Source organism: Cyprinodon tularosa, unplaced genomic scaffold (genome assembly GCF_016077235.1).
Source record: "Cyprinodon tularosa strain WSP-4 unplaced genomic scaffold, ASM1607723v1 ctg283, whole genome shotgun sequence".
Lineage (NCBI taxonomy): Eukaryota > Metazoa > Chordata > Actinopteri > Cyprinodontiformes > Cyprinodontidae > Cyprinodon > Cyprinodon tularosa.
This window is the reverse complement of record NW_024038989.1, coordinates 14,045-158,223: the sequence shown is the minus strand read 5'-3', so window position 1 is coordinate 158,223 and position 144,179 is coordinate 14,045. Positions and strand designations below refer to the sequence as shown.

The 144,179-nt window shown below is 38.2% G+C and overlaps 2 protein-coding genes across 2 annotated transcripts; both read right to left on the bottom strand.

Annotated features, from left to right (window-relative positions):
• Window positions 1-217: 217 nt before the first annotated feature.
• Window positions 218-22,413, bottom strand: LOC119786932 (multidrug and toxin extrusion protein 1-like). Its single transcript, XM_038290519.1, has 16 exons — window positions 22,157-22,413; window positions 13,622-13,723; window positions 13,442-13,510; window positions 13,084-13,232; window positions 11,881-11,923; window positions 11,451-11,495; window positions 11,259-11,356; window positions 9,645-9,742; window positions 8,260-8,441; window positions 8,031-8,139; window positions 6,526-6,601; window positions 6,115-6,184; window positions 5,895-6,027; window positions 5,717-5,811; window positions 2,457-2,520; window positions 218-2,080 (listed from the first exon to the last, which is right to left on the bottom strand). The coding sequence occupies exons 1-16, from the start codon at window positions 22,331-22,333 to the stop codon at window positions 1,851-1,853; spliced, it is 1,740 nt and encodes a 579-aa protein (XP_038146447.1). The 5' UTR covers window positions 22,334-22,413; the 3' UTR covers window positions 218-1,850.
• Window positions 22,414-35,806: 13,393 nt separating this feature from the next.
• Window positions 35,807-100,631, bottom strand: LOC119786959 (FERM and PDZ domain-containing protein 1). Its single transcript, XM_038290579.1, is given in 17 exon segments — window positions 35,807-40,360; window positions 41,694-42,956; window positions 43,674-43,815; window positions 45,874-46,056; window positions 46,204-46,226; window positions 46,229-46,422; window positions 48,565-48,701; window positions 50,672-50,791; window positions 50,871-50,996; window positions 51,138-51,233; window positions 54,073-54,177; window positions 56,288-56,333; window positions 56,450-56,552; window positions 68,188-68,351; window positions 69,928-70,055; window positions 77,859-77,972; window positions 100,318-100,631. Coding segments are annotated over 15 exon segments (6,204 nt in total). The 5' UTR covers window positions 70,047-70,055; window positions 77,859-77,972; window positions 100,318-100,631; the 3' UTR covers window positions 35,807-36,977.
• Between the last annotated feature and the right edge of the window lie 43,548 nt (window positions 100,632-144,179).

The following is a 144,179-nucleotide window of genomic DNA, read 5'->3' as shown; positions in this document are numbered from 1 at the left end:
CAAATCTAATTTTAACAGTGATGACATTGTGATTTGAGATAACATGAAACAACAGGGATGTTACAACACATATTTTCTTCAAAATAAATTAACACACTATATATATATATATATATATATATATATATATATATATATATATATATATATATATATATATATATATATATATATATATATATATATATATATATATATATATATATATATATATATATATAAAAACCATGCAGCTAACAGGAAAGAAAAAGAGCTATAGATAACTCTGGTAAATACCAGCTGTGTTCTCCATGTGAGGAAAGTATGCATTCTTCATACAGGATCTCTGGACTAAACAGTAGAGCTGATAGATTGAAGCCTTTTTTTCCAAAGACAAAACTCAGGCCTGACTAATGTGTTCCAGAATTTTGTGGAAGACTTCATTATGATCTGATACAATAAAGCTGAATTTGTGAGCCATAAATCCAAAAGCTATCATGACAAAAACCTTATATGCATAACAGGAGCCAGAGTGAATTTAGGGATTATTTTCCCTTAGATTGATGGAAAATTGTCAAACAGCAGATAAAATTAAGAACCAAGTTCCAGATTGTTTTGCTCAAAAGGGTTCAAGTTGGCAAGAAGACTGACATTTAAGCAATATTAAGATTTTTTTTTCATAACACAAACAACTGACTGGCTTTACCAAAGGAAAATGTCAGCTTATGTGTGACCTAGCCAGCGCCTTGGATGAAATATGAAAGAAATCTTTTTAAAGAGAGCTTTGAACAACATGGAAATGTTCGAGACAGAGTGGGCAAATATTGGCAGTTTAAAATATTGGACACTAGATTCCTACTGCAGAAGACTACTTAAGTCAAAAGCTACTTCAAAAAAGTATAATTTATAAGTTGTGCAACCTTATGCAAATAGTTTACACCTGCTTTTATATGTTCTATTCATTTTCAGTATTGCTGAACAGGGTTGATGTAAAATTAAAATATTAAATTTGACCTTAATTGAGCATGTTTAAAACCTAAACAAGGAGGTTCCAGCATTTAAATCAATTGTATTCCTCAGTTCAAATATACATCGGCATTTTAAATCCTAAAATGATTCCTGATTGAGTTTTTGATTTTTAAGTTGTACAATGTGGTCTCTGAGTAAAACATGAGGCCAACATGGACGAAGATCCTTGTAAACATTTTATCTCTTTGCACAATGTCATGGAATGCATCACCCATTTAATATGTAAGTGTGCCAAGTTATTCACATACTTTGAATGCGCAGTTCCCTTGCTACTTGTACACCATCCAAAGCATCATAAATCTTTTGCATTTTTGATTTTCATATGACAACAACACTAATATTCACCAGGATTTTTGGCATGTTTCAGACTAAGTTAACTACAGTGAAGGCCTTCCATTTCATGAACTTCAGCAGCATTAACCTTTCACATATTTCATACAGATTGATTTGGAATACAATTTTAGAGCAAATGGAAAAGAAAAATACAAAAAAAAATCTAATGCACATCAGCACAGAAAACATATCAATCAATACAAATAAAGACCAGCTTTCATTTAAGTATTTTAAGGCAATTATAACAAAACCCCAGTCACCTGATGTTTTTAAGAATGCCCATCCTTATAAATTTTGTTAGTTTGGCCACACATTTGATATTTGTTCAGCAAATGTTATGCATACTGTTCAAACATTGCATAAAGCTGCCACCTGGTGTTTGAGAGTGGCGCTGGTCACTTTTTCACAAGAGAATGTAAGCCCATTCTAACAACAGTAACAATCAACCAAACTTGATGCCATCAGGCTCAACAGTCTTGAATCTACCAGCTTCACATTATTTAGAGAGTTCACTTAAACATGTTGGTGAAGAAGCGTGAGACCAAAATTCCTACAGCGAGGATAATGAACATGATCAGCACCACCAGGCCTCTCCGTAAAACCAGCTGCTTGACCGACAGGAGGTCCCCCACTGTGGTGGTGGTGGCTTTACTCTGCTCAGGAGGATGGACCTCCTGGTAGGCATTTTCCTCCTCATCCCGATGAGATAATGATACACCAACCTGGCTCTGGTTACAGGCTGAATATTAGACAGAATCATTTTTAATATTATAGGATATCATTTGAAGGACATTCACCTTTTACAATCATATAAAGAAGGAAGCGTAGCCATATTAAAACCTCTTTATAAAATTACTTGTTAAATAGTTTTAGACTCCAGGTCAGTCGTCCTCTTTGCATGTTAAAATGTGATTACTGTCAATAAAAATGTATGTATAAGTGTTTAAACATGTAAAAGTAACTGAATGCATTTGACAAAAATCAAAAAATAGATTTGTAATTGTCCCTCATTTAAACTTATACATACATGTGAGATTTTTATTTTATTTATGAAAATGAAATTTTTGAAGATAGGAATCTAAGTTACAAACTTTCTGTTAGTATTCTCAACTTACCTGAATTATCCACCTTAGTCATTTCTCTCTCGTCTTTAATCTGTACTCCTGCCCTCACAAGAGCCTGGGTAGAGGCATGAAGCTTTTGTTAAAATGGATTTAATAAAACAAACTTTCTCTATATGCTTGTTATTTTCAACTGGAATTCCCTGATTGTAGCACTCATCTAAAATGCAGGCAATAGTCTCTCCAGAGAAAGAATTTATTTTTATGAGGGATTCTACTTCAAGAAAGGTGTTCCATAAGTCTAGAAATCAAATTCTACAAAATTTAAGAGGTTGAGAGTAAAGCTGTCTTCAGACAGCTCCTCACCCCCTTTTGCTCTAACATAGTATCAAAAGTATTTTACAGAGCTGCTAAGACAAACATTCCACATTTTTCATGCCAGGGCTGTTACAAATATGAGCTGGGGATGCTGTGATAGGATAAAACTCCTGCAATTTGTGCATATATTCTGGTTAATGTGAGACTAATAGAAGCTGTACGCCAATCTCAATTTGCCTTCAGTGTTGAGTAGTGCAGAGGAATTGATGCACAGGGCACAAGCATGCTTTTTAGTGCAGAATGCATTGTAGACAGTTCCTAGACCCTATTCCCTATGGAAATACGTATGGCATTTCCACCTCAACAGTAAAGTTGAAACTAATGGTGTAAGGAGAAATCTTTCAACTAACCTATGTTTATTGTTCTGTGGAGAACATTTTCCACAAAATTAAAAATATTGAAGAAAAAGATTAAGGTATGCTATTTAGATAACAGAAATCCAATCTGGAATGGGCCCTTCTTTGAGCAGCTGTTTAACTCCACTACGCAATTTACTACTTCATTATTTATAAAACACTTTAAAACAACCATGCCTGTGACAAACGGTAGCACTAGGGATGCACGATATAATCGGCCCCCTATCGGTATCGGCCTGTATCGGCCTTAAAACTGAATATCGGACATCGGCCACCCCACCGATATTTAACCCGATATTTGATCAGCTTCCGAGTTTCTAAAGTCTAAAAAACAAAAAATAAATACTTCTTCTTCTTCCTCAAAAACTTCTTTTTTACAGACTTAAAAACTTCTAAAGACCAGGGAAAAAATATTGATACATTAAAATATCACAATATCTTCATATGCTGATATATTGCTTACTAATGAAAAATTGCTATATGTCATCGTTATGCTACGAAATCCCCTGAAAATTCACGAAATTTTGCCATATTTTTATATGTTGATATATTGACGCGGTATCGATCTATTTTACTAACAAAATCTCAGAAGAATTTGCAAAATATCACAAGAGTTTGTAACAGAACGATTAAATTTCACAAGATTTTGAAAGTAAAATAGATCAATACCGCGTTTTTAAAAATCAATTTGATATCAGCATATGAAAACATATTTGAGTATATTATTTTTCAAATTGTCAGAAATGGATAACAAAACCGCTATTTTCAATGAATACTTATTTTTGTCCAGCTTTAACATCGGTATCGATATCGGTTATCGGCTACATGAGTTTTGAAATATCGGCATATCGGATATCGGCTAAAATCCCAATATCGTGCATCCCTAGGTAGCACGTTTATTACTCAAGTAAAAGTATAGGCCCTACTGTTTTTTACTCGAATATAAGTGTAAAAACACAAGTTTAAAACTACTTAAAGTATGAAAGTAAAAGTAGAGTAGGAAAAAAATGTTAAGGACAGAAACTTTACTGCACTACCCTATTAAAGGATATTTTTTTTTACAATTCTGACTGATAACTTCCATCCATCTTTTTTCTGTCATGGTTGTCCCAAGCGGGGGGGTTTTGGTGCTTAACTCTAGCTATCTACGGGCAAGTGGCAGGGTACACCCTGAACAGGTCGCCAGTCTATCGCAGGGCAGCACAGAGACAAACGTGACAAACAACCATTCAGGCACTCACACCTAAGGAGAATTTAGAGAAGCCAATTAACCTAATGGCTCATGTTTTTGGACTGTGGGAGGAAGGCAGAGTACCCAGAGGGAACCCGCATGCTTAGGGAAGACATGCAAACTCCATGCAGAGAGACCCCGAGCTGGAATTTGAACCCAGAACCTTCTTGTTTTAAGGCAGCTGTGCTATCTACTGCTCCGTTGACAACTTCCTAAAGGGCAGATTAGACCTCTGCAACAACACACATCAAATTTCGCTTGGGTCTGGTCGCGAACCAGTTTTCCGGGTATACTTCTGCACTGTCAGTCCAAAGCGCAAGGGAGAGCCTATTCAAGAACTCATGAGAACTTCGGCGGATTGTCACGAGGACTTCGGTGGTGCCGGCGGGAGTGTATATCTTCCAAAACGACAATGGCGCATCTGCAAGATATCACGGTCATGGAGATGGATCTAGAATTGCTAGACATAGAAGAGGAACAGGTTTTGTTAATTGAGTTGGCAAAAAGACCGATTAAGCTTTTGTTGTAGTTGTCCTTTGTAGTTTTTCCTCGGTTTTTAAAAATCGCGTGCCCTGGCCCCGAATCGAGAAGGACAACCACAAAGACAGCCGCAAGGGCATACCAAGGACCAATCACAGCTGCTTTTTGTCTGCGCATTGCTGCTTGAGTTCTGCACGGGTTTGCGACCGTCTGATGCATAGTCAGGATTTTTTTGAGGTGTGCGTGGTCGCGCACAGAGACAGATTTGACGGTTGCAGGGCTATGCGTCAGAAGCATAAATTGGCCTTACTTAATATTCTTAGCTTTGTAACTAATGGCAATAGTGACAATGTTAACATTGCATCATCTTGAAAAACTATACTTTTGTTATCTGGTCCAAGTCCAAGTTCAATTACAAAGAAATTAATTGTCTGGGGGAAACAAATTATTTTAATGGTTTTTATTTTTTCTAAATAACAAAAGGACATAACAAAAATGTGCTTAAATGAAACAAAACTAATGAGTCTATTTTCAAAATGTAAGAAGTAGAAAGTAGAGATAATTGCAAAACAATGTAAGGAGTAGAAGTAAAAACATGTCTAAAAAAATGATTACTTCAGTACAGTTTAGATAGCCAAAATTTCAAATTAAGTAAGGTAATGAAGTATGTGTACATTGTTACTTGACACCTCCGCATATAAAAGATAAAACATTGAACTCCATTCCTGCACTGTTCCCCAAACTAAGAAGCTGGCTGCTGTGGTTAATATAGTGATAGTCAGCCCATCCATCCAATTTTTGTTTATTGCTTTAATGAATAAATAAACAAACCATCTAAATAGTTGTGCACTAGGTAAGTAAATACGCACCTCTTGTGCAGCCTTCTCCCAATCAAGTTTGGATAGAAATATAAGGAAGAAAGTTGACTGCATCAACACACAAACTGTTAGTCCTGTCCAAAACCCTGTGGAAAAGGGACGATAACTGGGTTTTGTGTGAGCAGAAGTTAATTTTTACTTTTGATTATAACAAGCAGCCATTTCTTACCTAAAATCCCCATCTTGGCTGCAAACATCAAGGAAACACCAATGGGAAAGCCCATAAAGTAGTAGCCCACCAGGTTACACAGAGCACCAACCAACTGTTTACCTGCTCCTCTGACAACACCCCCAGTAACACCCTTTCAGGAGGAAATGTCTATTTGGTCAAGTCACATTTTTCACATGCAAATATTATTTTGAAATGTTGCAGAGAAGCTGTGACTTACTGCAACAGCATCACACAGATGTGTAAAACAGAAAACGACCATGATTTCGGCAACCCTCCGTAAAATGTCTCTATGGAAAAAAAAGAAGCATATTGAGACTCTGAACGTCTAATTTCTTTGAGCATCTAATTTCTTTTATTCAAAGATTTTTAGACAGATGATAAATCCAATAAATAAGCTATTTGTAACATTGGAAGATAGTGATGCTTTATTTAGTTACTAAAACCTTTAAGACTTAAAAAAAAACATAATCTAGATAAATAGAATCTTTATAGATGAGATGAATAATCAGATCAATAAAAAACAGTAGAGAAAGAGCATGAAGCATGCTGACTCACTCAGTGTTTGATAGGTGAGAAAATGAAATAATAAAAATGATGTCTGACGGCATTGTTTCAGTTCTTTACTTACTCATCTGAGGTGAAAATATAACCAATGACATCTTTGCAGGTTGCAAGCACTGCAGAAACGATGCATGCGATTATACCTGGGAAAAAAAAGAGAAGAAAGGACAACTCTATTCAAAGTTTTGTTTTGAAATTAAAATATCTGGAAAAAAATGCCCATTAAAACTACTTAGTCAGATGCTATGAAATTTCATTTCAATTCAAAGGTACTTTATTAATCTTAAAGGGAAATTAATACTAGGGGTTGAATAAATGAACAAATAATTCATTGTGTCACAATTACACATATTTTCTCCATGAGGATTTTTAACCACAGTTAAAGCTAAAGCTGCATTTTAGGAATTTCTAAGAAAAAAAATAATAAAAGCAAAAGCGTTTTAAAAACTGAACTTCCTCCTAAAAAGTTTCCAGATTTTAATGCTGCTCAGACTAGCCGCCTCAAAGGGTAGAGACACGGAGTATGATCCACTCAAACTCAATGTCCCCGGCCTCCCTTGGACCGGCTTCAAAGCTTTCCCGGTGGTGGGAGTTAAAGCTCTGTCTCACGGGGGACGTTCCCAGCAAACCCTCACAATACGTTTGGGCCTACCAAGTCTGACCAGCGTCCTCCTCCACCATCAGAGCCAGTTCACTACCTGTTAGTGGTCGTGGGAGAGCTCCACCCCTCTTTTCAGTACATCTGAGTTTCCAAAACATGCAACCACAGGTCAGACTAAAAAACAACTGAACTATGATCACTGAACTATGCCCTGGTGCCAATAGGAAATATGCAGACCCTTATGCTTGAACATGGTATTTGCTATGGACAGTCCATGACGAGCACAGAAGTCCAACAACAGAACACCACTCAAGTTCAGGCCAGGTATGCCATTCCTCCCAACCATGCCCCCACAGGTCTCACTGTCATTGCCCATGTGAGCGTAAAACTCTCACAGACTTCTGACATAGACAGAAAAATGAAGTCCTCAGAAGTGGCACTCTCCAGTACCCCCTCTAAAGCCGGGCGTACACTGTGCGATTTTCTGGGAGATTTTCCAGTCGTTCGAGAATTTTTTCAATTGGCCGACTTTCAGCCTGATCGTGCGTCATGCATTGTGTAGTGTACAGGGGGTAATGAGGTTGGATCAGCCTCTCATGACCACCTCCCGATCAGGAATCGTGAGGTAGGGAGAAAATACCTGCTAAGTGGAGCAGAAATATCATTGACAGTTACAGGAATCGTTTGATCGTGGCGACGCCTCAAAAGGTTTTGCAACAAGATATAAATTAAAGGTAATGCCATTTTTTCCCAGGCCTGTTTCATGAGTTTATTTTTTAAATAATTCTGTTAAAGCAGTGTCCGACATTATTTTTTTTCATTTTCATAGATACCATATTTCTTTTATCAGATTATTTTATCAGTTATTTCTGTGGCTACTGTGGACTTTACTTTCATTAAATAAGGGTACCAACAGTTTTGTTGATGTGTGTATATGAGAGATGAAAATAAAATAGGTGTGTTGCTCTTACTTGCACAGACAATGGGGACTTTGCAGGACAGTTTGGCCTGCTGGATGTTCCCTGCACCCAGAGCGTTCCCAACGCGAACACTGGCAGCAGCAGAAAATCCTAAAGGAAACTGTGGGAAGAACATTGAAAGCCCCGTAGGTACCAGAAAAAAAAAGATCTAAGCTCAGTTTTATGAAACCATAATAAGAAAAGCTTAAAGAGAACTGAAGAAGAATCTTGGAAGAGTTACCATGTAAGCAATAACAGCTAGTTCGTAGATGATGGAATTTGCTCCTAGCTCCACCTCACTGATCACTCCAGCCAGGAATGCTCCAACTTCGAACAACCACCACTCTAGACAGAGCATGAGCATGCTGGGGATTGCAAGTTGGATGAAAGATCCCCACTCCTGGAGGCAGTCCAGAGACCAACCTGGATGTCAAAACCTTTCATTGAAATTGTACAAAAACTTACTAATCCCTTAATTAACATTGACTAGTAAAGACTTTTCATACTTTTCTCACATGGCTTACAAATCTGTTTAGGTAATAATCTGCAAAACATGGCATTGCTAATCAACCCCTCTACAGTTAAACCCATCAAAATAATCCAGATAAGCACTGGCCTTCAAACATCACATATTTGTTTAAATTAGTCCAAATATAATTTAATGACATTATAAAAATACAGCAACTGTATTAATTGTGCATACCACACACAGTATGTATCGGGTTTGGAAAGTTTAATAGAGGTTTACTTTGGCATAGCATAAAAAATTACTAGCTGTAACCTGTACATCATCATGAGTACACCACATCCATTGTGAAGCATGGTGGTGGCAGCATAATGCTGTAAGGATGATTTGAAAGGGAAAGGCAGGAATAAAATTGTTGGGAGTAAAAACCTGCAGCAAGGGACTTGTGATAATGCTGTTCACTGATGTTCCTGTGTTAAAAAGTAGTTTAAACTCTAGAAGAAACCTCAAAGTTAGTACAGCGAACCCTAAATAAACTGGCAGCTGAGATAGCAGCGAAATATACTTCTAGTAAAACATAATTTAGATTTTAAGAATTTTAATATAGCGTTCCTTCTATTGCAGAATCATTAACTGCTCTGTGTTTGTTAGATAAGATCATAATACAAATAGAGTAAATACTGTAATGAAATGCAAAGGTGTGGATGATGTAAGTTACTTTAATTGGGACTGTTTTGATAAATATCTAACTAAATGACTTCAGTTAGATATTTATTTTCTGAACACTTTCCATAAGCTTATCATTTCAGACAGTAAAATACAACAAGTAAATCCAAGTAATACAAAAAAAAAAATGACATAATGAAAACCCTATTGGTGTGCAGGTCGTAGTAACCAGTTTAAATATTACAACATTAACATTAAAGAAATATAAATACCTCTGCCAAGATAAAAAAAACTGCTAAGGAACTAATTTTGCCATCACATAAGTTTTTTCTATGTTACACTACCCTCTACTTTTTATCTACATTGCATTATGACTATAGCTGACCACCAACAACAAGGTGATGAAGGAGAACTACTGCTTTTATAGACCATAAGACTGAAAAATGGAACCTGCTGTGATTATGGTCCTCAGGAAGAAAATATAACAAACTGACCTCCCCATGTAGCCTTATGGAGACCCTTCAGGCAGATGTAGGTGTATAAGACCACAGCCAGCACATATTGGGAGATAGCATTGGCAGCTGCAGACCCACTGGGAGACAGAGGATGTAAAATAGTAGGGTGATTAAAAAACAACAATTTGATCCAAACCAACGGAAGCTTTCCAGACAATATATATCTATATATATATATATATATATATATATATATATATATATATATATATATATATATATATATACACTCACCGGCCACTTTATTAGGTACACCTGTCCAACTGCTCGGTAACACTTACTTTCTAAGCAGCCAATCACATGGCGGCAACTCAGTGCATTTAGGCATGTAGACATGGTCAAGACAATCTCCTGCAGTTCAAACCGAGCATCAGTATGGGGAAGAAAGGTGATTTGAGTGACTTTGAACGTGGCATGATTGTTGGTGCCAGAAGGGCTGGTCTGAGTATTTCAGAAACTGCTGATCTACTGGGATTTTCACGCACAACCATCTCTAGGGTTTACGGAGTATGGTCCGAAAAAGAAAAAACATCCAGTGAGCGGCAGTTCTGTGGGCAGAAATGCCTTGTTGATGCCAGAGGTCAGAGGAGAATGGCCAGACTGGTTCGAGCTGATAGAAGGGCAACAGTGACTCAAATAACCACCCGTTACAACCAAGGTGGGCAGAAGAGCATCTCTGAACGCACAGTACGTCGAACTTTAAGGCAGATGGGCTACAGCAGCAGAAGACCACACCGGGTGCCACTCCTTTCAGCTAAGAACAGGAAACTGAGGCTACAATTTGCACAAGCTCATGGAAATTGGACAATAGAAGATTGGAAAAACGTTGCCTGGTCTGATGAGTCTCGATTTCTGCTGCGACATTCGGATGGTAGGGTCAGAATTTGGCGTCTACAACATGAAAGCATGGATCCATCCTGCCTTGTATCAATGGTTCAGGCTGGTGGTGGTGGTGTCATGGTGTGGGGAATATTTTCTTGGCACTCTTTGGGCCCCTTGGTACCAATTGAGCATCGTTGCAACGCCACAGCCTACCTGAGTATTGTTGCTGACCATGTCCATCCCTTTATGACCACAATGTACCCAACTTCTGATGGCTACTTTCAGCAGGATAATGCGCCATGTCATAAAGCTGGAATCATCTCAGAATGGTTTCTTGAACATGACAATGAGTTCACTGTACTCAAATGGCCTCCACAGTCACCAGATCTCAATACAATAGAGCATCTTTGGGATGTGGTGGAACGGGAGATTCACATCATGGATGTGCAGCCGACAAATCTGCGGCAACTGTGTGATGCCATCATGTCAGTATGGACCAAACTCCCTGAGGAATGCTTCCAGCACCTTGTTGAATCTATGCCACGAAGAATTGAGGCAGTTCTGAAGGCAAAAGGGGGTCCAACCCGTTACTAGCATGGGGTACCTAATAAAGTGACCGGTGAGTGTATATATATATATATATATATATATATATATACTTTTTTTTTTTTTTTGCTGCTGTTATATGATATATGAAATGCAATCAATTGTTATTTCCGTATGTTTTCTATTCTGTAAAACTAGCATTTTTGGCATTCATGGAGAACTTACGCAACACCCAGATCCAGAGGGAACAGGAACACATAGTTGATTATAGCGTTCAGGACATTTCCGATTGCTCCAGTTACAACCTGAGGCCATATAATGCCCTGTAAAAATACTAACCTGTGGTTAGATATATTTGTATGAAACAGAAACTGATTTTCTTAACTTTAAGGGTTTCTGGGCTTCCGATAACTGTACCTGGTTTTGGAGATACCTCCCCTGCAGCTGGTACATAAAGGCAGCCTGAAGAAAGTAAAACACTGCAGCATTAAAGTCACTATAAAAGAGAAACACTTTAAGCATTAAAATGACTGATTATATTATGTCCTGCAACATGGAAAGGTGTGGCATTTATACTAATTAAAAATCATCTTTACTTTTTTCTTCTTGTGAATTTCAAACTCAATAACATTTTTAAAGAACCTGGGCAACCGCTAATAAATAATGAAGCTTTGAAATGTAAATTATAGAGCTGAAAGCAATGCCTTTGATCACCTTTGACCAATGACTTTGTTTCAGAAAGCAAAAAAAAAAGCAAAACAAAAGAATAACAGAAAAGCAAAGTGTTTTAAATTTCATAAACAAACATCTATTTGTGGAAATGAAAGAGCTGAATGCTAGAACTCACTGGTAAAGCAGGCATGAAAACGTTCACATACAGCTGGGAGAGTCTTCATGTGGAGAAAAGAGCAGAACAGAGGAGTTTGATAAATGTATGAAATGTTTTCACATTGAAAAATTTTCTAGGAGAAAGAGATATAACATTTCTTTAAAAAAGTGGAACTAAACCACAGATAAATCTCAGAACATTAGAGAATGTTGATAATAACTTAACCATAATAATTCATTTAAATTAGTTAATCTCAAATCTTCAATAATAGTAAACTGGTTTACTTAATTTCATTATTTCAGCTGTTTGTTGATGATCATGGACTAGAGACCAATTAAAAATCAAAATGTAGTTTCTTGGAAATACATAACATCAAAACAAAACACACACAGTCAGTGAGTGATCCTTCCATAATGAGGATAGGTCATAAAAATTAATTGCTACACATTGGCTGTATACAGAGTTCTGCATGTAAGCAAATTAATAGAAAGTTGGGTGGAAGAAAGTTAATGGCAATTTCTCAAGCAGTGAAATAATACAGATGTTAGCTATGAAATGTTTACCCTTTATATCTTTAATTTTCAACCTGTTAATAGACTGTTGACCCATCAATTAAGGATTCTCTGAGTGTACTTTTTGCGCAGGTAACATCCATATTCTAGACCATTGTTACGCAATTCCAGTTCCTGAGGGATCGTATCATGTAACTTTTAGACGTGAGTTTGATTCAACAAACATGAATTATCAGATCAGATTTACCCAATTACTGTACAAGACTTGCATTTTCATCCTCAATCAAAGCCTTAAAACAACAAATAATTGCACTGTCTGCAGGGTAAATTTATTTGAAACATTGTAGATTTTTGTGTTTACATTACATGTTAATTTGTACTTTTTCAGAGGTAAAACAAAATTAATAGATAGAAAATGTCTTAATAACCAAAATAGTAAATTATTTCAGTGACTGTGACGGTTCAGGTCCAGACCCTGATGGGAATTGTGAGCCAAGTCATGACTCGTTCTTATTTTTGTCGACTGGAATCAAAACCAATCTTGGAGCTACTTTTTTTTTTTTTTTACATTACAGAAGATATTATGCAAACTATATAGAATGGTAATGAATAACAGAAATGAGCAACAGAAAAGGTCAAACAGAACAACTACAGAAGTTGATTAAAGGATTTCATTGTGACACAGTATGCTTTGCTGCTGAGAGCTGACCTGGCAACCTCTGGACTCTGTTTGACGGCCAGCAGGAGGGGCTCAGTGTTGATGAGGACAGCCCAGCAGGGAAAACAGGCCAGCAGAAGAATCAGAACCCCCCTTTGAAGAATCACACCGACACGCTTCAGGTTACCGCTCCCATAGGTCTGTGTGAAACAGGCAGACTTTCAGCTAAAACATCAAGACTGCAGCTACAAGGAAAGGTGTGAGAGGTTCAGGAAAGCTAAATCCAAAAGCTCACTGCTGAGCTGTTTTAAATGGCAACCCTGGATAACCTGGGAACCAAGCTGCAACTGCTGGGATTGACTGGGTTACATAAATAAAGTGAAAGAACAACCTCTGCACAGGACAGTACCTGGGATATGAGCGTATCGCAGGTTAATGACAAACCGGTGCCAATGGAAATACCAGTGACGTTAACCACCTGCAGTAAAACAAAAGGATACATAAAACAAGGTAGCGGACACTCATTATTAGCTTCAACGGTTTGATGAAACCAAACAGAAAAAAACAGGATTACAAGAGGTTTCCTCACCGCAATGGACAATGAAACCCCGGCTAGTTCAGTTTTTCCCAGGTGGCCACAGAATACCATGCTGACAAAACTGATCATAAAGATCATCAGCTGGGAAATAACCTAAAATGTGTAAGCATAGAAATGGACATAAACAAAAGCTGTTTGCCAAATAAATAAATGAATGAAAAAATGAGAAAAAATCTTATGAGTCATAAATATCATGTGAAAGATTTGGTTTGAATTTAAACTACGGGTTGATTTGTGCCTATCATTGTTGTCAGTTCTTTTAAGCTAGAGACCTATTTTCAGTGCACATTATACACAGTACTTTTGCATTGAAATTTTGCTTCAATATGTTTCACTTTAGGCTGCACAGTAGTGCTGTGGGTAGCACTGCTGCCTTACAGAAAGAAGGTTCCGGGTTAGTTTCCCAGCCTGGTCTTTCGTGGGTTCTCTCTGGGTACTCCGGCTTCCTCCAAGTCCAAAAACATGACTGTTAGTTTAATAGGCTTCTCTAAATTCTCCTTAGGCATGTGTCAAGTTAAAACAGCAAATGGTGTATTGGTGTGAGTGCAATACCATCTCCACCCAACTGGTACGCGCCTCACAGAAATCAAGCGCACCCATCTCTCTCACTCAGGCCTTCAGGAGCCTATAAGGTAACTCAACACACCTGTGTTCTGAGCAATCTCTACAGACAAAGACCTCATCTTCAAGCTCCTGCAGAGACACCACTGGTAGGAAATGAACTTTAAAACATTAAACCTGCATTCAGAGGACCTAGCAGGCTTTACAAAGATGGATTTATGCATTTGGAATTAACTTTGTTTTGCTTATTTATTGATAACTCAAAAGTAAAAAACATTGACTGGAAACTTATTAATTCATTGTGTTTTGTTTATTTGTAGGTTTTCAACCTGCTTGGTTGTCTTGTCTTTGAAATTGAAGTGATTTAAAGAAGAAAAAGAAAAGAGAAATAAAAAGATGACACTGAGATGAGTTGGTCCTGAGTCTCTTTGATGGGAGCAAGCCCTTTTCAAGTTTGGGCAGAAGGCAAGGTGGTTTGTAGAGGCCAAAAACTTGACAGTTGAAAACCAGTGGAAAACCACTTGGAAGCCAATTGGAAACCAGTTGGAAACCAACTGAAGACCTGATGAAGGTGAAGTCCTGACAAAAGGGCTTTGACAAATCAACTCAAGGAGGACATCAGGTCATCTCATCTGTACAATCCACAATGGCTGAAGAAATGTTTGGAAAGTCACTGAAACAATTGAAGCTGGATCGCACCATGGCAAAATCTTCCTTCACCAAGCAAGCAAACTTCCTGAGCAGAAAAGCTTCCAACATGACAGAGATGGAACTGCGAGAGGAGTTCAAAAAGCTAACCTCTGATGCCAGACATGTAAGTGATTCAAATGATGATTACAAAGCTGGACTATTAGCAGAGATGGAAGTTGAAGCTGGTGAACTTGATAAACGGCAAGAAGCTGATTTGGAAAAGACTATTGATGACTGTGAATCAAAATTAGAAGAAGTCAAACAAATAGTTCAGTCTAATTTGTGGAAAAAATATGGTCAAGATGAGCTCTATACTGCAATCCAAGAGGCAGAAAAGGCATGTAATGATGCTTCTGACATAAAAGTTTTAACTGTGAACAAAAGTGCATATGAAGTCCAACTGTCCTTTGTGGAGAATGTGATCCAGGAATCTATTAAAAGTTTTGTGACCTGGGAAATATGGATTCCTGTAGAAGAGAGGGACAATATTGAAGACAGAATAAAACAGATTAAATTGATGAAAAATAAACTTCAAGCAAGAAAATCACAGTTTGCCATAGCACAAACGATCGCAGAGGAGAAGAGTAAATCAGATGCTGCTCAATCAGACCTTACATCTTTACCTATACTAGCTCCACCCGCACCCATTGTAAAGATCAGGCCCATTTGTCTACCAAAATTTCATGGCTGTAAAAGAAACTTTCACAGATGGAGAAAAGACTGGGAAAGTCTGCAGAAGCAGGGAGAACCAAGTGGCTCAGTGGAAGTGAAAAAGTTTCAGTTGTTGGATAGTGTAGATGAAAGGATCTGTAGTGAATTACACTTGTCTGCTTATGATACTGCTGCAGATATGTTCCGAGTGATGGAAAATAGGTATGGCGACAAGTCAAGTATTGCTTTAGAAATTATTGAAGAGCTTGAGAAGACTCCACCCCTGAAAGCAAACCAGCCAAGGAAGGTGATAGATCTTATACAAACAATTGAAAAGGCTCTAGCTGACTTAACAGAGCTAGGTAACATTGGAGCCATGAAAAACCCTCTGGTTATTAAATCTCTAGAGAGCAAACTACCTGATGTTATCAAAAGAGACTGGCTAGTTTTTATGGTTAATCCTGCCAATGCAGTTACACCAGATAACCATTTTGATAGTCTTCTCAAATTTTTAAAAACACAGGTGGAAGTTCTAGAGAGATTAGAGCAACTTGGAGTGAGTGAAAAGACTGAGAAGAAGGTTGAGAAACGACATGCTTTTACTCGATCCACAAGAAAGAATCATGTCTGTATTGTGTGTGGAGACGCAAGACATGGAGATAAAATATTCTTCTGCAAACAGTTCAAAGAAATGAATGTACCTGAAAAGCTCAACATTGTAAAGACATTGGAAACATGCAAAAGGTGTTTGAGAAAGCATGAAGAGGATGCTGGATGCATCAACACTTACCTTTGTAGAAACAAAGACTGTAAGAAAGGGAGCTTTTCAGATCACCATTTCCTCCTTTGCCCAAAGGGTGAGCTTACAAGGGTTGGGATTGATAAACCAAGAAGGAAAAATAGACTAACAGAAGAGCAGGAGAAATTCATAGCTGGACTTTCACCAGAACTAGCAGAAGAATGCAGAAAAGCCTTTTCAAATGTAACTGCTTCAACAAGAAACACAAAGTGTGAAGTCCCTGGGCTTATGGAGTCATATGGACTAAAGGAGCAACCTGTCATTCTAATGATGTTGGAAGTCACTGCAAATGCAGGCCAGAAAATTGGCACTTTAATTGACTTGGCTTCTGATACCAATTACATTACTCATCAAGCAGCTAAAAGGTTGAACCTAGAAGGTGAGAACATAACATTAGTTGTTCATGGTGTTGGGGGAATGTCAGTCAAAGTTAGAACAAAACGATACCTGTTAAAAGTTAGAGTCAAAACCCCCAAAGGCACAGTGAAAGCCCACCAGCTCATTTGTTATGGACTCAGTGAAATTGCTAAAGTGCATAAAGTCATTCAACCACTGCAGCTGCAAAAGTTTTTCCCAGATGTTGACCTGGAAGACCTCAAAAGACCAGATACCATTGAGCTGCTAATAAGTCACAGAGAAGGCAGACTGGCCCCTCAAAGAGTCAAGGTTGTTGGAGACCTGGTCCTGTGGAACAGTCCACTAGGCATGGCCGTGGGAGGAGCTCATCCGGACCTTTGTGAAGATGTCGACGTGGCAGCACACAGGTCAGAGACACACTTTGCTCGTTCTATGCGCACTGCTGCTGTAAAGTATGAAGAAGTCTGCAGTTTCAAAGAAGTTAAAGCAGAAAGCAAAAGTACAACTACCAATAAAGAGTTCATTGATTGGTGGAAGTGGGAGAGCATAGGAACAGCTTGTGAACCAAAGTGTGGTGGATGTCGCTGTGGGACATGTCAACCAGGTGGAAAAGATATGACATTAATGGAGGAGAAAGAACTTGAAATAATTAAACAAGGTCTTACCTATGTGCAAGCAGATGACCACAGTGATGCTCCCCACTGGGGTGCAAAGTATCCTTGGATTGTAGAACCCACTTGTCTTCCCAATAACAGGAAAAGTGTTGAATCAACTTTCTTAAGAACAGAAAGACGATTAAATAAAGAGCCTGAATGGCAAACTGTCTATGCAAACCAGGTGCATGAAATGGTGGAGAGGAAAGCAGCAATAAAGCTAACAGAAGCCACCCTAAACAACTGGAAAGGACCAGTATGGTATGTAAACCACCAGGTGGCACCAAATCCTCATTCTGTGACCACTCCTGTGCGTTTAGTATGGAACAGCAGTCAAAGATTTGAAGGTCTAAGTATGAATGATATTCTGCTGAAAGGTCCTGATGTTTTAAATCCTATTCGTGCTGTTCTACTCAGGTTCAGAAGGGGACTGCATGCTGCCTTGGGAGACATTAAAAAGATGTATAACTCTGTGTGGCTTGAGGACCTGGAGAGACATCTACACAGGTTCCTCTGGAGAGACAGCTCAGAAGAGGAGATCGGTGAGTTTGCCATTACCAGAGTTAACATTGGGGATCGACTTGCTGGATGTATTGCCCAAGTAGCAATGCGAGAGACAGCAAAACTGCCCATATTTAACAGCTGTAAAGAGGAGCGGAGGATCCTGGAAGAAGACTGTTATGTTGATGACATCTTAACATCTGACAACGACCCAGAACTTTTGCAAAAGCACACTAAGAAGGTGGAAGAGATCTTACAAGCTGGGGGATTCTTTTTGAAACCATGGGTCCTATCAGGTCAAAGTGGGAGGCAAAAAATGTCCTTACCTAGCAGGGAAAAAATCTTTACACTCCCTAATCAGTTGAAAGAAGATGATAATAAGGCTTTGGGAGTGGGATATCTGGTGGAGGAGGATAAATTATATGTGATGACATCAATCAACTTCTCAAAAAGAATGAAAAAAATGAAAGTGGGACAAAACCTAGAAGAAGGAGAAGTGAGGGCAAATACTCCAAATCCTCTCACTAGAAGAGAACTCCTTAGCCAAGTAGCTAGTCTTTTTGATCCCATTGGGCTAGTCACACCCACCAAACAGAAAGGAGCCATCCTAGTGAGGAAGGCTTTCCAAGAAACCAGAACTGCAGGTAAAGCAGGTGACACTTGGGATCAGCCACTTTCTGATGGGCTAAGAAATGAAGCCATTGAGTTGTTCCAGGAGTATGTGCGCCTTGGCCAAATTAAATTTCACAGGAGTTTAACACCAATCAGTTGGATTGGAAAGCCCATAGGAATAACTTTTTCTGATGGAAGTGACAAAAGTTATGGTGCAGTTCTATACTTCAGATGGGAGACAGAGCAAGGGATCCAAGTGAGACTTGTAGAATCCAAAGCAAAACTCACTCCACTTGACCAGAAAGGAGAACCTGTAAAAGCAGAAATTTGTGGTGCAGTGTTTGCAGCTCGACTGAGGAAGTATGTTGAAAAGCACAGCAGGATGGAAATTGGAGGCTGGTACCATTTTCTGGACAGCCAAACTGTGCTAGGAGCCATTCAGCGTGACAGCTATGGATACCAAACTTTCTTTGCTAACAGAGTTGGTGAAATACAGAAAGCTGGGGCGGTTGCAGATTGGTGGTGGATTCCAGGTGAGCTCAATGTCGCAGACATTACATCAAGAGGAGCATGTCCTGAGTACCTCCAAGAGGACTCACAGTGGCAAAATGGACCAAAATTCTTGTCGCAACCTATTGATCAATGGCCGATAAGATCAGCCAAAGACATTGCTATAGGTGCAAAAGAAGGTGTTGAAAAGCTCCAGAGAAAAGCTTTCTCAGCAGTAACAACCAGAGCACAGTCTAAGCAAACTAAACAAAAAATGTGTGATGAGGATGTGACAAAGAATGCTTTAAAAGCTACAGAGTGTAAAGAAAAAGACAGCCAACTCAAAATCTCTCCTCTTACATTCATTGCCAAACAATTAATTCAAGAGAGAAGATATAGTAGTCTTTCTAAACTAGTCAGAGTCATTGCATGGGTGAGAAGAGCTGTTGAAAACTGGAAACTCACTTTGGAAAGCAAGCAAAGTGGCAGAAAAGTGAAAGGAAAAATTTCAACAGATGTCAAACAACCAACCATCCATCCTGGGCTTAGTGTTAAAGAGTGTGAGAATGCACTGAAAGATGTTTTCCTGGCTGCACAAGTGAGTACCTCATTCAATGACACAACTTTAAACAGACTAGTTGTGTTTAAAGAACAAGATTCTGGACTTCAGGTATGTGGGGGTCGTATTCAATCCTTTAATGAAGACAAAAGAGTTGTCCCCATTTTACCATATGACTCATGGGTATCCACATTGGTTGCTCTTGAAGCTCATGAAGTAAATCATGAAGACATTGCTGGAACATTACTGCAGATGAGGAAGAAAGCATGGGTGGTGAGAGGCAGAAGATTGGCTAAAAAAGTTGTGGATAATTGTGTGACGTGCCGGAAAATCAGGGCAAAGAGATGTGAACAGATAATGGGCGATCTTCCACCAGAACGAACACTGCCTGCCAGACCATTTGAGTTTACTACTATTGATCTATTTGGACCCTATGAAGTGAGGGATGAGGCCCGGAAAAGAGTTAAACTGGAAGTGTGGGGCATTATCTTCTGTTGCATGTCATCTAGAGCTATTCACACAGATCTTGTAAGCGATCAGTCAAGTGAAGGATTTTTGTTAGCATACCAAAGATTTACAGCCTTGAGAGGACATCCAAGGAAGTTATGGTCAGATGGCGGAAAAAACTTTATTGGAGCCAAACCTGTCCTGGCTGATCTTTACTTGTTTTTGGACCATCTAAACAAAGAGCAAATTCAACAGGAAGCTTTGAAACATGGAACTGAATGGAGCTGGAAAATACATCCTGCAGACTCCCCCCATAGGAATGGGGCAGCAGAAGCAGCTGTAAAGATAGTCAAGCAAGCATTGCACAATCTAGGATCAGATGGAGTTTTTACATGGAGTGAATTTCAAACATTCCTGTATATGGCAGCTAATCTGGCTAATGAAAGACCAATAGATGCAAGAACTCAAAGTCGAGAAGATTGCATAAGCTACATCACCCCAAACTCTCTGCTGCTTGGAAGAACTGATCCAAAGAGTGATAACTGTGGATTTGACTTTAAAAGTTATCCACTCAAGAGATTAAGGTTCATTCAAACAGAAGTGGACAGATTCTGGAGAAAATGGAGTCAACTAGCTGGACCAAATTTGTTTGTCAGAAGTAAATGGCATTCAAAGAAGCGAAATGTTGCTGTCGGAGACATTATTTGGCTTGCAGACCAAAATGCTTTGAGAGGTCAGTACAAACTTGGCAGAGTGATTAGTGTAAAAAGTGACGGAAAGGGGACGGTAAGAGATGTGCATGTTCGTACTTATCCAAGTTACCCCGTACCACTTGTGAGAGCTGGAGGACAAACGAGGAAAATGAGGAAGGAACTTCAAATGAAGATACCCTCAACAATACTTCACAGGGACGTAAGGCACATTGTTGTGTTATTGCCAATAGAAGAACAAGAAAACCCTGCTGGGACAAGATCTAGTGAAGAGAAAGAGGTGTGACCTCCTTAGGTTCAAAGACCAGGAGCTCAAGTGGGAGGTGTCAAGTTAAAACAGCAAATGGTGTATTGGTGTGAGTGCAATACCATCTCCACCCAACTGGTACGCGCCTCACAGAAATCAAGCGCACCCATCTCTCTCACTCAGGCCTTCAGGAGCCTATAAGGTAACTCAACACACCTGTGTTCTGAGCAATCTGACAAAGACCTCATCTTCAAGCTCCTGCAGAGACACCACTGGTAGGAAATGAACTTTAAAACATTAAACCTGCATTCAGAGGACCTAGCAGGCTTTACAAAGATGGATTTATGCATTTGGAATTAACTTTGTTTTGCTTATTTATTGATAACTCAAAAGTAAAAAACATTGACTGTGAGTATACTGTAGTTTCAGGTGTATCAGCAAAAAAATGGACAGGTAGTAGAATCATGCAGAAACAGTTACATAAGCATAATAAAAAAGATAAGAAAATGTAAAAATAGAAAAGATACTATGCAGATTTGAGGGAACATGAAACTTGCTAAAATAGCTTTATTATTTATTTGTGAAACACAAGATTTTGAGAACAGTGTTGGAAAAAATAAAACAGCTGCAAAAGACAAAGACTGGACTGGAGTTGGGTTTCACCTTTAAGAGAGAAAAATAACTAAACATCCAAAACCTTAAAGGAAAGGTTCAGATCACAGCATGGTATTTATATGCAACAGCCTAGTTAAGGTCCACCTCTATATCCAACTGAAAATCTTCGGCAACCATTGAAATTTGCTGTTCAAATTGGCTCTTAATTTAATCTGACCAAACCGAATCCCGTTAGCAAAATGGAATGGGGAGATTTTTCAATGCAGATGTCTGAGAAGCTGGAAGAAATAGCCCCCCTCCGGATTTGTTCGATTTTTGTAGGTTAAAGTTTCTCAAATTTGAGTTACCGGTAAGAGTGTTACTTAGAGCTGAAAACAGATGCAATGAAATATATAGGTTACAAATATACAACTATTATTTATATATAATACATGAACCAAAGTGTTACACATGAGATAAAGAACCCAAAATATGTCCAGCATCCTGTTGTGAAATGCATCTGATTGGTACAATCAAAGAAAAAACATGTTCAACACTAATAAAGACAATTATAGTGTAATCCCTGGTTACTGGCAAATATTCAATGTACACATGTACACAAAAAACCATGCAAACACAAAATAAATTAGTCTTACCACTGGTCCCGCCAGTTTAAACAGCTGTACCAACTCATCTCGGTACTTTTGCGGTAGGGAGCACCTTGTCGTCCTGGGACAGGAGCCCAAGCCTTCAGATGTGTCTGCTTTAGCTGCTTTCAGGTCAACCTTTACCCCCTCAGTCTGTGTGACCGCTGCCTTGTTCAGATCATCCATAGCTGACCTGCTCTCAGCCAAAGCTCTGACTCAGGGCTGACTCCTGTCCTGTGGAGGTTGGTGGTAAGAAAGAAACCACTGAAACGTGAACGGGATGTTATGACAGAGGAGGGTTTTCTGAAAGGGCTGGACCTGCACTGTGAGTGGAGGACCGTCTGTGGAACCAGCCACCCCCTGACATGTTGAATATATGTGCACAGTACAGGAAAATATTAACTAAGTAATTCTGCTTATGGTAAAGAAAGAAATAGGAGAATAACTTTGATAACATAACTTAATTTAAAGAACAAATTTTATTGGCAGGAAATGTTAATTCCAAAGATATCCAGTTTATTCCTCCTAAATAATGCCCTGCTATGATTCCTAATGTCATCACCTTTTACAACTAATTTTTCAGTGGTGCCAAGGACCAAATGGAAGGCCTTTTTACAGAAATAAACTTCTTTCACTAACATAGTTTCTCTTTTAATCTAATCTTCCCTTTTGTTTTGATCCAACTCATTATGAGACGATTGATTTCACACCGTGCCACAAAGCGGTCCCTGTACTCAGCTTGTCTATCTCTTATGTGATGAAAACAAATTCACATTGGATGGATATTTATATACAGGTGCTGGTCATAAAATTAGAATATCATGAAAAAGTAGATTGATTTCAGTAATTCCATTTAAAAAGTGAAACTTGTATATTATATTCATACATTACATACAAACTCATATATTTCAGATGTTTATTTTGTTTAATTTTGATGATTACAAATGACAACAAATGAAAATCTCAAATTCATCATATCAGAAAATTAGAATATTACTGAAGACCAATAAAAACAAAGGATTTATAGAAATGTTGGCCAACTGAAAAGTATGAACATGAAAAGTATGAGCATGTACAGCACTCAGTATTTAGTTGGGCCTCCTTTGGCCTGTATTACTGCAGCAATGCGGCGTGGCATGGAGTCGATCAGTCTGTGGCACTGCTCAGGTGTTATGATAGCCCAGGTTGCTCTAATAGTGGCTTTTAGCTCTTCTGAATTGTTGGGTCTGGTGTATTGCATCTTCTTCTTCACAATACCCCATAGATTTTCTATGGGGTTAAGGTCAGGAGAGTTTGCTGGCCAATTAAGAACAGGGATACCATGGTCCTTCAACCAGGTACTGGTAGCTTTGGCACTGTGTGCAGGTGCCAAGTCCTGTTGGAAAATGAAATCTGCATCTCCAAAAAGTTGGTCAGCTGCAGGAAGCATGAAGTGCTCTAAAACTTCCTGGTATGTGGCTGCGTTGACCCTGGACCTCAGAAAACACAATGGACCAACACCAGCAGATGACATGGCACCCCAAACCATCACTGACTGTGGAAACTTTACACTGGACTTCAAGCAACGTGGATGAAGTGCCTCTCTTCTTTTCCTCCAGACTCTGGGACCTTGATTTCCAAAGGAAATGCAAAATTTACTTTCATCAGAGAACATGACTTTGGACCACTCACCAGCAGTCCAGTCCTGTTTCTCTTTAGCCCAGGCAAGACGCTTCTGACGCTGTCTGTGGTTCAAGAGTGGCTTGACACAAGGAATGCGACAGCAGAAACCCATGTCTTTCATACGTCTGTGTGTGGTGGTTCTTGAATCACTCACTCCAGCTGCAGTCCACTCTTTGTGAATCTCCCCCACATTTTTGAATGGGTTTTGTTTCACAATCCTCTCCAGGGTGCGGTTATCTCTCTTGCTTGTACACTTTTTTCGACCACATCTTTTCCTTCCCTTCGCCTCTCTATTAATGTGCTTGGACACTGAGCTCTGTGAACAGCCAGCCTCTTTAGCGATGACCTTTTGTGTCTTGCCCTCCTTGTGCAAGGTGTCGATGGTCGTCTTTTGGACAACTGTCAAGTCAGCAGTCTTCCCCATGATTGTGTAGCCTATAGAACTAGACTGAAAGACCATTTAAAGGCTTTTGCAGGTGGTTTGAGTTAATTAGCTGATTAGAGTGTGGTACCAGGGGCCATCAATTTTGAACCTTTTCACAATATTCTAATTTTCTGATATGATGAATTTGAGATTTTCATTTGTTGTCATTTGTAATCATCAAAATTAAACAAAATAAACATCTGAAATATATGAGTTTGTATGTAATGTATGAATATAATATACAAGTTTCACTTTTTAAATGGAATTACTGAAATCAATCTACTTTTTCATGATATTCTAATTTTATGACCAGCACCTGTAAGTATGTCTTACTCCTAGCCCACTGAGTTCATGATTGATATACTTGGACCATCTAATCAGGAAAACGGCTTCTAACCCTTTACTTTCAAAACTCATTAAAGTACATTTTGTATAATCAACCTCTAAAAAGGAAAACATCTTTAAATCAATCATTATAAGTTTAGTTATACTACATAAGTTGATATAATATAGGTATTAAAAAAACATGTGAAGTGTCAAAAGGAAACAATTCTCTATTTTTGCCATGAAAAATAAAATGTAGAAATGAAACAGAAAAACTGCCATCAGCCAAGCCATTAATGTGCACAGATTTTTTTAAAGGGCAGAGGCAGAAAGGAAAAAGGTACACATATAGTATACCAACGTAGATGGTACTTTACCATGCTTTCTGGCTCCCACTTTAACACTTTAGAATGCATTTTTCAACAACTGAGCCACAAGGGGGGCGTCCACTCTTAACCCCAGCCCCATGCATGCCACTGTGTGAAATACATCTGTTGCAAAAAAATTAATAATTCTCTACATTCTGTCTACTGCACTGATTAAAGTTTTACTGCAAAGTGAACCAGTGAGAAAAACAAACTATGTGCCAATTATGCAGTTCAATTACCATAAATATGCTACATGTACCTGTGGTAGCGGGGTTTAAAACTATCATAGCAAACAGATTTTATTTCATAATGTAATGAACAGGCAATCATTCTTGTAACGAAAAAAGAAAAAAACACTCAGAAATACATACAAGTAAAACTCTTTTAAGTGCACAAAAACAAATGAGCTGAAATTTGTATTCAACTTGATCTGAGCATCAACATTCACAATGTCATCTTGAAAAAGTCCTTCCTGTCTTAATGAATACACCTTGAAGTGTTTACAAAGCCCTCCCTTTAGGTAGACTGCATTGCCAAAGGTGGTAGGTCAGCCCCTTAAAAGTACACTATGCAACCGGTGTTGATTTTCCAGCGAGGCTCCCCCCAGAGGGCGAAAGTAAAAGTGCAGTGTCGTAAATATGCACAGCTGTTCTCCTGGTTTCTCCGTCAAGCCAGGCGCGGTTGTTTTGAGCTTAGCAGACAGGCGAACGCAACGAATGACTAAGCATCTGACGCGCGTGACGCGCCGCAAACGCGCTGCTGCTCGAGATGGAAAAATTGAATTTTTGCTGCTCAACGCGCCGCGTCAACCAATCAGAGAAGCTGATCTGGAAGCTGGCAGGGAGAGAGACACAGCGCTGATGATCAGAGCGCTATGATCACTCCTCTTAAACAGTTTATTGACGCCTAAATTAACTTAAAATGCAGAAATCTGCCGGCAGAATATGTTCGCTTTTATTATCCTGCTGCCTGCAGTTTGGATTATTTAGATGAAAAACACCTACCAGCCGCCGCCGTGAACCGCGAGGAGGCGACCCGGCCAGAGGCTGCTGATGAAGGGATTCCTACTGTCGGCGCACCGCTGGTATGTGGGGGTCTGAGCGGCTGCGACAGAAAAAATATTGTAAGGCAGGATGATAATCTGAATGAACTGACTGCACTGATTATGTTTTCAGGTGTATTTTCTAACTTAAAAACATATTAAAACTACTTTCTTCCCACTGATCACAGCAAATATAGCTGCAAGGCAGAGAAAGGATAGTGAAGCTCCGCCCAACGCGCGTCAGACACACTTTTGCACCGCGCAGCCAGAGCAGCAAAGCTGCTTCAGCCGCGCGTCAGAACTAACTGGTACAAGCAGTAAAAATGAAGCAGCAGACGCGATTTTGCTGTTTTTGCTGCTTTTGCTGCGTCCGGTGTGAAAGCAGCACAGATCAAAAGATCAGCAAAGATCGCCACTGTGCTAGCAACGAGCATGCTTTTAACTGGGGGTTGTAGCAGTTCTCGCCGTAAAGCAAGACCGACTCTCGCGAGACTTCTGAGCCTGTGGGTGCGGGTCGGTGCTCCTGCAATTGCAAGTGCGGTATTTCCTCCACAGACCACCAGGGCGGCCGAGAATACCTTTGTTCAACCTGAAATGACTCATTTAATCATCCAAAACGTTATGGAACACATTAATTAACTGAAAAATGTTGCATAGTGTGCCTTTAAATATATCAAAATCAGGTGTTCTGATTACTATCATGTCCACAGCTGCAGGTTTATACAATCTAGCACCAGGCATGCATATTGTTTTAAATGGAGACACTTTTAAGTGTTTCCCTGTTGGCTTAGAGTGCAGCACAGACCTCCAAACTTCATGTTGTCTTCTGATTAGCTCAGGAATAGTGAATAGGAAGCTTCAAGGAATGAGTTTCCATGGCTGAATAGCTACATTCAGGCCATTTGCATTTTCCCCCTTTTGCCAGTATTTTGATTCTCACTAATATGCGAAAGGCTGCGGGTCAAGATGGCATCAGCTCCAGGCTTCTGAGATGTTGTGCAGATTACCTGTGTGGCAGCTTGAGCTACATGTTTAATTTAAGCCTGAGGCTAGGAGAAGTACCACAGCTGTGGATGAACTCTTGTGTGGTACTGGTGCCAAAGACAAAACATCCAAAGGACCTCAGCAGCTACAGGCCGGTAGCGCCAACTTCCCACCTGATGAAGACCCTTGAAAGGTACCATCATCTAACTTAGCTCTGACTTACCTAGAGAAACCTGGAAGCACTGTGAGGATAATGTTCCTTGATTTCTCCAGTGCTTTCAACACCATCCAGCCAGGACTCTTAAGGGACAAGCTGGAGCTGTCAGGAGTGGACCAGCACATGTCCAAGTGGTTCTGGACTACCTCACTGGCTGCCCCCAGTACGTGAGGGCACAGGGCTGTGTCTCAGATGGAAAACCAAGGAGCTAATGGTGGAGCGGTGAACATGCAGGGACCGGACATTAAAATAGTGGACTCCTATAAATACCTAGGTGTTCATCTGAATAACAAACTGGACTACTGTAGACTCCTAGCACATAGGCTCTGTATAAAAAAGGACAGAGCAGACTCTTCCTGCTGAGGAGACTAAAGTCTTTTGGAGAGCAGGGGGCGCTCCTTAAGACCTTCTATGACTCTTTTTCATCAGCCATCTTCTATGGAGCTGTCTGTTGGAGCAGTGGCTTATCTGTAGCTGAGAGAAAGCAACTGGATAAGCTGATCAGGAAGGCCAGCTGTGTGATTGGATGCCCTCTGAACTCAGTGAAATACCAAGGGCTGAAAGAGGAGCTAGAAAAGATGTGGAAAGTAAGAGCAGCAGTGGTGCCAGTGGTAATTGGAGCACTGGGGGATGTGACCCCGAAACTGGGAGAGTGGCTACAGCAGATTCCAGGTAAAACATCAGAGGTCTCTGTCCAGAAGAGTGCTAGGAAAAGCTACGATACTGCGCAGAACCCTCAAACTCCCAGGCCTCTGGTAGAGGACCCTGAGCTTGAGGATGACACATACCACCCCATGAGGGGTGAGAAAATAGTTTATTTTTTGTACATGTATATGGAGTGATGAACGTAGATGAAGTTGAGATACTTAATAGGGCAGATGTACACTGTGCCCTATTTTGTTTGTTGTATTGTACAATGGTTTAATACAACAGCTACTGCTGTCCCAGAACAGCAGTAGCTGACTGCAAGCTGCGCCACAAACCTGATTCATACCATTGTCATGTCAGAAAATCATCATAGCTGAGAGAGCTTTACATTCCTCTAAAGCACAGCCAAGCCACAATGCGATCCCCTGCTATGCTGCACTGGTGCTGTAGTTCATGGAAAAGAAGTTCTGACCAACTATTAAGTGCAATTACTCTACACTACATCCATGTATCTTTTAACCAGCTTACCTTTTAAATATTACAATCCGCTTGTTTTATTGGTTTCATGTAATTTTGAATCTCACTTTAAATAGCAATAATGAAAGTGAAAAGAAAACAAATATCGATCTTATTTTAATCAATCTATATAAGAGTAGTTTTCTTTTTCAGTTAAATTACTAAAATATAAAAGTGGTATTCTGTTAGTTGCAGCAAATGTCCCTCTCTACTAAGAATTTCAGCATCTATAACCAAACTCTAAAAAATGAAGATCTTATTAAAATATGTAGAGAGACCTTCTGTCACACGCTTTAATGCCTTTCTTGACACAGCATTATCATTGGAAAAAACTTATCAAAAACCTATCAGAATCATTAAAAAAAGACCCAGAGACAAACCCTTTTAGAGAGTAAGAACTATATCAAATCATTCATCAATCAAACATTAAATTCTGCAGTATTATTCAAGATTTTGTGACACAGCAACCTGGTAAATAATTTTAAAACATCTTACATAAGCTGAAACTGAAATCAGTGTACACTAGCTCTGTCACAAACTCAAAAAGGTTTTTAAATAATAACTGAAGCTCACTAATTGGTTACAGTTTAGTGTTTGTGAATCAGCATCTTTGTTAATGAATGATCATCTGGCATCTGAATGCCAATGTTATGACGCACGCAGAAAATTGCAACCAAAAGGTGCATAAATACATAGGACTTTAAAGTTACCAATGTGTTGTGATAATAGTGATGTCTCTGGAGATTGTTATGCAAAATGCACTTGATGAGAATTGCAGGAAGTTAGTTGCACTTACTGGTTGGTCTGAGGGGAGAAAGCAGATATATAAGAAGGAGTTTGTTGATGACAATCGATGAGTGATTGATTTTCTTACTTGAGAGTTGAAGGGGAGGTAGAATGGATCTGCAGGTGCTCCATTCACTGGGCTTTATAGACTGTATCCCAAAGGTCCAGGAGAATGTGAGTGAGATCCGAGAGCATTGGTACTTGCAAGAGACCCCGGACTAGACACGACAGGCTTGATCAGTGAGATGTGAAAAATAGGGTGAATCTTTAAATAACCCAGCAGCTTGAGGTGAACCACAGTGATTGAGCAGTGCCTTGATTTCAAATGGACCAATGAATCTGGGAAAGAGTTTGTAATTAGAAGCCCTTAGGTTAATGTCACAAGTTGATAGACAAACCTTTTGTCCAGGTGAATAGTGGGGAGCAGGAATCCTTTTCCGATTAGCAATACATTAATTTGTTTTCACTGACAGGTTCGACGCAGGAGGTTACTGCAATGTTCTCTTGTGAGATGGAAACAGAGGAGGTTGGGAACAAACAAAGGACTCAACTGGAGACAGACCAGTGGCAGAGGAAGGGTGACAATTATGTGCATATTTGACCCAAAGCAACTGAGTACTCCAAGACGATGGATGTGACGAACAGAGGTAGCGGAGGGGCGCCTCTAGCCACTGGTTCATACATTCGGATTGTCCATTTGTTTGGGGATGAAAATCTTACCTGAGAGCAGTCTTGGCCCCCAAAACGTATAAAACTCCTGCCAGACCCACGAGATAAATTGTAGTTCACTCTCCAACAGAATTTCACAAGAAATTCTGTGAAGGTGAAAAACATGCTTGGTCAGGAGCTGATCTGTCTCAAGGGAAAATGGGAGTCAACAAAGAGAGATGAAAAGCAGCTTTGGAAAAAGCGGTTGATTATTATGAGGATGGTGGTAAAACCATTAGATGGTGACAGTCCATTAACAAAATCCAAGGCAATATGAGACCACAGACATTTAGGAATAGGCAATGGTCGAAGAAGACCACTAGGAGGCTGCTGACTAGTTCTGTTGCAGGCACACACCTGACAGGTTAGAACATAAATTTTAATATCCTTATATATTGTATTTTGCTTAGACTGCTGCCTCCGCGAACCTGCCCCGGATAAGTGGAAGAAAATGGATGGATGGATTATATACTGTAGGCCACCACAAACTTTGTTTAAGGAGTGCAAGAATTTGGTTCATTCCAGGGTTAGGAGGGCTTTTTGCCGTGTGGGGGCAGTGAATGAGGCGGAATCTAATGGAAGCAGGATCATAAACCTGGTTAAGAGGTCCAATGCCAGGTTCTGGTTGGGACTACTGAGCCTCCAGGACCTGATCCTTTATTTCCCTTGATAAGTCCCCACAATGCAGGAAGGTTGAATGACGGTTGAGATATTGGGTTCTTGGTCACTGGAGTATTGCCTAAACAGGACAGAGATGACTAAGTCAAAAAGAACAGTGACCAACATGAGTGTCTAGATTTCAGATGTTTTGCTTCTTAGAGACAGGCCAGATTCTTGTGGTCAGTCGAAGCAATAACTGGATTTTCAGCTGCCTCCAACAAGTGGCGCCAGTCTTCAAAAGCCTTTTTTATGGCTAACAGCTCTCTATCGCCCACATCGTAGTTTTGTTCTGCTTGAGACAAATGGCAGGAAAAGAAGGCACATGGATAAAGTTTATTAATTTGAGAAAGTACTGTCCCCTCCCCTAAATCAGCGGGATTGACTTCAAGGACAAACTGTTTCTATAGATCTGGCTGAATCAGAATCAGGACATTGACAAACCTTTTCTTGAGCTCAAAAAGGACTTTTGGCTTCAGGTGACCAAATGAAAGATCTTTTGGAGGAGATGAAGGTTTGAACAGTTTGATTGTGATTTTCAATGAATCTGTTATAAGTTGGTGAATCCTAAAAAACGTTGTAGCTGCTTGCGAGTGAGCAGGCCAACCGAGAAGGGATTGAACCTCCTCGGGATCTGTCTTCACCTGTCCACTCTCGAGAATGTGGCCCAAAAAGGTGATTAATGTGGCATTAAACTAACAGTTCTCGACCGTGACAAAGAGTAGGTTCTATAGAAGACATGAGACTGAAAGGCATTACCAGATATTCAAAATGACCTAGGGGGTCTTGATTGCAGTCTTCCATTTTCTTATTAGTTTAAGGTTGTGGTCCAACCATTTAGTTTTACTACCTGCATTTATCATGTTTTATCTTAACTTGTTTTTACTCTGCTTTTATTTTTCTTCAATGGTCATGTGAGGCACATTCAGTTTCCCATCCAACAATCCATCTTCTAACACGCTTAATCCCAAGTGGGGTCACTAGGGGTGCTGGTGCCTATCTCCAGCTGCAAGGCAGCAGTGCTACCCACTGAGCAGCCCACTCTGAGTTTTCCTTTAACTGAATTGTGCTATACAAATGTATAGCTTAATTTCATATACAAAACTTGTCTCCCCTTATCTTTAGCAGGTAGTTCCATTTAGGTTTTGATATTGCCCATCCTGACCTCCCTTAAACATCTGACTTTATTCTCTGTTGTCTGTAATGCTATGTTTTTGACTACCGAGCTGACAGGTGCAGTCATCTTTCCTTCATTGCCTCCTGCTTAAATCCAGAAGAGATCTGTTCATTATGGTTCCAACAGAGCACTTTTCTCTAAATCTGCAGGTTTACTAGGGGTTCCAATAATTTCTAAATATATAAAAATAGCAGTATATATTTATACGGCTATGGTTTTAGGCTCCTTGATGAAATAGAAACCACTTTTCATCACTCTGCTTCATTCTAATTCTATTCTTCAATTTTGCATTATTGTCAGTTCAACCCCTTGAATAACAATTTGAATAAAATTACTTCTAAGATTAGGTTTACTGTGCTGTACCTCTTACTCTTACTTGAGTATTATATTTGTAAGGTATCGCTACTCAAACCTGAGTAAAATCTCTGACTACTCTATTCTCTGTGAGTGACTTAAACTATTCCAAAATCAGGTAAACATACAGCAAGGATTGGATATTAATAGTGGAAGTTTGTTACCCTATCCTAACAGATATACAGTTCTCATTGTAAGGATTGGTTTTATAAGTTTTATGTTGGGGAAAAAAAGGTAAAAGAATTTTCTTGGAATGAATTTGTTCTTTTACATAAATGACATTTATTTGTATTCTTTAGCCATTTGATTCTTTAAAATGCCAGAAGTTGCACATAGTCTGTTTTACAGCATCTTTAGTAAATATTAACTCTGATGTAATATTCCAACAGTTACTCAGTGCTCAAGAAACCTTTTTACCAAATACTTTTTTGCTTTTACTTGAGTAATTTCTTGGATGACTACTTTTCACTTTTACTTGAGTAAAAAAAAGAAAGAAAATAGAGTAGCACTACTCTGGAGAACAATTTTTGGGTACTCTACCCACCTCTAGCCCTAACTTTGTTATATATCAGCTGGGCTGCTGCCCTCCAGTTGTAGTTCATAGAACTGGGCCTTTTCAGGACTTCTGCTTCCCTTCAAGACACTGTTTTTTGCTTAGCTTTTAGTATAGCTGCTTGTACTCTCTCTCATCCCTTATGACACCAAAACTGGCTTAGAGCTTATCTGCTAAACCGTTTCTTCCCTAGACAGAGCCATCTATGGAGCTAGTTTACCATAACGATCATACAGGAAGAGAAAATCCTGCTAAGTTAATGACGCGATGCAATCGGCTAGGTTTCCTTATATAGAAAATGTTTAACCATTCTGACTGGATGATCTGATTGGATTGTCTCTAAAGTGCCATGAGATGACATGTGCTGTGAAAAATCTAAATCTCAATGGATCCATTCAGCATATTCAGCCATGTAGTGATATTCAGAATACAACTATGTTGAAACAAATGATTGCTTTGTGAAAATAAATTCTCTCTTAATATTATATGTAAAAAGTTGTGTGCTGACTTTAACATGAAAGAAATAATTGAAAAATAGACTTTCATAAAATAGTTTTTAATGGTGAAAGTTAAGCATTACAAAGCAAGAAGCAGAGATCACCATTCAGTTGTTCAAAGATTAAATCCCTGATGAAACAACAATGTATTCTATGGCTTATAAGAGCATGCTTTGTGAGGAGAAATAAGGATTTTTAAGCTTCACATCATCGCTGCAGTAAAAACAGGATTGTTTTTTTCCTTCTGATGCTAAATAGTGACGTTCAGGAAAATATATATTACCTTCTGCAATCAATTGAACAAAACAGTACATGTCAGTAAGTAAAGCCTTTAAATTGTTTTTATTATAAATAGAAACGGTGATTGCATAAAAAAGGTGTTCCCAGCACTGAAGTGGTAGAAGAACTCCTAATAAATATTTTTCCAGTCAACATGCAATTCCGGTGTGCTTCAAGGCAATTTATTTTATGAATCATTCCAAGTGAAAATGCTTATCATGGTTATAATGCCTCAGGTAATTGGACATTTATAAGAATTTAGTACCATATGTTATCAGGTTTTCATGAATTCTGACAACAGGATCTCAAATTTGGCAGGCCTTAAGTGAGGTTTTCAGTGAACTGCACACATAAGCCAAAAAAAAAACTCATGATCAAGACAATCAGGATTCATCTCTGCATTCTGGGGTTATGCTCAGCTTGGAATATTCGTGATCAGATTCTGCTGTGTCCGAATTCTTGCACTTAGCTGTCATCCATTGAAAGCACTTGGTGTGAGTGAAGACTGGGTGTCCCTGACTGCACGTAGAGTTCAAACACAGTTGTGTAGGTTTACACTTCCTTAAAAGGGAGATATGCAATTTATGATTCTTAAAATCTTCAAAAGTAAAGAAAATCATGAAACGAAATTATACAATAAACAGCAATTGGAGAAATATATTCTTAAGATACAGTGTTCTTACTAAAAGAAATAAATGTCCATCCATATGCATAGGGAAGTTCAATCTTTTTAACTGCAGGTGCAGAAACAGGAAGTTGACACACAAACACAAAAGCTAATAAAAAGCTAATAATACAAATCTAAGTATTTAAATTTTCATAAACATCAGCACATATTTACACAAAGTTGCATCTAACTGAATGCAGGTCATGCAAACTTAACATGTAATGCACAAACCCCAGCATTCCACTGTTATGTAGTGGAGACTAGGGACAGTTGCAATAAGGGATGGCTGCAACCGTCCCCAAGCTGAAAAGCTAATCGAGTTCCAGGGAGGCATGGCTGAGGTGCTTGATATGCCAGACCTGGGTGTGAAAAGATTGCACAGCTGGAGGTGATTTTTACATGTCACAACTGTGAATCTGACTCATGGGAAACTGTTTTTTTTAGATTATCATTTGGAATCCCAAAAATATATTTATTTTAAGAAAGGTTTAGTAACTATTTAGTATGTTTGTGCTCCTAAAATACTGTTTTTAAAAACTTTTTTTCTTCTAATTTTCTCACTGTGTTTTTGGGATGATGATCTTAATAAATTGTTTTTTTTTTTGTGTTGGACGTTTAATAAAAGTTAGTTTAAAAATATAAACTAACTTTTAGAGCTCAATGTTGCTGTTTATTTATTTAGGATTTATGAAATATATATATATATATATATATATATATATATATATATATATATATATATATATATATATATATATATATATATATATATATATATGTATATATATATAGCCTATATATATATATATATATATATATATATATAGCCTATATATATATTTATTTATTTTTTCAGTATATTCTTATTGAGACCAAGCATTTAATTTGTGAAATAACCTATTTTTGACACGATACAAGAGTCCAATAGAGGTTTTGCAATCACCCTGGGATAAAGACAGTTACAGTGTCATGATCTGGCCTGTTTGCTCTCCCTTAATTAGTAATTCCTCTCACCTGTTTCCTCTGGTTTATATTCAGTTCAGCCTGAGCATTCAGTGCCAGATCATTGCTTGTCTTTCTGTCAGTCTTTCTGTTCAGTTTTTATTTGGTTCATGTCCTGGATCCTAGCTGCCAGTGGAATGAGGGTTTTAGTGTTTGTCTCACTGTTCCTCCCCTGTGGAGTCCTCTGGGTTTTTGGCTCATTATGGGGGGAGGTTCAGTTTTTATCTAAGTAAGCCTGGCTCCAGGGTGGAGACCAGTTTAAAGTCTGCTTCAAGTTCCGGTTCCTACGTCCTGTCTCGGCTACCCTCTTCCACTGTGCCTGCCAGTCTGCACCTGATCCTGTCTGCTCCTGTGCGTGACCAACTGGTCATGCTTCTGGTCCCAGTCAGACTCTGAACCCTCCTGGAAGCCTGTGGATGCCTGGAAGTCTGGATCCTGCCACCTGTCTCTGTTCCTGCCTGATCTGGATCCTGCCTGTTTCTGTCTGTTCTGGATCCCTCACCAGGATCAGCTTCCTCCATCACCTCTGGGACTGCAGCACTGGGGACACTCGTGGTCTGGACTGTTAAACCAGGTAAGTGACCAACACAGTTAAACTTCTATCGGTTGATCGTGGTCACTTACCTGTGTTTCTCCCCCAGAGTGTCTGAGATTGGGCGGTGCCCCGCCCCCCGCCTGCAGTGTCCGCGAGCCACAGCTCCGCTTTGTTTTAATTTAATAAATCTTTTGAACTTTCCTACTGACTGTCTCTCCTGAATACTGGGTCCCTCTGTCCTCGGTTCATGACATACAGCAGTTGAACTTTTTTTCTTATTGACTATTGTGAAAAATCTGTCTAAGTTTAATAAAAATGGTTTATGCAGGCACAATCTTCTATGTGTAGTTGAAAGGTAAGAAAATAGTGTTGCAACTGTCCCCAGTCTCCCTAAATAAAATAGCAAACAACTTAAGATTTGACTCTTTCGAATGACATCTGAGGCTACATTTTGGTTTTGTAAACAGTAACAGTCAAAAAAGTTCCTCCCAGACGAACAGGACTATAGAAAGATACAGTATATTACAGCGCATTGCAAGTGTTCACACCCCTTTAAACGTTTGTTACATTTCCCATTATAACCAGAGACTTCAATGCAATTTATTAAGATATAAAGTGATAGACATCACAAAGTAATACTGCAGGGCATTGTGAAAACACATTACTTTAAAGAAAAGAAAAAAAAAATGTCTAATCTCCTTTAGACCAATACACTACAATAACATTCAAAGCAGGAAATAATTAGTTGAATATTTGGAGCTAAAAGCAAAATACTCTGGGGGGAAAACTAAAGCTGCTCATCACACTCATGGCTGTCATTTAATAAAATATGCATCTAAAATCATTTACCCAGGAGGGTTAAATATGTGTCAATCTCAAGTTGAAAATATATTTTCTTCCCCTGACACATATATGCTCCTTTGTTTTGGTCCATCACAAATCTCACTGAAAACCCGTTTGTGCTTGGAACATGGCAAAATGCGAAAAAATACTTTTGCAAGGCACTGTATGCAAGCAGAAGTAAACGGTAGATTTATCCTGGCCTGTGTATTAGTAAGGAAAAGACATTTACTCTGTGTTTTGAGTATGTGATCTAAGAATCATATTCTCCTGCTTATAAAGTGGCCTGTAAACACTTCTTTCACCGGTATTCTAAGCTGCTTCATACACCCAGTAGCAATCCGTACAATAAATAAGTAAATAAATATGCTTGTTAGATAAAGAATACATTCAAGTATATTAGTTCCTATATACCAAAAATCCAGTTTGTGTTAAGCGTAAATTGTGCAGCATAAAGAAAGTCATCACATGCACTTCTACACATGATCACTGTTAACTGCATCAAACTTGGCTCCGTAATGTTTTTGACTCAGCTGATAAAACAACAGCTCTGGGTCGGACATGACACCATCTCTGAGGTTGTGGTGCTCTCATAGTGCAGTGAGGGTGCGGAACAGCTGCGTGAGACAGAAGACTGAGGCGGTAAGTGCTGTGCACTGTTTTGCCAACAGCTTGGTGCTCAGGTCCTGGCAACTACGTTTGCTGCTGGCTCGCTCTGCCGCCAAGCAGAAGTCCCTGAATGAGCGGGCAACATCAGCCAGCCCTGCCCATGCCTCTGCATTCCTTCGATCGCACCTATCGCAACCAGAGAACCAGAGGCACACGCTGGCAAGCTCTACCAATGTCTGGAAACTGTCAGCCAGGAACTTGAGCATTTCGTCTGGGCTCTGGCCAGTGCCTGCCACTTTCTGGCAACCAGACATCAGCCGTCTGGCCTCCAACTGCAGTACCCTCTTGTTCTCTGTGAAATGTGCAGGGCATGTGTCCCTTGGGTGGCGACCCCCCAGCCCTTCCACAGATCGGTCAGAGCTGTTGCTACCTTCCAAAATTGTCAGGAGTTTATCTACATCTCTGCGAAGAACTTGGAAACCTTCAGGGGGTTCTGGATAGTGCTGCTGACCCAGATGACGGAGAGTGTCCTTGTGCGCTTGAGACAAATATGAGTTGGAGGATTCTGAGGGGGGTGAGAGAAGAGGGCTGAGTTCAGAGTTAGAAGTGGATAAAAGGATGGGGTTAGGATATGATGGGGACAGGGTGGAGGAGGTGGAGATGAAGGAGGGAGCAGTTGGAGATGTAATGAGATGAAGACCTCCCCTGGAGGTCTGAGAAATGCTGCTGTTTTGAGAGCGACAGGAGAACTCATAGACTGTAAGCTCATCATCAAAGCTCTCTTCCCCACTGAAGCAGTTTGTATATGATGCTGGACAGCCACAGGCGTCCAGGGGAATCTGAACACTCTCTGCTACAGACTCACACCCTGATGCAAACAAAGAGCTGCAACCAAATTCAGCCTTTAGGGGTGTAGCAGAAACCAGGTCAGATGAAGGACTTTTCTGAGACAGATCCTCACAGATGGTGAACACTTCACAACTAGTAGAAGGAACTTTTGATGGGTCTGAAATTTGCTCTAAAGGTCTGCAAAGACCCATCAAAGGTCTGTCATTACTTGTCCTTCTGACTTTTTGGGACTGACCATAAAAAGCAAGTTGTGGACCATTCAGATTCTGGGTTGTGACCACAATCGGAGACTGGCTGCTGTCTTTATACCCTGGAATGTCTTCAGATAGATTCTTGACCCTTATATTTAACTCTGGGGCATCTTTAATGGGTCCTGGCATATGTGCATTCAACCCAGAGCTATCTCTTTGAAAAAAATGTATGATGGATGTAGGAGGCTCTGTCACCGGTCCTGGTGTATTGTCATTAGGTCCGGCATATAGGGTTTGATGATGCTGCTTGGGCTCCGTCTGCACAGGCAGCTCAAAACTGACTTCTTTTTTCTCAGGTGTCAATGGAGATCTCTGTGCTGAGGCTGTTTCCAAAAAAAACTCCCCATCCAATTCAGATCCAGTCAAAGTTGCATCTGAATCATCTGATTCGGCTGAATCAGGTGCCAAGCCCGTCTCCAAGTCAAATGTTTGTGGGATATCATGGAAGCCGTCGAGGGGATATGCCTCATTCCTGCAAGCTTCCTTTGCTGGACTCTGTGCAGAACTCTCAACTCCTGCTTGAGTCAGACTTTCTTGGGAACGTGACAAATAAAGAGGCAAGTTTTGAATCTTCCCCCTTAGTGTTGAGGCCGATAAACGGCCCATGATACTTGGTGAATAAGTCTGGAAGAGAAAACGAGCTGGAGGTGTTAAGTCTTTGGATAGATCGCTCAGAGTGGCAGCTTTTGGGATCACAATGCTGGGACTTCCTGAACTGTCTGCAGTGGCGCCACCCACCAAGGAGGAATCACTTTTTGGTTTTGATATGCCCATGTTTTTCAGCTCTGTTCCTGAGTTAAGAGAAGATATGATGTTGGTTGTAGCTTCAAGTTTAGCTCTAATAGACTTTATAGCTAGAATGTGATCTGCATTAAGTCCCCTAATTTGCTCTTCACAATTTAAATGAAGCTGTGCCTCAATGTGTAATTTGTCTGTAGTTCCCTGCGTTAAGCAACTATTTGCACTTACAGTCCTGTCGTATTGATGCTCGTCTGAAGTGCAATTTGGTGAAAAACTAGTGTGTGCATCATCTTCATCCTCAAAAACATTGTCTGAATTAGAGCTTTCTGTAGATTCCTGAATACCAATGAGTTCCTCATCATTTATGCTCACCAAGGTCTGTTTTATGGACTGTGCAGTGTCACTGTGGCAACTGATTTCTTCTTTTAAATTTAAAGCAGATAGTTTGATTGAGGTTTCAATGGTTTTGTGGAGTTCTGCTTCTTTGACCAGAGTCTCACAATCCAGTTTGAGTCCAGTGGGAGTTTGAGGGAGAAGCCGTGATGGTGGGGGAGGTGGTGGCGATGTAATCAACGGAGGGAAATGCTTATCCACATGTGTGTTTATCTGGGTAGTGACCACGTTTTTATTTACTTCTGTTAAACTATTAGGAATTAAGGTAGCGTCCTGTGATATTTCAGCGCCCACAAGGGGTCTCTTTAAACTGGATGATAACTGAAACATTTTCTCTTTCTTCACGTCATCTTTTTCTTCCTCCTCAATTATATCAGGTAAAAACATATGAGTAGTGAATGGTCCATTTCCTGTTAAACAAGCTGGCTTCTCCTCCTTCGATTCCCCCTTCCTTCCACTCATCTCCTCCTGATCTTCCCCTTCCTCCTTCCCATCTCCTCTCCGATCTGCACTCTCCTTTCCGTCTGGATCGACCCGACAGCGGACAACAGTGATGGTAGGAGGCACCACCTTCACAAGATCAGTGACTGATTTGGATTCCATCGCATCTGGTTCCATCTCCATTTCCTGTTTCCTTGTTCTGGAAGGAGGCTTTAAATTTCTGGTCTGTTCAGAAGCAGAAAGAAAGCCCGGTCCATGTGAGTGGAGCTTTGAAAGGATGGGTTTGGACTCGAGCTGAGCTGGCTCTCCTTCAGCATGCGTGAGAGAGGAGACGGTAAGGCTTGGATTTTGGGTTTGCTCTGAGGGTTCTGGATCTGAAGTCAGTATTGTATTATCACTTGAATCAGTCAATATGTTTTTCTGAAGCCTACAAGAGTTTAAATTGGATTCTGAATCCAGATCAGACTCTGGATATGTCACTTGAGAGGTATAATCAGTCTCCATGAAAGAGCGTCGCTTTCTGGACCTTTTCCGGAGGAGGAACATTGTTTCTTTGCTTCCTCTTTCCTCTTCTTCTTTCTGCTTGTCCATTTCTGCCCCTTTATCTTTATTTATGTCCATCACAGAGACTCTGATATCACTCAGACTGACAAAGCTGTTGGAGTCAAGCTTCTTATTCATCTGAATTCCTGAAAGAAAGAAAAGAACAAAATTGGCCAGGGTGACAAAAGGCATTTTGTATCAGTGTGAATATTTATGAATAACACTGAAAATTTCAGGATTTTCTACTTTCATCTATGGTCTGTTAAGCCCATGTTTTTTGTTAAAATTATAATAATAATAATTATTATAGTTATTGTACTTCTCCAAGGAACCTTAAATGTAGGTGGGTGAGTGACTTTTGCCAATTGATACTGAGATAGAGAAATGAAACAGATATATTAATAAACTCGAACTCGAGTCGAACTCTCGCTATTGTAAGAAATACATTTTTTATTTGTAGTTTTTTTTACTAATTTCGGTTTCTCCTGAAAATGATCAAATGTGAATTTAAAGACAAATTATGAAGGACTGTATTTGTAATATATGAGGTCATAAGTCCTTTAGAGTAATCTGGACTCCATTAACACCTCAGAACAGCTCAAGACTGATCCAAGCCATTCAACAGCTTTTCTATGAAGTGCAAAATCTACGATAAGCCATAACCAAACATTGACTGCAAACAGAGCTTACAGTACAGAACACAGATATGTTTTATTAATCAGGCTGACAGTTTTGTGAAAAAATTTCACTTTTTTAATGGTTTTATACATTACTCTGATCTTCTAAAAAAATAAATTCTGGGTTTCAGGCTCTACCATATGAAAAATCTTTGCAATGGCAGTGTTATGGATACATTTTGCAATTAGAATATCTGTCACGATCACCACACTTTCTCTTCACTTCAATTCTACTTCAAACTTCAACGAAGTGAAAATCGCTGCTGCAAATTCTGAGCCAGCGGGCACTCATCATGGACTCATGATTCTTTAATTATATTAGCCAATCAATCACACACCGATTTTGAAATTAGGATTATAATAACACTAAATTATTCAGCCCTACTCCAAACTGGATTAATCAAAATATAGAAAAAAAAAATCTTTAAATGTATAACTGGATCTATGCTAATCATAATTCTGATGGTGCTATAATTAAGAAAGATGCACTGATGGGTGATGTAAAATCATTTTATTAATAATTTAATTGAAGTATTCTATCAGGGGTTTCAATGATAGTTTGTAGTGGAACAATCTACCCATATAACTGTTTTTTGGCATTCTTTAATCATACTTCTTTGTAGCTATGTTTTTTTAAAGTTTGCATTTATTTACAACACATATGCTTATTTAATAAAAAAAAAAATTGCTTTGGAATTCATTACTTGATTCCTTTGGTGTATTAAAAGTCACAGCCACTAGATGGCAGCAAAGACATAACTTTGTTTTTATCAGCATGGATGTGTGCCTGAAGTTAAGTCACCTCTTGGGACGGCCCCTGACGTTGGATCTTCAGGTGAGGTGAAGCGATCTCTTGCATCAAAGAACTCATCATCAGAGCTGCTGTCCCCAAATCCAGGTGGCGGCTGGAGGATGGGAACTGGCTCAGGGTCTGCAGTCTTCACCTCAGTCTTATGCGACCCTCCACTGTTAGGATGCTGAGGGCCTGGAAGGTTGTGAGCGCTGTCAGGAGTGATGTTGGAGCAGAGGTTGTAGTAGCAGCGAGCATCGCTTTGGTCAAAGTTAAAAAAAAAGTCTTTGTGGGAAGATGGGGATGACGGAGAAGTAGAAAGAGGATGCCCCTGAACACCTCTTCTGTCATCCGTTCTTAGAGTCCCACTTATACCGCACTGTAACTTTGCCTTTCGCTGCAGATCGTCTTCTTCAGCATCATCATCCTCGCTAGCCTCAGGAGGGCTCGGCAGGAGGTCTACAAGGCGGGAGAGCTCAGCAAAGCACAGGGAGCTGTCCGCTGAGCAGAGTTCACTTGAATGTTTTTGAACTTTGGGGCTCTGAGATAGGGTGGAGATAAGCTTAGGATCAGCACCATCACCTGATCTGCTGCTGCCTTCTCCTTCTTCTGGCTCCCTCCCACAGTTAACCACAGTGAGGTGAATAAGGGGGTGAGAGTGAAGTGGCGGAGGAGCAAGGAGGTGAGGCTGAATGCGGCCGTCAGAGTGGAAGTGAAGCTGAATAGGGGAGTGGGTACAAACATGAGCCTGTGACCGAGCATGAGTCTGGACAGATGAGGAGGAACAGGAAATTAAATCATCCTCCTCCAGGGCATCGAGAGAGTCACTGGAGGGACTGCTGAGGACACGGGAGTCAGTATGGCATGAATCTGATGCCTCTGACACAGTCGGCTGCTCTTCTTCTCCAGTCCCAGGGTTTATTTTCTGTCCCTCTGAACCGTCTGTTATTTGGATCTGTATTTTTGAATCATGTCTCTGTACTTCCACCATGTCTTGTTTTTCTCTCCCTCCATTGTTTTCTAGTGAAGATGTTTCCTTTGCAGTATCAGGAGAATTCTCTTGTTTAAGTTTTTTGCTCTCCACAGGTATCTCTCCCTTAGATTCGTTGTATTTGCTTCTCATCAGGTCCCTGTCCTTCCTTTTCCTTCCGTCAGGGTCTGACGAGGATTTAACACAAGGAGAGGTTTGGTCATCTTGAGATGCCAGGCTGTACAATGGCTCCATATCCAAGTCAGAAGAGTCCTCAGAGTCACTTCCACATCGTGACACGTAACCTGTAAGCCCATATCAGAGCAACGGTCAGTTGAACAATACAACCCAATTTTTTGACATTCAAAGCAGCATTATGACAGAAAACACAACTTGCAGACCTACAGCTTTCTCAGATTACTATTTCAATTCAAATTAGTTTATTTATAGAATGCTACTTTACAATACATGTCACCTTGAGGTCCTACAGTTACAATTACTGCAACCTCGGTATATTTTATATTGATTTTATACACTAGAAAAATGTGAAAAGTCATTGTCTTAACCTCGTTGGTGTTAATCTCCTTCACTATAATATGCCTCATTATGCAAATTAAACACTGGACAGTAGAATCCAACTATGGATAATTTAATATATCAGTATTCATATATCAGTTTTGTACCCAATAAAAACTTTGAAGTTTGAGACTTATTTAAAAAAGATATAATTTGAATATTTGTCTTTTCCTGCGTTACAACACACAATATAATACAATAAGTAAAGGAAACAACCTACAGTACATGTTTGGTCATTTTCTTCCAAACTGTAGTTATTTTCTTTCCATCTTGAGCATAAATACAAATTTAAAGACTGATCTTTATTTTCCAGAATCCTTTCTAAGCCATCAAAATAGATCATTTTGGAAATCTACCATATAGAAAATGTAAGAGGAATTTTATTGCTTTAACAAGTCTTAAAAGTTCACTTTAAAATACCTACATGCTACAAAGTGATAATGTACCTTCTTCTGCAGAAACTCTGTGTTTCTTGTCATCCATCCGAGGGAAGACATTGAGGTTGGGGTCAATAAACACGCGGCAGTACCCTGCTATGAGGCAGGACATATCCTTTGCTGCACTTGCTTCCAACAGTAATGTGATGGGCTATGCACAAGGAAAACAAAAGGTTTGGACGAGGGGGTCATGGAAGATTCTTCATAAAGTCAGAACAGAAATGATCAAAATTACCTTTAATGGTTAGTTTAATTTTTTGAGGAAATTAAGTTCTGTTTATCTGTAATTGGTAATAGATTGCGTACCTGTAGCCAAAACATGTCATAACAGTGAGCTTTTGGGAGAGTAAATGAATCATCTATTGATGCTTACAAGATAAACAGACATTGGCTAATTTAATCAGGCTGGACCTGAGCATCAAAGTTCACAGGACTCTAAATCTTCATACTACAGATAAGCGTGCCATTATTGATAACATTATAGAACATTAGTCTATACCAAATAAACTAACCCTTTATGCTGATAGAATCTTAGATTTTTTATTTAGGCAAATTACTTGAAAACTGAGAGCTTTTAAATCCCTGAGTTGGGTTCCAGTCTGTTAGGTCTACAGACTAATGGTCTCTTACCAATCGGTTCCGCTGGATGTGGAAGCGGAGCGTACATGCTTCTCACGGTCACCCTATTCCTCTGGTAGTGGTTGGACTCTGATCACATCAGGATTTCCTCATCACAGTATAATACGGCACTTAGCTTTATATAGAACAATAAACCAAAATGTAAATCCCTTTATTGTCCCAAAATGGGGAAATTCACTCTCTGCATTTGACCCATCCCCTTGGGGAGCAGTGGGCTGCCATTGTGTGGTGCTCGGGGAGCAGTGGTACTAGTATCTTATGTGCCTGCTCTTACCTAATCCACATACTTTTTTTTTTCTTTGGATCCATCATGTATAGGTGAGTTCTAATCTTTAGTTTTTCCTTTATTTCTTAAATTAAATGTTCACATTCTTTATGGTCCAGAAAATGCAATCTAGTCTTTTACAGTGGTGTTGAAAGTACACACATTGTTACTTATGTCAAGGTATGGATACTGCAGTTTAAAAACACTCTGGTAAAAGCTGAGGTATCAACTTGATTCTTTACTCAAGTAAAGGTGAAAAAGTATGTGCTCTAAAAACTACTTAAAGTATAAAAGTATAAAGTAACCTTTAAAAAAATGTAAAAATTTCAGTTTTTGTTTCAGACTACTTCACTTCCCCTTTTCTCTCCTTCTGCAGCCTTCTTTGACAGTTCATCTTTGTCACTTTTGTTTAAGCGTTCCTGCCTTTGTTCTGCCTTGTCTAGCAGCTAAGCTATTTGCTCTACTTGTTTTTTGACAAGCCTTTGTTTTTTGGGGATTTTTTTGTCAGTTGCTCCAACTCATTGTGCTGAAGTAGATTAAATTATTTTTTGACTTCACTTCCCTGAATTGAGTCCTACATTTGAGTTTTCTTTGGTTGCCTCTGACAATGGCACATTCAGTGGAACCATCCTGATCGACTACTATTGCTGTGATCAGCTTCAACGGCCTGGCGAAGGCCCGCCCATACCATGTACATGCCGCCTCCAAACCCAGTGGAAACAAGGAGATAGGAAGCATTTCTCCTGACTTCCTCCACCTCACTTGATAAATTCCCTCATGAATCTGTTCCTAATTCTCTCTTAATTTGAGCTGGTGACCTTACTGTTACTACTTTGTTTGTTGGTAGCCTCTATCATATCCACTGAGGTCTGACCAAGGTGTTCTGAATGTAATGTCGCCAGTATACGGCTGTGCTCTCAGCACCCATTTTCTCTTTTTCAGGCTACTCTCTGTCTTAGCTACAGAAACAGAAATAAAGCTACAGGTCTTAAAACAACGGAAAGGGAAAATTTGTCAAAATAGTAATAATAATAATAATAATACGTTGGATTTGTAATGCACTTTATAATTATACAAATCCCTAAGTGCTGCATAGTAAATCAGGTAAGTGCTAAATTAAAAACACATGGAGAGCATGAAAAAAAGCTAGAATAAACTAAACAAAGTCAACAGGTAAAAGGGCAAAAGTTCAATAAAAGCTCTCCTAAAAAGGTGGGTTTTAAGGCCATGTCAAAATGATGATATAATCCCTTTATGAATGAACATCAGGTACAAGTTAGTGTGCTTAATGCTCTAGGATCTTACCTTTATGTCCTGTAGGTATATTTTGACGAGGCTGACTTTGTCTGATTCGGGAAGCAGCTCGACGCGAGTGATGCTGTTAAACTCTGTTAGAGTTGTCATGATACTCAGCTTGTGGTTGACCACCTGACTCACCCCATAGCGCGCTCCAACAAGGAGGCTCACCATCGATTCCCTATCCTGAAGCTAACGGGAGAAACCAAAACCCAAGGGAGAGAGAAAGAAAGAGCAAATAGATGTTTTTTCCCCCCCAGATGAATAAATAAAAAAGTTGTTGGACAATGTCAGCAATTACTTAAAAGCAAAAACACCACTTGAAAGCAAAAAGAGTACCATCAAAGTAGCACCGAACAACTTCCCCCGAAGGATTTGAGATCACTCAGCTCCTCCAGATAGTTGATCCTTGCTTGTTCTACTGACAGGGCCTTTTGCCTGGGATCCTGATGGGATTGGGTTTTCTTCAGGTGGAAGATGATGGCCTTCCTCAGATCTTTTTCTCGCATATTCCTCAGTAATGTCGATGACACAAAATTTTCGATCCCCCAAGTCTTCCTGCATAAAAAAAAGAAAAAAACTGCTAAAAGGTCTGTTTTTTTATTAGCCAGTAACTGTAAGAAGTAGACATCCAAAATGCTTAAAAATAATTTGAAATAAGAAGTATCTTTGTTTCCTAGAACAGTTTTTTCATGTCAGCCATAAATGAAACCTTGTGAAACCAATGGCTGTATCAATCCTGTCATTCTGTGAAGGCCTCAAAGGTTTTTTGAAGAACATTGTTTCCAAATTGTACCAAACAGCACCATGAAGACTGAAGAACAGGTTAGATTGTAGCCACAGCTGACCTGGGGCATACTGACAGAAATGAAGCTGATGTACACGCTGTCAATGCTCAATGTGGATGAAATATCTCCTACCTCCTGTGGCCTTCAAACAATTTACAGAGGATCATTCAATTAATTATCTGGAAATAAAACGGGCACCAATAGAAGTCTCCCAAGATTTGGCCAACTTCCTAAAGTAAGAACCTGAGCAGGGAACAGTGTTATGGCAACTCTGGAGGAGCTGTAAAGATACATTGCTCAAGGAGGAAAATCCATCAATGAACAAGCTATCAGTCACAGTTGTATTGACCTTGTCTTTATAGATAACTAGAGCATCGAGGAAAGAAAATTGTTTGCAGTTTGCCAAAATCTTTGCAAGGGAAACTGCAGTTGGGATCAAAATAAACCTTTTGGTCCAAAACAAAAACCCACATTGCACATTACCCTGAGCAGATTTGGAAAAAAATACAAAACCTGTTGAGGCCCCACAAGGATTGAGATATGAAGAGGTTCACCCTCAGACAGAACACAAACCCTAGGCAAACATCTAAAACCTGTAAAAAAAAAAAACATTTGGTGTTGGTTTATCATGAAAAAATATTAAAGTTAGTGGACTGTGATAAAGAGCGCAAAGACAATTAATATTTTAAATGTTTTACAGCTTTTAACCCAAATTGTAAATCAATTTAGCTGTCATTAATGTTGCTTCAGGGCTGCAGTTTCACAGCAAAGCTTGTGAAATTATCTGCCAAACTGAAAAAATATCCACAATCTTCAATTTACTTAAAAGGATTTGTGCTTTCTAGAGACTTCAAAAGAATAAGCAGTAAGCCAAGTCATAGTAGTTAAACCTTCCTATTAATCCCAACATTTTACTTAGTCTTACATTTTACTTTGTCTGGATTTCCATTTCACATTTCCAGTATTATTAAACTACTAAAATACTGCAAACCAACTTCTGTCATACCCTAACACGGAGGTCTTCAACAAGGGGTCTGCAACCCCTAGGGGGTCCACGGAGGTACAGCATGGGGGTCGTGAAAGTTTGGGTTGATTAGACTTTTTTTTATATTCCTCTCTTCATTTTTTTTCCACTAATTGAAATGTCTTACACATTAACATGAATTCAACACACTGTAGTGAACAGATAAATGGAGGCAGAAGTTGTCTTTCAGTTATCAATGCACACATTCAGCAACACGCAGGACCTCTTTCAAGCTGGGCACCATTTCATTCACAACACCTGTCCCATCAACCAGCAATCAGTATCAGAAATACTTTAATAATCCCAAGGAGAAATGATTTTCGTTACATGACTTCATCTGTAATGGAGTGACTATAGGACCAGTTTGATATAACACAATTTCATACAATATATATAATTAGGAGGTCCCCGCTCCATCTTGCCATCAGTTTGGGGGTCCTTGGCCTGGGAAACATTCAAGACCCCTGCCCTAACATATCAAATGTTCCTCACCCATTTGGCTTACACCTTTTAATCGATCTCCTAATTGATGCTTGTACAAGGATATCATACTCCTGTGCTAAAACCTGAATAATGGTTCTGTGCGGATAAAAGCCTCTGCTAAATGAGTAAATGTATTTTAATATGCCCTTAAGCATCAGTAAAAATTATTTTTATAGGGGGATTATTGATTTTATTCTTCTTGGTAGATCAGTTTATTTATAAACATAAATACATTGAACTTCTAGTGAAGCATGTCTGTATAATTGTGGAAGGGAACCAATAGCATCATATAAATAGACTATTGTTACTACATATTTATAATACATTGATCTTTTCCGATATGTTTATGAGCATTTGCTTTAGTGTGATAATCGGCAAGAAGACTTTTTTTTATAACTTTCTTACGTGATCATCTTCAGGTTGGCTTTGGGGGACTGTCCACTGCTCACCAGCCTCTCCTGAATATGCAGAGCGGCGAGCCTCAATGCTGCATTACACCTCATCTCAACTGCATACCGCTCCTGCAGAACGTCGTTTACTCCCTTAAACAGACACACACAAAAAGAAAACCCATAAATATACCTGATGACGACTATAAAAAAAGTTAAAGCCAATGTCGTAGCTATGTTTTTGAGTATTTACTGATAAATGGGGCATCTATTGGATCTGTTTAAACATCCTCTGTTAATTGCCTAGTAATCCCAACAGAATCCCAGATATTTTTTTTTGTGTACTTAAATCTATTCTACAATGTTATGTATTTTAAAATAAAAAACAGGGAATTATAGTGGCATTGTGAAAATTACTTCAAACTACTTCAATTACTTCAAAAAGTAGCAATTAGGGTGCAACTAATGGCTATTTAGCAAATCAATTCATCTGTCAAATATATTTAAATAATTGGCTAACAATTGTATAGCCAGTGTTCCTTAAAGAAGATTTTTTTCGAAATTAGACTAGGTGAACTTTTTTTTTTTTTTTTAACACTTTTCCACTTGAGGAGTTCTGGATAGAGCCCACTGAAGGATGACATTTTTTTTTTTTTTATCTGCAATGCAAAATGTTTACATATCTTCCGATAATTATTGCTCTTAGTGGGTTGCTCTGGCAGCTAAAGAGATATTTTAGCATCTCTAAACTACAGTACACTTAACGATTAATTAATTACTAAATTAGTTGAAGATTATTTCAATAATTGATTAATAACGATTAATCCGATGAATCGTTTTAACCCTAGTAGCAATACAGCATGGTGAAATTGTCATAGCTGTGTCATTTCTCTGTATTAGATCATATTAAGGCCTGAAAACACATTTTACCAATAGATGCATTGAAAATGTAGCCCATATGAGGGTGTGGCTCTTAGAGCTTATTGAAAAAGCTCATTGAAAAAGCATGGGGCGGGCCAGACGGTACACAATTCTCTGACTGAGTTCGGATAGCTCTGACCAAAGTAAAGCCCTGATCTATTTTGGTCGGACCCACGCAGCAATTTGGTGGTGATGTCATGTGTCCAACAGGAAAAGAGATACTGTGGCAAAGTTAAAAATCCGCTTTGGGGAAAATAAGAAGGTACATTTGTGAATTGCCAGGTAAACCAATTAGCATGTCCAGCTTTGCCCCCGAAAAGGGAAAAACTACTTGGCATAATATATAGTTTCAAATTCAGATTCAAATACGTGTTTTATAGAGCCAAAGTCTTCTCTGTGGTTGATAGTCAAAAAATAAAAAAATAAAAAAATTAGGGATGCACGATATTGGGATTTTGGGCGATATCCGATATGCCGATATTTTAAAACTCATGTAGCCGATAACCGATATCGATACCGATGTTAAAGCTGGACAAAAATAAGTAGTCATTGAAAATAGCAGTTTTGTTATCCGTTTCTGACACTTTGAAAAATAATATACTCAAATATATTTTCATACAGTATGCTGATATCAAATTGATTTTTAAAAACGCGGTATCGATCTATTTTACTTTCAAAATCTCGTGAAATTTCATCGTTCTGTTAGAAACTCTCATGATATTTGGAAATTCTTGTGAGATTTTGTTAGTAAAATAGATCGATACTGCGTCAATATATCAACATAGAAAAATATGGCAAAATTTCGTGAATTTTCGGGGGATTTCGTAGCATAACGATGACATATAGCAATATTTCATTAGTAAAAAAGAGATTGATATGGTGTTTTTGAATGGCAATATATCAGCATATGAAGATATTGTGATATTTTAATGTATCAATATTTTTTCCCTCGTCTTTAGAAGTTTTTAAGTCTGTAAAAAAGAAGTTTTTGAGGAAGAAGAAGAAGTAGTATTTATTTATTTTTTTTAGACTTTAGAAACTCAGAAGCTGATCAAATATCGGGTTAAATATCGGGGGGGTGGCCGATGTCCGATATTCAGTTTTAGGGCTGATACAAGCCGATACCGATAGGGGGCCGATTATATCGTGCATCCCTAAAAAAATCATTATCATTGAATATGTTATTTTCCCAGGAGCTTTACCTGTAGGTAAAGATACTCGAAAGCAGAGGGGTCTTCCTGGAGCAGTGCCTTGAAGTCTTTGGGCAGAAAACAAACACGGAACAGACACCTGTAGTTATGAACTTCCTTCTTCTGGACCACCTGAAAACGCACCATATCAAACATTTATATTTGCAAAAATAGATGAAATCTTAAATGTGTTCCCAACTTGTTGTAATACCTGATGTATCCTCTCTTCATCATGTAGCAGCAATAGCTTACTGCTGTTGTGCTGCTGTTCAAGCACCAGGGAGAAGTGCTCAATACGGTTCAGGGACAGTTTTTCTTTTAGCGTCATCACAATGTCCTGATGTGAAAAAAAAGGTTTCATTTACAGACTTTTTTTTTTACATTTCAGAACATATTCATAAAAAAAAAAATCTTAATTAACCAGAATTTTTATAACTGTGTCATCTCATGAAGCTACTCATAATAAACTTCAAAATACCTTGACGGTTGTGCTAATCTCAAACTTGAAAGCCTTGGTCTGTCCATTCTCTAGATACACCTTTAAAACGTTAGGCAGGAAGAGCAGAGAATTCCCCTGTAAAGCAACAATAAGATCAGGATCAGAGAATACAGGTTAGTACAATCCCTTAAACAGTGTACAACCCTTGAACCATTTCAAACTTTGTCACACTGCAACTACAAAAGGAGGAAAAGTTATCCATGGCTTTTAATCAGGTACTTTGTATATATACTACTAATATTTGTGGTGATACAGTTAATCGGACGCAGCTGTAAAAACTCAGGACCCTCCTTTGCCCCCATGATAATTATCTGGTGCTGCAATTGTTTACATACTTCTTAAGAACGTGCTTACGCCATCAGGCTTACACCAGGCTTTGCCCTGGGCTCTCATACAGCCATCTTCTATGAGGCCATGACTAGCTTTTCTGTTGCAACTCAATGAAAAGATCCCCGCAGCATGATGGAACCACCACCATGTTTGCTTTTTGATGATTGCTTTGATGAATGTGGGTAAAAGTGGGACGCTTTTTCAAAATGTAGCTTTTGTGGTAATAGGTGATGCAGGAGATGAGCCCCTGGTATGCTGAATCACCTGGCTTTAAATACTTATTTTTACTTATTATTTAGGTAGCAAACACATGTCATTCTTGTCTTATTTTATTCTTCCTAATCTTATTTAATGATTTCATCTCATTTATACTTAAAACCTTGTTTTTCAGATTCTAATTCATGAATCCCTTTGGCAGAATTCAAATGAGCAATTTTAATCTAGATTAATCTACATTAACTCCAAGATTACAGTGAGATTAATCTAGATTAAAGAAAATAAATCGTTGCCAACATGTAGTATTTATACATTTATTGATTGGTTTAATTCTATTCTTTCTATGTATTAATTTAGATATTTATTTATACATTCACTTATTTTTATTTCAAGATTAAGTTTTTCCCGCATTTCTTTCTGTATTTTTACATTTCCTCATATATTTATTTTTCGACATTTCTGTCTAAAAATGTTATTGAGGTGGGTGGTTCTAACGTTTGTCTCCAACCTGATGGTTAATGAAAATATGTATTAGAATAGTCTTCCTCCACTTGCTGTCCAAATTAGGACATTCCTAATGTATTGTGCTGCCAACTCTGGTTTAGAAGAGAACCTCTTGTTCCTGAGCTGGTGAATTACATCCTCATGGGAACACTTGGTAGGGGTGCCTAGGGGTGGGCAATGATTGGCTAATGGGGGCCCTCACCCCCCCTGCCCACCCCTCTAGACCCGTCCTGCTTCTGGAACATGTATTTCTAGCTGATCACATTATCAATGAAACCTCACACCCCCACCATGGAATGTTCCCCCTGCTTCCCTCTGGGAAGATGCTTAGCAGCATTCAATGCAGGTCCAGCAGATTCCGAAACATCTTCTTCCCTAATGCTATACCGAAACTGTGTATAATCGCACCATATATATTTAACGCTCTACCTTTTATTTTTACATGTCATGACATAATAAAATAGAGTCAAAACATTTTCTCTTCTCCTCTTTCCTTTCTTTGCATTACATTCTCTGGCAATTTTTTCTATATCCAGCTTGGTCTCTGTAGTGAGTCATCCCTGCTCTCTTATTATTTTGGAAAGTGTTTTTTCGTCCACTGACAATGTAATGCAATAAAACATTAATGGAGGCATATTTTTAAGTTCAAACATAAAGTAGTAGTTAGATTCCTCCCATCTCCTCTCGAAATCTCTCTTCTTTTTTCTTTCTAAACACAGAAAATAAGGCTTTAGAGTGGTTTAGATATTGATCCTCATTTTCTCTCTTTCTCTTTACTAATGGACGCTCCAATTTCTGGGTTTTTTCTCATGCAGCTGTTTTTACATCTAGCAAAACAAAAGGAAACATATACACACAAAACAAAAAACAATATAAATCAACAGTTAAAGCAATTTGTAAAGAAAAAATGTGTGTATCTGTAAATAATGGGATTGTTGCAAAGTCAAAGACAGAATGCAAGGAACTGTGCACAATAAGGATGAGTACATGTTGCAAGTCTTTGACTTGATGCAATCTGCTGGGTGTCTTTACTCACTCTATAAAATGCCTCGACATGACATGTTGTGAATTGGTGCAACGTGTATAAAAAGTGATTTAACTGAATTAAAAAACAAAACAACGAATTTATTTCCTAGGTCTTAAAAGCCGTGATGAGATTTTTATTTAATGCCTTTCTAAAAGCTAAAGAATTTAAAAACACTGTTTATGAACCTTTCTTCGGGTCCCATCTGTCTGCATTACAAGCCTTTTCAATATGGAAGAGTTTCATGTTTATAGACAGATTAACATACAGAAAAGAAAAACTGTTGGAGCCACAAGCTCTAGTGCTATATTGGGGAGTATATTTAAAGAGGCATGAGAAAATACACATTTTAAGGATAGTTTTATTAGTAGTAGTAAAACCTTGAAGAAAGAAAACCTCCATCAACAACAGATTGGTCTCAGAAACTCAATTGGATCTGCACAATGGAACAAATAAATGCAAGTTTACAACCAATTATTATTATTATTATTTTTTTAAAACAGGTCGTAATTTGTATCCTATTTTCTTAATATACAAATAAGGGATGTCAACTGTAACAAGTTTAGTAACATTAAAAGTCAAATTATTGAGCCTGTTGGCAATGAACTGTGAATTAAGTTGGACTCCTCTTATATATTCCACTTCTCCTTAAAAGTTCAATTCTATTTCATCATTGTAACAGACAGTTGTGATATGATGAAAACCTATGATAGAGAATGTTTTTTTTTTCAGAGAAAAAATAAATCAAATTAGAAACCAAAGAGACAAATATGCAGATTTTCATAGAAGCTCCTGAGATTAAATGCCCAATGCTTTTTGCCTAATGACATTAGAACCTACCTGAGACTGTCCATTGACTTCAACCTCCTCAGCAAAGTGGACCTTAACGGGGTTGGACCTTAGCTTGGCCCGTTTTTCAGGCGTGATGAATGATGACTTTGGGCCCTGGGATGAAAACACATTAATAAGGCTCAATCTTCAAGAGATTCCTTCAATCGCAGTAATGATTTATTAAAGGGAGACACGAGTTATGAATCACTTGGTAAAAGTGTTTCCATCAGCACAAACTCCTCATGAGACTCACTGAACAGCAGCCATTTATTTACCATTATCTACTAAAATCAATCACAATGCGAACACACTTTCACAGATGCAAAGTGAGATGCATGTACTGTACAGGCAATAAACAATGCACCAGGCATGATCAGCCATGGGATTTTTCTGGATAAATGTGTAGATTTTTACCTGTGGGGGAGTTCCTGTGGGTTTAGCATGCTGCCATCGATAACTCTGATAAAGTGTTGGGAACTAAACTGGGCAAATAACTGTATCAGGTACACCTCAAGCTCAGATGCAGAGTTCCAGATTAATGTTTCTGCTGACTGCAGCATTTCTGATTCCCAGCTGAATAGACAGTGAATGTGTTCAGGCTGCACTGGAAACATGCTATCCTGTTAATTTACTCTAAAGCACTACAAGGAATCAGACTCTCCACAATGTACAACTCATTTCTATTTTAAATTATATTGGGAGGTTAAAATTAATATTTCAAGGAAGAAATTGTCCACAATCCAAAAGACTTTCTAAACTAATGTAATTATTAAAAGATTGGTTATATTTCTGCGCTTGTTTAACATTAGGGATAAAATAATAGAACACAGTTAATGTATTCTTAGGCAAATACATTAACACAGTATTCTACTTTGTATAATATGCATGACTGCTAGGGATGTAAATAAACAATGGACTTATGATTATTTTCGCTTAATGGTTTATTGGATTAACCTCTGCGTAAAAGGTATTACTTTAGGTGTCGTAATTAACTGTGCTACCTCAGTGGTATTTGTAAGAAAAGCGATGCAAGAGTAGAGGTATGGTAGAGCTAAAATATTGTCCAATCCAGAGTACAGTCCAGGATTATTTAATGGCTAGGCAACAGTGATGGAGAATGCACAGAGGTTGTTTTTAACACCTAATGCAATCCTTAACTTATCACCTAAAGGGCAACCTTTTAACAGTGTTGCATCACAGAGCAGCATATTCTCCTGTGCTTGGAAGGTAGGCAAGTGATTACAGAAAAGATAGGGGTATTATGTGAAACGTTTGAAACATAATGTAAATGGCATGCTCACAATAAACACTATGGCTTTTTGGTGTTCAGGTACTTTACTGTATAGAGCCAAGTTTCTACATTCATCTGAGAGCAATCATAACCCCCATGTGCTGCTTCCTGCAGCACTTTTTAAAAATGCTGCTTTGTAAAAATTCAGTCAATATTTAACACATTTGGAATTTTAAGGATATTTTAACAAAGGTTTTTAAGAAAATGGCCTCTTATCCATTAATCAGCAGTTGATCGATACAATAAATAAACTTTAGATCAATTAAAATGACAAATACTAGGATAGATAGTCATGTTGTTGAACTAGTGAAGGAAGGAAGGAAGGAAGGAAGGAAGGAAGGAAGGAAGGAAGGAAGGAAGGAAGGAAGGAAGGAAGGAAGGAAGGAAGGAAGGAAGGAAGGAAGGAAGGAAGGATCTACTCAACCGCAATAGCTTGCATTAACAAAGATACATTTTACTCTTCAGCTGTTACACAGTCTACATTTCAGAGTTGGTATATAATGCAAATTTAGGAGAAACATTATCTAAATGATTCACAGTGGGTGGTTAACATCATTGTTTCACGAAAAAATGAAGTCATAGATGTTAGCACAATTCTGTCAGTTGGCCTCAACCTGTAAGTATTTTTGTGCATCTCACACCCTGAAGGGAAATCAGGTCAAGCTAAAAAAACAAATGTTTATTTTTGTTTAACATTCAAGATTGTTCTTTCTGCATGGAATTTATATGTTCTCCCAGTGAATGGGTGGGTTCCAGTGTCCAAAAGCATGCCATTAGATTGATTGGCTGATAGCTCATAAGAGTCTGTGTCATTTTCTCTTTTGGGTAAAAGGGCACCAGCCCAACACCCCCACTGCAAAAACTTTGCAAGGATCAAAGGGTATAGTCAATGAATGGACTGATAGAGGGAACATTTTATATCAGCAGACTTACTTTTATGATCCTCAGGACAGTCATAGTCAGTGTGTCTTGACACTCCCTGAAACAGCAAAAACTGAGTTTGTTAATGTGAAACATTTCAACAGGAGCTCCATGTTAGAAAAAGCAGCACTATTCAGATACCCTACCCAGTGTTTTGTGTTTGCATGTACAGACCTGATTATTTCAGCAGCTTGCTCTGGTGTTAGGTCATGGACAGCAATGTCATTGATCTTCACAAGCTGGTCACCAGGGACAAGTCGACCATCTGCAGGACCACCTGGACACACAAAACGTCCTCATATCGTCATGCCTGAGGGGGTTTCAATTTGCCTGAGCACATAGAGCTCATGAGTGCTGATGACAGGCACCAGCTTGTATTCTAGTCATTTCCTTTCATCTTACGCCAATAGATTATTTTTCACCCTGCTTTCTGAAGAGCTCGTCTTCCCACCACCGGAATATTAGCAGCACGTTTATCGCTGTACATGTTTCTTAAAATGTATCAGCAAAATAATACTAACCTCAAATTTAGGATATGAAGTTGACAAAATATAGCAATGCCACAAAGACCAAGAGGGTTTAGAGCAATGGATTAGAATCTAAACTAGATTTTCTCCAGATTGACTTATAGCAATATTTAAGTGCTTATTAAAGAAAACAAAGTTTTTGTTTTTATAACATGTTTTCTAAATAGTTTAACTTTTCCATAGGTAGACCAAAAATACAACACAAACTAAGTGAACTAAAATAAAATCTCAATACAGTTTTCATGTAGCCACATGAATAACAACCTCCAGTGTGAAACTCAGTCAGGCTTTAGAGCAGGTCACAGTACCATAACAGCTGCTGTGTCTGTTTTAAATGATATAATAAATGCCTTAGACAAAAAACATCATTGTGCCACCCTTTTCGTGGATTTGTCTAAGGCATCTGACTCTGTCAACCACCAACTACTTTTAGCCAGACTCTGCAAGCGTGGAATCTCTCAGACAGAACACAATGTATCTACGTGGACGGACTTAAATCTGACTTTTTGGAAGTGACTAAGGGAGTTCCTCAAGGTTCAATTTTGGCACCTGCCCTGTTCACTATTTTTATAAATGACATTGGAAATAACTTGAAATCTGTTACATTTCACCTATATGCTGATGACACCATAATATATTCAATTGCTTCTTCAGTTAACAATGCCTTGAATGATCTTCAGTCTGCTTTCCATCAACTTCAGGTCTCCCTAAATCAGCTGAAGTTGGTCCTAAATGTAAAAAAGACAAAATTCATGACATTCTCTAAATCTCGCTCCCAAAACTCACAGCATCACGGCATTAAGACCTTAAGTGGAGAAGCAATTGAGATTGTGTCCTGTTATAAGTACCTGGGTATCTGGATAGATGACAAATTGTCTTTCAAAACACATTTAGATAATATGTTAAAAAAGCTGAAAGCCCTGCTCGGCTTTTACTATAGACAAAAATCCTCTTTGATTCCCTCAGTGAGGAAAAGACTTGTTCAGACCACCTTCCTTCCTGTTCTGGACTAAGGAGACATCATATATATGAATGCTGCCTCCTCAGCTCTCCACTCCCTGGACATACAGGTGCTGGTCATAAAATTAGAATATCATGAAAAAGTAGATTGATTTCAGTAATTCCATTTAAAAAGTGAAACTTTTATATTATATTCATACATTACATACAAACTCATATATTTCAGATGTTTATTTTGTTTAATTTTGATGATTACAAATGACAACAAATGAAAATCTCAAATTCATCATATCAGAAAATTAGAATATTACTGAAGACCAATAAAAACAAAGGATTTATAGAAATGTTGGCCAACTGAAAAGTATGAACATGAAAAGTATGAGCATGTACAGCACTCAGTATTTAGTTGGGCCTCCTTTGGCCTGTATTACTGCAGCAATGCGGCGTGGCATGGAGTCGATCAGTCTGTGGCACTGCTCAGGTGTTATGATAGCCCAGGTTGCTCTAATAGTGGCTTTTAGCTCTTCTGAATTGTTGGGTCTGGTGTATTGCATCTTCTTCTTCACAATACCCCATAGATTTTCTATGGGGTTAAGGTCAGGAGAGTTTGCTGGCCAATTAAGAACAGGGATACCATGGTCCTTCAACCAGGTACTGGTAGCTTTGGCACTGTGTGCAGGTGCCAAGTCCTGTTGGAAAATGAAATCTGCATCTCCAAAAAGTTGGTCAGCTGCAGGAAGCATGAAGTGCTCTAAAACTTCCTGGTATGTGGCTGCGTTGACCCTGGACCTCAGAAAACACAATGGACCAACACCAGCAGATGACATGGCACCCCAAACCATCACTGACTGTGGAAACTTTACACTGGACTTCAAGCAACGTGGATGAAGTGCCTCTCTTCTTTTCCTCCAGACTCTGGGACCTTGATTTCCAAAGGAAATGCAAAATTTACTTTCATCAGAGAACATGACTTTGGACCACTCACCAGCAGTCCAGTCCTGTTTCTCTTTAGCCCAGGCAAGACGCTTCTGACGCTGTCTGTGGTTCAAGAGTGGCTTGACACAAGGAATGCGACAGCAGAAACCCATGTCTTTCATACGTCTGTGTGTGGTGGTTCTTGAAGCACTCACTCCAGCTGCAGTCCACTCTTTGTGAATCTCCCCCACATTTTTGAATGGGTTTTGTTTCACAATCCTCTCCAGGGTGCGGTTATCTCTCTTGCTTGTACACTTTTTTCGACCACATCTTTTCCTTCCCTTCGCCTCTCTATTAATGTGCTTGGACACTGAGCTCTGTGAACAGCCAGCCTCTTTAGCGATGACCTTTTGTGTCTTGCCCTCCTTGTGCAAGGTGTCGATGGTCGTCTTTTGGACAACTGTCAAGTCAGCAGTCTTCCCCATGATTGTGTAGCCTATAGAACTAGACTGAAAGACCATTTAAAGGCTTTTGCAGGTGGTTTGAGTTAATTAGCTGATTAGAGTGTGGCACCAGGGGCCATCAATTTTGAACCTTTTCACAATATTCTAATTTTCTGATATGATGAATTTGAGATTTTCATTTGTTGTCATTTGTAATCATCAAAATTAAACAAAATAAACATCTGAAATATATGAGTTTGTATGTAATGTATGAATATAATATACAAGTTTCACTTTTTAAATGGAATTACTGAAATCAATCAACTTTTTCATGATATTCTAATTTTATGACCAGCACCTGTAGTTTATCACAGTGCTTTATGTTTCATCACCAACTCTGCCTTCAGGACTCATCATTGTGAACTGTATGCTCTGGTTTCATGGCCCTCTCTAAGCCTCAGAAGACAACATCATTGGCTTACTTTCATTTACAAGGCCATCCTGGGTAAACTCCCTCCATACCTGTGTCACCTCATGTCTGTAGCTAACAGTGGTTACAACTCACGCTCTTCAAGTCCTGTTCTTTACACTAATACCAGGATCAACACAGATCTTGGCAAAACATAATTTTCCTATGCAGCACCATGGTCGTGGCACAATATTCAAAACTCCCTGCAATTACGGACTCTTATTCCACTACAGCATTTTAAATCACTATTGAAAACCGCTTGCACAGAGAATTGTAACTGTTTTTCTAGAGTCTAGTTTATGATTGATTTTATTATGTTGTTCTGTGTTTTTATACGCCTTGCTGTACTGCTGCCTCTTGGCCAGGTCTCCCTCGAAAAAGAGATTTTATCTCAAGGTAATTCCTGGTAAAATAAAGGTTAAATAAAATAAAAATAAATAAGTAATCAATCTAACGGTATTGTCTCTGTAAAGTGCCTTGATATGACGTGTTGTAAAGTTGCGCTCTATAAATAAACTGACTGAATTGAATTAAGTACCTTTTAAAACAGCTATACCTCTTGGTGCAGGTCTTTCGCAGCATCTGGAGATTAGAATGTTTACTTATTTTCATTGAAAAGTAGACCAATCTGAATTAAATTGGTGTAGACAATAAATCAGAATTTCAAAACATTTTAAAAAATCACCTCCTTTTCACGTTTGTTGTGTCCCTGATATGTTTTTTGGATTCTCCAACATGAGGGGATCTAGGCATCTTGAACACCTTTCTGATTAGTGATCTCCTTACCCAGTAATCCCAGTTTCCAGTTTTGCTGAACTCTATATTTTTGAAGTAATGGACAGTAAATTTGAAATATGTATAGTTTGTGATATTGTTCCATAACCTAAAACTGCCCTTAATTTTTCAACAAATTTCCAACCAACCTGTCAGCTGTGTTCATTGGTCTTCATGACAGTCTTTGATTACCAAGGTTCTCCAACAGATATCTATGGACTGCACAGGTGCTTTCCAAACACAGTTGGTGTATTTCCTTTGTGTTATTGGAGCTTTTATTGTCGTTACAATGTTGAATTGTCAGTACAGAACAATGATATGAACTCTGCATTTAACCCATCCCCTGCTAGCATTGTATGCTTTTGTTTGTATCATCGAGACAAAGCCTAATATACAATAAAGAATGGGACGGTGAAAATATAGTAGAAGAAAAAATCAAAGGACTTAAATACATTTATTTAGATTTGTAAATCAGATTAATAATAGGTTCTTTTTGCTGCTCAAGATTTTTATGTTTTTCAAAAGAATTGTTTAAAGATAAAATAAAAACCTAAACCATATCTAAATATATTTTTCCTAATAATGGTCTACTTTTTACATATCTATCAAGTAAATAACCCCCAAAATATGCACTGCAGTGTATATGAAAACTTTAAGGTTCATTCACACTTTTGCAAATTACTATGTTTAATACAAAATCCAATATTTTCCTCCTTCCTGCATATCATCATCATCCCTTACCTATGCTGTCACCATGGCTGTTTTTTAAATTAACTGGCTGCTTCAGTAATGAGGTGAGGATTTCTCGCCCCTGTCAGAGTTGTGAATTGATTACAGATACTCCTTGTGGTTGCACCTTGTTGGACATGTCTCTCTGTCCTTTGCTAAAGCGGTTACAGAATGTATTATGCAGCAGATCCCAGTGAAACAAATATAAACAGGAGAATATTTAATGTTCATTGCTTAAGAGAAAGATAAAACAAAAGACGAAACCCCTGCCTTGAAAGTTTAAAATGGTTGAGTTCATATTATATCAATAAATCTAAGCTGAATTAAAATAAGCAGCAAAGGACATCCTATCAGCCCCTCCATAAAAAAGTTAAAATTAAATTATCACTAATGTCACAGTTTTCTTCCAGCCTCCTTTGGTTTACTTTATCTACAGAAAAATCGGCGTATTTTAGCCTTCAACAACAGATGGCTCTCAGACATGAGACATTACTTGATCTTTTCTGTAAACAGTGCGGACAGATGCAGGTTACACTGATAGCTCTGAAATGCTTTTGAACAAAGGAGTCACATTTCACTGTCAGCAGCCAGGGACACAGTCAGAGAAGGAAAGATAACTGAGCCGGGACTCAGGGGGACCAGTGGAGTGAAAGGATTCTGTAAATTTACAGCTGGGTACCAACATGGTTTTAGTCTTATTAGATAATTTGCCATTTTATGAATTAGTGGTGTTGGGTTAATTGGCTTCTCTAAATTCTCCTTAGGTGTGAGTATGTGCATGAGTGGTTGTGTGTCCTGTTTGTCACTGTATTGCCCTGCTATAGACTGGCAACCTGTCCAGGGTGTACCCCGCCTCTCGCCCATTGACTGCTGGAGATAGGGACCAGCACCCCTCGTGACCCCAATCGGGATAAGCATGTTAGAAAATGGATTGATGGATGGATGAATTAGTGGTGGATTCATCAGTTGATCACAATATACCTTTACAAACATTATGTGGAACTAAGGGAACAGCGCTAGTTTATGTCTTACCTGTCCATAAATCCAGATGAAGCTAACCCATTACATGCAGTACATCTTGAAAACATAAAAACTGGGATGACTCGTAACTTTCTACTTCTGGATGCAGACAAAATAGAAGTTATATTCTTTGGATCAGACTCTTTGAAAAAGAAGCTGATTAGTCAGTCACTTCATTTGGATGGGATTAAACTGATCGCAGATAACAAAGTAATGAACCTTGGTGTTATTTTCAATCAGGACCTGTCATTTAAATCCCATATCAAAGAGGTTCTGGAATTTCCTTCTTCCATCTGTACAATATTGCAAAAATTAGAAATATTCTGTCTAGAGGTGATGCTGAGAAACTAGTCCATGCATTTGTTACTTCAATGTTGAACTAATGTAATTCTTTACTATCAGGAAGTCCACAAAGTCTATTTAAAAGCCTTCAGGTGATCCAAAATGCTGCAGCCAGAGTTCTGATGAAAATTAGAAATAGAGATCATATCTCTCCTATCCTGGCTTCTCCTCATTGGCTTCCTGTTAAATCCAGAATAGAATTTAAAATCCTCCTTCTCACACATAAAGCCTTAAATGGCCAAGCTCCATCTTACATTAGAGATATGATTGTTCTTTATGTTCCTAACAGAACACTTTGCTCTCAATCTGCAGATCGGTTCTTAGAATTTCCAACTTCCAAGAATGGCAGGCAGACGTTTTAATGGCTCAGAAATCATCTACTTAAATGTTTCTTTCCTAGACAGAGTCACCAGTTGAGCTAGTTTACTGTTACCTAAGGAACATGTGTTCCTTATATATATACACTATATTGCCAAAAGTATTTGCTCACCTGCCTTGACTCACATATGAGCTTAAGTGACATCCCGTTCCTAATCCATAGGGTTCAATATGACGTCGGTCCACCCTTTGCAGCTAGAACAGCTTCAACTCTTCTGGGAAGGCTGTCCACAAGGTTTAGGAGTGTGTTTATGGGAATTTTTGACCATTCTTCCAGAAGCGCATTTGTGAGGTTGCACACTGATGTTGGACGAGAAGGCCTGGCTCTCAGTCTCCGCTCTAATTCATCCCAAAGGTGTTCTATCGGGTTGAGGTCAGGACTCTGTGCAGGCCAGTCAAGTTCATCCACACCAGACTCTGTCATCCATGTCTTTATGGACCTTGCTTTGTGCACTGGTGCACAGTCATGTTGGAAGAGGAAGGGGCCAGCTCCAAACTGTTCCCACAAAGTTGGGAGCATGGAATTGTCCAAAATGTCTTGGTATGCTGAAGCATTCAGAGTTCCTTTCACTGGAACTAAGGGGCCAAGCCCAGCTCCTGAAAAACAACCCCACACCATAATCCCCCCTCCACCAAACTTTACACTTGGCACAATGCAGTCAGACAAGTACCGTTCTCCTGGCAACCGCCAAACCCAGACCCGTCCATCAGATTGCCAGATGGAGAAGCGCGATTCGTCACTCCAGAGAACGCGTCTCCACTGCTCTAGAGTCCAGTGGCGGCGTGCTTTACACCACCGCATCCGACGCTTTGCATTGCACTTGGTGATGTATGGCTTGGATGCAGCTGCTCGACCATGGAAACCCATTCCATGAAGCTCTCTGCGCACTGTTCTTGAGCTAATCTGAAGGCCACATGAAGTTTGGAGGTCTGTAGTGATTGACTCTGCAGAAAGTTGGCGACCTCTTCGCACTATGCGCGTCAGCATCCGCTGACCCCGCTCCGTCAGTTTACGTGGCCTACCACTTCGTGGCTGAGTTGCTGTCGTTCCCAAACACTTCCATTTTCTTATAATACAGCTGACAGTTGACTGTGGAATATTTAGGAGCGAGGAAATTTCACGACTGGATTTGTTGCACAGGTGGCATCCTATCACAGTTCCACGCTGGAATTCACTGAGCTCCTGAGAGCGACCCATTCTTTCACAAATGTTTGTAAAAACAGTCTGCATGCCTAGGTGCTTGAATTTATACACCTGTGGCCATGGAAGTGATTGGAACACCTGATTCCAATAATTTGGATGGGTGAGCAAATACTTTTGGCAATATAGTGTATATATATATATATATATATATATATATATATATATATATATATATATATATATATATATATATATATATATAAATGCTATATAAGTGCTGTCAGAAATAATCTACCTCCTCATTTCCTCTTACATTTTTCATAGATCAGTGCAACCATCTTTAATTCTCACTGACCCCACAGATATTTCAGATATGCATATAAAAATAGAGTTTAAATTCTAAAAAAAACAGAAGTGCAGCCCACATTAAATTGTCAGATTAGATCTGTTACCCTAGTTGTAACTTTTAGTATCAAAGTCAGAGGGATTGGAAACAAAAGCACAGGATAATTTAGACCTTAATCCGTAAGAAAAAAACAAAACTAACAACAAAAAAAAAAACAAAAAAAAGGCAATTTACAAGGTATGTATACTTTTTCTTACAAATTCTATTTAAAATAGTTTGAATACTATGGCTGCAATTGAAATGAATTTGTTAAGAAGAAAAAATTTGGTTAAAGTTAACCTAAATCTTCCTTACAATATTCCCTTACATCTCTGCATACACACACACCCTCTGACACATTTTAGTAGTGAATTATTCAGATAGGAGGAAGTGCCTGAACTGTCTTACCATTGGTCTTATCCACCTTAGAGCTAATACGCTATAAAACACATATAAACACATCCAGAAAGACAAACAGAGACTGTTAGGGTCTCTAGGGTTTTGCTGTTTTTTTGGTGTGAGTGAGATTCCTGTCACAGAAAGGATTTTTGCTGGTGGCTGGGCCGATCCGTGTTGCTGCACACCTAAGAACATTTCACAATTAAGATGACTAGTGTGTAGACAGGAGATAATCACTCTTCACCAGATTTCCCCCTGATGGTATTCCAGCCAAAGACCTAAACCAGGAAAATCCCTATTGTGGAAAAAAAAAAATCTTCTTGTGAATCTCTTCAATGGGGACTCAGTTATTTTTTCCGACAACCGGTAAACCTCAGTGTGTGTGTGCAACAGTAAACAGTCTTCATCAGTACCACCACTCTTGGATTCATCCACATTCTCCTGAACCTCTGGGGCAGGGGCGGATCTAGAAAAATATTTATGGGGTGGCGAGAGGGGGGCAGGAATTTTTGAGGGGTGGCAGCATATGGCATTTGTTTACACTGAATTTAATCACAGTTATCACAGTTTGGTGAGAATAGTATGTACAGTATGTGTTTCATGTGAAGCAGTTCATATTAGAAATACATCGTACAATGAAATCTCACCTAATATGAGATAGAAGAATGATAACACTACTTCTAGAGGGGCCTTATCACAGGAAAGGTATTAAGGTAAGACACATGTGCTCAGTTGCAGATGTGAGATTGACTATCAGAGAGGCAGCTTTGCAGCATTTGCACAAGAAGAAACTATAAAAAGGAAAAAGTTACCCATCATAGATCTATGGACTGAGCTGTACTACAGTGAGCAGAACTACACAGTAGAAATAAATGGGTCAAGGCACCCAGACAAGGTAGTGGACATCTATGTATTGTTTACTCTGAACACACGTTTACCCCATTTGTTCCTCAGTAACTTGTCATACAGCAGTTACGGTAACATGAAAGGGACATTTCATGCATGTAAATATGCTGTAGATAGAGCTGCTGTATCAACAAATCAACAAAAAGGCAGGTACTGTATGTTACATCAAAATCTCCACAAATCTGAAAAAAGAAACATAAAAATACATTTTGCTTCCAGTCTGAAAACACTGATTCATATTAAGCAGGATTTACACCAGTATCACATTTTAAACTTTAATTTTAACACCTTTGGTTTTATTAAAGGAAATATCAGATTTTCTCAGGTGCCAAAACAAAATGTAAGATCTCTGTAAAGGCTCACCAGAGAGCATAACATAAAGTTGACATGACTTTAACCGCTGAATGCGGCGATTTCCATGTTGCTCAGTAAAACGCTTCACAAATTTATTTAGATCCAATGCCTTTTTTACGTTTTGATTTGAGTTCAACAAAACTTGATTGTCTCTTTTCTGTCATAGTTGACCGCAAATATGTCTTTATGAGGCTGAAACGTCAGGCCTAACTAACATCATAGATAGAGAAATAACGTTCAGCAACCTTTTATCATCTGTAAATCAGCATTGCAGCTATGCTAGCAACATTGTTCTTTCATTATGATTTAATTTCTCGATAGATAGTTAAACAGTTTTTACCTTTCCTCCCGTGTCTCCTCTCCCCATGACCCCTGGTTCCCTCGCTTTGCCCCACTCGGTTTTCAAAACTAATCAGTCTCAGTCGCTCTCGCGTCATCTCGTGCTGCATTCACTGCAGTCCGACATTGGAAATTAGCGGTCGCAATTCTCAAATTATCCATAATTTATAAGCCTCGCCACCCCTACAGCTAACTGGGGTGGCAGCAGGGGTGGCAAGGGTGTCATTTAGGGTGGCATTTGCCACCCTATGCCACCCCAGTCGATCCGCCTATGCTCTGGGGTAAAGTCTGAATCAAACCCCTACAGATCCATGCTACCTCCCTACATCGCTTAAGTCATCAATTATCATCAACCAACTCCTTCCTGATTGGTCTGCTTTCTCTCCTCAGAAAAACCAGAAAGTTCACCTGACTTCCTGCAGTTCTCAGCTTCCAAATTCTTGTTGCTTTTGTAAATAACATGCTTAAATTCCCTGGTTCTCGGTGTAAATCTGCGTGTGGGTCACAAAACTTCACACCAACACGACACATATTAGTGCCAAGCAGCACTTCCTTTTAGTAATGTAATTTTGTGCGCATCTATGCAGCATCAGTGTACAGTAGAAGCCCCAGCTGTAGGATTTAACTTTGCCGTTTTGTACCAAAAACAAATACAGCTCAAGTTCCTGCTTTAATATGCAAAGAATAAATTTTTTATGCAAATTAGAAGCAGTGAGGTACTGGGGATGGTGAAGAAAATGGGCAGGAAATGCCATATATATATATATATATATATATATATATATATATATATATATATTAGGGCTGGAACGGTTCACAAAATCCACGGTTCGGTTCGATTCACGGTTTCGTGGTCACGGTTTTCGGTTCGGTTCGATTCGGTATATGTTGATTTTTACACCGAAATCCCATAAAAATTTATGAAATTAATGAAAAAATCCCCCAAAAAATAATGGATTGTAATTATTTTAAATGATCCACGGAAACCTTGGATCATTTCCGTATGTTTTGCTGCTTTGAATTTAATAATTTCGCGCATGCTCTCTACCATCTCCAAGGGACTCAGAGGGGAGTGGACGGCAGCCACAGCGGAGGCTGTAGGCTTTGCTTTGAGCAGCCGGTCTGGAGCGCAGCGGGGCGGAGCGGGGGTTGCTGACGGAGTATGAGGGATTTCGGGGTTAGCATGACATGTTGGTCATGTTGCTGTTAGCGTAAACAGAACGAGTTGCACAATGCTTGCACACCGTTGCACTTTTATCCACAACTTTCTTTCCGCCGTCATCGTAGGTCACTCTAAATGCAAAGTGGTCCCATACAGCAGACCTATAAAGTGCTGCTGGCGCGTCTTCCAACTCCTTTTCTTTCCCACTCGCCATTCCGACACAATTCTCCACAACAACTGATTTTTTTCCATGCTACACCCGGCTAAGCTGCTTCGCTTCTTCTTCTTCTTGTTTACTACTGGTGGTTGGCTTTGGTCGCAGTACCGCCACCTTCTGCTCTGGAGTGTAATCGCCTCCCCTATGAGAAAAAGGAGTAGCGCATGAACCGAACGAAACACATGCGAACCGAACCGAGACAGTCGAACCAATCGGTTCGGACGGTTTTCATAAATCGTCCCATCCCTAATATATATATATATATATATATATATATATATATATATATATATATATATATATATATATATATGAACATGAGGATAAGCTTTAAAACTAACATCTTTGATATAGACTTTTATCATCATCATTCATTCATCATTATATATCATCATTATATATCATCATTATATGTCAGTATCCTGTTTCACTTCAGTAATTTGTCCTACCTGGCATGACCTCCTCCACCAGAATGGGGATCTGGGTGGAAAGTGTGAGGCCATGGGAATTGAGGTCCAGGTCCTTTTGAATCTGAATATTGAATCGGAACGGGTAATTTCTCTGATCGGAGCCACTGGACTCCCCTGTTTTCCCATCCACAGCAACACGATCCCTGCAAAGCATCAGAATGACATTTTACAAAAATAATGCTATGGTGTTTTCATAACTAATAAGACAAGTAGAAGGTTTTAAGATATATATTCAAATTAATTTAGAGATTTCTGCATGTTTGTGTTGCTGAAATTAAAGAGCATAAAGGAGGCTTTAAGCTGTGCAGGTTACATGTGCCATGAATACTGTTACACGATAATACCAATACAGATGCCTACTTCTAATTTCAGATTCCTAATCATTCAGATTCATAATTCATAATCACAGGGATTATCTATGGAGATTTTTAACTTATTAGACCAGAAGAAAGTTATAGATATAGTGGAGGATTTTAGCAAATTATTAAAAAGACCTGCCCTCTCAACTTTGAAAAAACAAAACAAAAACAAATGCACATGCACAACCGTTTACCCACTTCTGAGAGGGAACGCCTATTAAATGCATGCAAGAGCATGCGCGTGCCCATTTCTCCTTGTGTACGTTCTGTTTAAAAGTTGCTCTTTGCATCGCTCATACAAACTTACTTAAAAAAAAGTAAGTTCCACTATGTGAGACTCACCACCGGTAAGTGAAAATGTTACGAGCACCTTGGGGTGGCCTTATGTAAACATATCTCCAGAATGATTGAGAATTAGGGGGACTACGTATTTTGATGATCCACCCGGAAAAACAACATCCTCCAATGTACCTTTAAGTTCCGGGTCCAAGAAGGCAGCTCTTATGGTTCAATTTTCCTTTTCTCATTTCATAACAAATTATAGCATTATCTTTAACTTTTATAGTAGATTTAGTTTAACTGTGTTCACTTGAAATTATTTTAATGACATCATTTGCAACAATAATCCAAACCTGACTGAAGAAGAGTGTGAAAATTCTCTTTTATGACATCCCTGACCTGAAGACAGCAGCACATCTGTTTTCTCTCTTTATTGTGTCAGAATTACTCTCAGCTATCAGCAGATGGCGGTTCTTCGGTCCACTATGCATAATGCATACAGCTCTATTCTACGAGAATGCAAATACATAATGTACTGTTACTTTATATGAACATTAACACTGATAAGCTTTTACTTGAAAGCAAGAATAACTCCTATTTAAAATGTGAGCAGGAGGTAGCTGTACTATTTGCCTGTTCATTTAACAAGCAGTTTTGCTTCAACATATAGTTTAAACATTTGGAGCAGTAACACACTGAGGTTTCTACACATTTAGTATCTGTAAAAACCTTAATGAATCTGCCCACAGTAAATGAAGCATCATCAACGGGTCTTATCACCGTTTTCAATATTCCTTTTGACCTGATGCATATGGGAAAAACAAAGACTTAATTAAACTTTCAATCAAAAGCTAAACACAATTAAAAAAGCCTAATAAATTTGATCTGGATAGGTTTCCTTAAGTATCACCAGGTTTTATTTAAAATACCCTGTTTTTTAAAATATTTATTAAAGTAGTTCTGATGTTTTTCAAGGACACCACTGACTAAGTGATCCTTCTTTCTGTTAAACAGGCCACTTCCCATATCAAAATCTGATAACCCAGAATTAAATCTGAATGAGGACAAGACAGAGGCTCACCTGCTCAGAGAGAGAGACCTGCTGCCCAAGTCCCTGGATCGTCTCAGCCATCGTCCCACAACCTGTTCCACTCGGCTAGTCCTACGGGACGGGGAGCGACTCCTGTCCTGGGATTCCATTTACCTGCACTTGGTTAAAAGGTTTGTTATCGTTATTATGTTCAATATAGAAATATAAAAAAAAACGTTTTAGTGCAACAAATAAATGAGATTTAGAGCAAATAAAAGGTCTAAAATATTAGACAAGAAGTATAAAGAGTGTTTGTTTTTTCCCAAGAAAAGAGACACAATTTAAGACTGACACAGAAGACAAGATGAATCAGGTAAACAAAATACAGATGTTCTCTTTTCCAATGACAGCAACGTTGGTCCTAAATGAGGAAATGCATTCTGTTAAACAGAAATGTTCTGTGATGAGAGTAAACAAGCTTTGTGTCTGCAAATGAGTACTGAAGAGAAGAGGGCTCCCTTTACTGAAGAGAAAATATAACACCTCTGATGCAAGAGACAAATAAATAAATAAAATTAAATAAAGAAAAGCATAAAAATGCATGAAAGCAAAAACAAAAAAATCACATCTCGAAAATGTTCTGAGACATCTGAGTTATTTAAGTTCTGGTTGCAAGATAATTGCATACAAATATATTCCCTCATATCTCAAACAAAGGGTACAACAGCAAGGAAATATAGGTCCTTGCGTAACATTGTGTGCAAGATTTACACTGCTAAAAATAGATATTCTATTCAACAGTAAGATGTGCTAAAAAGACAGTATAAACAGCTTGAATTCTGTACAGTATAAACAGCTTTGAATATGTAACACTCCCCCCAATCCAATCACAAACTGTCCTTTCTTTACAAGTTTTAAAATAAACTTTCAATATGAAACACATGACATTTAGCACAATAACGTTACATATGTATTCAAGCTAAAACTCAGTTTTTTGTCTAATTTTTAGCTATGCATCAATTTCTAAGGTTCTAACAGAACCTGTGGATTAAAAACGAATCATAAAATATGCACCTCGCTCTACTTTTGAAAAACTGGAATTTGAGAGAACAATTTGACTCAATTCAATAAATATGTCATGAAAAACTGAATTAAATAGAATTTTTCTTCTCTTTTGAGATAGCATTGTTTAGTGAGGATCAAAGACTAATTGGGACCTTTTTTATATTTCACATGGGCTGGAGCCAACAATGACATCAATTGTGGCGTAATGTAGCCTGATGGTCTCTTAGTCTGATTTATGAACCACCTGATCCAGACAATCAATAGAAATAGTTCATCATCTTAAATAATGAGGCACTCTCATTTAAACGAGTCCCTGTTGTGCAGCTGTGAGCAAGTGGTTGTCGCAGATGAAGATGTTGAAAGGCCATAGTGGTTGGTGGGACAGACATAATGGACCGGCTCAGTCTCTACAGGGTTTGGTTAATGGACCACTGAGGACCTAGGCAACTTTTTAGATAATGACGTGTCAGCTTGCAAAACAAAACACGGGTATTGAAGCTTCAGATGGTACAGACCATCCCTTGGGAAGACTGACCAACTGTGGGCACAGAGTGGCTCTGTGCAACTTTTTGATTAGAGTGAAACTTAGGATAAAGTGGTTATGACATCTCAAATAAGGTCTGTTGTGGTGTAAATTCTTACTATTTATACAATTCTTAAAATTGTTAGTGTATATTCTGAAAATCTCACATCGGTTAATATTAATTAATCTTACTTAGATCAGACATAACAACATAACACCAATGCACAGAATACATGATAAAAAAAATAAAAAAAGAATGCTATTTCAGTGCTATTGCACTGGAATTCAGCTATCAAAGCTATAGGGATCATTGTAGTTTTTCCTCTTGTAATTGTGACTGGGTGGTTAGTTTAGGGTTTATCACTCTGAATTAAATAATATTTTAGTCCTTGGGTAGACAAACATTAACAGGTTTAATGGAAAGATAACTGACAAAGAAATCATTAGATAGAAGAATAAACATATCAATGATGGAATGAATGAGAGGGAGCAGCCATAATACTGCACTGAGAAACAGTAACAGGATCGATTAAATGAATGAGGGAATGATCTCAGCAAGTCTGATGTGTCCTGCAGTGAGCAGCTGCAGGAAGGGATCTCCCTCCAAACAGACGCTACCAATTACGGACATTAGCACCATCCATTAGAGTGAGAAAACTGCTTACAGGAGAAAAGAAAAGTAAAGCAGAATGAATAGAAAACAAGTGGGAAAACACAGCAGCCTAAGGGAGGGGATGACAGACTACAAGTGTGAGAAAAGTTGAGAAAAACATGTTGAGTGACACAGCCAGACAGCAATGTCTCTTGGGGGATCTTTGGTTATAAGCACATTATCCATCCATCTGCTAGTGCATAACACAGTCCTGATCCTCTCTGCCTTTCCTTTCCTCCTATCAGTGCCTTAAAACCTTTTTAAACCCATCTCTTTCTTAATATTCAATTTTTCTGATCTCCCTGTAGCTATTTCTCATGTTGCATAAACACAATGCAAAGGGATGATTATGTTAAGATCACAATATTCCCTGTGGATTAGTACTAAGGGGAAAGCTGCCACTCTCACAGACGCAATTTTGTTAATTATAGTTTTCCTCTAAGGTTATTTTCTACCAAAATCCGACATCTGCACCTTTAGCAACTAAATATTGGGACAAAGTTATTTTTTCACAGCCAGCCCTTTCTAATGTTAAGCTTGCTTCCTTCGAGACTGGCTTTGATTGATAATACTGATGAAGTCCAAGCCCAGCAAATCAAATAAGTCTAAACAGCATTGCAGTTCGTGTTCTGCAACCACAGCATTCACCATCAGAGAGGAAATGTCAGCTTATTTTCTAAACAGGTGTAATATTAGTTTGGAGGAAACTTTACACTTAACACCTGACAGTTTAGAAGGGCTTTTGTAGAGTCTGAGAGTAAATGTAAAATAATTACTTTATGGAAAATATGCATTGATTTTGTATAAGCGTTCCATTCTGGAGCAATGGAGTTCAAAGGAAAAGTCCCTATTTTTGAACCTGTGTTGTTTTACATTATATATATTTTTTAGAAACACAATTGATCTTCTTGTGTGCAGAGAAACATTTTTGCTTTTTGTTGTTGTTAATACCTGCTACAATTTTCATAATTTCACACCAAATAAATACAAGTGTTGGACAAAATTTTACAATTTTTACTACAACAACATGAAAAGTCTGACTGAGAGAGAATCTGGTAAATATCAAACAAATTCAAAGTTAAAAGTTGATTCCTCTTTCATTGTGTTTCTAATAATGTGTGATATGGATTTGGCAACTAGGCTATAAATTGCAGCTCTTTCCTGTCATCTCTCCACTGGCTGGCTAATGTTTCTTTCATGTGTCCCCGGCCCTGTTTCTATTAGATTACTGGTCATGCTCTACAGTAGGAATCAGATTTCTCACACACTCTCTGGCTCTCAATACAAATGCTGACATTAAGCTTACAAAAACATCTAATCACTTAGTGATGGGTATCATTAATAACATTATATATAATATTATTATATATAATTTACATTTCTAAATATATTTATTGCTATGTAGTAAGTTGCTTTCATGTCAACATTTTAACTCATTTAGTATTCAAAGCTAAGACATTAGATTTGCACATCAGGCATTTGTACTCCTACTCATCTTCTTACTGTTATCTGGGACCTGGTTATCGGGCAGCTGTCTCAGCAGAGACTCCCAGACTTCCCTCCACACACACACCCCTCCTTTAGCTGGTCTGGGAGAAGCCCGAAGCGTTTCAGGGCCAGCCCACAGATGTAGTCCCTCCAGCATGTCTTGGGCATATTAAGAGTGTATTATTAGCTCTGCATTGACACGCGCACCACACCCACATCGATCTCACAGCAACATCAGTTTTCTTTAAATGATAGTTTCATAGCTCTGTTCTTGAATGATTGTTATATTCCCCCTCTTATTCAATTCAGTAACCCGGTATAAAAATATTATATATATATATATATATATATAGGTGTAGGAGCACAATCTATAAGAAGCATCAAATGAGTCTCAGTTTTGTGAATTAGCTTTATAAATAGACTATCACTCATACAACAAATTTTGGCAAAATTGCAATATTACACAGCTTTTCCTTTCAATCCTAGGTTTCAAAGCCACTGCTTCCAGAAAGTTTTTCTCCTGATTTCCTTTCGCTGATTGGACAATAACCACGTAAACATGTAATGATTTTCAATAGTTTGAGATATAAACCAAGTGTTCCTGTTGGTTTGTGATTTACATTCACTTTTTTCTTCACTAAAGCATTTGTTATGCCAGGAATGTGTTTTATTTCATAACTAATACAAATGTTACAGTGTGGTAGCTGAGCCTCCTATACTGTACATCTGCTGCAGTAAAGAGTCATCTCAGGCAGAAAGGTTGTTTTTTTTTTTGTTTATTGCTGAGACAGGAGCTTAGCAGTATAACAACTACTGCAGAGAAAAACATGCACACACTCTCACAAACACACAAGTTTGCTAATGGGTCTGCAGCAGCACTTGCTGTTTATTTTCCACTGTCTACACCTTCTATTTAGTCTACATCTACAGTTACATGGTTTAAGTGCTCATTTTGTCATATTTCCTCTTTTATTTTGTAGCCACATAATTTAATCTGAGGGTTATAATCAAGAAATTGTTTGTTTTTTTTCTCCATGTCCCCTTCTTAAGGTATTGAAAGCCCAATAAGAAGAACAATGATTTTTGGTGAAAGCAGCACCAAAAGGTTTAAATATAGATACAAATACAAAGAAAATAAACATTAAAGTATATAAAATATTTTTTTAACCCTCAGACATTATATAGGTGTTCAATATGGCTACATCTCATAAAGATTCACCTAAAAAATAAGGTTAATGAATAGATTCTGGTCCATAATGTACATATAGTTCTACTTAGAGGTTTGGTCATTTTTACTTAAAAGCTGCCTGAGTGCCTATTATCTATTTATTTGATGGCAGTACCGGATAATTTATAATTCAAAACATTGAAAAGAAGTATCATAGTTTTAATTTAATAACCTGTGTACATATGCTCTAGTATTCATAATGATGTTTAGCTATTATACAACAGAGTGAAAGAAGTTTGTTTTGTCATGGTTTTGTCTTAATTATTACATTAAGAAAGAACAAAAACAACAACTGCAAGACATTCTTGAGTGCAGTGTTCAAGAAGACTTATCAGCACTGGGAATTATGCTTTTTTCTAGGCCAATCTACTGAATCAGAAATATACAAATGGATTTATTAATTGAAAACAATTACCAATCTATTAAAACAAAGGAGAAACAATTCAATATTTTTGAACAACTTTGTTTAAATTATCCAATTTATTTACTTAAAGGTGCCGTAGGAGATCTTGGAAAAATGGTTCCAGCAAGCTATATTTTTGAACGTACACCACCATGCCTCTCCCTTCAGACCACACCTCGAAACCACGCCTTCAGAACACATGAACGCGCATGCTGTCTGTCGAGGTGTTCAGATGTTTCAGAGATCGAGAACGAAACAAGCGGAGTCAAGGTTCTGACACGAGCTAAAAACAACATAATGCTACGTTCACACCTAAAGCAGCAGAGGCAGCAAAAGCAGCTAGTTTACATGCAAAGTCAATGGTTGACGTGCATCATGGCGCAGCAAAAGGTCCCGCAACGCATCTAGAGCAGGAGGAGCAGCGTGACTGAGCAGCTGAAGTAGCGTGTTGCTGATCTCAGAGTTGGCAGGGAGACAGACAGCAGTGATGATGCAGAGCGCTATCACCACTCCCCTGAAACAGTTTATGAACACCTAAATTAACTTAAAATGACATTCATAAAACGTTAATTTTTGTTATCCTGGTGCCTGCAGTTTGGATTACGTACATGAAAAACGCCTTCCCGGCGCCATGGCAAACTGCGAAGAGGCAACCGGACCAGAGGCTGCTGTTGAATGGGACAGTGCACCGCCGGTGTACGGGGATCTGAGCGGCTCCGACAGAAATAATATTTGAAGGCAGCATGGTAATCTGGATGAACTGACCACACTGACGATGTTTTCAGGTGGACTTTCTCACTTCAAAACAGATTCAAACTACTTTTTACCCATTGATCACAGCATATATAGCTGCCATCAGACACATCAACGCGCATCAGACCCACTTTTTCCACCATGCAGCTAGAGAAGCAGAGCTGCTTCAGCTGCACGTCAGAACAGTGTTTTTGCTGCTTTAGCTACTTTAGGTGTTAACGTGGCATAACAGTGGCAAGCTTATAGCCATGGCGTCCTGCAAAAGCATTGGGGGATTGATTCGTTCATGTGTCAGACTTCGCACACAGGGGGGAGGGACAAGCAGACGACCATGATTGACGTGTCAGGAACCATTAGGGGACCACAGACCGTGGTTTGTGATTGGTGGGGGTTACTGATTGATTTCACACTGTAGCAGGGACCATTTATTTTTTCATTTAACATCCAGACCTTCTATTTCAGTGCTTGCTTAGCGGCTGTGGGGAGATCTTCAAGTCATGTGGTAAAAAATGTGTCAGAAAAGATCTCCTACGGCACCTTTAACTGCACATTTCTTTAGGCACTTTGCCTTCACATTTTTTTCAGTATCTATTCCCAACTAATGATATCAGTAAGTATTTGATTTTAATCTCAATCTTCAGTTATACACCATTTTAAACATAACATCCATTTATGATTTACGATTACATTCAAATGCATATATATATATATATATATATATATATATATATATATATATATATATATATATATACCACCCATCCATTTATTTACCATCCATCCATTGATTCTTTTCTCAGTAAACTATGGCTTTGTGAAGAGCTTGAGTGTGTTACAGTGGGACGATATGATTTGTAATAAAAAGACACAAACTAACGATTGTTGTTATTGGTATAGAGCCATAAGAGATGGACAAATGCAAAATTCAGTGTTGCTTTTTGGGAAAGTATCTGATACACTTATTATAACAGTCTTTTGTATTATTAGATTTTCATGGTTAATCAATCAATCAATCTCTTTATTTAGACACAATTATGGTCCATAGACAGACAAAAACAAGAACAATAATAAAAAGAGAAAAATATAAAAAAAAATATATATATATATGTAACAAAATAATCAGTCACTGACATATAAACTAAAGAGCCAATGATTCCACAAACTGGAGAAGAATCTCACTGAGCTTCACTGAGCTGGTTAGTCTAAAAATGCAACAAATGTTAATGTAAAGTGATATGAACTTTTTATATGGCAGGAATTTGTGCATTTTGATATAATCAGGGGTTTTTGTTTACATGGATGTAGCTTTACACTTTAAGGGCTACATCCACTTTTTAGAAACATTAAAAAATTTCCTATGGTGTTTCCTAATTTAGAATGGTGAATCATACTAATGTACTTTAAGGATGTTCTCTGAGTAGCACCCAGTGACTGCTGGAGGTAGGCATTATTCCCCCTTGATAAATGTCCAGAGACAATGGATAGAAAAATAATTTTCTACTGTTGGGAAATCCAGAGGTTTTTGTTTTGAGAATTAAACATCCCTACATGGTAAGACATATTACGTCTAACTTTTGCATAACACACTGAGACATGGACAGCGCAGGCTAATGGGATTAGAGTGTGTCTGCAGCCTGTGGCAGGGAGTTTGTGCGTCACTCCTGCTGAGCCAGATTAAACTGAGCCTCACTTCAACCTTACAAGACAAACTGCAGAGCTGCAACTCAATCTTTGTGTTTGTCACATTTTCACTTTTATCCCACACTTTTCTGATCCTGTAATGTAATCATCTTTATTTTCTGTACACGTTCTGGTCACATACACAAACAAATTGGTTTACATTAGCACTTAGAAGGACAAACTCAGTCACCTGCTCTCTGCCCCGTCTCTCAGGGCTCCCTGAAGGTGCTGGTTACACTCGTGGTCCATGTTCTTTTCTTCTATTATCTAGTTGAAAGGGATCCAGATGACGTATCCTCATGTCCTGAGGATATGCACAACATAACAAGGAAGTGAGAAGGAAGACTTTAGACATTCTTTTTTAGTGAAAGCATATAGTGCTTGCAAGCATATCCACAATGAAATAACTTGTAGATAAATTGCACTTTATTTTATAATGATTTTTACAATAGAATAGAATAGAAAATCCCTTTATTGTCCCACAATGGGAAAATTCTGGTGTTTACAGCAGCAAAAAGATTATAGAAAAAAATTGTCACCTTACAAAAATCTGGACCTTACAAAAAGGTATAAGAACAACATACTAGTGAAGAATTAAAAGATAAACAATACAATATTGTACTTTAAAGTGTTTTAACAATAAAAAAACTGTGGACCTTGAGAATAAAATAACCAATATACAACTATGGAAATTTTTACTGTAATGAATATATGAACAATAGCAGCAACATCAGAGATGTGCAAAATGACAGCAGAATGGCATTTAACTGACTAAAACTGTGCAAAATCAGCATGAATGTAGCAACTTATTTAGGTTGTTGGGAACAGTGATGTTATAAAGTCTTGAAGCTGCTGGGAGGAAGGATCTGTGATAACGCTCCCTGGTGCATTTAGGGTGCAGCTGTCTGTCCCTGAAGGAGCTCTCCTTTTCTGCAGCTTCATGCATGGGGTGGGAAACATTATCCAACAGAGATGTTAATTTAGTTAGGATCCTTTTGTTTCCCACCTCCTGCACTGAGCCCAGAGGGCATCCAATCACAGAGCTGGCCTTCCTGATCAGCTTATCCAGCCGCTTTCTCTCAGCTACAAATAAACCATTGCTGCAACAGACAACTCCATAGATGACGGCTGATGCCACAACATAGTGATATCACAAGGTCTTTGGGAGAGCCCCCTGCACTCCCAAAGACCTCAGTCTCAGCAGGAAGAGTCTGCCTTCTGTCTTCGGTCAAAGGTTTTTTATGATCCAGTGCAAGACCGGCTACTTCAGAAGATCCTTACTGCCAACAGCTACTGTTCAACTTTTTACAACTCGTTTAAAAAAATACAGCTATCTGTTACAACAATGTTTTTGAAATTGAAAACTATGCAATATTATTCGACTTCTCAATTATAGTCTTGTTCTGGTGTTTCAGGTAAAAAGCTAATTAAATACTTTGAAGGTTTTGGTTCTAAAAACCCAATGTGAAAAAAATAAAGGCTCTGTAATTTTTTTTTTTTTTTTGTCCAGATTAAAAGCGCTACTCTTTTTTTCCCAAATGAGGTTAAAGTAAGTAAAATAAAATTAATCAACACAGTAATTTTCAAAAGGCAGGAAAACCAAAAAAATGGTGTGAGAAATCGCACCATGTTAAAAAGGCAAGGATTATTAGTGAGATCCACTTGTGAGGAAGACTAAAATATTGTACACAGAACAACCGAACATACAAAAAAAATAAAGGAAGACGATGCTGATATTAAAGAAAAAGTAAGGCAAAAAGCCAAGAATGAAAAGATGGAAAAAAGTAAAAGGAAGGGGGCAAACAAGAAGTCAAAAAATATAGTGGGACTCCTTCACAGTGGGAAAGGCTGCCTGGCTGAGCAGCCTTGTGTTGAAGTGTGGAGTCCCACTTCTCCCTGCTCTGCTCCAAACGCCATCCATTTTTAATGAGCCCCTTACAAAGCCCTGGGAAAAAGAGATGCTGGGAACACTTCTTTACCCTCTTGCTTCCTTCATTATCTTCTGCCTCTCAATTTCCCCATTCGCAGTACTGCTTTCTTTAACAACTCATATTTCCTTTTCTTCTACATGATTAAATTTGATATCTGTTAAGGTATTAGAGCAGACAGGGCAGCTTTTTCTTGTAGGCAATCCAAACAGCCCAGCTCCTTCAGAATGTGGCAAATTCATCATCGTTTTCTGAGACATGGAAAAACAGCATGCCTGCTACCCAAAGTCTGTCTGATATACAGGAACAGTTGAAAGAAAGTTTTTTTGTTCATTTGATCATGTGTCACATTGTGTTTCTTTTTTTTCAAGAGTTAGAAATTCTTTGCATCACCCCAGTTAGCAGCTGAAGTTTGTACAGTATGCTTTAGTCATTGTGCTGCTTACATCAATAATGTATGCAGATAATGCAACTGCTCCCCTGTACCAACAACTAACAAGCATACCGATGCACACAGACGGAGACAGAGGGGGAGGAGAGGAAACACATGAGGCTGCAAAAAATAGAAAGATAAGATGGGGCATTGGGCGATATATATATGGCAGGTTGAGGAAAATATGTGTTTACTCTAAAGTCTCAATTTGACCCAAATTATCATACAATCCTGCTTTCACTTTGATTTAAAAAAAAAAATCATTATCATTTCACTGTGTCTCAGAGTTTGAGACTGTTTTAAAAAGATAGGTAATAGTGTATTTTTGTATTTGTTTTAACCTTTATTTTTTAATATTTGCTCATATTTTCTCATTCTTATTATTTATTTATTTCACTTTAATATCTTATAAAGCCACTTGGTCAATATTTGGTGCTTTTATATGTCGGTGATTAAATTGATGTTGACATAAATTATATCAGTCCCAGAAAAATTAACTAAAACAAAATTACATTTAACCACGCAAAACTTTTTTTTTTCTCACTAGTCAATGTTATGTTAGTTTTGATTACCTAAATTATTTGGTTTGGCTAAATTTCATAAAAAATATCTACATGTCACTAGTGTTTACTGGTATCAATAAAGTTGGACTTTTGAGCTATTTTCTTCCCCAGAAGCTGCAGTTCCTTGTGCGTGTAGGATTTTATTTAGGTGATGGTTGATGAACTCATGCATCAAAGTAGTTTGATATACTTGCGAGTATGTTAAAGGTTTTGACATAAACTTGACACAATAGCACTGGGTCTTATGCGCTAACAACTTAATTGGAAATGCAGCTAGGATGTAATACTGGACCGGTCATAGAGGTCAGCCTCAAATTTATCTTTTCTAAAGGTGGTTTCAAACGTAGTTGGGTTAACTACCACATCATCTGAATTGAACCCTCTATATGACCAAGAAATTTGTTGTATATACCCAAACTTGTTTTGGTCTGGACAAGGCCTGAACAGGGGATGTGAGTAATGCACTCTATTTAATTGCATTTGCATTTGTCTTGACGCCTGCACAACTTAATGTTGCAAACATAATGCTTGACAGGGGAAAATATGTACACAGGCTTGCAAGCCTTTCCTTTTCTCTTCAAATTTAAGGATGGGAATTATACTCAATTACTTAAAGTGTAAAATTTTTTGCAACTGAATATTTTGGGTCTGTGAGGTAGTGCATTAATCTTACTATGGATGCATTTTCTATTTCTGCAGTATTTGTGTAAGTGCTGCAATAGTGGCTTTTGCAGTTGAACTTTTCTGTTTGATAAAAACTGTACATGCTGGTACAGCACCTACGTACAGGTACAGGCATTCGTTATCATAGAACGTTGTTCGGGGATATACAGTCCAATCAGTTCGGGCAGACATAAGCCTCTTTTGCAAGACACCCTTTCTTTTCTATGTTAGCAGCTCCAGGAAGACTCCAGGAGATTCTAATCAGCACAATTTAGTTCATTGTGCAAGATGGACTCACTTGGTTCAGGGGTCAGGCGGTGACTCCACAATAACCATTTCTAACCTTTTTTCCCCCGGCCACACCCTGTCTGTGTGGGACAGAATATACTTTAGACCAGTACGTTTTTTAAAAAGAAGTTACTGGTCTAAAGCATGAGCTGGGCTGTGCCAAATACAAGGTTCCCCTCAGGCATACTCACCAGTAATCCTCAGCACTGAACAAATAAGTCTTTGATAGTTTTTTGTTGGAAATACTAAATGCTTTGTTAGAATGTAAACCATTATGCTGAACAGCTAAATCTCCAATTTGAGATTATGCTGTTATATGAAAAGATAAGAACACTATTAAGAAACACCATTAAGAAAGACTGTGTGTTTCTGTAATATTTGGTCACAGTAGGGCTGCAACTAACGATTATTTTGCAAATCCATTAATCTGTCTATTATTTTTTTATTATTAATATAATAAAAATATTATTATTAATATTATTCCATTATATAATAATTGCAAAGCAAAAGGTTCCTTGAAGACTTTTTGCGAAATTAAACCGAGTGAAAATAAAGCTTTTTATCTTAAGTGCAAAATGTTAACATATTTGTTTTTTTTTTACAATTTTCGTATAACTGCTGCTCAAGGTGGGTTCTTCTGTCAACTAAAGGCACATTTTAGACTCTCCACACTCCAGTTAAAGAATAATCGACGACTAATTTAGTTGACAATTATTTCAATAATCAATTAATCAAGATTAATCCAATTAACTGTTTCCAGCCCTAGGTCACATATATTTTTAATATCCATTCACAATTATTGATAATTAGTTTCTAGTGGTTGAAAAATTCCACAAGTAAATGCTGGCCCAAAACTGGCCGAAAATTTTTGGAAAACTGGCCATCAATTTTGGAAAACAAAGAGCTGTATTTACAACAAAACCATTTACAAAATAAATTGAACTTTTCAAGCTTGACGTGACCTTGATGACTTCTTTGCAGATATACAAAAACAAAACCTACAGCAAAAATCTAAATAAATATTCCAAACATTGTTGGAATAAGAGTAGATCATAGCTGCTGTAAACAAATGTAATAGTAATAGATCCACTGTGTGGGCAACAACCAAAGGGCAGGGTTATTGATGCAATTATTACGCCATTAACTGAAATCTCTTAACTTTGCTTTTCATTCAAAACCAAAATTGCTAAAATCGTACTGTTATACAAAACTGGAGATATACACATATTCAAAAACTATAGGCCTATTTCTTTACTTCCACATTTTCAAAGATTTAACAAAAACTAGCAGACTGTAAAATGTCATTGATAAACACAAATGTCTTTCTGCAAGTCTGTATGAATTGAGATCTCTGTGATCCACAGCATTGTCAGTCCTGGAATTAATAGAGAAAATCACCAGCACCATAAAAATAGAAGAACTTTGGAAAGTGAGGTTTGTTGATCTAATTTGAGACAATTAATTACATATATTAACTATAATTAGGAGATTAGAACATTGTGGTGTATGGGAAGTGTTTCAGGAGTTGATAGGACCTTTGTAAGCAGCAGGTAACAATTTGTGAAAACAGGTGGTTATCAGTCATTCTGATTGGATATTGCTTGCAAATCCTGCCAGGCAGCAGTATTTGGAGCGACATCGTGCATAAATTAAATATGTAAGGTTTCAAAGGTATTGCCATTTATTTATTTTTTTGACCAATACTGTTTATTCTTTCCATTTATTAAATATGCACGGTTTCAAAGGTATTACAGTTTGTTTTTTGTTTTTGTTTTTTGCAGATGATACAAATCTTGTTTCTTCCAGCAAATCTTTGATGATTTCACACCAGAGATGAAAAACTAAAAAAATTGTTTGACAAACACAAACTGTCCTTGAATTAAAACTAAATTCATATTATTTGGAAAATAAAAAGGAAATAGATGGAAAACTCAAAATATTTGGCGTCGAGGTATGAGTAGATTAAATGTGATTACTGACTAAAAGATTTACTGGAAGCCCCACATAAAACATGTTCAGACTAAACTAGAACCACACAAAACATTTTCTGAATTATAAAGCATTACACAGTCTCTACTGTTCACAGAGTTTACTATACCTAAGCTATTGCATATAAGTCCTGGATAACACCTGAAGGACATTACTCAAACTGCTATACACACTGCAGGAACCATACAACAAATTATCATCACCACATTAATCCACTGTTAATTAATTCATGCTTGCTTAAGTTCTCTGATCTGCTAGAATCTTTAAACCTCAAAGTTAATGTATAGAGGTAAAAGTAAACAGCTACCAGACAGCATACAAATGTAACTTGCTAAGAGAGATAAAGGAGTACTGTATAATTACAGGGATTTACTACATTTCAAAATTGTATGTGCTGAAAACATAAAAACAATGTGTATTTCAATAAAGGCTCTGAAAGCATGGAACAAACTCAGAGCTGATGTGTGTAGGCATTTTAAAATGAATTTCTTACTGTAAATAAACAAATTTATTTTCTAACTTAATGGACTTTGGAGTTGTTTGGACCTACAGGTGCTGGTCATAAAATTAGAATATCATGAAAAAGTTGATTGATTTCAGTAATTCCATTTAAAAAGTGAAACTTGTATATTATATTCATACATTACATACAAACTCATATATTTCAGATGTTTATTTTGTTTAATTTTGATGATTACAAATGACAACAAATGAAAATCTCAAATTCATCATATCAGAAAATTAGAATATTACTGAAGACCAATAAAAACAAAGGATTTATAGAAATGTTGGCCAACTGAAAAGTATGAACATGAAAAGTATGAGCATGTACAGCACTCAGTATTTAGTTGGGCCTCCTTTGGCCTGTATTACTGCAGCAATGCGGCGTGGCATGGAGTCGATCAGTCTGTGGCACTGCTCAGGTGTTATGATAGCCCAGGTTGCTCTAATAGTGGCTTTTAGCTCTTCTGAATTGTTGGGTCTGGTGTATTGCATCTTCTTCTTCACAATACCCCATAGATTTTCTATGGGGTTAAGGTCAGGAGAGTTTGCTGGCCAATTAAGAACAGGGATACCATGGTCCTTCAACCAGGTACTGGTAGCTTTGGCACTGTGTGCAGGTGCCAAGTCCTGTTGGAAAATGAAATCTGCATCTCCAAAAAGTTGGTCAGCTGCAGGAAGCATGAAGTGCTCTAAAACTTCCTGGTATGTGGCTGCGTTGACCCTGGACCTCAGAAAACACAATGGACCAACACCAGCAGATGACATGGCACCCCAAACCATCACTGACTGTGGAAACTTTACACTGGACTTCAAGCAACGTGGATGAAGTGCCTCTCTTCTTTTCCTCCAGACTCTGGGACTTTGATTTCCAAAGGAAATGCAAAATTTACTTTCATCAGAGAACATGACTTTGGACCACTCACCAGCAGTCCAGTCCTGTTTCTCTTTAGCCCAGGCAAGACGCTTCTGACGCTGTCTGTGGTTCAAGAGTGGCTTGACACAAGGAATGCGACAGCAGAAACCCATGTCTTTCATACGTCTGTGTGTGGTGGTTCTTGAAGCACTCACTCCAGCTGCAGTCCACTCTTTGTGAATCTCCCCCACATTTTTGAATGGGTTTTGTTTCACAATCCTCTCCAGGGTGCGGTTATCTCTCTTGCTTGTACACTTTTTTCGACCACATCTTTTCCTTCCCTTCGCCTCTCTATTAATGTGCTTGGACACTGAGCTCTGTGAACAGCCAGCCTCTTTAGCGATGACCTTTTGTGTCTTGCCCTCCTTGTGCAAGGTGTCGATGGTCGTCTTTTGGACAACTGTCAAGTCAGCAGTCTTCCCCATGATTGTGTAGCCTATAGAACTAGACTGAAAGACCATTTAAAGGCTTTTGCAGGTGGTTTGAGTTAATTAGCTGATTAGAGTGTGGTACCAGGGGCCATCAATTTTGAACCTTTTCACAATATTCTAATTTTCTGATATGATGAATTTGAGATTTTCATTTGTTGTCATTTGTAATCATCAAAATTAAACAAAATAAACATCTGAAATATATGAGTTTGTATGTAATGTATGAATATAATATACAAGTTTCACTTTTTAAATGGAATTACTGAAATCAATCAACTTTTTCATGATATTCTAATTTTATGACCAGCACCTGTATAAGTGTGAATCAGGAGGATTGTTGCTTGCTAAGGACCATTGAAGGAGAAGGGTATGATTAAATAAGCTTTACTTCTCTATACCCCTTTTTTAGATATAAGGACTAAATTATACATTGAATGTAAATATATGTATCATTGATGATATGTATCATTAACGATAAATAATTCCTTAATGTTTTAAGTCCACAGAATGTAGTTGAAATCTTCAGCCCATCAAAAATGCTGCAGCCAGATTTCTGATAAAACACATATATTATATACACATAATTTAAAATCCTTCTTCTCCCATAAATAACCAAGCTCCATTTTATATCAGAGATTTGATTAATCCTTACGTTCCTAAAAGAGCACTTTGTTCTCAATCTGCATGTTTAGTAGTGGTTCGTAGTATTTCTAATAGTAGAATGGTAGGCAGATCTTTCAGTTATTGGCTCCTCTCCTGTGACACAAATTAACTAGTTTTTAACTATGAGGCAGACTCCCTGTTTACTTTTAACACTGGGCTAAAAACTTTATTTTTTTAGAAAAACTTATACTGGAGATGCATGACATGAATTGCTCAGGTTATCCTGTACTGTCTACATAGTTATGCTGATATAAGCTTAGGCTGCTGAAGAACATATGGACCACTTTTCATCATTCAGCCCCATTCTGCTTTTATTTATTAGTTCAAACATCAACTTTACAGTATGTTCTCTTTGCTTTTTCTCGTCAAAGTCGTGCAACCTGGCCTGCCCTCCTGTTTAGTTGTGACACCATTCTTTTCTGTGCCCTGTTTTGCCATATAGCTCGGGGAATAGATGTTTCAGAGCTAGCTGATAGCCCAACAGCTTTCCTTTCAAAAGCAGACCATTATTACTTTTGCCATAAGGTTCAGCTTGATACTCTCATATTAAACATTATAGAAAATGATTTAGGGAGTAAAATCACATACAACAGACACAGACAGATGGGGGGTGAGAAAGGAAGAGGTGATATACGGAAGATATACAGTAACTCCTAGAAGTCTGTTTCCACACATGTATTGGAAAAACACAAAACAGAGAACACAACACCAAAAAGAAGACAACAGACAACCAAAGCAAACATTTAAAAAAAGCTTCAAGAGCAGCAGGTGTGCTTTAGATATCCATGTGTGTCAGAGTCAAAACCTATGGTGATTACACAATATTGTTCAGGGTGGTATATATTTGTTCAGGGTGGTATATATCTTTACATTCAGCTTAGTATTTAGTATCAGTGTGTATCCATTAACACCTGGAACCAAATGCATGAGCATGCTTGTGTTTAAAGGATTAACAAAACTTCTTCAGAAGGAAAGTATACCCAATAGCAGGTGTGAGACCTCAAATCACCATATACAGGTGCTGGTCATAAAATTAGAATATCATGAAAAAGTAGATTGATTTCAGTAATTCCATTTAAAAAGTGAAACTTGTATATTATATTCATACATTACATACAAACTCATATATTTCAGATGTTTATTTTGTTTAATTTTGATGATTACAAATGACAACAAATGAAAATCTCAAATTCATCATATCAGAAAATTAGAATATTACTGAAGACCAATAAAAACAAAGGATTTATAGAAATGTTGGCCAACTGAAAAGTATGAACATGAAGAGTATGAGCATGTACAGCACTCAGTATTTAGTTGGGCCTCCTTTGGCCTGTATTACTGCAGCAATGCGGCGTGGCATGGAGTCGATCAGTCTGTGGCACTGCTCAGGTGTTATGATAGCCCAGGTTGCTCTAATAGTGGCTTTTAGCTCTTCTGAATTGTTGGGTCTGGTGTATTGCATCTTCTTCTTCACAATACCCCATAGATTTTCTATGGGGTTAAGGTCAGGAGAGTTTGCTGGCCAATTAAGAACAGGGATACCATGGTCCTTCAACCAGGTACTGGTAGCTTTGGCACTGTGTGCAGGTGCCAAGTCCTGTTGGAAAATGAAATCTGCATCTCCAAAAAGTTGGTCAGCTGCAGGAAGCATGAAGTGCTCTAAAACTTCCTGGTATGTGGCTGCGTTGACCCTGGACCTCAGAAAACACAATGGACCAACACCAGCAGATGACATGGCACCCCAAACCATCACTGACTGTGGAAACTTTACACTGGACTTCAAGCAACGTGGATGAAGTGCCTCTCTTCTTTTCCTCCAGACTCTGGGACCTTGATTTCCAAAGGAAATGCAAAATTTACTTTCATCAGAGAACATGACTTTGGACCACTCACCAGCAGTCCAGTCCTGTTTCTCTTTAGCCCAGGCAAGACGCTTCTGACGCTGTCTGTGGTTCAAGAGTGGCTTGACACAAGGAATGCGACAGCAGAAACCCATGTCTTTCATACGTCTGTGTGTGGTGGTTCTTGAAGCACTCACTCCAGCTGCAGTCCACTCTTTGTGAATCTCCCCCACATTTTTGAATGGGTTTTGTTTCACAATCCTCTCCAGGGTGCGGTTATCTCTCTTGCTTGTACACTTTTTTCGACCACATCTTTTCCTTCCCTTCGCCTCTCTATTAATGTGCTTGGACACTGAGCTCTGTGAACAGCCAGCCTCTTTAGCGATGACCTTTTGTGTCTTGCCCTCCTTGTGCAAGGTGTCGATGGTCGTCTTTTGGACAACTGTCAAGTCAGCAGTCTTCCCCATGATTGTGTAGCCTATAGAACTAGACTGAAAGACCATTTAAAGGCTTTTGCAGGTGGTTTGAGTTAATTAGCTGATTAGAGTGTGGCACCAGGGGCCATCAATTTTGAACCTTTTCACAATATTCTAATTTTCTGATATGATGAATTTGAGATTTTCATTTGTTGTCATTTGTAATCATCAAAATTAAACAAAATAAACATCTGAAATATATGAGTTTGTATGTAATGTATGAATATAATATACAAGTTTCACTTTTTAAATGGAATTACTGAAATCAATCTACTTTTTCATGATATTCTAATTTTATGACCAGCACCTGTAGGTTCCCGGAAGGAAAAATAGGTGATGCAAGCACTATTTTTCTAAGGCAAGGAGGGCAGACAAAGGGATGGCTGCACCCACCAAAGAAGGGCAGACGAGAGCACCCGGAGCCCGACCCCTGAGTGACACCATCCTTAAAGGTGGCAACAACTTCCATTATAAATTATACAGTTGGGCCTTTTTCTCAGTGCTTAGTCCCATATTTCTTCTACTGTAGACTGAATAACTTGACGTGTGACCTATTTGCATCCTTTTTACATCAAAATGGCATAAGTAAGGCACAAAAACTGATTCAGTGATTATGAAATACAGGTGTTAATTAAAGTTTTGAAGGTGGCAATTGCAGTTAATACAGCAGGAGCTGCATTTTAGCATTAAAATATCCCTCCCTTCTTCTTCTTCCACTTAGAGATTTGGTGTCAACGTGGGAGCTGAGGTTACTTGAGGACCCAAAAGTAGAGATGAGTGAGGCAGAGATGAGTGCTTGAATGTTTAATGAAAAACTGAGGCAAACATCCTAAAAACACAAAAGTACTGAGAACCAAAAAAACAGTAAACATCAGAAAAAACTCCCATGGGGAGCCAGAGAGTAGGAAGGAGCTAACAACAAGGAACCAGCAAACAGTGACTGAACATGAGGTGTGTAAATGGGAGACTTAACAAAGACCAGGCTAATCACCAGATAGGGAGCAGGTGTGAAAAGAGGAATCAAGAAAGGTTTTAAGAGGAGGAGACTGATACAAGAGGGCAACAGAGAGTAACCTAAAGCTACTTTAATATCACAAAACTGGAAAACACATCAAAGATTAACAAACAAATTACTAAGTCCCAAATGGGGGAGAACCATAACACTTGGTGCTTAACTCCAGCAAAAATAAGGTATACACTGAAGAGGGCCTCATAGAGACATGCAACCATGCATGCAAACACCTAAGGACAATTTACAGAAACCAAATAACACAACATAACCTAACAGTCATGTTTTGGACTGTGGCCGAATGCCAAAGAACCCATGCATGTACAGGGAGAACATGCTAAATCCATGAAGAGATATTAAGACAAATATGGGAGAGCCTAGTGTACAAATTTAGCAACTTTCCCTGTCACATTCTTACATGTAACATATTTTCTCTATAACTTCTTATAGGAGCATCTTGCAGTTATGAGAACATATATTTTATATTTACCACTGCCTAAGCAACTGTGACATTAAAAATGTAACCCATGGATACATGAACAGATAGAAGGGAACAATTTCAAACTGTGAGTTTAAAACATTTCTGTTGCAATGTTTTTGTTTGCTTTCCTCACAGGATTGTGACACTAAAGAGTCCTGACCACAAGTATCGCTATTGCTGAATGTTGACTCCAAATCAGCTCCACCTTCACCTTGATTCTGTCATCATTGTTGAGGAATGTGGAGTTTTGCACAATTCCTAGAACCTTTGCCTCTTGTAATTTTGTATTTGGGCTGTTATATGCTTTACATTTGTTCTTTCCTGAAGCCCTGAAAAAAAAGCTTCAGCATTTTTTTTTAAGATTATTATTTACTACGATGATTTTTATATATATTGTATATATTGTGTATATATATATATATATGTCCAAAATGACCCTGATTAAGACGTAATTTTATTTTTATAATTTAATTAGAAATTAAAATAAAAAATATTTTAAAATACAGTGGAATCCGCTTTTATTGATCACATTGGTCCAGAGCCAATTTGAACACTATAAGCGGTTGATTACTATATCCGAATTTACCATCATTTCATTTATTTTTTATGCAGAATTTGATCTAAATGCCATTTGTTGGGTTTTTCAATGAGAAAAATGAAATGAAATGCATAGCTTCCGCATTTACTGAATGTTTTTACAGTAGGCTACCATGCAACTTTAATTACAGTACTGCACAGTGTGCAGACATAAATCTGGTAGCCTGGTGCCGCCTGCATCCTTTTTCAAACCTCGGGATATGACCCAGCATGGATGAAAACAGGTAGGACTGATTTAAAGCACTTTTAGGAAAAGTCAAAGAACAATGAAAAACAATTGTTTTTATAAAGTATTTTTATAATGTTTTTTGTTGTTACATCCATATTAATATAAGGGTGTGATAAATTAGTATGCGTTTGATTATGACGTTTTGATATATATATATATATATATATATATATATATATTAGTGCTGTCAATCGATTAATTTTTTTTAATCGCGATTAATCGCATCAATGCCTGAGTTAACTCGCGATTAATCGCATTTTAATCGCAAATTTTTTTTCTGATTGAAAATCATTTAAATACTCTCGATGACATACAAAAAATACATACAGGCTAGGTTTGTGCCAATGTTCTTTTTTTAAAATGAAAACAGGTCACAGACACTGATTTATGCCATAGAAACATATGGCAAGAAGATGGGGAGGCATGTACCAAAAAATAACAAATATGTAGCCAAAAAAAAGGCCCTGAAAACAGGCTGATGTAAAAGACAGTCTTTACAGTTAATACAGTCTTTTGAACAAAGACAAGCATTTTACCCTACTGCTATAAAATATAAAATGTAGTACAGTTAACATTAGATGTTAATTAACCAAGATAATAATGAACAATTTTCAATCAATACATCAAAATCAATAGACCGACATCACTAGATGAAGGTAGTCTATGCTGTAGGAAGTTACTTTTCAGCCTCTTAACAAAAATGAGAACACACACACACCCACACACACACACACACACACACCCACACACACACACACACACACACACACACACACACACACACACACACACACACGCGATACCGACCTGCGGCGTACACAGACAGCAATAGTGCCGTAGCAGATTCCATTTCACCTCAGTAATCTGTTTTCTCAGTGTATTTCAGGTTGCTACTAGTTACCAGACAGTCAACTTGTTTGTTGGTGGTGGGGCTTAAAGAAAAAGGCACTAGCGTCACCCAGTGTAGGAGCGTCTTTTTCCCTTGAGGAGCTCTCCGCTCTAGAAGCCTATGAGAAATGCATAGACTGGGGGGAAATAGCCCCGCCTTCTCGCAGGCTGCAGCGGGATGTACTCGGAAAATTGTACAATAAAACCACATAGCGTTAATCTAACGTTAAAAAAATTATCGCCGTTAAAATGGCCTCGCGTTAACGCGATAATAACGCGATAATTTTGACAGCACTAATATATATATATATATATATATATATATATATATATATAAAAATCGGATAGCCAAAGGCTAATTAAATAAGATTTTTTTACTAAAAGAAACCAGGTGAACTTTCATCTTGAGGAGTTCGGGATAAAGCATATTGGCAGACTAGGGGTGTAAATCACATCCATCATGGCGATTTGATTCAGTATCGATTTCCTGACCCAACGATTCGATTATTTTCGCTACTCAAGAATACACCACAATTCGATTCGATTAATCGATTAATCTGTTAAATTTTTTTTTTTATTATTATTTTTTTTTTACAACTTACAGGCTAAACAAAGTTTCAAGTTTGAAATAAATCAATGAAAGCTGTAATATCATTATGCATTTTCTTTAGAAACAACAGCAAATAACAGAAGTAGAAAAGTTGCATCAAAAAATACTGCAAAAATACTGCACAATATCAGTGTAATGAGTTCAATGCAATACCTCGGCTCCAGAGAAACTGTCCAACATATTTTTTTAGAGTGTAATAAATATACTCAGGAAAGAGAGATGTTGCGTAGAGAGATAGACAGGAATAAAAATAAACTAGATATAAGGGAATTGTTTCAAAGGTAATCTGGGGATGTAGTTTTTGGGAGTATTTTTAATTTTCTAAGAAGAACGGGTATTTTAGGGAGAATATAATAGTTTGTCTGGTCCATACTCCATTCTGGAAGGTGGCGGTAATGCACCTATAAGTTGTTTGCCAACCGCCATTAAAAAAAAGAAGAAGAAGAAGGCTCCAGAGTGTCGACGTCACCGCCCCCAAATTGTACTTGACCGCAAACAGTGCAGCAGACAGGAGGCCCGCTTGTTTTGTTTTTATGACCGAAATTGCGGAAAACAACTCGTGAAGTTTGACCCGCTAGAAGAGCGAGGTGTTCGAGAACGCTGGGACCCTTTTTCCACCTGGATATCCGCTCTTTTTGGTCCTCATGTCCCTCCGTCGTCGGATTAAACTTGCCCCCACTTCCTCGCCGCCTCGGCCGTATCTAGACCCACAGTGTGTAGCTCAGACCACGCTTAAATACTGAGCATAATTAAAAAATGTCTGTGTCAAGCTTACTGCAACACACTGCTGTAAGAGTATAACCAGGAAGCGCGGTAGGAGGGCAAAATAGGTTTAGCGGCACCGCAGCACGGGAGGAGAATTACGCCCAGGAGCAAATGGATAAAAATAGACCGGAGGAAAAAAACAAAACATGAATCGATACTCTTGCGGACGTGTCGATGCATTGGATCGTCGGCTTTTGGATCGATGCATCGATACAAAACGATTATTATTTACACCCCTATGGCAGACGATCATTTTTGTCATCTTAAATGCAAAATATTTATATAAAATGTTTAGATATTTTCTTACAATCTTGGAATAATTGCCACACACTTGGATCATTGAATGCTTGGAACAATATACAACATCAACGGGACTCTAAGAGCCTTCATAGCAAACTCAATAAGGCTGTGGAAAATCACACTTTAGGCCAATGGCAAGACACTTGCACAAGTCTCCATCAGTTGTGGCATATACCAAGGAGATATACTGTCTCCACTGCTGTTCTGCATAGGTCTGAATCCCCTCAGCAAAATAGTCAACAACACTGGCTATCGATACCAACTCAGGAACAGGGCCACCATCAGTCACCTCCTCTAAATGGATGACGTCAATCTGTACGCTAAGAATGAACGAGACATCGTCTCACTGATCCATACCACCTAGATCTACAGCACGGACATCAGGATGTCATTCGGAATAGAGAAGTGTGGTGAAATGGTGACTAAGAGTGGGAAGGTAGACCACACAGAGGGGGTCTCACTCCCAGAAGGAACAAAAGCAGACATTGAGGAAAGTTACAAGTACCTCGGCGTCCCACAAGCAAATAGCAACCTCGAAGAGGTGACAAGGAAAGCTGCTACTGCCAAATACCTCCAAAGAGTAAGGCAGGTCCTAAGAAGAATAAATCTCGGGGAATTAATAGCTATGCTCTACCAGCGTGAGAGCCACTATCCAGGATGAAACATCTAAGATGCATAGGTACATCTAGGATGAGGCTCCAACACATGAAGTGCTTAGTGAATGTCTCAGACAAGAACTAGAGGTTCTGTCAAACTTGCCAATATCAGGAAATCCTACCAATGGCCAGACAAACCTGGACCGAACGACAGCACAGAGACACTCATCATGGCTGCATAGGAGCAGGCCCTGAACACCAGAGCATAGAGGCCTAGTCTTCCACACCAGACAAGACCCCAGGTGCATACTGTGCAAACAGACCCCTGAGACAATCCAGCACATAACTGCAGGGTGTAAGATGCTAGCAGAGAAAGCCTACATGGAGCGCAACAATCACGTGGCTGGAATAGTATACAGGAACATCTGTGCAGAGTATGGGCTGGAAAGCCCAAGGTAAAAGTGGGAAACACCTCCAAAGATGGTAAAGAATGACCGAGACAAGATCCTTTGGGACTTCCAGATACAGACAGACCAAATGGTAATGGCAAACCAACTGGACATTGTAGTGGTGGAAGCAGAGGAAAGCCATTGTGATTGACATAGCAATAACAAGTGACTGTAAGATCAGGAAAAAAAAAAACATGTGAAACTAGAGAAATACCAGGGGCTCAAAAAAGAGCTGGAGAAGATTTGGAAGGTCAAGGCATCAGTGGTGCCCGTGGTCATTGGGGCACTCAGTGCTGTGACCCCCCAAACTTGAGGAGTGGTTACAGCCAGCGACGTAGGAAGCGGGGGGGACGGGGGGGACATGTCCCCCCCAATATAAAAGCCAGGTGGATATGTCCCCCCCAAAAATTGTACCGCAAAATATTAGATTTTGACATTTTTTTAACTAGCGTGCTTTTATTTTGAAGGCGCAGCATAGCGTTACGTCACTGTACTCCCCCTCCCCTCTCTGAACTGCTGAGTGTTTGAGCACTCAGTCAGCAGGGAGGGAAACGGCGACACAGAAATCAGAAACTTGTGAAAGAGGTAAAATAGTCTGTCGGGATGCTGCTATGAATATTGCCCATTTATAACGTTTTGTTTTTAGTTCACTTTCATATATAGAAACTGAATCTTTTTGGTTTAGTCATCTTAGTCTTGTACGGAAGAGGATTAGGGCCACTGGAAAAAAAAAAGTTAACTGATTTTTACATTTTTTTTTTAGTTTAACATGGGGAAAAAAGTTCTGACTTTTTTCTCAGAATTCTGACTTTAATCTCAGAATTCTGACTTTTTTCTTCTGACTTTTTTCTCAGGATTCTGACTTTAATCTCAGAATTCTGACTTTTTTCTCAGAAATCTGACAGATGATTAATATTTCTAATCAATTTACAGTGTTTTTATTTTTTTTCGGGGGGTACTTATACAGATACATAAAAACAAGTAGGTCTAACTAAAAAATAACCAGAATATATGTTTAGAGTAAAGATTGACTAGTGTTTACACAAGCACACAATTTCAAATCTGCTGAGCTTGCTGTGCAAGAAAATGTAAAATATACGTATAAAGAAATATAACAGGAAGTACTGCTAAAACATAAACTAAATGTTAAATAATGTAGATATTGGTTTAAAAAATTCTTCAGATTTGGAAATTTGGAAGGAATACATAATTTTGAAATTAATCAACAAATCTGGTAAAAAAAAAACAACAAAAAGAAATAAAAAATAAAAGTTGCACTTTTTTACTTGAGGAATTTGTTGAATAACTTCATAATTATGAGTTTAACTAGTTGGTGGTAATGCTACACTTCTCTGCTTCCTGTCCTGCTCATAAAAGGTAAACATTATAAACCCACCATCCATTTTCTACATTATTTGGAAAACACAACACAAATGTAATATAACAAAAGTATGTTTAAAAACAAACATGTTAGCATCCAGCCATAGCCATGTCTGTTTTAGAGACTAGCTCTCTTCTGCTCCTCCATTAATGAGGGGACCCCACGGGCACGTAAAAAGTTGCCTAATTCCGTCATTTTCCACCAATGTGTCACTGGCCACCTCAAACAACTCACATCTTTGTCAGTGAAGCTGAGTGCTCCACATCTCTTCCTTCATGGTGACCATCTACATTAAGATCCAAAATTCTGAGATTAAAGTCAGAATTCTGAGAAAAAAAAGTCAGAATTCTGACCTTTTTCCCGTATTAAACTGAAATGAAATTTAAAAATCACTTAACTTTTTTTTTTTTTTCAGTGGCCCTAATCCTCTTCCGTAGTCTTGGGATGATCACTCATCCAATATTTAACTGCTAACTTTCTCTAGACGTTTGCTACGCTAGCCATAATGTTTTTTTTTTTTTATATATCTCATTTCAGTACAATGCCACCACCAACTAAAAGGCTGAAACAGCAGTAGGACTTACTCAGATTTTTTTAAAAAGAGAAACGTCAGTGTGAGTTACAGTCACCTAACACAACTTGTGTTGAAATTAGCCCGATCTGGGCGTGCGTTTAACGAGGATTTTTTAATTTTTTGCGTGGTTTTGATTCGCCGAAATTGACAGATGTTATACCTGCCGCGCTCCTGATCGTTAGTTAAAACCACAGGGAGAATTAATTTTAATTCTTAGCAGCGGCGGTCGCATTGGTTGTGCAGCAGTCCACTGCACAACCACTAATTAACCAACTAATTAACTTCTGCACCTTTATTTCCTCAAATAAACTGCTGGCTCCTCTTTTTAGACGATAAACAGATTAACACAACATTGACAACTCTGTAGTTTTCTCTGTTCTGTACTGCAAACTGGAATTAAAGGCGCCATTTCTACCAAAGGTCTTGACAGACTGGCGACCTGTCTAGGGTGTACCCCGCACCAGCACCTCCCGACCCCACTAAGGGACAGGGTGTACAGAAAATGGAAGGATAGATGGATTTCTACCAAAGGTTGATAATGCGTTTTTGAACCAGATGCTTCAAAAGGGTTGAAGCCCTTGAAAGACACCTCCCTTTGCTTAATAAAAGACTCCATTCATTTTGTTTGGTGATATGCTCACATCTTATGAACAAATGCATTATGTAAATTTTAAATGCATTATTTTTGCAAGACACATTTATAAAGGAATAAAGTAAAAGATTAAATAGCCTTTTTTTTAAGTAGCATACTTAAGATATGTTTCTGTTGAATACGAATCTCAGATTTCCGACATGTGTCCCCCCCAATAGTAAACATATTCCTACGCCCTTGGTTACAGCAGATCCCTGGAATTACATCTGACATCTTGGTCCACTTCTGAAGATTTTAAAAGGTTGGAACCTGTGTATGATTTATGGATAGATATTTAAGGCATGTGAACAATAAATACCAATAGATTTTTTTAGTTGCTTAAACTTATGTATAAGTCTGAAGAAAGATCTAGTTAGCAAAAGTTAAAACCTATTTCACTAATCTTGTAAGAGTGCGACCGGTTTACATGATTATTAAAGTAATAATAACAAATAAGATTTTACAATGTAACAAACAACCAAACACATTTACTTCATGAATTGCCAATATAATCATTTTTTATTCGTAAATGAGTTGTATTCTGTTTTGAGATGGTGAAGACAACTCAAGGCGTTTCTATTCTGTTATCAAGCAACCCTTTAACTATGTGTTTCAGATTGAAGTTAGCTTAAACTTAGGTTAAAGTGCAGCTGGATAAAGACAGTTAAGGTAAACCTAAAACTTTTTAGATGTTATTAAAGCAGGTTCTCTTTAGATCTACTCAGCTCATTCAATATATAATGGGAAACTGAGGCAGTCGCTATCAGGTAGTGTGATAATCCTTTTGAAATGGTTTGGCTTTTATAAAGTACAGCTTTAAGGGCTATAGTGTAAAAACAGAGTTATAGGTAAGGTCATTATATTATACTGTACATGGGATCTGGGGAAGTTGCTACTTTTATTGCATAGCTCAAAGCTCTTGGACCCACAGCTTTAGAGTACAGTAGCAGACAAACCTTTAATCAGGTACACGGCACTCTACCATACATGCATTTTTGCCATGTGTAAGAAAAGGAGCACTTATGCATGCAAAAGAGGCTGATGTTCACAGCTCTATTTCTCTCTCAGTATTAAACTTGACAAATAAGAAGTATCAAAAATGTATCAAACCTAAAAATAACATCATAAATGAGTAAAGCCAAGCAGGGCGGGGCATCGCAACACAGCCATGCAGCCTTAGTCTTCTTCTGTTTCAGCTCCTGAATATCATGACTCACTTTTCATTAGAATGTGTGCTCAAAGCACAGGATGGGAATACCTCTGCTGTTGTTTGGCCATGCAGTCAGTGTATAGAGTGTATATAGATGGAGTTTAGATGTACACACAGAGCAGGAGATCACGTTTCTTATCACCATAACACAATGGAAACAACACAGTGCATTCCAGCATGATGATGCTGAAAATTTGATTGCAGGATACATGTTGTTGTGCTTGTGTGTGCTAGTGGCAAAGTAGTTGTTAATTCTAGAAACAGTGTAAGGCAATTTACCCAAGAATATGCTTGTTTGAAGGGACTTATTGTTACTTGTGGAGACCAGTCAAATGTTCCCCATGAGGAGGGTTCTGGGTCAGATTTATGTTGGGTTCAGGGTAAGGTATATGTTTTAGTAATGGTTAGGGTAAGGGTCTGGGTTAGGACATACAAATAAAAGGGAATTGAATGGAAGTCAATGGAAACTCCCTGTAAGGATAGCGGGACATAGAGTGTGTGTGGTCTTGTTTTTATGACAGTGTGGGGACCTATGTCATTATTGGAAACAAAATCCTGATACTAAGGTAAGGGTTATTGCAAGGGTTCAGTTAGGCCATATAAAATGAATGCAAGTCATTGAAATATCCCCATAAGTCCCAAAAACAAGAATGTGTGTGTGTGTGTATATTGATGCATCAGTAATGTACATTTATTTACTTATAGTCATAAATTCTTCAGCAGTAGTTGAACACACTAAAGTGACTCATTGGCTTGTAGCGAGAGCAGCCAGCAATGAAGATGAATCTCTTAATCTAATGACTGATGTAGATTTAACCCTTTCAGTGTCTTCCTTTGAGCACATCAAGGAGGCAAAACATAATGACTTCCAACAGATAAAATCAATAACTCCAAAAAGCTCTCCTTATTGTTGTTACAAAAGGGGTATATTTTTTATAAGTCAAACAGTGATGCATAGATGACTAGCAGAGGGCATTACAGCTCTATTGAAGTGTTCATGGTGTGCAATAACCAATTTCTATCAATCGTCCAATGTAGCAACAGGGGTTAATCAGTGAAGAGGGATCAATGGTCAAACGGGAGTCAGTGGAGGCTTCCCTATTTGGTCCAAAATAATAGGCTCTTTTAAGCTGAATTTCTTGCAGGTACGATATGCAGCTCATATCACTGAGGTTAATGCCTGTTCTGATAAAAAAGAACAACAATCCCAAAGAGCACTGACATCCAGACAGGTACGCTGATCTTCAAAAGAACAAACCATCATACACCAAATAGTGGAGCAGTGGAAGACGGTGTGCTCATTTTCATCACACGGATGCCTTGTTGTGTCTGTGTGGGTGTGTGTTTCTATGTGTAATGAACATAATTCAACAGGACAGCTGATGAAGTCAGGGAGTTAGCAAACGCAGTGTGATGCTTTGGACCAACCTTGGTCTCTGCCATTTATATGGATGGAGAACATCCTAAGTAGAAACACCTAGCCCAATATTCTCAACATCCAAAAGCAGCTTCTGAAATCCTTGGCAGCTCTATTAAAACTATTAATATATTTTTAATTATCTCTCAATTTTTTGAAATTTATTTTCAAGTTGACTTGTGACAAAAACACATGGACTCCATCTGCTGTTTTATAATATATAGCTGCTGCTTGATAAGATAGATGTTACCGGGTAACTAAGGTCATTTATTGTTTATTTATTGAGTCAGATATTGCCTAGATGCACCTGAACCTGTTAAGATATAAAATGCATTGCGATATATGTTACTTATAAACACAATTGTCTTATTTGTCAGATGTTGTGAGTAAAATAATTCAAATTGTTGGTTGCCCCTTGGAGCCTCTTAGATTGCATAAACTTATGAATGAATGGCAGCTCTCACATGCTCTCCAAAAGCTGCAGCAGCTACTTAAGAAAGTGCGCGTAATTGATTTATTGTCAGTCTGTAAAAGGCTTTAGATAATTTTTTTTCTCGTTTTCTGCAGAGAATTAGAAAATAAATCTTATGATTGGCACCTAATAATAATGCATAACATATGATCAGCAGAACAAGCTTATGGGGACCTTAAATCTAAGCTCTTTTCTCATATTATTATTGTTTATTCTATTCTATTTTTGGAGCTACCCCCTTGCCGACGTGCACTCGGATAACATAACACATTTTCGGCTATTGTCGGTACTTTATGCCTAATTGTTAGTGGGTCTAGCTGGCTTTATAGCAAGGGTTAAAAACCTTACCGAGTGGCGGCTGTTCCTGTCCTATAATCCCCTCCTGAGCGCAGGGCGCGCCGTCCGTCCCCACAGTCTCTGCTAACCGTGAAGAACTTGGTGAAGTGCAGCAAACCAGCCGCACCTTCCTCTGGCTGCTCAGAGGCCAATTAATCCCAACCACCTGGGGGTTTCAGAGCGCCGCATCCTCCGCCAGACATCAGGAGGAGCGTCGGCTGTGATGGATAGGTCCCGGAGCAGGTGATGCGGAGTGACTGGATGAAGTGCTTAAGCGTTGGTAATCTTCTCAATCAACAATCCTATCCCTCCCTCTCTCTCTGACTCCCTCTCTGCCTCTCTCTAGCTCTCTGTGTCTCTCTCATATACAGTCCCAGTGAAAGTTTAAAATAACGCATCACAGGCACCAAACAAATAGCGCACACGGTTGTTTACACACCTGCACTTGAGTAGATTATATCCAGTTTACAGGGCTGGAGAGGGCTTTTTAACAGCAGCCACTGTGCTACAGATGAGGACAAAGGAAATATATCTTGCCTTAATACACTACTAAAAAAATAAAATAAAATAAAGGAACAATTTGTAATCAGAGTATAGCATCAAGTTAATTAAACTTCTGGGATATTGATTTGGTCAGGTAAGTGTCAGAGGGGGTTGTTAATCAGTTTCAGCTGCTTTGGTGTTAAAGAAATTAACAACAGGTGCACTAGAGGGGCAACAACGAGATGACCATTAAAACAGGAATGGTTTTACAGGTGGAGGACACTGACATTTCTTCCCCTCCTCATCTTTTTTGGCTCTTTTTTTTTCACCAGTTTTGCATTTGGCTAGGGTCACTGTCACTACTCTTAGCATGAGGTGCTACCTGGACCCTACAGAGGTTGCACAGGCAGTCCAAATCCTCCATGATGGCACATCAATACGTTCCATTGCCAGAAGGTTTGCTGTGTCTCCCAGCACAATCTCAAGAGTATGGAGGAGATTCCAGGAGATAGACAGTTACTCCAGAAGGCCTTCAACCCATCAGCAGAACTGGCATCTGCTCCTCTGTGCAACGAGGAGCAGAAGGATCACTGCCAGAGACCCTACATAATGACCTCCAGCAGGCCACTGGTGTGAATGTCTCTGACCAAACAATCAGAAACAGACTTCACGAGGGTAGCCTGAGGGCCAGATGTCCTCCAGTGGGCCCTGTGCTCACTGCCCGGCTCGATTGGCATTTGCCACAGAACACCGGATTTTGCAAGTCCGCCACTGGCGCCGTATGCTTTTCACAGATGAGAGCAGGTTCACCCTGAGCACATGTGACATACCTGAAGGGGTCTGTAGAAGCCGTGGAGAACGTTGTATTTCATGTAACATTGTTCAGAATGACCGGTTTGGTGGTGGGTCAGTGATGGTCTGGGGAGGCATATCCATGGAGGGACGCACAGATCTATACAGGCTAGACAACGGCACCCTGACTGCCATTAGGTATTGGGATGAAATCCTTGAACCCATTGTCAGACCCTATGCTGTTGCAGTGGATCCTGGGTTCCTCCTGGTGCACGAAAATGCCTGCCTCATGTGGCGAGAGTATGCAGGCAGTTCCTGGAGGATGAAGGAATTGATACCATTGATTGACCCCCACGCTCGCCTGACCTAAATCCCATAGAACACCTCTGGGACATTATGTTTCGATTTATCCGACGCCGCCAGGTTGCACCTCAGACTGTCCAGGAGCTCAGTGATGCCCTGGTCCAGATCTGGGAGGAGATACCCCAGGACGCCATCTGTCGTCTCATTAGGAGCATGCCCCAACATTGTCAGGCTTGTATACATGCACATGGGGGCCATACAAATTACTGAATACCATTTTGAGTTGCTGCAATGAAATTTAAGCAAAACGGACTAGCCTGCCACATCTTTTTTTTTTCACTGTAATTTTTGGGGCGTCTTCAGCCCTCTGTAGGTTGATAATTTTGTTCCTAACACATCACCCAGTCCATATCAGTATAAATAAACAGCATGATATTTTCCCCATTGAGATCTGATGTGTTTTCAAAGTGTTCCATTAATTTTTTTGAGCAGTGTATTAATTATTTAGTAGTTTATTCAAAGTAATCTGATCAGGTCACAGAAAATAAGGGAATGCTACAAAATAGGCTACTGTGAGTATAAATTGATGGATGTTTCCCCCTGCTGGCATCATTGCTTTACTACCACTCCTATGAAACTACAGATGGTGGCTCATTTGCTCAAGATGAAATCCAAAGTTTGAGGGATTTTGGTAACCCTCAATAGATTTTGTGGAGCAAGCAAACAAACAAAAAAAAAACACAAGAACAAAAACAAATGTAGTGGACAAATTGTGTTTGAATTAAACTATCCTGGAACATGCCAGAATTGTCAGGGTTTGGTTGAGGTTTGAGGACCCAACTGCAGAGGCTAAGAGGTTGGAGATGAGTTTTTGCAGTTTTTAATGAATCAACACAGGTAAAAGAGGCAGGTATCCAAAATCCAACTTAACATGCAAAACTTAACCAGAACCATAGAGACATGAGGGGAAAAGAGCAAGTAGAGTCAGGGAAAGGCGAAGAGAGATGAGGAACCAGCAATGAGGAACTGCACAGGGAGAGTATTTATGGGAGACTGAACAAAGAGAGGACTAACAAGCAGATTGGGAGCAGGTGTGAAGAGAGCAGGCTAGGAAGGAGCTAGGGAAAAGGAGACCAACACAAGTGGGCAAAAAATTTAAAACCTAAGAACTCAAATATATCCAGAAAATACAACAAAATAGGAATTAAACCAATAAAACTAGAACACATGGAGCAAAGTAAAACATAACAGAACCAAGACTGTGCCAAGAATGATATATGTACTTCTAAACTGAATTCACAATTCATCATCCTTGCAAAGTAATAAATTACTAGATTTCCCCAATTATAAACAGTATTAAATTTGCAGCAACTTGTAATTATTAACAATCAGAATTGATTTATACATTTTTTGCTGGAAATTCTTTTCTTTCAGTGCAACCATTTACAGTAGAGTGAAAAATAAAATTATAATTATAATAGAGCAAAATAAAACAAAGTATAATAAGACAAAATAGAATAAGTAAAAATTGTAAAAAATTACAACCCACACAGTAAAATTAAACCCTTCCCATTTAAACAGTGTAAAATAAGATATAAGAATAAAACAAGATAAGATCATATTTATATACAATCTACAGTATTTACAATGTACAGTGCTGGAGGTTTCTTCCTGTTCAAAGGGAGTTTTTACTCTCCACTGTCGCTACAAGCATGCTTAGTGTGAGGGATTGTATTTGAGTCAATGAGTCAATGCATTCAACTGGTTTTCCTTAGATAGAAAACTTTGAATCAATTTGACTGTATGATCTGGTTGAACTGTAAAGTGCCTCGAAATGACGTGTCGTGAATTTGGCGCTATATAAATAAACTGAATTGAATTTCATTTAATTGAATTGCTCAGTATCAAATTACAAGTATTGCACATGACTGTGTTATTGGGGATAGGGAAGTAATTCAATAAAGAAATATTAAGTAATGAGATTAAAGGGCTGTCGACCACAGCGTGTTAGCCCGCCTAGCTCGGTCGGCTAGCACCACCACCAGCTGCGACAACAACGCACTCAACTTTGCTCTGCTCAACATCCGTTCACTGACAAGCAAGGGACATCTCATTCAGGATCTCATCACTGACCGTAAACTGGACTTTCTCTGCTTAACCGAGACCTGGCAACAGCTCCAAGATTACTCTCAGCCGAAGGATTCCACTCCTAGTGGGTTTGTTTACATCTCTCAACCCCGTGGTTCCGGTCGCGGAGGAGGTCTCGCGATAATTCATCGCGAGAATTGGAAAGTCTCGCCGGTATCAGCTCCAGTTTCAAGCACGTTTGAATCCACAGTCTGCAAGCTATCTGGTCCAACTCCAACCATCATTGCTGCTGTCTACCGCCCCCCAAAACCGAAAAGTGCCTTTTTAACTGAGTTTGCTGATTTCTCACCCACCTATCCTCTCTCTCACCAAACTTAATTCTGCTGGGTGATTTCAATATCCACATGGACAACACCAATTCGCCTCTCACCAAAGACTTTACTTCCTGCCTAGAGAGTTTTGGATGTCAGCAATACACCACTACCCCCACACACACCAAAGGACATATTCTGGATTTAATCTGTTGCTCTGGTGTCATCCCCCACAACATAACATCTGATGAACTCCCCATAAGTGACCATTTTCTCCTCTCATTTGCAGTTAATCTTACTCTCTCAGTCTCTAAAACATCCCGCCTCATATCCTTCCGGAACATAAAGAAAATTGATCCCTCCACCCTAATTTCAAGTATCCACTCATCCTGCCTCCTTGACTTAAATAATCTGCTAACCCCTGATGATCTGGTTTTTCACTACAACACTGGTCTCCATAATATTCTTGACTCACTTGCTCCTCTAAAAAAATAGATTTGTTTCTTTCTCCGTCTCCTCCCCCTGGTACACCCCAAATCTCAGAAGCATGAAAACCAAAGGACGGCAACTTGAAAGACTTTACAGAAAAACTGGTCTTACTATACACAAAGAAATGTACAATAATCACATTATGCACTATAAGGACTCCATTGCCAGCACCAAATCACAGTACTACTCCAACTTAATCACTGCCAATCAACAGAGCTCTAAGTCCCTTTTCTCTATACTTAACAATACCATCAAACCCCAGGACCCTTTCCCCCTGCACCTTTACACAACCTCCTTCTGCAATGACATCATGTCATACTTCACAGAAAAAATCAAGAACATTCACCAGAACCTTGGATCAACGGCTCATCTCAACAACTCAGCAGATCTCCCCCCGCCTACACATTTATTCTCCTCCTTCCATCCTCCCACTGTCTCGGAAATCACAGAGCTCATCCGGAAATCCAAATCATCCACCTGTCAACTGGACCCCCTCCCAACACAACTTGTCAAAACCTGCCTTCCCTCTCTGGCTCCCCTAATCTCCGCTATCATCCACTCCTCCCTCACCACTGGAACTGTCCCTACACCTCTCAAAACTGCTGTCATCACCCCGATTGTAAAAAAACCTGGTGCCGACCCCACCAACTTCAACAACCTCCGTCCTATCTCCAATTTACCCTTCATCTCCAAAATTCTTGAAAAAACAGTTCATTCAACTGAAGACCCTCAAATCCACCCCCTCCCCCGTCACCTCAGGTGTGCCCCAGGGCTCTGTTCTGGGGCCCCTGCTTCATCATCTACCTCCTTCCCCTTGGCAATATCTTCCGTAAATTCAACATCCACTTCCATTGCTATGCCGATGACACCCAGCTCCACCTCACCACGCAGCCATCGTCCTCTCTTCCGCCCGCCTCCCTCACAAATTGCATCTGTGAATTAAAGGCCTGGTTCACCAACAACTTCCTTCAATTAAACAGTAGTAAAACCGAGGTTCTCCTCATTGGTACCAAATCAACTCTTTCCAAAACCGACAGTTTCCAATTCACTATTGATAGCTCCTCCATCTCCCCCTCCCCCCAGGTTAAGAGTCTGGGTGTCATCCTCAATAGCACACTATCTTTCCAATCCCATATAAATAACATTACCCGGTCTGCCTACTTCCACTTAAGAAACATCAACCGCCTCCGTCCCTCCCTTACCCCACACACTACTGCCATACTTGTACACAGCCTTGTCACCTCCCGACTAGATTACTCCAACTCCCTCCTCTTTGGACTTCCTCAGAAATCACTCCACAAACTACAACTGGTCCAGAACTCAGCTGCTCGAATCATAACAAGAACTCCCTCTATCCACCACATCACTCCGGTCCTCCGACAGCTCCACTGGCTCCCCATACAGTTCCGCATTCAATATAAAATTATCATGATGACTTTCAAGGCACTTCACCATCTTGCCCCCCCATATCTGTCAGACCTCCTGCATGTTCCCACCCCCTCCCGTGCTCTTAGATCCTCATCTGCTTTGCACCTGTCTGTCCCCTCCGCTCGTCTCACCACCATGGGGAGCAGAGCATTCAGCCGCTCTGCCCCCCGCCTCTGGAACTCTCTACCACCCCAACTTCGAAATACGGACTCAATTCTCCATTTTAAAATACAACTCAAAACCCATCTGTTCAAGATTGCTTATTCTCTTTAAAAATATCAATTTCACTGTCACAGCCTCTGTATTTTTTAAATGTTTTTAAATGTCTTTCTAATTATAATTTTTATTTTTTCTGACACTTTTTATGTTTTTGTACGGTGACCTTGAGTGTCCAGAAAGGCGCCTTTTTAAATAAAATGTATTATTATTATTATTATTATTATTAAATGACTGTTAGAGAGTTATGCTAATGAATTATACAGTTTGATGGCCACAGACAGATGCTTCTGTGGGTGACCAGCACATCATGAAGAGGATGTGCAGAATTGGTCAACATTCTCTTCTCTGATACGGCTATCAGAGAGTCCAGCTCCTCTCCAACAATGTGACTGGCCTTGTGGATGAGTTTATTAAGTCTGTTGGCCTACTTCACCTTCAGTCTGCTGTCCCAGCACAAACCAGTATAGAGGATGGCACTGGCAGCCACAGACTCATAAAACATCCGCAGCATTGTCTGGCAGATGTTAAAGTATCTCAGTAAATAGAGACGGCTCTGGCCCTTCCTGTAGAGGGCATTTGTGTTTTTAGTCCAGTCCAGTTTATTGTCCAAGTGCACTCCTAAGCATTTATAACCCTCCACAGTGTCCATGAGGAGGATTATACATTTCCATGGTAAAATCTCAATGAATACCTGTAAATACATTGTTAAACTTTCTCTTCCAGCATTTATCTCAACCTAATAAAGTTTATAGGGCCTGGCATAACTTGGCTCAAATTGGCTGAAAAACAGATGGGGAAGAAGTATTAAAGAAGACCTAACAAGTTTAGATTATAGGTCTATTATGGTTTGATTAGGATACACAGGTGAACGCCTTGATAAATGCGCCCAGCTATGCATGAGTCTTTTTAAAATTTAAACTATCTTTGTTCATTAATAGATGCTTCTTGGGCATTCGTACTTAAAGATGACAACAAGATAACAAAAGGAAACTTAGTGGGCATCATCCTTTTACAGCAGCAGCAGTAGTTGGCATGCTCAGTGTTTAGAAGCCTAGTTCTCTTTACTTATTAAAGCCAAATTTACACTATAAGATTTTCACACAGCGCTGTGCCATGTGGACTCATTGCAATGTTTGAGATTGAGATGAGTGCCTGATTCCTTTTACAACATTCCTTCTCTCCCATCCTTTCATATCTTGCCACGTAGACCTCATTTCAATCCTCTTTACTGTTATTGTGACACATCTTATTGAACAGTTGAATGTTCTGTACAATTCCTTTGCATTTTAAGATGATTGTATGACTTGAAATTTTAATTTATCGAATTACTGAAGGTCTTAAAAATGTCTGTATGTTAGAAAATATCTATGCTATTGTGCTAACATAGGTTTTATTTAAGAGTTGTTTTTTTGTTGGGGCAGTAATTATAGCACAATGTGGAACACTGTTGCCTTGCAGAAGATCCTGAAATTGATTCCTAATCCAGGGTCTTTCTGCATAATCTCCCCTTGCATGTGTGGGTTCTCTCTGGGTACTCTGGCTTCCTCCCACAAAACATAAGTGTTAGGCTAACTAGCGTTTCCAATTTGTGTGAGTGTGGGCATGGTTGTATGTTTGTGTGTGTCTCTGTGTTTCCCCGCAATTGACAGGCGACCTGTCCAGGGTGTACCCTGCCTTTCGCCCATAGACGTCTGGAGATAGGCACCTGCCTCACCTTGACCCTGATGGATAAAGTAGAAGAAGATGGATGTTTGCATTACTTTACAAATCACTGTGAACATATACATTACTTTCACAATACACATTGTAAAAATGCAGGGCCTTAATGTTATGATGTCTAGCAAAATGCTATTATTCCCTACTAATGTATTGTAATAAAAGAAATAATATTAGAGTGAAGGCCATGCAATAGTTATCCAATTATTTTATTGTAAATTTAAAGTGAAAAATGTTGTAGTGTGCACTCAAACTTTTAATCAATGTGTAGCAGTTGTTAGGTTGTGTAGATTTGGATATAAAAATATCTGTAATCAACAAAGATGTTTGGTTCCTGTATGCATATGGGACAACCACCTTTCATAAGATAAGCCATTGCTGGCTAAAATGTGCACCAATTCTTAAAATCATATTTTTTGTTTTTCTATTTACACTATGAAAAGATGCAATGAATAATACTGAGTTCATGGTATTTTGAAGATTTATTGGTGGTGATGGTCTGTCTTTGAGGTGGTTATGTATTTCTGGCTATGATGCAGCTTGAAAAATTGTGAGATACACTTAGCTAAACTTAGAAGTTTACTTTAAAAATAAATCTGCCAAGGGTATTATCATCTTTCTGCTGTATAACTACAATGCCAAGGTGCTCATTCCCTGCAAACTTTTTAATATTTTGAATTTACAAATTTTTATCCCCATTTTTTTCAAACTATTATGAAGAGTCCTTAAAATACTTCTGAGCAAGGGCGTAGGAATATGTTTACAATTGGGGGGGACACATGTCGGAAATCTGAGATTCGTAAATATTCAACAGAAACATGTCTTAAGTACGCTACTTTAAAAAAAGGCTATTTAATCTTTTACTTTATTCCTTTATAAATGTGTCTTGCAAAAATAATGCATTTAAAATTTACATAATGCATTTGTTCATAAGATGTGAGCATATCACCAAACAAAATGACTGGAGTCTTTTATTAAGCAAAGGGAGATGTCTTTCAAGGGCTTCAGCCCTTGGCATATTTAGTGTCCGCATACGCACTAGAAAATCAAATATTTCAGTTGGATTAAAAACAATTCAGTAGGCCACAGAAGTGCAAAGTTTGATATGTTTTATTTTGTCAAACTTGCAATAATGGTCAAAAATGAATTTATATAGATTGACTGACAGAGGGAGCTGACAGTGTGGTGAAGAATTATGGACAGGGCGCTTTGAAGCATCTGGTTCAAAAACGCATTCTAAATCTTTGGTAGAAATCCATCTATCCTTCCATTTTCTGTACACCCTGTCCCTTAGTGGGGTCAGGAGGTGCTGGTGCGCCAGTCTGTCCCGACCTTTGGTAGAAATGGCGTCTTTAATTCCAATTTGCAGTACAGAACAGAGAAAACTACAGAGTTGTCAATGTTGTGTTAATCTGTTTATAGTCTAAAAAGAGGAGCCAGCACTTTATTTGAGGAAATAAAGGTGCAGAAGTTAATTAGTTGGTTAATTAGTGGTTGTGCAGCAGTTCGCTGCTAAGAATTAAAATTAATTCTCCCTGTGGTTTTAACTAACGATCAGGAGCGCGGCAGGTATAACATCTGTCCATTTCGGCGAATCAAAACCACACAAAAAATTAAAAATCCTCCTAAAACGCACGCCCAGACCGGGCTAATTTCAACACAAGTTGTGTAAGGTGACTGTTACTCACACTGACGTTTCTCTTTTTTAAAAATCTGAGTAAGTACTACTGCTGTTTAAGCCTTTTAGTTGGTGGTGGCATTGTACTGAAATGAGATATATAAAAAAAATAACATTTTGGCTAGCGTGGCAAACATCTAGAGAAAGTTAGCAGTTAAATATTGGATGAGTGATCAGCCCAAGACTACGGAAGAGGATTAGGGCCACTGAAAAAAGTTAAGTGATTTTTAAATTTTATTTCAGTTTAATACAGGAAAAAAGTCAGAATTCTGACTTTTTTCTCAGAATTCTGACTTTTTTTCACAGAATTCTGACTTTAATCTCATAATTCTGACTTCTTTCTCAGAATTCTGACTTTAATCTCAGAATTTTGGATCTTAATGTAGATGGGCACCATGAAGGTAGAGATGTGGAGCACTCAGCTTCACTGACAAAGATGTGAGTTGTTTGAGATGGCCAGTGACATATTGGTGAAAAATTACAGAATTAGGCAACTTTTGATGTGCCCGAGGGGTCCCCCTTATAAATGGAGCAGCAGAAGGTCATTAAAACAAGAGAGCTAGTCTCTAAAACAGACATGGCTATGGCTGGATGCTAACATGTTTGTTTTTAAACATACTTTTGTTATATTACATTTGTGTTGTGTTTTCCAAATAGTGTAGAAAATTAATGGTGGGTTTATAATGTTTACCTTTTATGAGCAGGACAGGAAGCAGATAAGTGTAGCATTACCTCCAACTAGTTAAACTCATAATTATGAAGTTATTCAACAAATTCCTTAAGTAAAAAAGTGCAACTTTTATTTTTTATTTATTTATTTTTTACCAGATTTGTGGATTAATTTCAAAATTATGTATTCCTTCCAAATTTCCAAATCTGAAGAATTTTTTAAACCAATATCTACATTATTTAACATTTAGTTTGTTTTAGCAGTACTTCTTGTTATATTTCTTTATACGTATATTTTACATTTTCTTGCACAGCAAGCTCAGCAGATTTGAAATTGTGTGCTTGTGTACAAGTAGTAAATCTTTACTCTAAACATATATTCTGGTTATTTTTTTAGTTAGACCTTCTTGTTTTTATATATCTGTATAGTACACCCCCCCCCCCCCCCCCCAAAAAAAAAAAAAACACTGTAAATTGATTAGAAATATTAATCATCTGCCAGATTTCGGAGAAAAAAGTCAGAATTTTGAGGAAAAAATCAGAATTCTGAGATTAAAGTCAGAATTCTGAGATTAAAGTCAGAATTCTGACTTTTTTCCCCATGTTAAACTAAAAAAAAATTTAAAAATCAGTTAACTTTTTTTTTTCCAGTGGCCCTAATCCTCTTTCGTACAAGACTAAGATGACTAAACCAAAAAGATTCAGTTTCTATATATGAAAGTGAACTGACAACAAAGACGTTTTAAATAGGCAGCATCCCGACAGACCATTTTACCTCTTTCACAAGTTTCTGACTTCTGTATCGCTGTTTCCCTCCCTTCACTCTCACTCAGCAGTTCAGAGAGGGGAGGGGGAGTACAGTGACGTAACGCTATGCTGCGCCTTCAAAATAAAAGCACGCTAGTAAAAAAAATGTCAAAATCTAATATTTTGCGGTACAATTTTTTGGGGGGGACATATCCACCTGGCTTTTATATTGGGGGGGACATGTCCCCCTCGTCCCCCCCGCTTCCTACGCCGCTGCTTCTGAGAAACATCATCTAAAATAAACAACACAACTGACGAAGTTTTAAGGAATCATAACACACTAGTTCTCTAGCAGCAAAACCTGACAGCTTAAGATTTTTGCAAATAAAAATGTAATATGTATATCATCAATTCACTATTAGGATTGCCCTGTTTCTTAAGCGTTTTTTTTTAGAATCTGTTTTTTTCTGATTGAGAAATGTATTTTATTTGTTTTAAATTCAACAAAGCGTCACAATCAGTTATTTATTGAGAAATATTTATTGATAAGTTCTGAATTTGTATTTACTTGTAGTTTACAGTCAGTTTACCCTTCTGGCCACAAGATGTCATTGTTGTACAACTTCTCTGTCACTCTGCTTATTATCCTAAATTTCTGTCATCAACCCTCAAACAGCCTTCATAAGCAGTATTAACATTTGTTAATCCCCTATGGTGCTTTCAGTGATACCTGTTATTTCTCACCTTGTCCTTCTTAGGAAGACCACTCTCCCAGGCAAGTCTGCTTGAATCTCACGGCTTTTATTGGAGGAAACTGGTGTTGTTCTTGTCTGAACACCCCTGCTTTGAGGTCAGTTTGATCTCCATCCTTGGTCGTCACATGTGGACAGACCTATTCTGGGTGGGTGCAAGGGGATTTTTGTTGGCCTTTTTATTGAGCTGAATCATAATATCCAGCACAGCTCTTTAGCTAGAGAAGGCAGGGAAGTAATGGTTGGACTATTTCCTACATTATGGAACTTTGGCAAAAGATAAGTATAGAAACCATAGTAAATTAATCTTAAAACATGTAGATATGTGAGCTCAAAAAATATTTCTAAGGTTAGTAAATAAAAGTAAAGAGATTAACTTCTAGGGGGTCACTGACTTTTGGTTTAAACTGAATTAAAATGTGTTTTTCTTTTATCACAATTTTTTTTTTCTTTTGATTTTTGAAGTAATGTCTTTAACAATCCAAAACAGAAATACATTTCTTCTCCGGACAAAAAGTTTTTTAAAAAGGTCCAACAAACAACCCCAATAACTACAGAACAGAGCGTACACACATTCTCCTCTTTTCTTCTTCCAGTTTTCCTCTCTGTAAGGAGATGAAAAGATCTTTCATGTTGCTTCCTCTTGTTGCATTATTTATTACTGTGTGGCGCTTTATTAGCTGGTTTCATCTTAGATTTTGCAGTCTGGTTTTGGGGAAGCCTTTGAAATGTGTTTCTGACTCCAAACAATCTTTTGCCTGCTTTCTCTCACTAGATCCAGTCGCCTCCTCTCTTATGTGAATAAAAAAAAGGAAAGAAAAAAAAAGCTTTTCAAAGTGGATGAGCTCCCCTCTGAAGCCAAAATCCATTCAGCACTGTCCTAAGGAACAGAGATGTTGTTTCTTGTTTCATGCTTGACATGAAAGAGGAAAAGGCCCTCCTTTTTAGTCATTAGCCTTATTAGGCAGCATGGATGAGCTTCAGATAACTTGCTTGGAGTTATTTGTGTTGCCACTAAAGCGACTTGAGTATTATTTTACAAACTACTTTGGGGAATTTTTATTGCCAATCAACGTGATATGTTTTCGAGTGCCAATGTCTTTCGTACAGTACACAGCCACTAGATGGTGGAACTACTCCTGATTTAAAACAAGAATAAAGGAAGGATTAATATTGTTACTGTAATATATTACAATAATGTCAGCAAAGTTGGTGGACCAGATTAAAGTAGATTTAGTCAACTGATTAAAGCTTTAACGCTAATGAACCTGAAAAAAATCCGAGTCTGTCAAAACCTATGGAAATATCTATTTTTGACCCATTTCTTTGATTTTTATATATCACCTGCATATACATTTTTAAACACCCTACATAGTGCGGTGTTTTTCAGTCTGCATAGCTGCATATACCTCACAGTAGGCCATTGTTTAAAAAATTGTACAGTGTATTTTAGTCGTAAATTTGCCATTATTGTACATTTGCATGAGTTAATTTTCCTGTCAAATTACTTCTGGTAAATTATCCCACTGTGGGAAAATTAACTATATTCTTATTATACAGTATATGAAAAAATTATCTTAATTGCCAAGGCACAAAAAACAAAAAATCAATTGCTGAGCAATTACTTCATCCCACACCAAAAAGGTAGCCCCAAGAACACCAACATATTAACCATAGTTACCGGTAGGTTTGCTATTACAGTCATAATAACTAGAATTAGAATAGAATATTACTAAAAACTTAAAATCGAATTCAGAAACTCAATTCACTAAGTCAAACACAATAGCTTAGTAAACCCAGACCAATGTTTTTGAGCCAGTGTTTTAGGAAAGGTATAATCACTGTTGCTTACAGGTAATGAAAAACACATTTAAGATCAGAATATTATGTCACACAAACATAAAACCTTATGCATGCAGACATGTTGGGTTAAAAAAAGTTCCTTTCTAATCATCTTAAATGATCATCATTGTTAAAAGTTACTTTTAAACTGACATTGAATTGTTTATTTGATTTAGTAAATATGATGGTAGGTTTTGTGTAAAACTGGCACTCATAGAAATAAAGCACCCTGTTAGATTAGTTCTTTTCATAACCATAAGCCACTATGTGTTTTATGAGAGAGATCAACATACAGTGGAAGAATAAAATTCTTTTGCATTTTTTATTCAGCCTGTCTTATTTTTTCAATGCAGTTCTAACTTGTTTACTGTTGTTTTATTTGTAAGGTGTACTTCATATTTGTTAGTATCTTGTGTATATTTTTCTTGTACTTTAAAGTTATGCCCTACTTTGTGTTGAGTTAAGGCATAACCAAATTATGGATTAGATTTAATTATTTTTTTGCAAAGCGCTCCATTGTTTGAAAGTGGGAAAAAGCAAGCATAATTTTCCACACACACATATTCAAACTGTGTGAAAATGCTCGTAACATAACTCAGGTAAACTAACAGGGAGTCCTGCAACACAATCGGCAATGGTGTCAAAATAAAATACACTATTTGCTAGATTCTTGTTTCCCAGCCGTAGACTGTAATATTGATTAAGTAAGAAGTTTATTATACAAATGTAGACACTGTAGATATTTGCTTAGTTGCTTGAGCCATTCCCAAATCAAATTTAGGGCCACATTAAAGCTCCAGGAAAAAAAACCAAAACAAACATTTAACGGCACATATAGTATCAGAACTTAATAGTTAAACAGTATACCTCAAATAGTCACAGACAATAATAACTAGAATACATAGATGTAATCTACAAATTTAAAGTTGTAAATAACTATCTTGATACCTTATAGCTTTAGGTTGTCCATATATAAGGACTTTAGCCTCATTAGTGCTAATTTTATCTCAAATTTGAACTGTTAAAGCTTGTCTCTGCTACCATAGAAAATTATTCACCCTCGTAATCCTGCACTAAAACAGTAGTTAGAGATGTGCAGTGTAGATTTCCCACTGTACAACAAACATTTCACAGCAAAGCTTCATTAGGATAAAGATGAAAAGGATCCAGATGAAGATCTCACTGAAACCAAAGCGGTGTGTCTAATGCAGAAAGAGATGAAACTGTTTTCTCCCATCAGGGGGTTATCACAGATAGAGAAGTGTGCTACTGTAAATTATTATGAGGACAGACTGGATAAGAGCTCAGAGCGCCAGCATGAGGCTGGTTCAAAGGGGCCATCACGTTGGGTGAGAGATGAGATGAAGGTAAACGGAAAGAAGGGCTAATATATTTTGGATGGCATGGGAACAGTTGGTGGTGGGGGCTGAAACCAATGTAAAGTTAATGTCCGGGCATTTCCCTCCCTTCCATCTTCTTCTCCTCCACAGGATTTCTCGCATCTTTATCAGGGAGCTGAACCACTCTGCAGTTGATGGTTGATAAGCCCAGCAGGTCTGTTTTGGTTTGAACTTGTCTTTTATTCATTCCATCCCTCCCAGTACCCACACCTCCACCATGGCCCGGTTTCTCCTGGTAGGCCTTAATCTCTCTCCCTAATCGGCTGCAGACGTGAGGCTTTGCCATTCCTCACAGGATGTGCCAGGGGAAAGGCCAAGTTTCCAGAGTTACAGTGGGGGTGCTTGGTGCAGTTATTGTGAAACCGGTTGTCACTCTCAAGAAAAGATACTTGCTGTTCCATCTACTCTGACTCTGAATGTTTTGGGGCAAGAGTCACCACTGTGCAAAATTCTTGGAATTTATTTATTTTTTTACGGCATATGATTGAGAAGCCAGTTTCCTGCAATAGAAAGTTAAAAATAATAATAATGGGAAGGTCAAACTTACAGCTACACAGAGCAATGCCATGTATCTTTTCCTTTTCTCAAAAACAAATGTTTAGATTTCTATGTTGACTAAAGAACATCGTAGCTGGTTTGGCATGAAGCACAAACCCCTGCTAATCACTAAAGTCTATCAGAAACCTTTGATTATCTCTATGTAGCTTTACTAAACTACTCTTATTTTTTCGATCAACAACACCATACATACTGTGATAAAATGACATACTGTTGGTCTATTTATTGATAGATAGGTGAGGTGTGAAAGCAGTTTCCTGGATAAATGTTTTAATCAGGGAAAACCAGAATCAAGGGGACTGAATACATACCACACGTTAAGCAGTGCTTTCAAACTTTAGTCCTTAAGGTCCGGTGTCCTCCAACGTTTGAAAGTTTCCCTGCTTCATCACATCTTAATCAAATAAAAAAAATTCCTTCACATCTTAATATTATTATAGTAGCCCTTCGCTCCTGTTCCTTCATCCTTCACAAAAGGACAAATAGACACTATCGTGGTTAGAAAAAGAACCTCCAGATGACCAAACCAAATCTGGACAGATTTTAGCCTCCTGGACATCAATACATGATTGAAATACACATGGATGATGGTAAAAAATGAGAGTTACTCAATTGTAGCAAACGACTGAAGGTCTGTAATTTAAAACCAAAACATATCAAGGAGCTGTGTGTGACACGTTTGTACACGTGAAGCAATAATTTATTTTTCTCTGTATTTATGAGGTTGGCTCTGCTTATATGCACTATTATGTAACGACTGTGGGATCAGCACCATTGACGGACCTGGCTAGCTTCCTATGCATCAGGTACTATAATGCAAAGCATAAAGTGCCCTTTTCTCCCTGTCAGCACTATTCGGACAGCTCCTATAATGGCAACCGCTGAAACATATACGTTTTGGCTAAAGGAGTCCTTACTAATTTAATGGATTAGATGCTGACAAATCCTACAGATGTCCTGCTGAGGACTACTTTATAATATTTAGTTGTGTGGAGGCCAAGACACATCCTGGAATTGTATTACACCAGCCCTCGATGACTGAAGTTTGATATACAATGTGTTAACGCCTTTTATTTCTCACAAAATGTTTAGAACTAGGTCTTTTTAACGCATTAAATTCTCCCCAAACATGTTAACTTTGGACCAAAGCTAGAGTTGTATGGACACTTTTGCAAGCCACTCCAGATATTCTCCTTATTTAGGCAGAAAGTCATGTCATCGTTACATTTGTTGCATAAAGCTTTTGCAGTTTCATAGGTATTAGACCAGGAGAGGTGTGAGTCACAGTGGGAATGGGGCATTATACATTCAGCAGCCTGAGGTTTTCTGGTTGAGAAAACACTGAAAAATTAAGTGATGTGTGCAACTGAAAGTGACAAAATGAATAATCTAGGGTTTGAGCCAAATGCTTGGGAAATTTGGGGTTTGGGATGTTTTATTGGCAAAAATACTCTCTGAGTAGACTAGTAGTGGTACTATTTGAATTCTCATTTCATTGGCTGTTACAGTAGTTTGTATTCCCCACAGAATAATTGTACCTGCTCCTTTTAGCTAAGATCTCCATTTAGTTTAACATCTAAAATAAAGTAAGAATAAAAAAACAACCACCAGCTGAATTAATAAACCTACAAAAAACAGCTGGTTTCAGCATTAGTGAATTTTTGACAAGCCTAAAAAAAGCAAAATCCTTTGAAAATGAAAAGATCACACACACACACACACATTAATAGCTCTTTCTTTCATGTTAGCCTTATAAAGCGGAATAAATAAGAACAATCCACTTCAGCGAGGGGCTTTGTACTGTAGGGAGGAAGCAGCTGGAGATGGCACTGGGCCGCAGTATTGTTTGTCAGCAACTCACTGTTTTTTACCACAGTGGCCTTTTGGTATCTCCTGTAGAAATGACGGGACATGTCAGCAGCACTGAAAACACTGCTGAATTGGAGAAGTTAAAGGAATAGTACACCCAAAACATGATTAGCCTTCATTTTCTACTCACCCCCATGCTGAACAACACTCTGGAGTACTTTTTTGATATCTCAAATGCATCTGGAGATCTGGGAGGCTTCTTGCTGTCTGCTGACATTCAAATAATGGAGGTGCCCAGCGCCCGAGGCAGAAAGGTCCATAAAAGTCCACAAAAAACGTGTCAATATTCCTCCATACTGCTCGTCCAATGTATTCCAAGTGTCCTGAGTGGGTAGCGTCCATAATTTACTCGAAACGAAGTCATTTAGAATGTTTTTAGAGCATAAACAGTAGTGTATAGGATTTCCTAAAAGCTCGTTCAAGAGCCTACTGAAACCGTGGCAGACCAAACCAGATGAAAGTACTCCAAAGTGTTGTTCAGCATGGGGGTGAGTAGAAAATGAAGGCTAATCATGTTTTGGGTGTACTATTCCTTTAAGCAATAGGGATTGTTGATGAAAGCTGTAGAACACAGACCAAGCTGCATCAGTTCAAACATGACTCAAAGTTGTTGTTTTTTTTGTTCTCAAAAGTTATAGGTCTATTTTGAACAGCAGCAAAAAAGACGTGCTTGAGAAAAGGCAGGTCTCACTGTATTACATTTGTTCTAGCTACAACAGTATATGGAGTATATATATATATATATATACAGTAATTTTCGGACTGTAAGCTGCAACTTTTTCCCCATTTTTTGACCTTGTGGCTTATATAACAATGTGGCTTATCTATGGACTTTTACAGCTAACAGCCACTAGGGTAGTACCTAAATCTATGGATTTTACCATCCACCATGTTGACGTCACATTTGAATCAACACACAAGTATGGTAGCCGCGCGTGGGGGAATGCGGAGGTTCTCCAGAAGTAGACTTCAACTGCGAGTGGTATGAGACTGAACGACAGCAAGAAAAACTGACATTAAACATAAAAAACCTGCGGCTTATAGTCCGGTGCGACTTGTACACGTAAATTTTGCTTCTGCGGCTTATATTCAGGTGCGACAAATAGTCCAAAAATTACGGTATATATATATATATATATATATATATATATATATATATATATATATATATATATATATATATATATATATATATATATATATATATATATATATATATATATATATATATATATACTCTGCTTCAGCCAACTAGGCAGTCTCCCTTTTCCTCCGAGCTCTTGGGTCCTGGGAGCTTTAGGGTTCTGAGCAGTATCTTTGCTTTTCCTAGAGTTGCACTTTTCTGGACCAAGATGTCCAGGGTTCTGTTGGAATCACTCAAGATTGGGGCTCACTGCCTCCAGTACCCAAACACAACCCTGGGTACCACTGATGCCTTGACCTTCCAGGTCTTCTCCAGGTCTTTTCTGAGTTCCAGCTATTTCTGTAGTTTCTCTTGTTCCTTTTTCCTAATGTTGCAGTCTTGCTATGTTTATAAAAATGTTTTTTTCTCTGCCTTTTGTCCACCACCACAATGTCCAGTTTGTTTGCCATTACCATTCAGTCCCTCTGTATTTGGAAGTCCCACAGGATCTTGGCTCGGCCTTTCTCTACCATCTTTGGAGGGTTTCCCACTTCTACCTTGGGGTTTCCAGTACACTATGTCAGTTACTTGGTTAGGGCGCACCATTTGTTTCTGAGGCAAGCATATGGGATTATTCCAATACAGGTCAAGGACAAAAGTGGTTCTACAAATGCGCCATACAATTTCATACAAACCTCTTGAATGTAAAGTTGAGGATTGAATATACAGGAAATAATATTTGGAGATGTTTCACAACAGGTCTCATGTTTGATCTTCATTACTATATAGATATAAGCTTTTATTGTGTTGTTTTTGAAAAATTACTTTTGCATAAACTGCCGTGATGTTTTTCAATTCAGTTTAGTTATATAGTGCCAATACACAGCACAAACTTTACAGTGACAATTCAACCAGATCCTACAGTCAGATTGGTTCAAAGTTTTTTACCTAAGGAAAACCAGCTGATTGAATCACATCATTGACTTGAAGATAATCTTGAAGACCAGAAGGCAATCTTCAAGACCAGAGTTCTTGAAGATGTCAGCAGTCTGCTTTCGCTCCTTCCCAATTGCTGTTATCTTCAGCTTCCAGAACCAGTTCATTTTAATTTGTACTAAATGAATACTAAATTATACCAAAGAAAGTTTTCAGGCAAGATAGTTAGTAGATCATTTCTAATTGTTATACCACATTTTTAAAACACAAAATTGATTGCACAACATAAGGACTACTCCTAGCCCTATATTTTTGATACCAAATTTTCCTTACTATTTGTTATGAGTCAATACTCTTAGTTAATTCATTCTTTCTCCTAGAAGTGGGTTTCGAACATTCATAAATACAACTTTTTGGACTGAGCACCCAGCTCCCTTTGCTTAGGATTAGAGCAAGATAAATGGTTGGGCACAGTGAGAAGGATTGTTGCACATATGACACCACTGAGCACAAACTGGAAAGAATTAGTAGGAAAAACATGGAATGTCTCACAAGTAATAAAAGCATTTGTTATTTATTTAATATGTTTCTCTTTTGAAGACATCTGATCAGCACTGTGCAGTTACTCAAGACAATCTAGACTCTTCAAAAAAAATGTACAGACTAATGACTCAAATAGGGATAAAAAGGTTTGCTTGGATTTCCAGCCAGTTGGCAGTAGATGTAGGGAAATTGTTAAAGAGCCCAAGACCAATATAGCCAAAACCGAGGGAAAATTATGCTTCAGTTTAAAGTATATAAATGCACACAACACAATTGTAATTTTTAAAAACATGGTCAAATACTCCAGTCTAAACTGGCTATCACCATGATCCTGTGCTCTGTCTCAAAGATGTTTTTAAGCCGATTCAGGTGTTAAGCCTTAATACAAACTATTACCCAAATATTGCTGGTATCAAAAGCTTATTGACCCTTATTAGTGCTAACAATGACATTGCTCTGTTTAAGCCCAATATTTCAAACAGAGATTTGGGCAGCAATCGTAAGCATTGCTGTAAATAACCCCACACATAACTTTGAGTTTCTGTGAGCTTTCAAAGCCAAAGGAAACCTCTACTGAATTTGTAGCTCAAATACGTCGACTCTGAAAGACGTGCCCGAAGGCATTTCCATGTTGACAGCAGAACAATGTTGTGGTCAGATTGTGTGGAGGTTTTGGAGGACCTAAATGCAGAGACCGAAGGAGGCACAGATGAGTTGATTTATTGCAGTTCCAAAGGTGTCAGAAGTAAAGTCCCAAAGCAAATACAGAAAACCAAAAGATGTCAGGGAAAACACACATGAGGAGCAAAGAAACAATGAGAAACCAGCAAACAGTAACTGAAAAGGAGGAGTATACTGTATGTGCCAAACAGAACAAAGAATGGAGTAATGAACGGATTGGGAGCAGATGTGGACAGAAGAATCTAGAAGGGAGCTACGGGAAGGGCACTCATACAAGAGGGCAACAGAGAGTAAACAAGAAACACACACTTGGGAGCTTAAATACAACCAGGAAACACAAAATGGATATGAAACCAATGAAAACTCAAAAAGTAAACAAACTGAACCAAAAAGTGCAGAAATACGACAGCTATAGGAACTAATTTCACTTAAGGAAGAACCAGACAAATGAAAGATTAATATGTTAGAATGCTTGGTCAAGTTACCAATTTCTTTAGCATATTTTTTCGTACTACTTTAATATGTGTTTTTTTTGTGTGCATAAAGCACTTATATGCACAATGTCCTTATATATTAGTGTTATAAAATTGAAGCTGAAATGCGCACTGCTATTCAGGTACAGGAGTAACAGTTTTGTCAGGCTGCTGATGTGGCAAAACATTGTGTGGAGACAAAGCAGTCTGCATGCCAACATATGCAGGCCTGATGTCTGAGGGAATTTCTTAATTTGATGCATGCCTATGAACAAAGAGAAAACAACAACTTAAAGACATAAAGACTTAAATTTGACTTATTTTACTTACTGAATTGTGTTAAAATGGTGTTCTGTTTATTATTGTGACATAGAACAAAAGCATATTGAGAATCTTTGCATTTTTTGTAGTGTAGAACCATTTACCAAGCACTGCCTGTATGTTCACTGTCAACCTGTTGATCAGTTTTGGTCTCATCTGGATAAAGAACCATCTTTGAGAAGGTTGTTGTGTTTCCTACTTTAAGCTTCCCCTTAACAAATGACTGTTTACTTGAGACAGTTCCTTAAAAGTCACGTTCATGGAGATGACCTTTAACTGTTGTCTTTTCCAAAAAATGACTCTCCACAGGTCAGAGAGTTATCAAGGTTGTTTTATTGCTTCTCTTATCAATACAAGAAAAAAAACACAAATACTCAGAGAAATAACTTGAATCTGACAAAACTAATAATAATTTAAAAAGACAAGCAAAAAAAAAATAAAATAAAATCCTAGAAAATGAAAGGGCTGTCCAACCATGCTTCAAAATAATGATTTGCATAACAAACTTATGAAACAGATAAGGATAGAAATTATCCTCAATATTTTGTTGCATAACCTTTTGAGGCAATCACTGCCATTAAATCATTCCTGTAACTTAACGGTTAAAGGATTTGTATGATGGTGATTGTGTGTGTGTGACACAGTGTGTAACAGAGGCACACTGATTGATTACAAGATTAGACAGCCGTGATGACTAATTAGTGGACAACCTTGATTTAACATGTCATTTTTCTCACATAGTTTTTTTTTTGTTTGTTTGTTTTTCAGGGGTACCATTATTTTATTTTGTCCACACCTATTTCATTATTTTAACTCTGACTTGTCTGACTTTCATTTGTTCAATTTATAGAATTTTTATTAATAATTTATTTTGTCAGATTCAAGTTATTTCTGTGACAATTGTGTTTTTTTCCTTTTATTAAACAAGGGGTACCATCACTTTTGCTTACGTGTGTATCTTTGAAGGTTTCTGTTGCTTTGTGAGATGTTCAAAGCTTTGGAGAGTTTTCTAACAAAGCTCTGAGAGTCCTAACAGAATACTTTTATTTATGCTGTGATATAGTTGTGTATTAATTAGGTAGAAGCTGTTGATGATTTAAATATACAGGAATCAGACTGTGGGGGACTACATATACTGTTTTAGCACACTGTTTTTACTTTGTTAACATTTAACTTTGCATATTTTTACTATAAAATCACAACTGGAAATAACTTTGTCATCACAAAGAATCGAATGGATCAGATGCCCACAAATCCTGCAGATTTACCAGCATTTAGTTTTATGGCTTTCTCCCTAAAAAAACTTTGTTTCAAAGAAGCTGAGCTGTCTGCTTTAAAATCAGCCACTTTAGGTGACATAATTTAAGATTTATTTGTTGCAATCTGTTTTTTTGAAAAAGTGCCACAGCTGCATATTTAACAGGAAGGTGATGCTAATAGCTCCCATGTTGTGGTTCAGCAGGACAGATGTTGTGACAATCAACCAGGGGCACGAGGAAGTGGGTGACTGCAAGCACAATATCCAGAATGGCCTGATAAACACTTTGGATAAAGGAAAAACCAAGTGTCTGCAGGATGTGCTTTTGAAGTCTGCTCGTATTGTTTTTTGTGTCGTTTCTTTGGCAGATAAAAGAGGCAGGTGCCTTTGTTGTTGGAGGTTACAGGAATGTGAGAAAAAAGGGTTCCATTTAGTGTCATTATATCCTCTTTCATATTGGTTCCCACTGCAGAAGACATGTACAGTATATACAGGAAAGGCAAAGCTCCATTACCTGGCCGTTTCATGTTACCTGGAGGTAGTGGGGGTTAAAAAGCCTAATGGCCTTTGATGAAATATAGCAATACTTAACCTGATCTTCTTATATTCAATAACAGGACCTAAGGAAGAAGCATGGGATCAGACTTCAACATCTTTGATAATCTGCACTAAGGTCATGCACCTTCAGCAGGGGAAACATCCAAACGTTATACAGTAAATCATAAAGCCAAGAAAGGTTTTTTTGAGAGTTTTACTACAACAAAGGCAAAGGTCTACATTTTAGCCTGGGCTGTGTTAAAAAACAGCCTTTGCATCTCAATGTTAAGAAATGTTCCCATGCATCAGTGGTATGAATAAGTCATTTCATTAGTTATGTTCTGTTTTTATGTTTTGCAACCATCCATTAGTCACTTCTTGGCCTGTGGATATAAACAAAAAATTATCAAAAGCTAATTGAATTTTACAGTTCAATGGGGAACAACATCCTTTTCGACATAGAGCTGATAGACCATGATAGTGCTGGTATGGTACAGAGCCAAATGGAAGGGGTGAGGTAAAACTTTTATCACTAAGATGCCCCCAAGCGAGCAACTGACGTACAGTAGTCACAGATGCAATTTTATTATTATTAGAGTTAAGGATGATTGTCCATTAATTGACTTACAGACACAAACTGATTAGATGATAAAAATACATAAAGGGAAGGGCCATTCATTTAATTGGGTTTTACTTCTAGATTCATGATTTAATTTTAGTGTTTAAAAAGGCTAAATGCTGAACATAAATGCTTCCTAAAGCAGCACAATGGGCAAAACATAATGAAGGCATATTAAAAGCATATGGCTTTCACCAGTGTCTCCTGTTTTCCTTGTTCACAGTTACAAAGATACTTCTCATTAGGAAAATTATTGTTAGGTCTCTTAGTTAAAATATGCATCAGCTAGAATATCCCTGGGAGATTATGCATCAGCTAGAATAAGCTTGGCAGATTACCTACATGAATAATATACAAGTGTATCAGTGTCGCTTCTTAAAATTTGGCAGAATTTTGGCAAAATATTTGAATAGTTTCTGCCACAGAAGGGTGGTGGTGCTTGTGGAGGGCTCTTGAGTCTGAAATTAACAAAAACAAAGTCTAAGAAAAAAAAAAAAAAGTCTTAAGATCATGAATTTAAAATCAAACGATTAACATGGAAAATAAATAAACAATGTAGAGCATATATATATATATATATATATATATATATATATATATATGCTCTACATTGTTTATAGTTAATAGTGAAGAACAAGATGTAGGTGACTTAATTAAAGGTTTAGGGATGGTTGTGCAAGACAACAAACAGAGAATGAGGGAAGAGAAATAATTACTGTAATGGAAGCTGGACCAGACACATAAGGCCTGACCTTGAAAGATTGCAAATAAGGGGCACAAAATTGCATTTGCAATTTGATCTTTAATATATGCAATAAGTGGGTTTTGTATATCTGTAAAGATTACTGGGCAAATGTTAAAATGTGCATACCAATTTGGTTCTGCCCATTAAAATGAGTAGACTGGGTGCTCTACTGACAGACAAGGGTGGTAATAAAAATGGATGAGATTCTAAGTCATACAGTTGGATAGGTAGTGGATAATAGTAAAGGAGAAAAAGAAGGATAATAAAAATAATATTTATAGCACATCTCATATCCTATCTCAAAGTCCTACAAACAAAAGTAAAAAAAAAAAAACACTACCTGCTTAGTGTATCTTTATGTTAAATTAAATGGTGACAGCAGTAGACTAGTTTTCCATATTAATAAAAATTCCTCTAGAGTAACATTGTTTTCTTCAGTTTCATAGTTTCCTGCTTCAAATTATTCAACAAACCAGGGAGAAAGCTTCCTATAAATAATTGTCATAATTTTTAGGGGGACTACATTTTCTAAAGCAGCACACTGAGAGAAAGTTACCCTGTCAACAAGTTTAACAATTTGTAGAGGGGGATACATTAAATGGCCGCTCCGCTGCAATGTTGTTCTGAGGAAATAAAAAAGGAAAGGGTTAGGGTTTAAAGTGCCATAATGCAGAAAAGGATTATGATTTAATTTTTGTTGTAACACAAGAATTTAGAAGTCAGAATGACATGAATGGACTTAATATCTGGATCACCCAACATGAAAACATCTCCTCTCAAGCTATTTTGATAAGCTATATTTCAAAATAAAGTCTGTCTTTCTTACCAGGTTTTTTGTGTTGCTAGATGGCTGGTACAAACTAGCGGCAGCATTTTGTCTGGTAATATATGTAACATCCAATTCAAGCTCTGGTCTAAAATTATAATGGCAGGAAAGAAAGGAAGATAAACAACTTTCTTCTCTTTCTGTCTGAGTCCAAAAAAAAAAAAAAAACAATCTGTGGTTAAATTTAATGATGATGAAAGTTTGTCTTTTGTTTGAGCTGAAAAATGGCAGCTGCTGTTTAAAGTGGTCTTTTATGTAACACAGCCCTTTCTGCCTCATACCATTAAATTTAACACTGTGATCCAACTTGGCATAGCGCATGTTTTTCTTTCTCTTTTTTCCCCTGTTAGCTCTTTGTGTTCTCAGTTTGATAAACTCCTGCATGCTAGTACGTTTTTTTTTTGTTTTTTTTAAGCAGTACAAAACTTAGAGCCTCGTCCAATAACACGTCAATGCAAAGGTAACAAAGGGGTTCCCTTGTTCAACAAGCTGGATGAAAAAGGGGTGTCATAGCTAACTAGTCCATGAGCCAAAACTGCATCTTCTTCTCTGGTCATCATGTCAAGATGAAACATGGACACTGGTTTCCAATGTCCAAAACCACGATCATGGCACATGGCACAACAGAACTGTCTTGCAGAGGATGCTAATGAGCAAAATGCAGCAAAATGTCTTGATCTGGGCTTTTAACCTCCAGGCCACAAGTTGGTCAAAGACGTTTTGAAGATTAAATATTTTTAACATCTGTTGTTAATTGTAATAACCATAGTCTTCAGCTGCTCTAAGCGCCTTCCCATAAGTTATTACCCACATATAACATTTCTGGCTCTGTGGCACGGAAGCCCTCTCCTGCACAGAGTTTTTTCAAAACAAGCATCCCTGTTTTGGTCCTTCCTCTTCTTATGCTTTGACCAGAATTCCCTTTTGTTTTTTTCTATTTTATGATACCACATTGTAATTGAGGGTTTGCAATGGACCTGTGTCCTGTCAAACACTTTCCTTATCTGTCATTGGCTGTTCTCTCACAATCATTCAAACATTCATAGATTCTCCTAATCATGTCCAATAAATGACATGTGTCAAACTTAGGATGGAACTGGCATAAATGTTTGATTTACATTTTATTTAGTATACATTTCAACCAAAAAAAGGTATAACATTTTGAAAGATCTATTTTCTATATAATCTGAATAATGACAACAACCCAAAATGCTAATAAATCAGTGTTCCTTTGTAGTGATGAATAAAATGAGAAATGCTGTAATTACCCAGCTTTTTAGAATCGCTTGATGATTCTTTTGTGTTTTTGTTTATCTTCCAACTTCACCATACAGAGTGGATCTTAAAAGTCTACACAGCCATGGGTAAAATTCCTTGATCTTGTGTCACAAACAGTGACATCAGTCAGAACCTTTCCAAAAAAAGCTTATCCATTTTCATAAGTATGCATCTTCTCAAGCAAAGCTGTCATTGAAACACCCTTTAATTCAATTTCAACAATAATTCTCTTGACTACACACTTTCAGGCAGCTGCAAATAATTTGGTAAGCTGTCAATAAATCTCTCTTTCGATTTTCTTGACATCTGCTTGCTGGTATATTTTAGTAAATGTTTCAGAGAATTTTTCAGAGTAAAATTGATTTGATTGCACAAACTATACATGTGCACACTTTAAAAAGCTTGTTGCAGATTTTAGATTATTTTCCTTTCAACAAATCGCTTAGCTTTGAATTTTGAAGGAGGTTATCACTGACTGATTTTCTTTTGAAAACTAAGATCTGCCATTTTAATTAACAGGGCTGGTCAAAGGTTTTTTTATTTGTAGTATAAGACTAATTGCTCAATAAGGGAAACATCACAAAACTGATTTTATGGGTTAGTGGACAGCAAATGATGAACAGTGATAACTACTTGCTTCATTTCATCTTGATGGCCACCAGGCTGGCCATTTGAATCGTAGCCACTACTACAGCCTCACATCTTATTTCCATAAAGTTTGGTCTCAGAGGGAAAATTCTGTTGAAATGTGCAATGAAAAGATTATGATCACTTCTCTGATGTATTCATTTTTCATTAAATTCACGGAAACAAATTTAATCCTAAACTAAACTGTATTATGGTTCTTAAGGAATCAAATGTAGAAATAACTTTGTAGTGTGAGCACAGGGTGATTTTGATTTGCCAGTAGCCACCACAGATCACCATTGTGGGATCTTTAAAGAGTGGCCCAACATTAAAGGGACTTAGTGGTGGCAGGTGGTGCTCTGGAAGAGGAAGATCTCCCTGTGGTCTCATTGAGGCCTGAGTGAGAGAGAACTGAGACAGGTGGTCAAGCCCTTTAATGTTGCAGGCTTTTTAATCTGAGCATGTGGCACCAAACCAGGCCAAAGTTTACACTGACCAGGAGCTCTTTACTGGCAGAGCTGTGATGCAGTTTCTTTTACTCGCTGCTCCATCTGGTTTGAAGGATTTTATGAATAGCATGGTTACCTTATCCTCTAGTGACACATGCTTTGCTTTCAGTGTTTTGGACATTTAGTTCAAAGCTTTTGGCACCTTTATATGACAACTGGCAGCTTACTAAGAGCTTATTGCTCCCGTTTGTTGTCTGGTACTTATTTGATTGGTGTAATTTTATAGGAGAAGATGTACCGGCTGTTCATCTGATCTAAAAAAAAAAAACCCAAAAAAGGAACAAAAGAAAAAAAAAAGAAACTTAAAAAACAATAGATAAACCTGAAAATGAATATTTGAGCTCAAGCCTTAGAGGTGTAAATTGGTGTTAAACAATCTTTCTGGGTCTCTCTTCAGCCAAACATTTGAGTCACAAATTATATTATGCTCAGTTATGGAAACAAGTGATTGTGGTCTGAGGGCTTCAACACTTTATATAGGAGCTGTACCTTTTTTCCTGTTTCTGCTTCATAGATCGCATCTTTATTCCAACTGTTTTACCGTGTGCATTACTATGGGGGTTTGTCAATATGACCGTTTCAGGTTCCCTGTTTGTTTGTTTTGTTCAGTGTTTTGGAGGATTTTTAATTCTGACAGAGTCACACCTGCCTCTGAGGAAGTAATAATATTTACAGTAATAATAGAAAGCTCACTTTAGTGACCATGCTTGAAGCTAAGCGTGTTCATGTGCTTTTAGACATTAGAAACCTCAATTTTGAACAAAAGTAAAGCTTTTTTTAATTCATCAAGGTTTAAGTGTTAGCAGGATTAGTAGATAATATGGAACCTTTTATGCAGCTGTTTGTGTAAATGTTGAAAAATAAACAGGAAACAAACAAAAAACAGTATCAAATTGCATCTACCAAAGATAAAGATGATTCCCAATATGTTATTAGTCATGTTAACAAAGGAAAGGAAAGCTAAATAAGGAAGAGCTGTGGCTCAGTACTGGTTAAAGTATCTTGTTGAGATTTTATGACTTTGTAACTCCACGTTTGCATTAAGGCTGATGCTCATTGATATGAGATCCTTAGTGCTGTTATCTTGTTGATGGTAGTTCATAGTGTTCAGAAAATCAGATAACCGACAACAGAATGATTGTAGCTCCTTTTTATGCTTTGTGAAGTTGTTTACCCTCATTACATTTGTTATCTTAAACAAAGGAAATTTAAATCCAGAACAACTTCCAAATATCAGCAAGTTTAAACTTTTTAGCTCACAACACATTAAGTTAAAATCCTGCTTTAAAGATTCATTAAACATATTACACAAGGGTAAATTACTGAAAAAGAATAAAATACGACATACAAGCAAGGATTCATTTTTATGTATACATTTAACATCTTTTTCATTAGTGCCTGTTTTTACCTCCTTAGTAATGAACTCATACAGTGCACTGCAGGGTGCCACTTCAGATCACCCTTAATAAATCCCTGTAGAGCTCTATGGAAAAACCATTGATTGTTGCTCAGCCTCTTTTTCCTTTTCTATCTTCATCTACCCCTAATTATTTTCACTGTATCCCTCAAAATACTTAATACTCACTATCCCACCTTCCCATCCTAAATCTTTATAAACTAGTGATTATCAGTTTACAGACAAATGAAACACATCTGTATTGTAAACAAACACTTGATTTCTTTTTATCAAATTTGCTTTGGCAGTGAAGAGTTGAACTGGCCTGTTCTGTACATAAAATAAGGAATTATTATTGAACTTATTTGTATTGACTCTGAATCAAAATCAGAAATACTTTAATAATCCCAGAGAGAAATTACTTAAATGTATATAGAATACAATAATTATAATAATAATGATTAGATGGTACTAAGTATTAGTTCTTCTGTGTGGAATCATAGTGTGGGAACAAAATCAGTAGTAGCCATTAAGAAATTTCCCCATTGTCCATTGCTGGTCCTCTACAATTCCTTTTTAAACATCAATCTTTGTACTAAGATATATTTTCTGTCATGATTTGTGGACATTAAGATCTAAAGACAAGCATTATCTACTGGTCAGATCCTGTAATACAGTTAAAAGATGGAGTCAGAGTAAAAAAAATATGCACACCTAGGAGAAGGGGGTCAGTCCAGTGGCTGAAGGTTGAAGGGGATTTTGCTGGGAGTTGCAGGGAAGTGGGCTGCCATTCAGATGGTGTTTGAGTGGCCATTTTGAATGGCTGCTACTGTATAAATAGTATTTATTTGAAAAGTAGCAAACCCCTCATAAAGAATGACAAAAAAGCTGAATAGTCATATATAAAGGAACAAGTCTTTCAAGTTTTTTCTTTTTTTTAAACATCCATGCCTATGTACGCCAACAGAGTTAGAAAAATTAGGTGAAGAAATAATTTTAAAAAAATCAAGGGTGGTCAGCCAGCAGCTGACCCTTCATTTGACAACAGTGTTCAGCCTTAATTAGTTTCTGTATATTGCATCACATGTGTCTCCTTTCTTGGACTTAATATTAAACACCTTATACAGTGAATGTAGAAAATCACTGAGACTGAGGTTTCCTCATTCAATAGCACCTCCCACACTAAAAAGTGTAGCTGTCTGTGGAAACTCATAACCTTTAATACAATGATAGACTGGAAAATGTATTACTGGTTATCAGTGGTTTCCGGCTAGCTAAATTCAAATTCATAATCACATTACTTTATAACTGCTTTATCTAAAAATATGTAGATATACAATATCAGCCTCAACAATGATAACAAAAAAAAAATGGACCATGTAAAAAATATTGTTCCTCACAAGTAAGTCAGTTGGTTAGGCATAGGGTCATTAGCCATGAGGCCATATTATAAACATAAAAAGGTTCTTTAAAGCACATAGAACTTTTTTTCCTTTATTCGGTTCCCAAATGAATCTTCAACAGCAAGAAAAGGTTCTCCAGAGCATATAAATGTTTTAGAACACTTGTTAAGAAAATGTTTTATTTAGAGTGCACCTGGTATCCTAAGACCCAGAGAAACTGTACATTTAAGTTTTCCTGACAGACATTTGATTGATTACCTATACCGCTTATGAAGCATTTGATGCCTCCTTTACTTCAATGGTTTAAACTTTACAGCTGCTGAATTTTGTAAGACCTGTATCACCAACAAGTCACTTAAATCCTTTCCAATCAGTTAAGAACATTTAATTATGATGTTAACCCAATAAAATAGTTTTGGACCTTTATAATGTGCTTCTGTGTCTTATCTTAAATTTGTCAACATTTCTCCATGTCAATTTATTTCTATTCTTATTGTCTTAACATTCATATTTTAAAGACGGAATTAGCAAGTATTCAGAATGTCTCTGTCTGAACTGTTCAAATGATCTAAATCGCAAAGGTTGTTTTTTTTTTTTCTTTTGCTAGTAAGCCACATCCAGATGTGTAAATTCATTTAGGATTTTTCACACACAGTAATATGATCCCTTTTCTTTATAACACCCATCAGAGGAGGTTTTTCCTCCACTGGTCAGTAAGATCAAAGTAAGTGTTTATAGATCGACCTGTTTAACTGTGTGTCCGTTGATGAATCTGTTTTTTTCCACCTCCCACACACGCATTCCCAAACTCTAGATAGCATCTTCCCTGGTCTTTTTAAAGTGCCATCTGCAACGCTTTGACCGGGCCTGTGACATCACTTCCTCTCTCACATGGAGGCGTTTGTGGGAAATTGCACCACCATGACATCATGTAATGGTTCCAACATGCGGTGAGAAGAATTGGATCCGACCAGCAACAGATGCTCTAAAGCGAACTGAACTTTGCAGTGAAATCCCCGTCTTTGTCTTGCCTGATTGAACTTCAAGTTTTTATATTTTTACACCTTTCAGCTTTATCAAACTGAATTTTGTCCTTTTCTTATGAGCTGAATCAGCACATAAAAACTTAATGATGTCATACTGACCTCTGCACCATCGTCCTCCACTGTTATTATCATGTTGCCTAAAGTCTTGCTCCAATAACTCAATATGACTCTGCAAGCTCTTTCATCCTGCATGAGAATCTTCACACATCTTGTATCCATCATCTGTCCCTCCTACACACCATCAACTCCTTCACCATTCTCACGTTAAACTCCCCATTACTCCCTCACTCGCTTTCACTCTCCTGCAGGCTCCCCTTTTCTTCCTCTGACATGGTACATCAGGAACCACTGAGCGTGTGCACTGGCTGCATTTGTCTTGGCACAGACTGAGGGTTCTAATGTTGCCACTTCAGATTAAGTGTACTGGATGACTGTGGAGAGCAGCTTCCTTCTCATAAGGCTGCAGTAAAAGATCAGAGGAGGTGGGAGGAGATGTCCACTAATCCATCTACTTATGATTTGCACAATTTCGTCCCACTAAGTTGAACCAGCAGACCAGGAGAATGATGTCTCAAAGTTGTTTACTGTACTCAGCCTTCTTTTTTTTTGGTTGCTTTTGTTGACACTTTCACAAGCATGCTCTTGATTTCTCTGTTGTAGCCCAGAAAAGGGGAAAAGTGAGTTATAACTACCAAACTTTTTAGCTAATTGGAGCTGTTTTGGAGCGGAACCTCTCCTTCTTGTACTTCACATGCTGTCAAAAGGGGTAATAGCTCTGCCATTCGTAATGAACTTCAGAGAAAGCTATCCCCCCCAAATATGTAAGCCGATGTTTGTGTATGTGTGGGTGTGTATAAGCTGCTGTGCAAATGGGGCGGCCTTTGATGTAGCGCTGGTCGGATCCTGTAGTAGTTTGGCGTTCCCAAACTGGCTGAGCCTGTGCTTTTTTCTTTCAAGGGAAGAACACAAAATAAAGACGGAGAGACGTATGAAGACAGGAAATACACTCAGGAATGATAGTTCTCATCGTTAATGTTTTGAGTTTATGATGATAAATGAAAACAAGTCACCCACTTGCTGAGTTTCTTTTTTTTTTTCTTGACTTATCCAGTGTTTGCATTAATACATTTCTGTGTTGACTAATGACTGATATCTTTTAGAAACACAATGAGTACAAATGTGAATGGCGATATCCTGAAGTTAAAACTATATACTGTAGGTATAAAATTGTAAGTATATTCTATAAAATAAAAAAAAGAATAACACTTGGGAGAAAAGACTGAAGTTTTCTTTAAAAAAAATTAAGAAATGAATTGCCCTGGCCAATCAAGCATCATACTCACATAAGCTCCCTTTGTATATATATTTGTAAATCCATCCTTATGAGGAATCTATGACATTTAATTCTGCTGGCACTTCCATACAGCTGGAGTTTTCTGAGGCGCAGCCTCTACTGGCCACCTGAGGAATTGCAGTTTAGGTATTACTAACAAAGAAACAGATGCTGAAAAAAGGATCTTATACCATACCTTTTACCATGAATATGAATAATACAAATTAAAATAATAGAGTAATTTACATGTATATTTTAACGCAATAAAGAAAGCAAAAAGTTAAACAAGTAACAAGTAAAAAAAATTACATTTTAAAGAATATATCTGATGAGGGTAAATTGATTCATTCTTAGTATAAATCAGTTTAGATCTTAAGGTCTTTGGACTTGGAGCTCATCATTTAAAATAATATCAGAATACCAGTGGAAACATGCAAGAAGCAGGTCAGCAATAGTTTCAAAATATTTTAATATTTTCAGTTTATTTGTATAGCATCAATTCTCAACACATGTCATCTCAATGCACTTTACAGAGACAATTCAGCCATTTCATACAGTCACATTGTTTCATCATTTTCTATCTAAGGAAAACCAGTTGATTGCATCGACTTGTTGACTCGAAGGCAATCCTTCACACCAAGCAAGCTTGTAGCGACAATGGAGAGGAAAACTCCCTTTTAACAGTAAGAAACTTTCAACCGAACCAGGCTCAGTGAGAGCTGATTTTCTGTTTGTGCTATAGATATCTGAAATTTACCTAATCATTACCATAAAAACAATTATTTTATTTCTGGTTATTTTGAATTATTCATAGAGTTAAAGTCTAGCAAGATGCAGGTTGATAAACAATAAATAAATGTGAAATATAGTTTTTAAGCTTAGAGATGAACTTGTAGATGGGTGGCAGTCGAGGTAAAAGGAGGACCAATTCTATGTTCACATTACTGCTACCCACTGGACTAAAGGTGTAGTAGAGTTTCTCTCAGGCTGATTGTCGAGGGGCTTCCAGAGCAGTGGAAAAGCATGCTGATGGATTACCTGGGATTCCCATTACCAGAGTAAGACAAATCATGGGGATTTAAATCGGGGGCTCTCTGTGGAAAAATAGCTGGTGTCAGATATTTAGAATGAGACCACAGCTACTATCTACTAATCAACCAATAGAAATGGACCTGTAATCCTAAGTACTCATTTCATACGTAACTTTACAAGTAATGTGTTTGTGTCTCTATTGTTTATATATTGATTCGTTATTAAACCAGATATATTAATTTAGAAATCATTACAGTAATTGTTTATTTCTCTTAATGCCTTTTTTCAATTGCAATTTTTACATTTCAATTTAATCGCTCTTTTGCATCCAACTCATTACTCTAAGGGAGCAGCGAAAAGCGCCAGATAGCCAGCTGTGAGAATGAAGTCTTGCTCAGGGCTCCAAGTTGCAGTCAGTAGGGTCAGAATCGGGTACTTGGATTCTCTATTCACACAAGCATAAATCTGGCAGTTTTTTTTACCAGCATCTGCTGCATCTACCTTCTCCTCCATCTCACCTTTGTTTATACTTGTTTTGATGCATAAACTCTCTAAATACAGGTGCGTCATATCATTCTTTCTGTTTATTTCTGGTGGTACAGGTAGATGGCGTACTCTGATAAAGTTGTTACTGACTTACATTGTAACAAATTTAGTTACAAACATTTATCTTGCAATGTGCACAAATCAAACTTGACCTGGTAACAACATTTTTAAATCTATATCACACAGTTTTATGGAATAGTCTTACAGGAAAATGTATTGAGGAAAAATACAATAAAGACAAACAATTATAAAGCTTTACACAGGGATATCTTTTAGTGCATATGTAATAACACATATTTCTGTATCTGTGCACATCTCTCGACCTTGACTTTGACTGCAGCTGCAGCTCCAAAATCACAGCATAGCACTGATCCTGGGGGCTTCCTTTATAGTCCTGTATAAATCGCTTCCTTTTCAGGGTAAAGGCCATTTTTTTATATTTCTTTCCTACACCTTTTCTCCTGCTTTTCTAAACTGCTCCTCCTGTGTCTGTGCTGTTCTTTTAACATGCCAGATAAAAAAAGCCTCAGTTTGTTTGTGTGTGTGTTTGTATGACTGAAGCAAGCTGCAGGTGGAGAAACATCCAGTATCTCAAGCCTTCAAAAGCCCCTCATGTTCTACTGCTAGATGCACACAGAAAAGCCAAAAAATCCTGGCACAAAGCCAGAAGAAATTGTGTCAGAATGCTGATTTTAGCAGGTCACTGTGTGTTCTTCTTTAATATATATATATATATATATATATATATATATATATATATATATATATATATATATATATATATATATATATACTCATCTTGCAAGGATGTTGTTGATTGTTGTTGTTTATTGCCAGTTGATTATTGCCTCCCAGCTTCGGAGCACTGTTTTTGCGCAAAAATACATGTACTGTATGTGTCAGGTTACTTATTTGCATATTTCTTAACTCTTATTTTTATCATTTTTTGCCGTGTAAAACATCTCAAGATATTGTGATATATTTTTGTATGACACATATAACGACTTACAGCTAACTCAAAATTCAGTTCCTTGAAAAAAGAAAAATTATACTATATCTATCTACTTTCTCCTGCTTCATCCATCAGGGTTTTAGTGGGACTGGTGCATATCTCCAGCCAAAGAGTCTAGCTGCAGACCTACACTCTCAGGAACCTTTGTTGCAGACTTGCATTGTCAGGACCCTACTTGCACTGTGAGGACCCTGCACTATCTGAACCGGAAGTTAATTTGAAGCCTTTCAAAGTAAAAGCGAGGTAAAAAATAAATTAAAAAATGACACGCTCACACAGCTTCAATCAGCAGCTCTTAAATGGTCTTTGTTTCACTATCTTCTTAAGGCAAAGCACATCTACAGTATATTGCTCGTACACCATTTACCATCATAGTTTTATTTCTATTCAACTTTCCATAAATATGCTTACCTCTGGGGTGCTGTTGTGCTGTGGAGGTAGATCGCATGAGCCATATAGTGGTTATCACAGGTTCAAGTCCTTCACCTGCTAACCTTTGCAGAATATCACTCTCCTGTCTATATTCTTTGAAATAATACAAAAAAATAATATAAAAAATAAAGGCCTATAGAGCCTAAAACATCTTAAAAAATGCTAGCATCTTGAATGGTGAGCTTCTCTGCAAATAAATATTGTTGTTTTCTCTTCATCTTGAGGGGTTTTGTTGATTCTTTCATGGGTAACTGTCAAATTAGGAACACTCCAGATGATTCTTTAGGCCAGAGCATAAGATACGTGTTTTAAAAATTATGCGTTTCTTTTTCTGTGTAATACATTTAGTTTCTACTCTTCAGTTGAACTGTTGAAAAATATTAACATTTCAATCATATGTAGATCCAACTTAAAAACTAACACGAAGAGAAAAGACAATTAGAAGAAATTTATTGATACAATTACTTGGTCTTTGGTGCTCAGACCTCGGCAGGAAACATAGCACTTAATTTTCATAGATATGCATGAGCAGAAGCAAAGAATAAGGCTGTTTCCCTCCAGGCCTGAAACTGGTGGTGGAGTGGAGATAGATGAAGTTGGTCAGTCTGCAGACTGCTGGTTAGCGAGATGATATGCTGAGCTTTATGAGTAGATCCAGTGGACTGTGTGAGCTGATACTAGAGCTTCACTCAGGGACCTGCAAGATGGAAGTCCAGTTTGATAACACAGGTTGAGAGAACCTGTCCATGATGAGCAAGCATGAAGCGACACTGGAGATGAAAAACTCATTGTTGGGAAGAAACCTCTGGGAGAACCAGGCTCAACATGGCGGTCTTCTGCTGGACCGGTTGAAATGAGACTCGGAATGCAATAAGAGTCCGGGAGGAATGACACTCTGATGACGCTTTAGCTACGATGGTGCAGGAGGGCTGGAGATGGGTTGAAACGGTGTCATCTGAATGAAGACACACACAAATCCACCGCCTGTACACAGGAGCAGACAGGTGCGTATCAGAGGCCTTTTAAGATGAACTTTGGATGCCGATTGGCTTTTGTGGAGGTGTGGTTCAAAGCTGATTGGCTGTTTCGCAGGTGGATGTGGGCAAGCAATCAGTTTCTTCAGTTGAACTTCCGCCTAGGCTCCATTTTGAACACTTTATCATTAGATATTCCAAGCCTGAGCTAAAAACTGAAATTGCCCTCTAGGGGTGGAGAGGAGAAGCTATGGGAGCTGCAGGGAAAGAGGAGATAAACACATCCACATCGTTGCAGAGGATTTTCATCTTTGGTTTTTGTAGCTTGAAATTTGGACTGATTTAACTCAGATCTCATCCTATCTAGAAGGCAGCATTTCTTAGAAGTAAAAAATAAAATTTTTACATGGTTAGAAAGCGATGCGGGAGCTCGCTCCATCACCAATCTAAGTCAAAGATGTGTTAGAGACATCCATCCACATTAGGGAAACTACTTTCTCAAGAAAAGTGTTGCATGAGCCTGAATGTTTCTTTCTTTCTATCAGTCACTCACATCTTCAGGCTCTAAGCTGTTATGGTGTGAATTGCCTCCTCCAGATATTCTCTACCTGTAAGCTCAGCTAGTCCAGACTTAGGCTTCCTAAGGGACTCTGTGTCTGTTATCTCATTCATCTCAGATCATACAAGTGTTCAAATGCCTACCAAAATCGATGGGCACACAATTCACCTTATCTTTCTGTGGAGCATCTGCTAAACAGTCCTTGTCACCCATCCACCTGAGCAAGAGTTATCTGCTTTCCACTGAACCCCTTTGGGGCTCCACAACATTCCCAATGAAAAGATGTCACCTGAGCATCACACAGAATGAAGCTGTTTAATAAAATGCATTGAGGATGAGGCATTGCAGGAGATGAAGAGAGGACACTGTTTTTCTGTAGGTAGGGGCGGAGCACCTCTGTGTTCATGACTTACTTGGCAGGCCTTTGCTCAAGTTATGGTTGGCGTGAAACTTTTTTTAAAAGTGCATTTGAAGAATCTCAGATGTTGCAAGGCGAGACACCCACACATGTTTGTGTTTGCTTCCGTGTGTCTATATATGCATGTGTGTGTGAGTGCACCACTGGGTGAGCACAGATTTACTTGACTCTTTTCACTTCAATCACATCTTTGTAGGTCTGCCTGTGGATCCTATAAGCAAAAGACGGGGGGAGAGGTTGCAACGCAGAGCTTTAATGGTTTCTTTGGCTGAGCCACAAGGGATCTATAGCATCAGCAATATGACTGGCAGGCAGATAGGCGGGGATGAAATGATACAATATCAGATAAGAATCAGTCAGAATTTTAAAGGGCTGTGGCCGCTGTTCACGTGTTTTTAGCAGAGCACCTGAACAATGTCTACGTTTATAACTCTAGATTATAATTTGCAACAGAAAAAAGAGACAATGATTCAGCAACATAGATGTTTGAAAGATGATAAAGATACAAAAGAAGTCCTATTTGCTTTTTAAAAATAGGCCTTTTTCCACACTAATCCAGCTGTTTTTTTCCTTTTATAGTTTTATTTACCCAACTGACAAATGCCTGTAATAGCCCTTTCATGGTGGGAAAATAGGTTCCTCTAAATAGGTTCCTCTATGGTTCCTTCTATAAAGTGGCTGTATATTTTTATTGTTTCCTTACAAGTACAAACAAAATGCAGATTGAAAGACTTTATGTGTTTCCTGCTGGAGAAAGTGATATTTTGCCCTTCAATCCACTAATGCATGGAAACAGCAAAGGGATCAGGGATGCAATTAATATTTGACAAGCAGACGGAGCAGCCTGCACTTTGTCATTGATGTAACTTTTCTTCTACAACTTGATATGTAAAGAAAAAAAGAAAGAAAGGATTTACATTTATACTTGCATTTTAGGAAGAAGTAACGTTTGGCCCTGATGTTCAATACAACAGCATAAATGTTTCAATGAATAGATTAAATCATTTTTTGTAAGTTTACCCTGAAATACTGAAATTGTGTATTTAGACTTTGCTTCTTTGGGAAAAAATATAAATTAGCTGATATATTTGAAGTGAAATGAAATAATGCACCTTTTTTTTTTTTTACACAAATAGGAATTTGAACAGTGTTGCTAATGTTTGCACTCCACCCTGTCACAATAGAAACAGAAATATTCACTCCTGACAGTCATACAAATGCAAAAAGAAATGCTTTAAAAATATTAAGACGCTCATTTCTTGTCATGTTGTTTTGTGTTTATTTAGCCCAAATGCAGAAAACACTCAGGAGACAGGAGAAAAGTTTAAAGGTTTATTTACAAAAGATGAACAATAATCAGGATGTCCAGGAAACTGCTTGGCTCGTGAACACAGCTTGGGATCTGTAAGAGAACGCTGGTTGGTGATTTGAGCTGTGGTTAATAGAATGTTTACTTAAGTAAATATCAGTCTTGAAGATGAGATCCGTTTGGGAGGGTTCTGATCGGGGCGGGGGTTCTGCAGTGAACAGAGCAGTTGCTTTGATCCAGAGTTAGGAGAGCATGGTGGAGGGTGACCAGCTGATCAGGGAACGATCGCAAAAGCTACTACAATGTTGTTCTCGATTTTGTATGTGATGTTACTGCAAAGCAGTTTCTTTTTTATTTCTTTATTTAGCAGCCAGGTAACTTTTGGGACATTGAAAAGTTTCAAGGACATTACTAGAGGACTCAAGTTGTTTCTTTTTTTTGTACTGCATGCCATGTGGTAAATATGGTGTTTCTGAGGGTCAATTGAATAGCCACTACCCCATTGAGTTCAGATGGTAAAGCAAGAAAACCCTTTGACTCCTACAGCATAAGCCCTAAAATAATTTTCAGGAATTTTATCCTTTGACAAGTAATGACTATCATAGGTCTGAAGGACAACAACAAGTAGGAAGGATGGTGTCCTGTGTTTAGCTGATAAGACCAGATGATCAATATTTTGAAATTTATCAGTCCTGGCTGACTCTACTTAGTGACGCTATCCTCCTTCACAGGCTGCTCAGTAAAGATACCATCAAAGAATGACATTTTATTCCCCCCCCCCCCCCCCCCAAAAAATCCTATTTTTGATTGACAGACCAAATCAATGTGAAAGTACTTTTCTTATTTCCAGTTTGCTGGTGAACTGAATGTCACAGCTTTATCAAATTTCGTTGAACTACAGTAGTGACTGTAAGCCAAACGGTCTTTTTTAAGCCATGGGTCACTGTCTGTTTTGTTCTTTATTATTGTATTAAGTATTTTTCTTTTTATCTATTTCTATATTCCTGGCAATTTGTTTATTGCAAAACAGTTAAACCACCTACTTGTGTTACAAATATTTTGCTTGACAAATCAGATCTACCATATTCCAGTCAAGGTTTGTTAGAGTAATACATTTTGAAAAGCTTCATTTTTGATAATTCAGACATTAATTTTTATGTTGGAATAATGTCTCTAGTTTCATAGCTTGGTCTTTCTGCCTTTTTCTGTACAGGACTTAATTCACTATCTAGAATCAAACTTGCCTGACCCTTGATGTCAGACAGTAACAACAAAGTTGTGTCTTTTAATTCAGTGTATGTAAAGCTGTTGTTATGAAACAGAAACTAAAAATCTTCTCAAAATTGTCAGAACTGCCTGTGTTTATGGCTGCACCACAGCTCCGTTGAAGCCTGGGACCCTGATCTCTAGACATGCATGCTAGATGGGGGCCTGGTTACACTACTGCTACAGCAACAGAAGCAGTCCTGCAGGTTCTTCGCAGTCTGAATTGTCACAGAGCCTGTTACGAAACAGATCAGTCTCAGAGCAAAGATTGTTCCACAGATGTGGAGCTGACTGGCTTCCAGCTCCTTTGATGTGACACTGAAGTTTCTAGATTCCACTTCTGACTATCTGTGTTGGCTGGCAATGGAGGCAGCTGAGGGTTAGATCTCATTCGCAGAGCTCAGGGTAAACAAGCACTCCCTGCCGAGCCAAGTTAAGCTGTCATCCAATGAGCAGGGCTGTAAGCATCACTTGAAAGATAGGGCTCAGGCTTCTGGTATGTCAGTAAAACTGTGATACTGTAGGGGCAGCACAGATGTGAGTTATTGTTGCATAAAGGAAAAGGTTTTATCTATTCTTAATAGTGTGTTTTTGATGTTAATAATGTTGGGTAAATAGTCAACACCTCAGGGGGGGATTGGTATTAGATGGGAGAAGTTCAAAGACGCCAAGGGGTCATGGGATGGATGAAGCAGAGCACAGGACAGGATATGATTCGGACAGGGCTCCTGTTGTCCCCAGCTGTCCTCTCTATGACCCAAGGTCACCCTCATGTCAGAAGGCCACCAAGAATAAAGGAAAGAGGGGGTTCAAATTCGGGTTACAGAATGGAGGGGGTGGGGACTGTGTGCATGACTCTGAGTGTTTTGCGGCAGCTCACTTTGTCATCCACTCTATAATCCCGTTCTCCCAAACACACAAACACTAAGAAAAAGGGACAGCGTGACCAGACAACCCTGTGGCCTCTGATATATTTACAAGCTTGAAGCAGTTTCTGTTCAGAGACGGAGACTTGGAGATGCACCTGAGCAAATATTAACATCCTCTATAAGAAGCCTTTGATGTGCAGAGGCCAAAGCTCTGGGTCGGTAACCCTCAGCAGGCTCATCTTGAAATGTAGGGACTGTCAAGTCATATGCAAACTAGACGTAACAGTTCTAAAGCACACTCTAAACCATGAAATCCTATTTTCTTATTCTATTTTGTTAGAAATAAACAGCTGATGATACTAACACTAATTCTTAAAAAGGAAAATCCCTGGCCTGTAGCCAGGAAAAAATAAAAATAAAAAAATGAAACCAAAATAACAGGGTCAAAGGATCGTGACCCCCTATTGGCAAACCTCCCAAAACTTTACACATAGACAACTTTTATTGTCATTTTGTATACGCAGAGGGTATACACAACAACATTTAGTTTTGCACAGCTTTCAGAATGTAAATGAGCAGCAGTTTAGAAGCAAAATGAGCATATGTATTTAATATAGTTCCTCAGTGATAAAAAAAAAAAAAAGTGGAGCAAAAACACATTGATATGGAAGTTCAAGTATTTCAAGGCAAACATATATGGTGCAAATATGCAATATATATATTTGGTATTATCAGTGTCATGCAGTCTGTGACTTGATTTAGAGTGCTTTTTACCAGTTCAGCTGTCTAATGGCAGTGGCGAAGAAGCTGTTGCAGAATCTGCTGGACCTGCATCGTGTTGCGAAGCCAATTCCCAGAGTGTAGCAGGGAGAGCAGTCCATGATGGGGTTGTGAGGGGTCATTGATTATATTATGGGTTTCGACACGTAGCATTGGGATGAAATTTCATATATGGAGGGAAGAGGAGCCCCTAAGATCCTCTCTGCTGTTCTCACCACCCTTTTCACTTTCTTTTCCCTTTCTAATCTTGTGACCTTTGTTTCATGGCCGTTCCTGTGTTCAATTTCCCACTTTGGGAGGTCTAGATGTACAACCTCATGGGGGAATTAGACAACGGAAAGGGGAAAACTAATGAATGCTCAAATCTGAGGGTTTTTTTACTGAACGATACTATATGTAACTATATGTACTATATGTAAGGAAACAAACAAAATATGCCATATTTTGTGTTTGTTCCAGGGTATCTGACTCCAATCCTTAATAAGGGCTGCTGTCCAAAAACATTTAGATGTGTTTGTAGAGCATGGTGAGGAGATAGTTCAACCATTTGATTGAGGTGTTTTAGACCTTTTTGTTTTAGACACAAGCCCTCTTTTGCCACTCTCTATCACACAAAATCTAAACTGAAATGCTGAGGTTCATAGGCATAACTTGACAAAATGTAAAAAGGGTCAAATGGTATGGTTACTTTTATGATGTTCTATATAATTGGCATCCACCATTCTGTCATTCCAGTCTGCATGAACTACTGGTAAAACTTCATAAAACGCAGTGGCTCACAGACAAAATTTATTTGAAAGAGGGAAAAAAAAGATTAAATTCCAGAGACTTAAGTGTCTTTGCTGCTAAATCCCTTTTCAAACGATGGGAAGAGACTTGAGGGAAATAAATATATAAAGTCATCCAAGAACGAGGCTAAGGGGTTTATCTCCTTTCATCTTGCCAATGCCGTATGACGACTAATCCTGCCTTGTGTCTTCAGTATGGAGCCCGAGCTCGTCTGAACTACATTAAATGGAATAGATTAGCTCCTCCAAAAAGTCACGAGGTGGCATTTCACAATCTGCCTTGTTTTATTTTTTTTTTATTTTGGGTACTGCAAAGGATGGCATGAGTCATTATCTGTGTTCGCCTTTGTCTTTGAGTTTCCAGCCCACTTCTCAACTCTTGCAGAGAACAAGGTAACTTTTTTAAAGGATTGCTAAAAGCTGGGTTTGGTTGATGATGCTTGAAAAAGGATTTAGGGGAAGGGATTATGTATAGATTCATAACTTGGAAAATGAGCATTGATAAAAATCCATTATCTGTAGGAGAGTTGTTATCTGGCTCCTCATCAAAATGTCAATTCCGACAAGCAGGACCATTTAATGGAGGAAGTGGACTGTGGGCGTGTAATGTAATTAAATGACTCCTTCATCATGTTTGATCTACTTTATTTCATTTGGTCTACTAATTTGGAAGATAAATCTGATAAGGATGTTCCATCATGTGTTTTCACATCAAAACAGAGGAAACACAACAACACTACTGTGTCCTTTTTATCTCCTAACCCAAACTTCTAAGGACAGCAGTGATTGGATCACCAGCTCTCAACAATAAGCTACTGTGGGTAGAAGCGGCCATGAATTGGACCTGCTAGAATAATCTCCTGTGTCTTGGATCAAATGTTTTGACATTGG

What these genes read in the sequence shown, in the direction of transcription:
- LOC119786932 (XM_038290519.1), bottom strand. Translation starts at nt 22,333, where the DNA reads ATGGATGATCTGAACAAGGCAGCGGTCACACAGACTGAGGGGGTAAAG. An exon ending in TTTTCATGCCTGCTTTACCA is followed by an intron (nt 11,496 to 11,880) that starts GTGAGTTCTAGC and finishes TACTTTCTTCAG; the next exon opens with GCTGCCTTTATGTACCAGCT. An exon ending in AGTCCCCATTGTCTGTGCAA is followed by an intron (nt 6,602 to 8,030) that starts GTAAGAGCAACA and finishes TTTTTTTCCCAG; the next exon opens with GTATAATCGCATGCATCGTT.